This window comes from Chrysoperla carnea, chromosome 5 (assembly GCF_905475395.1).
Source record: "Chrysoperla carnea chromosome 5, inChrCarn1.1, whole genome shotgun sequence".
Lineage (NCBI taxonomy): Eukaryota > Metazoa > Arthropoda > Insecta > Neuroptera > Chrysopidae > Chrysoperla > Chrysoperla carnea.
In genome coordinates this window covers 26,181,674-26,291,193 of record NC_058341.1, presented here as the reverse complement: position 1 = coordinate 26,291,193, position 109,520 = coordinate 26,181,674, and the positions used below count along the sequence as shown (strand labels likewise).

At 28.0% G+C, this 109,520-nt stretch overlaps 10 protein-coding genes across 10 annotated transcripts; 5 read left to right on the top strand and 5 right to left on the bottom strand.

Moving 5' to 3' along the window:
* The first annotated feature begins 28,479 nt into the window (after window positions 1–28,479).
* Window positions 28,480–32,934, top strand: LOC123301076. The gene is made up of 11 exons (XM_044883805.1): window positions 28,480–28,553; window positions 29,260–29,352; window positions 29,692–29,814; window positions 30,094–30,201; window positions 30,268–30,392; window positions 30,519–30,906; window positions 31,187–31,252; window positions 31,519–31,635; window positions 31,708–31,892; window positions 32,178–32,345; window positions 32,855–32,934. The coding sequence occupies exons 1-11, from the start codon at window positions 28,480–28,482 to the stop codon at window positions 32,932–32,934; spliced, it is 1,527 nt and encodes a 508-aa protein (XP_044739740.1).
* Window positions 32,935–33,033: 99 nt separating this feature from the next.
* LOC123301510 (40S ribosomal protein S17) lies at window positions 33,034–34,739 on the bottom strand. Its single transcript, XM_044884277.1, has 3 exons — window positions 34,593–34,739; window positions 34,328–34,524; window positions 33,034–33,270 (listed from the first exon to the last, which is right to left on the bottom strand). Exons 2-3 carry the CDS (start codon window positions 34,520–34,522, stop codon window positions 33,070–33,072), a joined length of 396 nt encoding a protein of 131 aa, XP_044740212.1. The 5' UTR covers window positions 34,523–34,524; window positions 34,593–34,739; the 3' UTR covers window positions 33,034–33,069.
* An 857-nt stretch (window positions 34,740–35,596) lies between these two features.
* LOC123301501 (homer protein homolog 2) lies at window positions 35,597–55,414 on the top strand. Its single transcript, XM_044884263.1, has 7 exons — window positions 35,597–35,716; window positions 35,926–36,214; window positions 36,894–37,172; window positions 37,327–37,472; window positions 54,235–54,419; window positions 54,483–54,625; window positions 55,240–55,414. The coding sequence occupies exons 1-7, from the start codon at window positions 35,691–35,693 to the stop codon at window positions 55,411–55,413; spliced, it is 1,242 nt and encodes a 413-aa protein (XP_044740198.1). The 5' UTR covers window positions 35,597–35,690; the 3' UTR covers window position 55,414.
* Window positions 38,356–41,802, bottom strand: LOC123301509 (adult-specific cuticular protein ACP-20-like). The gene is made up of 3 exons (XM_044884276.1): window positions 41,753–41,802; window positions 39,857–40,033; window positions 38,356–39,147 (listed from the first exon to the last, which is right to left on the bottom strand). The coding sequence occupies exons 1-3, from the start codon at window positions 41,765–41,767 to the stop codon at window positions 38,866–38,868; spliced, it is 474 nt and encodes a 157-aa protein (XP_044740211.1). The 5' UTR covers window positions 41,768–41,802; the 3' UTR covers window positions 38,356–38,865.
* A 13,083-nt stretch (window positions 55,415–68,497) lies between the features above and the next one.
* LOC123301075 lies at window positions 68,498–69,755 on the bottom strand. Its single transcript, XM_044883804.1, has one exon. It carries the CDS (start codon window positions 69,689–69,691, stop codon window positions 68,498–68,500), a length of 1,194 nt encoding a protein of 397 aa, XP_044739739.1. The 5' UTR covers window positions 69,692–69,755.
* Window positions 69,756–70,146: 391 nt separating this feature from the next.
* LOC123301499 (DNA methyltransferase 1-associated protein 1) lies at window positions 70,147–73,938 on the top strand. The gene is made up of 8 exons (XM_044884260.1): window positions 70,147–70,498; window positions 70,573–70,736; window positions 71,233–71,445; window positions 71,753–71,857; window positions 71,923–72,120; window positions 72,529–72,670; window positions 72,749–72,903; window positions 73,810–73,938. Exons 1-8 carry the CDS (start codon window positions 70,288–70,290, stop codon window positions 73,918–73,920), a joined length of 1,299 nt encoding a protein of 432 aa, XP_044740195.1. The 5' UTR covers window positions 70,147–70,287; the 3' UTR covers window positions 73,921–73,938.
* Window positions 73,939–74,135: 197 nt separating this feature from the next.
* LOC123301514 (DET1- and DDB1-associated protein 1) lies at window positions 74,136–77,377 on the bottom strand. Its single transcript, XM_044884281.1, has 4 exons — window positions 77,253–77,377; window positions 77,026–77,164; window positions 76,881–76,942; window positions 74,136–76,044 (listed from the first exon to the last, which is right to left on the bottom strand). The coding sequence occupies exons 1-4, from the start codon at window positions 77,253–77,255 to the stop codon at window positions 75,940–75,942; spliced, it is 309 nt and encodes a 102-aa protein (XP_044740216.1). The 5' UTR covers window positions 77,256–77,377; the 3' UTR covers window positions 74,136–75,939.
* A 333-nt stretch (window positions 77,378–77,710) lies between these two features.
* On the top strand, window positions 77,711–83,698 carry LOC123301495 (activating signal cointegrator 1). The gene is made up of 7 exons (XM_044884256.1): window positions 77,711–77,837; window positions 78,477–78,874; window positions 79,733–80,000; window positions 80,388–80,674; window positions 81,206–81,500; window positions 81,562–81,878; window positions 83,558–83,698. The coding sequence occupies exons 1-7, from the start codon at window positions 77,770–77,772 to the stop codon at window positions 83,644–83,646; spliced, it is 1,722 nt and encodes a 573-aa protein (XP_044740191.1). The 5' UTR covers window positions 77,711–77,769; the 3' UTR covers window positions 83,647–83,698.
* A 14,403-nt stretch (window positions 83,699–98,101) lies between these two features.
* On the bottom strand, window positions 98,102–102,688 carry LOC123301832 (solute carrier family 35 member F5). Its single transcript, XM_044884744.1, has 9 exons — window positions 102,444–102,688; window positions 102,243–102,380; window positions 102,114–102,170; window positions 100,747–101,007; window positions 100,280–100,462; window positions 99,803–99,959; window positions 98,794–98,953; window positions 98,481–98,726; window positions 98,102–98,307 (listed from the first exon to the last, which is right to left on the bottom strand). The coding sequence occupies exons 1-9, from the start codon at window positions 102,579–102,581 to the stop codon at window positions 98,235–98,237; spliced, it is 1,413 nt and encodes a 470-aa protein (XP_044740679.1). The 5' UTR covers window positions 102,582–102,688; the 3' UTR covers window positions 98,102–98,234.
* A 1,751-nt stretch (window positions 102,689–104,439) lies between these two features.
* Window positions 104,440–108,448, top strand: LOC123301074 (Bardet-Biedl syndrome 4 protein homolog). Its single transcript, XM_044883803.1, has 9 exons — window positions 104,440–104,518; window positions 104,600–104,742; window positions 106,273–106,385; window positions 106,489–106,746; window positions 106,808–106,961; window positions 107,148–107,270; window positions 107,491–107,662; window positions 107,966–108,168; window positions 108,293–108,448. Exons 1-9 carry the CDS (start codon window positions 104,440–104,442, stop codon window positions 108,446–108,448), a joined length of 1,401 nt encoding a protein of 466 aa, XP_044739738.1.
* The last annotated feature ends 1,072 nt before the right edge of the window (window positions 108,449–109,520 follow it).

The following is a 109,520-nucleotide window of genomic DNA, read 5'->3' as shown; positions in this document are numbered from 1 at the left end:
AGAATGAATGGTTATAGTGTTGATAAAATCGAAACATATCAGAAAAAGTATTTAGGTAATTTTATTTTTTTAATTAATCGTATCATTTATACAGTGTGTTTAATAATGATAGGTTCAAGTTACAATTTTAAAAAAGATAGTCAATCATGGAGATTATCGACGGAAGTGAAAACTTAAAACTTTGGAATAACTGGCCTTCAAATAAACAAAAACCCGAGTTCCATGATTTTCGTTCACCCAAAAAGTGCTCAACGTGCCAAAAGATGTTTTTACTTCAAAAAAACATATAGTGAAATTCACAGGTTTAATTGTGAGCTCTTAATGGGCGACACGCTCGCAGTGCTCAGAAAAAGTGGTGAAAATTTATTGAGTAATAGTTTAATCCCTTGTACATTTTAGCAATCTTTTAAATTTTTCTTGCTTCTAAAATCTGCCACTGTTGGAACAGGTCTGCTCTATCAGTAAATACAGCAGAATCTTGAGGAGAAAAGATGCTTAGCTTGTCTTAGGTATATTCCTTCATCAAGGAACTACAAAGAGCTTTACAACGATATACCCACATTCAAAATATTTTTTGTTGAAAGTATTTAAGAACAACTAACTTTTTACCATCAAATTTTAGAATTGCAAGGCTGATAAATGAGAAGGACAAAAAAGAGTTAGAAAGTCTTCGAATATTTATTTCATTTCAACAATGTAAATTAAATCAGAATCAAAATTGAAGACATGGGCATGATAAAAATAAAAAAAGGTTCGTTTATGGGGAACTATTCTTGTCACTTTTATTCTTCTCCCGATTTATTCGTTTTAAAATTAAGTTTCTGTACAGTTCTAAAATTTTTATTTAAAAAAATTAAGGGCATTGTAGCTGTAATTGTGTTCGGAACTTGTTTTTACACTCAGTGTAACTATAGTAGAAAAAGATAGTTTTATAACACTGTAACAGCCATATTCTTTGCTAGTTTTCTACTGATGAAAATTAGAAAATGTGAGAGGAACCATTTTTAATAATTAGAAAAATCAAATTCTGGAAATTTGTGCAGTTCTTAAAATTGCAAAAAACAATGGTTTTATGAGAATAAACTTAAATTGCGATAACAGTTTTGTGTAAAATGAGAGCCCGTTATTAATCTAATACTTTCGAAGTACAAATAGTTAGTACCATAATATGGTACTAACTGACTGATATTAGGTATAATTCAAAGTTTCACATCAATACAACACTAAAAAAATGAAAAGTGAGTTGTAGCCAAGTGATATTGAAATTGATTTAAAAAAAAAAAGACATTGTAATAAATGGAAAAAAAAGCAGCCTGTATATACAACAAATATTTCATATTTACTTTTTAAAAAACATTAATGTAATTATTATTATACAAAGTTAATTTACTTCTTCATAAAACCATATGGTGTTCTCTGCCAAGATGATACTTTACTTGTTACATGCATGTGATACCTAACACAGGTATACATACATCAATTTCTCTTAAACAAAGTGAAGTGCATCATCATAAAAACGATATGACTGCTCTATTCATCAAAACTATTTATTATGTGCAATATTGTACAAATAATTTAAACTTTTTGCCAAAGAGTTGGATGTCTGCTCTAAAGCTTAACTTTGGTTCTGAAAAATGTCCACTTTCTTGAAACATTCCGGTACACATGAATTTCGATTAAAAAATAATAAAAGATAGTCAGTCATGGGGACTGTCGACGGAAGTGACTAGCGGCAGTGGAGCTTCAATATATTATTTATATGCGTTTCCACCATTTATTTCAGGGGGTTTAATTTTTTGTTGCGGAACCCTCAAAAACATTTTGCATTGAACTGAATTGTAAAGCAAAACCATCTTCGCACCATTGAAACACACACACAAAATTTCATCAAAATCCGTTTAAGATGAGTTTCATTAAAACAAGTCCTCAACATGACAAAAGAAAGTTTCACTTGAAAGCTAATTTTTATTTAATTTAACGTATTGATTCAAATTTACTTAACGTACAAAAAATCAGTTTTTTGCAGTTAATAACGTTACCAAAAAAAATGGATTTTGCTCTGATTCGACTTATGCATACATTTCTCAATTTTTTTAATTAATTTTTCATATCAAATTTGTCCAGCGCCACGTGATAACACTTTACGCTTCAGGGCATTAGCAAAACAAATCAAATTACCTTACTCGTCATGAAGACTTAATTGAACAATAATATATTCGATAAATTACCATCATTAACTGATCATATATCTTCAATATTTACAATTGTACTAATTAGAAATTACATCTAATTTACTTTCTTTGCAAATAAATAAATTCACATTTTCTATTAAGAAACAGATGATTTTTCTCTTTTCATTATTCATAAATTATCATCTTGAAATTATTATTTTTTTATACAAACAATAAAAAAGACAAGTATATAATATCATATGTTGAATCGGTTTAAGTGTATACATTAGTAATAAATTTATATCTAAATGTAGCAGAAAAAATTTTCCTTGTTTTCTGAAGGTTTAAAAACACACTTTTCGCGTAGGGCTCAATTTAATACTTAGACATTAGTTTTATTCGACTCGCGGTGCAAAAAATATATATAAATTGATCAATTTTCAAGAAACTGTTATTTTCAACTACTATTCTTTAAAGAAAATTCTTTAAAAAAATAAAAGCCTTGTGGTAGTGTACTAAAAATTCTTTATACAAAAATTTGACCTAGAAAGAAAATAAATGCCGGAATCTTTTTGAAAAAACATCATAGGTGAATTCCGCGGATGCATGAGCTGTTTAAACTGTATTGTTTTATAAATAAATCTAATAAATACGCATATTATTTTTGCTTGAGTATAATAATGCCCAAAAATACCAAAGTACACCTTTATTTAAGGTTAAGATACGGAAGTCCGAAGTATTAGTATACTGATAGATAAGTATAATATACTTAAGACTACTATAAATGTGTCGATAGAGAAGTATGCGATTTTGAAAACCCTTCAAAACATATTAATTTTTCTAAATTATTTTCACCATCTTAAAACATATCAGCGTATAAAAAATTTCATAAATTGTATTTTCAAGAAAATTATAAATTGTATTTTTAACTGAATTAAGCAAATTGTATTTTGATCGACAGAAACTGTTAAATTATATAAACAAGTTTTTAAGAAAATTAACTAAAGGTAACAAATAAATCCAGTACGATAACCTCCATTCAGGACATTCTATTTTGCAAGATAATTCTGGTACAGTCTCCCTCTTCTTTTCAGGTATGCTTTTAAAAAAATCTCAAATTAAGATCCGGCTCATTTATAAATTACTTTATTTGGGTAAAATTAAAATTTAATTAAGTCTAATTTTGTAATTTTCTTAAGTTAGTCCTTTCACGGGCTGAAAGTAAATTGTATTGCAAGAAAATATTGTCTTAAATCTAAGTATCTACTTGCTGCCTTAAGAACAAATTTTCCTGCTAGTACTTACTTTTTTGTCAGTTTATTATTTATTTCTAAATAAATTTCACGGTAAATTATATATTTTAGTGCAAATACAGAAACCTGAATATTAATTTTCAGAAAAACTAATTTTCAATTTTTTTTCACTCCATCTAATCGACAAATGGTAGTATAATTCAAGAAAAGTTCGTGGGGTCTTACTTTCTCGTAAAACTGTCAGCAAATGTTAACATTTTTGAAAAATTTTAAATTTACACGGTAAAGTATGATTGAAACTTCACTATACGATAGATAAAAACCTAAACTATTAGAAACAAATTATTTTCCTTGCGAGTGGCGAAAGGACCTGCTTAAATGCTGTTGTTGAGTTCTTGTTTTACAGCGTTTTCGAAATCGTATACTTTTCTGTCCCACTTTGTACTTAAATACATATACTCATTGTACTTAGGTATACTTAAATATATAATTTATATCTAACTTGTTTTACAACTTTACTGTTCACGTATCGGTTTATGTTAATTTTATTTAATCTTATTAGAATATAAGTACTAAACATAATATTTATCAATATTATTATTATATAAGATAACAATGTCACGTATAATTTGATTTGACCTTTTACTCTTTGCTTGGATTCACTTCATCAAATAAACTACTTCGTTTACAATCTCCTACTTGCATTTGCGATTCAATGTTTGTATTTTGAAGTGTCAGCCTTTAGGGTCCTAAATAAACTTAATAATATTTTCTACAATATTCCAGAGATTTTAATCAATGGTAAAAGAATAATAACGATAACCATAGAAATTAAGTAGTAAGTGTAAGACAGATGCACCAATCATCTGTAAAGCCCGATACGGATAATAAGGATAGAGTGAGAATCCAAAGTTGTACTTTACAAAAAAACAAAATCTAGGTGTAGAGATAAAAATAGTGAAATTATGAAATTAAGCACTAAAAATAAATAATTTAAAAAAATCAGAAACCACACTGCGTTAAATAAAATCTGAAAAGAAAGAAACAAGTCCAGTAGGTTACACAGCGACTATAACAGTCGGGGTCCATTATTGGGAAGATTTGAGCCAGTCTAGATTTTAATTGACCCCGACTGTTAAAGTCGCTATGTAAACTACTGGTCCTGTTTCTTTCTTTTCAGATTTGATTTATCGTAGTTGAGTTTTTGATCTTTAAAATTATTTATTTTATTCCGTTTAATCAAAAGTAAACAAGTCCGTTTAATTAAAAGTAAACACAAAGATCGCAGAGCCCATCTAATTGTGGGTCCAAAACCAACTTAGCATCCGTAAAATATTATAAATGATCGTCAAATCTATTTTTATACATTAATTTTTTTATCATTAAATTATAAAATTATTTATTAAATTATTTTTGATGTTATAGTTGAGTGATCAATCGAGACAAACTTCTTGAAATCAAAACATTGAATAACATATCAATTTTAAATAAAAATCAATTCAATGCAATCAATCAATCAAATAAATAAATGGAAGTTTAAAACATATTTCTATTTCTATGATAGAACACTCTCTTACTTTTTAAGTCATCAAATATATTAACATTAATAGTATCTTAGTATGTAACGGAAAATTTAAACATAATTTTGACCCTCTTCAAAACTTTGAAATAACACGAAATTTGGCATACTTATCAAGTACCGATGTCAATATTATAATTTAATAAGTTTATTTGATTATCCTCATCAGGATTTTCAGGAATAACGATTTTCATATCTGAAAATATATACATTTATTTGCGCTCCCACCATATTTATACTGAATTTTAGATAAATAAATAATTGTCTAAAAAACTTAAAAACACAAAACAAATTAAAGTTTAAAAAACTAAAAAACACGATTTTGTATTTAGCTAAACTAAAAGGTAGAAAATAATTTCTTTAAATTCAAAAAAATCATTTTATGGTAAAAAAATGTGGGATTCTTTTTAAGATATTTTATAATGACTTTACTTTTACTAATATCTGTCTATGAAATATTTTTAATAGTTGAAATTTAGCACCTCACACTTTTTTACGATAAAATGATTTTTTTGAATTTATTTTCTACCTTTTAGTTAAGCTAGTTACAAATGCGTGTTTTTTAATTTTTTAAACTATAATTTATTTTTAGATTCTATTTTTAATGTATCACTCTGTATAAAATTGTATATTATCAGTGTATTATTTTAAATGGTAAATTTATTTATTAGTAGAGTATCATTCATTGGCCCTACTTTCTTTATTAATGATACAACACATGGTCTTGATTATAAAATATGTACTAGAAATATTCTCTTCAGCAATGTTTTCTTTTAAAGATCTAAGTACCTATTACTAGATACAATTTTATATCTACAAAGAACAAAAGTCTATAAAACTAAATTTTATCACCAATAGAAAACTGAAACAGACAATTTAATAAGATTCACTGATTTTTTAAAACAGATTATTTAATTTAATATCCAATAAATTCGTAGATATTAACATTCCTATTTATAAAATTGCATCCGTTTGTTGAAAACATAGATTTTAGTAACCCTTAAATATGATTTTTAAAAAGTGTATAAAATTGTTACCATTGTTTTTTTTATCTGGAAAAATACCAATTAAATACTGATCAAACTGTTTTTCTGAAGTCGTTGCTAGTCCGCAAAAACCGTGAAGATTTTTAGAACAATAGAAAACATAAAAAAAGCAGGAGAAATTAAAACATTCATAGAATCGCTATAGTTTTTGTGAGGATAGACAGGGGAAGATGCCCTATAATGATTCCCCTAAGAGATCGTTTCATTGATCTGATAAGAATAGGTGGTTAAAATGATCCCATTTCATTTTTTACCAAACAGTTCACATAAAATATTAATTGTTCTTTTACATTGCATCAACGATTAGTATGAAAACAAAATTAATTGGTAAAATCATCTAAATCAACATATTGAAGACTCGCTACATGATGGGAGATCATTTTACCTATTATTATTTTACACACAAAATAGGGATCATTTTAACGTATATAAAGGAGATCATTTCACACGTAACGACATATTTGAATATCGTAATAAAAACTGACCTTAAAATTTACTATATGCCTATAAAACTGTGTTATAATATTATCAAAAGTCAACAGAAGGCAAGAGTAAAACAACCAGCCGGCGAAAATTAACATAAAGAAAGAAATTTTACGCCGAAAATTGTCTTAGCATAGATCATAAGCAGTAAAATTAAATTTTTGCTACGAAACACAAAATAGCTTATAAAACACCATAAATTGTTGAACGATTAATTTGATCACGTGGAAGTCATCGATAAATATACTAGATGGCTTTAATGGTTCACTTAAAACAGCGAGGGATCATTTAACCCTGAGGGATCATTATAGAGCACTTTTTCCTGAGTACTTTTTTTGAAGCCCTTGAAATTCCGTCCTAAATTTACCAATTTATATCTAATGCGCTGGTCTCGTTCGCTGTAATCGTTCGTGAAGAGTTAGATATCCCCAATATATGTGAATAGTTTTTCCATATTAGAGTGTGAAAGCAGAATATTGAATATTAATTAGATTTTAAAAAATTTTAAATGCAAATCACATATGAACAAATTCAATTGTAATGAGTTATTTGGCGGGCATTTATATTTATTTATGGTCAAATAAGTCGCATGTGTGTGCATATTTTGTGACTCCCTATTCAATGTACAATTTACTAAGTAAAATACAAAAACATTGTCGCATACCACCATACGAGTAAAGTGATTTACTTTCTCTAATAACAATAAATACAAACTCCATGAGGAGGTCTCGACATTGACAATGAAATAAAATTTTTAGAGAAAATCCGGTTGTCAATCAATTTAGTAAATTTTAATAATTTTTTTGTAATTTTAATAAATTTTTTGTCGTTAGCTCTGGTAATATGTGAAATATTAAAAATTTATATGAAACGGAAATAAAATTATTAAAAAAAAAAAAAAATTTCTAATTTCAATTATAAGAAATTATTATTAAATGTATCATATTTTATAGAAATTACATTTGTTTTGTTTTGGTTTTTTTTTTTTTATATTATTAATTTATATTAAATTGTTTAAAAAATATTTAGAAATTTATATTTTTTATATTTATTTATATGTAGGATATTTTATAGAACTTTAAATATAATAAAATGAGGCAACTTTCTCGGTATATTTTCAATTAAAAACTGAATTCAAAAACGAACAAGTTCGATACTTCAAGATTCTAATTAGAGTTTCTGTTTGTATTATGAGCATAGCTCTAAGAAAACTTCTTCATTAAAAAAGTCTGAATTAATATAAATAAAATTTGAAAAAGAAATGTTGATAATTATATTTTTATTTATAATGTGGCATTAAATTATTATTAATAACTTTAAGAATTGTACGGTTATTTTTTTTATGATTCTCTTGAATTCTGTTATTTTGTCATATTTTTATCAGAAATGAATAAATAGCGGTTCTCATGTTATGAAAACTATTAAGTATTTATAGGCGCTAATTTAATAAAGGAACTTTATTTTTCCTAATTAATCACATTTATCTTTCTTAATTTTTAGAAAGCAAAGCCAATATTTATAGTAGCCCTATGGTTAAAACAAAACATTTTTTTGTTTTATAAAAACTGTTTTACTTTTAAGAAATTGGGTTATATTTTACCACAAAGTAAATAATTATATATTTAACCAAAAACATGCCACTGAATGCATTTTTATTGTCAAAAAAAATTGTGTAAGACTGAATTTAACTAAATCTTCAAAGGCTCGTTTTCTCGTAATGTACGCAACAAGTACCTACATTCTCGTAGGATCTTACGAACTTAAAAACTACATGTAGTGATGATGATGCCTGATATTATTAATCGCTTAAAAAAAAAATTTTTGTGAAATTTGAAGACACATTTTCTTTTGATTCTTACGGTTTTTTATGTAAAAAAATTAAAAAAAATGTTCCAAAAATTCGATCCTCTTATTCTTTTAAGATCATGTCATTATTTTTCGAAATATGAAATTCACTGATTTGATATGTATTTTTACTTCCAGCAACATTTTCTTAATTTTTCGTAAATCAAGCTCTTATATTAACAAAGCATTTATAGAGTTAACAACGCAATAAAATCTTCATTTTAGTAATAGCGATACGGATCCCTGAAATGGTCTATATTTTTTATTAAAGTGTTGAAAAGCAGTAAAATTAAATAAATAAAAAAAAAAAAAAAACGTTCAGAGTATTTATTAAGAAATAAACATGATGTGGCCCTTGTTATTAAACGAAAACCGCTAAAGAAATGAAAAGCCAAATAGTAAATATATCAAAAGTGAGTGTACAAATTAAAATTTGTATTTTATAACATAAACACAATAAATTTGTTGCAAAAAAAATTATTCTCTAATCTCTAATCCGAACGAAAATCTAACCCTTAGGTACTTATTAGACCGGGCTCGTGAATTTATAGGAAAAAAATTATAATCATTAAAAAAAACGAAGCAGAAATTCACCAAGCATTGCTAATAATTATTTTAAAGACAGATGCATGGATGGACAAACGCCTCAAAGTTGTAAGCTTTCTTTTATAATTAGAAATTAATAAGAATTATAGGTATTTGAAACCTTGTAGAGAACTGGAACTATGTTTTAGTAATATAATAAAAACATGTACGTATATAATGTACTACCTCCATTTTTTTAATTCGAAAAATCTATTTTCTCGGTTATTGGCAAATAACCGAGAAAATATAAATCAAAATAGGCCAAAATTGAAAGTTTAAAGAGACCGTAACCATAATTTTCTATTCAGTCAGCTAAAAAGGTTCAGGTATAATGTATAATGTATAAAGCAGCTGCGAGTTTTTAGAATTATTTTTCTCGATTTCTGAGAAAAATTATCAAATGTTACCTCAATTCCAAATGGCTATCTAACTGAGAAAAGTGTTTCAAACGTGAATCGGTAGAAATTAGAACTGAAGCTTTTCAATCCACTAAATAAAAAAATACAATTTTTCTTCCCAAATGTAAAATACAAGCTTTTATTGTATATTACCCAGGATAAAATCTTACTTTTAGAACTTACCAATACCAGATCCTTTGTTGCATTGTGAATCATTAAAGCGATAGCTTCAGAAGAAATTCAAGAGTATTACTTGTCGAGACTTACGCTCAAAGCCTAGGTTCCATAAGTTAGAGCTGGAATGAAATTTGAGTTCCTTTTTTTAACTTAAGATATGAATTAGATCAACTAAACGCGTGTCTCGGAATGTATTGAGTAATATACTTTTCTGAACTTTTCTAATCTTCCACATGGTTGCTATCACAAGTTACAAAATTTTAAAGTAGAAATGTCCATCTTCCATGTACAGAGAGAAATGTAGTACCTCCAAATGGAATAAGACATCATCATACTTATTAATATATAGTGGTAAAACAGCATATTTTATATTCTTCATATGTTGTCAACAACAGCATTCATAAAACAATTTCTTCAGTTTACTACAAGAAGTTGAAGAATACACAAAATCACCTGTAAGTCAGCAGCAAGCGATACTATTAAAGTTTCATTAGTTTTTTTTTTTAATTGTTAAATAAAATTGGTGTTAAAACAAAAGTGTTTCATTTTTAGTGTTTCATTTGAAATGTGTGACAAAAGTTTTAAGTGTTATTAATTAAAAATATTTTTATTTATTTTTTAATTAATTTTTTTTTTATTATTGTGAATGGTGCTCTTAAATTTTTAAGGTATTATTTTTTCGAATAATTTTCGAAATTTATATATATTTGATATTTGAGGGTTTAGACGTTATTTATTTTATTTTTAATTTTCCAATATTAAAAATATACGCTTATTAAATTAAATAATAAATATGGAAAATTCAACTGCATTAAAAATTAACTAAAGAAATGAAATTTTAATCTAGAATATTTAATTCGAAGACTTCGATTTTTTCTCTAGGTTCAATTTTTTTTAATGCACATAAGCTTTCCAATTTATGTTATAATTTTCTATTTAATTTTTCCCATTTTAAGTTTATTATTTTTTCAATTTGTTTAATTTATATGTATTTATACAGTGTGTTAAAATATTTAAATTATTAATAGTATGGGAAAAAAATCATTCACAAAAATCGTCGTTGACATCGGATATATTATTATTATATATTCAAAAAAAGTTAAATTGTTGATCTCGTTTTTATTTTATAAGCCTCATTGATGAAAATCTATCAAGCCATTTATACTACAGGATGTTTTACTGATTTACATTAAAATATTTTAAAATATTTTGATGAAACATTTTTTTAAATATATTCAGCGTCTATGTAACTGAAGTACTGAATAATTAGTTTAAATAAATAAATTTTTTTTAGGCTGTCTATTCAGAATAGACTTGTCTCAAACAGTAAGAGCAATATGTATTATATCCATGTATACGCATTATTTTAAATTTTTATGGTCAACGAATTACCACTTTTCGAATGACAAGCTATACTTCCTGACTTTATTCGATCAAATACTTCGCCTTTCTCGATATAACGATTTAAGAACTCTGGAAGATGAGATGTCCAATTGTCAAAGTTTAGTGTAATCGCCAACCAATTTACTCATTCCGTACCAAGAACGTAGACGGTTAGAAATTATTCTTTACACCTTTGTGTAGCACAACTGAAAAGTTGATGGTGAGCTCGACTCACCAGTGGCTCTCACCATCAACTTTTACCATAAATCAGGAATACATTAAATTTAGTCCAAAGTTTGTAACGCTTTAAAATATTAAAGGTAAACAAATTTGTGTGAGCTGAAAATTTTAAAGCTTTTTCAGAACATAAAAGGTATTTTTTGGATCGTAAACGAGTAACATAGGTTAATTGAAACCTTATGAAAGCTAAACACCTTTTGTTTAAAGCATTTTCTTGTAAACATTATTTTTTTCCCGTATAGAAGCGAAATGTGAGCGAAATGTGGTAAATTTTTTGGGAATAAATTTTAAAAATTTGTGTTTCTAAGCATGATGATTCCAAAATGTGCAAAAGACGCCCAAGAAGATACTATTTGAGCTTTTCGAAAACCAAATCGGTGCCATATTTTAATAATAAATAGTTCAAATATTAGCACTAACGCATATGCAGGATATTTAAACAACTAAACTAGCTATTTTTTTTTTCTTAATTTACCTATACTAGCTCGTTGACTGAACTAATATTATCTCATAATATATTCAATATTTCCAGTTTCTTATCAAATTGTGTGAGCTGAAAATTTTAAAGCTTTTTCAGAACATAAAAGGTATTTTTTGGATCGTAAACGAGTAACATAGGTTAATTGAAACCTTATGAAAGCTAAACACCTTTTGTTTAAAGCATTTTCTTGTAAACATTATTTTTTTCCCGTATAGAAGCGAAATGTGAGCGAAATGTGGTAAATTTTTTGGGAATAAATTTTAAAAATTTGTGTTTCTAAGCATGATGATTCCAAAATGTGCAAAAGACGCCCAAGAAGATACTATTTGAGCTTTTCGAAAACCAAATCGGTGCCATATTTTAATAATAAATAGTTCAAATATTAGCACTAACGCATATGCAGGATATTTAAACAACTAAACTAGCTATATTTTTTTTTCTTAATTTACCTATACTAGCTCGTTGACTGAACTAATATTATCTCATAATATATTCAATATTTCCAGTTTCTTATCAAATAAATTAACGATAAATTAAAAAAGATTTGTTCTCATGTAAATTCAACATCAATTTGATTAACTGTAATGAATGAATTAACAAAATGATAATGTTTTTTTATATTTGAAAAGTTGTTAAAACATATTATTTAATTAAATTTGGGTCACAAGTTTAATAATACATTTCTTGTAAAAAACACTTTAAATAAAAATTTAATGATCTATAAAAAAAAGAGTATTTCTGTCATTTTACAATGATTGACAAAAATCAAAAGAATTGACATGAATTTTGTTGAATAAAAAAAAGACAATTTAAAAAGAATAGGTATCTTCTGTATTTATTTATTAAATTTAAATGGATCAATGCATTAATAGATTATTTATTTATATTATTATTTAATTTACATTTTTATGTATATTTCTTTGCAAAAATTGCTTCTTGTATTTATTTATTTTTATACAACAAATATAATCAACAAATTGAGTTCGAAAATATCATCGTCTGCTCACGTCTTTAACTGGTAGATTTTTTTAAATCAATTTTTAGACTGCACAAATTACCAGAATTTTGTGCTGTTTAATATAGAAAATTTTAAAAGTGAGAGAAAATTATCAGCTATAAAACGACAAATTTTAGAAGTGTGATAAAACTGTTAATAAAAACAAGTGAAAACAAACAATTGACTGAGTTAATTGTTGAAATACCATGCAAAGACAGTGTTGATTGCATAGACGATAACTGATATTCCCATATAATGCAACTATACAATTTACGCCTAATTTGCACCCTCAGGGGTAAACAGAGATGATTACGAAAAAATGTTTCAAACAAAAGTTGTTTATTTTTTTATGAGGAACATTTTTTACATTTAAACTTCTGTTCTATCTCTAACGGTTTACAAGATGGGTCCTACGGACCCAAGATCCAATTGACCTATGTTGCTCATTTACGAACCTCGCTTTTTATGCCCTAAGCACGCTGTAACAATTTCAGCTTGATATCTCTTTTCTTTTTTGGTTAATCGTGATGACAGACGGACAGACGACAGACGTCAGACGATAGACAGACGACATGCAGACAGACGACCGGAAATGGACTAATTAGGTGATTTTATGACCACCTATACCAAAATTTTGTTCATAGCATGAACATTTTCAAGCGCTACAAACTTGGGACTTGGGACTTAGTATACCTTGTTATATTTCATATACATGGTTAAAAAGTAATTCCGCTCGAGTTTCTGTTATGATAAATTGTAAATTTTGCCGCATTAATGTAATAATAGATCCTTGTGTAAGTCATTCGTGGAATTTTTTACCTTTAAATTAAGTGAAATTATGATAAATATTTATTTAATATGTAAACAAGTAAACACTTAGTTATAATGTGCATCCCGTTATTTTTAATTTTCATACATATTTATGTTTAATAAATGATAGATATTATCATAAAAAATTCCTTTATTTATAAAGGTGTGTAAAAATATATAATTTTTCACAATCTTGTCGCCATTAGACGTTTAGGAATTTCTTTTTCAATTCCTAAATGTTTAAAACTTGACTAAATGGTTGAAGTGGATAATAACATACAATGCCTGGTGCCATAAAACTTTATCATTTCTATTGGTCTGAAAAATAGTTGGTTTTTTTTTGGCCATATTTAAATTATTTTCGTGATTGATTAATTTAAGTTTTTAAACAATATCAAAGAAGGGAAACGACCAAATATTAGCAGAATATCATCCGCAGAATTCCTAAAATATTACAGATAATAGATTTTGCTAAGAAGTTTTTGAAACATTAATTATCAAAATTATCAAAAATATATTTTGAATCGTTTCTAGGGCTGTTTTGACCCAAAAATAACGAAAATTACATTCATTTATCTGCCCAGCTAAAGGATTTAAAGATATTGGATGTTCAATTCATCGGATTTGAAATCCCAGAGATATGAGAGGGATATCTTGAAAACCGTTAATCCGATCGTAACAAACACAACGGCATCGTTTTTTCCATGTCCAAATTAGTTTAAAACCATGTTTTTATGATAGTTGGAGATAAATTAAATTTCTCGAATTTTTGCTATTTTTTTAAGGCTTTAAAAATTTCAAAATTTTCAAAAACTTTTGTTGTTGCCGATTTTAATAAAAATTAGTTTCTAGTGTTATTTTGACCCAAAAATAACGAAAACCACATTCATTTATCTGCCAAGTTGAAGGATTTAAAGGTTTTGGATCTTAAATCCATCGGATTTGAAATCTCAGAGATAAGAGAGGAATATCTTGAAAACCGTTTATTCGACCGTAATGAACCAGCCGCATCGTTTTTTCCATGTCCAAATTAGTTTAAAACCATGTTTTTATCATAATTGGAGAAAATTATATTTCTCGAATTTTTGCAATTTTTTTAAGGGGTACGTACCCCTTTGAAAAATTTCAAAAATTTTTGTTGTTGCCGATTTTATTGAAAATTAGTTTCTAGTGTTATTTTGACTCAAAAATAACGAAAATCACATTCATTTATCTGTCAAGGTGAAGGATTTAAAGGTATTGGATCTTAAATTCATCGGATTTTAAATCTCAATGATACGAGAGGAATATCTTGAAAATCGTTAATCGAATCAAATCAAATATTTCTTTCCCTCTTCCATTTTAAGGAACTTATATGGATCGAAATTCCCATTGCCTCCACCATTTATATATTCCCAACTATACATTAATTACAAATGAAACCGCGGCTAAGAAAAGTAAAACTAGTTGAATTTTTTTTACATCAAAGATTATTATCAACTAAATCACTTTTGATTTTAGTATAATTACAAATATTCAAAGAAATGCATAGTGAAATCGTTTTAGCTTCTTTAAAAAATTTAATTGACATTTTTATTAAAAGTAAATAATTTATTTTATTTTGTGTAATTTAAATTTGTATAGAAGCTTTAAGAAAAAAAAGAAAAGAAATAAGAGTTATATTTGAAAAAAAAAAAATTAACTTAGATACGTTTTACGTTAAATTTAAAAGAGATAAAAACTAGAGTATGGTTCTAGTTGATTATCAGTGCATCTCACAGCGTCCACAGACCATAAATATATAATTAATTCAAATGATTATGGAGTACACATGTAAGTATGTATAAAAATAATCATGATATTTTTACATTAAAATTATTTTTTTATATAAATTATTTGTGTACAGGGAGTTTATTAAATGTTGAAAGGATGTTTTACACTTTTATTCAAACGAATAGTTAGGTCGTATGTCGATCTCTTAATTAAGAGACAGTGAATTTATTAAACTTTCTTTACATCGGGACTACCATCTACAAAATTTTTCACTACATTCTTGAATCCGAAAATTTTACAGTTTTTAATTTTTACATGAAATACTTTAAGTCCCTTAACAGGAGAGAACATAAGGAAGAATTCAAACTATTTAACTAAATTGGATTCGAGAACCCGAGATTCCGGGTCAAATTAGGATGGATAGCAGACTTTCTTCTCTTGGTAAAAGTGATGTGATTTCCTTCCGCTGAATCCCTAAATACGCGGCATACGTGGTAGGTATTGATAGTACATATTTATAGTCTGTAACTCGAATTTCAAAAAGCAAACTCCGTAAGTCGTAATTAGTAAAATATAATGACGTCATCGTAAAATATAATCGCACATTCGCACCTTTCTAAGTCGAAATTTTAGCAATTAAATTCTCTGTATCTCGAACTTCTTTTTAAATCGAAGACTCATTAACTCTCTAAAGTATGTAATTCTACCAAGTTTATGGTCATATATTTTTCAATTTTTATTTAATTTTAGTTTTCTTTAAATCTTTTTGTGATAAATAAATAGCAACAAATCAGAGCCGAATTACCATATTCATGATTATACGGTTCCAAATTCTTTAGTTTTATACATTGTCTCATGTAAGGGTATAGTACCTGAATGATCGAGCCTTGCTCAGTATTTTTTGAGTTAAAAAGACACAAATTTTATCACTAATATAAGAACCGTTTATAATGTCTCCGTACAAATACCAAATTGAATGTCCCGGTAATGTACCTACCTTATTTCGTTAACTATATGATAAACACCAATAGATGTCAAGAAGAGTCATATTTTCAAAACACGGATAAAAAGGCATTTTCTAAAAATGAAACATAGCTAGATCGATTTTTCGCCCCAAAAATCCCCTGCAGATTAATTACCATGAAAATCGTTGGAGTCGTTTCTAACTTCTCGTTCGATCCCACCTATATCGTGTGAGCTCCAGATCAAATTGTGCATTAATTGCGTAAAGAAAACTTGATCTAATTTTTGATATTTCAGTGACATATCTTTAACGAGTTTTTACAAAATTCATGAACATTATAATTTTCGTAATAACATCGATATTAAACAAACTCTCCGTATAACGTGAATATATATTATTATAAACTAGAATGTAATTACAATATTATTAAAGTTTATTTAATATAATTATTATTTCATTTACAAAAACATTAAAACGGCACTGTTTGTTTTTGGTAAGCACAGCACAATCTTTTTAAATAGCTTAATTTGTTGTTCTAAAAGTGCATTATTATTCCTTGACAAATTTAACACAAACAGGTAAAAATTTAAATTATATCATCATCAAAATTAATGATCTAAGTTAGCGAATTTCGAGACCATCGCAATTAAAATCATAGCGCATTGGTATTACTGTGACGGCTTGCAAAAATTTCAAATCATTGAGTTTTATCCTGCCAGAATGAGATTGAATATAAAAGATGTATTTTTATCAGTATTTGAATTTTATTAAATTGGATATTTTTTAAGAGCAAAGTTATGGAAAATAATTAGTACAAATAAAATTGTAGCTTAAGCTGTTTTGTACTTTGCCATTTTCTTCTATAAATGTGTTATACATATACATAAATTCCACATATATTTATATGTTCTATTTCTGTTAACAATTTATCCTTTTTAAGTAATGTGTCTGTAAAATTTTTGATAAATATCTGCTGGTTTTCTTATTCTAACAAGAAGATAATCAACTCTTAGACAGAACTTTGTCCCGACATTAACTAAAACCTATATTTCGACAATTAGAAAATTTCAAATTTCAAAGTGCCGGATTATAACGACGATTTTAGCAATTTGCCGGGCTCAGAACTTAAGAACGGTTACTGCCTCAATATCGCCATGCTCACATTTGTTAGGCTAACTAATTAGATCTGCTGGAAAGTGAAAATCTTTTAAAAAAATGATACTCCGTTGATCTGTTAAAGTTCTAAAGTTCGCAACTCTTCATCAGTTTCGAAGAGTCTTATGTCTATGAATTCGTAAATTGCATTCATAGAGATGATCGTATTTCGAATCTCGGCAGCATTGTGTTTTTTGCATACTTTATTCATTGAATAAAACATTAATGATTTTCATGATAATGAAGAAAATAGTTGAGTATTTTTTATATTTTCGGAGCTTGCAGATATAATGTGCGATGATGTTGGCTCAAAACTATTACATTTGCTTTCGTATTACTTACTTTCTTTAAAAAGTAATAATACTACTTATATAAACGGGGTATAAAACTAAAATATATTATAGCTATGATTTTAAAGATAAAATTAAAATTATGCATAGATTCAAAATTATGATCATTTCAATTTGAATCACTTGAATCGGTAATGTACTATAACTATGATAAAATATATGTAATATATTTTGATAACAAATAATATAAAAATATGTTATTTTTAATAATACCCACATATGGAGAAAGTTATATTTGAAATAATTTAAATAAAAGCATCTTTATCATATTAATAAAATGTATATAGAATAACATAAAGTTAAATATTTATTCTGAAAAGAAATTAAAAATATAATATATTGTTGTGTGTACTTATTTAAAAAGTGAAAATAAGAATTTACTGTTATTATAAAAAATGAATCCAAAAAATATATCTATTTATTGACTATTATAAGTATTGTTACACTATTATTAATAATAATACACAATCACATATGAAAATTATTTATGTTAAAAAACCATCGTTGAATATGTAATTAATTGATTGTAAAAAAAATGTAATTACTCATAAAAAATATAAATGTTTAGAATTTTATGATTTATTATTCTAAGCATATAATTATGTCATGAAAAGCTATGTTTCTTTAAAATTATTTTTGAATAAGAATTTTGAAAAATGATTGACAGTGAAATTTTCACTTATATGTCTATAGAAAACTTCAAAAAAGTTTTAAAACTTCTTAAAACAATATTTTAAGCTTATGATTGCAAACTTTAAGCAAGCTTATGATTGCCTTTGAAGAACTTTAAAAAAACAGTAGAAGAATGATTAGACTTAATCTTAAGACCATTATATTCTTTATTATACAATTCATTCATACATTTGCTGCCAGATTGTTGTAAATTACTATGGTTTCTTAGATATCCATCTATTTATATCTGAAGCCCAGCTTAAGCTTGTTATTATATTTCTATTTTAACTTTTTTAAGGAAAACAAATGCCATCGTTAAGTTTTTTAACTTTTAAAATAACTCCTGCTAGAGCCTAAAATTGTCTTTTTAACAAACAAAAAAAAAAGAAGCAAAATTTGGACAATAATATATAAGAAAGTTACGCCTTTATTTTAGGGTTTGTACGTGCCATTCTCATATAATTATGATGATTCCAGAAATAATACAAAAGCCGACATTGCAAAGTGTTAAATTATAACATTAAATACTTTTAATTTCTGTAAGAAGGAAATGTTATCCGGTTAATTGGAAAAAAAAAGTAGTTTAACGACATTTTATTGAAAACAATATTAATATTAATAATTTACCCACAATCAATTGGCACTTTATTTAGGCTAATTACTTGGCACTCAATATTTCATCAATAAACAATACTAACTAAACTATTGTTAAATTAAAGTGGGCTTGTTATAAGCATTAAACATGATGAGAAAAAAACCAGACAAACCAAAAAACAATATAATGAAAAAAATAGTATATAAGTGAAGTACAGATTCAAACTTATATTTCTCATTTAAGTCGAACATGTGACGCTCAAGTACCTAACCCAGAACAGCCGAATTTAATGTTTAAGTAGCTCAAAAATAACCGGGGTACATTGTATATGTACTTTCCCATTTAAACATCATGCAAATCATGATATCATGATAAAACTACTGGATGGATTTTGATGAAACTTCACTATCTTATAAATTTCTAAAGAGATATATATAAATATAGGAAATAACTTTTAGAAGAAATAACACATAAATGCTATTCAATTTCATCACTTTAAATGTATTTTATGGAAAACCGAGTTCCGTTTGTTTTAATTTTCTTTATAGGAAAATATTTGTGATGTTTTTAACTACGAAATATTAGTTTCCCAACTTAATCTTAAGAAAATTAGCCTTGTTTTTTAAGCATATCTTTAAAAACACTTCAATATAGAATTTATATGTTAAAATGCGAACTTTAAATCCTTATTAAAAAATTTACCTGCTTATAAAAGACGTTAATGAGAACGTACACGATTTAAATTGATGCCTGTGCTACTAAATCCTGAACGCTGTGAGCCAAAGGCCTTCGAATTTGTCTACAACACTAGATTTGTCTGTAGTCTTAGTTTTTAAAGTTGAAATTGCCCAGTAAAACTAGGTACAAGTAAAAATATAATAATATTTAGATAAAATAAACAAATAATTAAGAACAGTAGATCAACTGATCAAGGCAAAACCTACATTAATACAAGAAATTGATTTCCCGGAAATAGTTTATTCAAAACTGTATAATAAATATTTAATATATATATATATATATATATATATATATATATATATATATTATAATATATTATCATTTACTCTCAATTTTAGAAGAGATATTATTAATAACAAGAATTATTGTTCTTATATTTCTTTATAAAGGCATTAAGTAATTACTACCTTAAGCAGTCAACCAACCGGATTGATAATTTTTGAGTAATTTCAATGACAAAAACCAAAATTTTTTGGAAGAGTGACTTTAGGATTGTTTGATCTGCACTTTCTCTTATTCGGTCTCATTTCATTTTGAACGAACTTTATAAAAATATTTAAATGGCTGCTCATATGTTATGAAATCCATCTAAGATAAAAACATAGACTGTGACTACATTATGCTAGAAAAATCAAAAAATTTTATTTCCACGATTTCTCAGTAATTTATTATTTTTTAAATTAATTATAATTTTGAGAAAAGTGGTATTGCTAATTTGTTCAGCCACCATTGTTGATAATTTTTTTAATACTAAATATTTTAGCACACACTAATGTAACGTAAATAAAAAATTTTAATAGAAATGAACTAGAAATTACATCAAAAATTGAAAATCGAATAGTTAATCCTCAAATGCTATACCGTGCAGTTGAAAGCTTTTGTCTTTCTAGTATAAACATTTGATATGAAATATTTATTAGGTATTTTTCCATTTAAACATCAATCCATTGAAATTTATTAAATGATATCTGATATAAATCTAAAAGAAATAATTTACTTTTTTCAGATAATAAAAGAAGGTCCTTAACGACCTCTTATAGATCACAAATATGGAAAAAATAAAAAATATGGCACTATTAAAGTATACATTAATAGGTAAGAGTTCATTTTATCACAATTGCATGATAAGTCTGAAGTAATTTTGGTCTTTTTTTGTTTTGTTTCAGTTCTTTTACTAGCTCATGTACCAAAGAAAATAATAGGACAAAGATTAGATAATATTGTAAGTACCTATAATTAAATTTTCTCCATAAAATGTAACTAATTGTACGAGAGACGGCAAAATTTTTGAAAAATTTATCAAAAATTTCACAGAATAGAAGATAAAAATGATTTAAAGTACTAATATAAAATATATTATACACAGGAATCAATGCCATTAACTTCAGATGGTTGGAGACCAATTTTATCGAATCGCCCCCAACAAGAATTTAAAAATTACCAAGGTGAATTGTATGCTGATTCATCAAACATTCAATCATACACGCCATCAACAATTAGAAACTCAACATCGAAAATAGTTACAAAACCATCAGAGATTTCTTCACCTGCTCCACAACAAGTGAATAATACTCAAAATCAACATCAATCACATGGTGGCCAAAAACAACAACATAAAAATCGATTAAATTCAAATATAATCTCACCGGTGAATTTAGGAAAAGTATTTGGCAACAATCAAGATATTATACTTCATGGGAATCATCCAAGCACACGTAATAATCATCCAAATATTTTAACACACGCATATAAAATTCATGGAAGTAGTATGCCATCGTTTTCACATAGTTTTGGAGGATCAAATTCATTCAGACATCCAGTCATGGGAAAATTACAAGCTCATATGGCTTCGGCTGGAAAACGGTACAAACATCCTTCGCATATAGGATCAGCTACCACAAGGGATGAAGTATTTTTAAATCCACCATCAGGTCTTTTAGGTAAATATAATATAAACCCACCAATAATGTATATGGCTAAATTAAAGGCTTATTATTACGGCTGGAAACTGTTCTTCGCTTTTTATAAGATAATTAAAAAATACGTATTTTGAGCCAGGATTCGACCCTGTATATTTACCCGTTCTCTAGTTATAACCAATTAAAGTTTTAAAATTGATAAACTTTTTTCCCGGAAACGGCAGGGGCGAGGGAGTAATAATAATATGAAAAGGTAGTACTTTATATGTACTATTTATGATATTTTATTCGAACGGTTCTATACCTGTTTGTTTTTGAAAATTGATGGACCGGCCACTGACAAAATATCTACAAAATATCAAATTGTTTTATAACCTTGACTGGCAGTAATTGCAGAATTAACATTTTGGGCATTTTTCAAAAATTAATTACAGCAGTCGAGTCAAATACGTATTTTTGAATTATCTTCAACTTTCCCAGTTAAGTTCCGGAGTAAATTTTTAGATTTTTTTTTTTAAATTACGAGCCCATCCCCCATGGTCACGAAGTGTGTACCTCAAAAAAGTTAGCCTCCAAATAGGGGTACCGAACTACTTGGTACAAAATTGTTATAGAGATGAAAATATTTGAATACCCTAGGCCCCAACCTTTTTATCAATTCACTATACTTAATGTCATTACAATTATTCCAGGTTCTTATCAATATTTCCACACACCAACATCATCAAAAGGAATATCTGCAATACATCATGGTTCAACAGGCGGTAAACATTACATATTCCCAGGCGCGTTACCATCACACATTGACTTTCCAAATCACTTCTCTCCACTTCCAAATATAAATGATGAATTAATTCAACAATTAATGCGTGATAGTTCAAATCCTTCGATACAAAATCAATTTACAACATTTTCCAAACAGAAATTCCAAAATGATTTCAACAGAAATATACTTCCACCACCAATAAAGCCTTTATTTGAAATTGATAATTCCAAAACGAAAACTGATAATTCAATTCAAAATTACGGACAAGCGCAACAAACCATAAATGATCCACAAGTTGTTGTGGGTAAACAAAAACATGGCGAGAAAACAAAAAAACCAATTGAACATGAACGTAATAACATTGTACCAGAAAATATCGTTGTACAATTGCCACCCCCTCATCATTCAGGGCATCCACAGGATGTCAAAAATGTTGAATTAGAAATCACAAAAGAAAAATTTAATGTTTATCACGAGCAAATCCCCTCAAACTACAATCACCATCCTCAGGTCCAAAACTTTTTTAGTAGTGAGGCAAAAGCTACACCAACCAATTCAAAATATTCAGCACACACATATGAAGTAACCGAAGGTAAATATGAAGAAACTACACAACAACCTAATTTCCCATCGAAAGCCGTTAGTAACCGGTATTTCAATCAAATTCCACCGTCATTACAAGACCATGATTTTGGATTTACCTTTTTACCAACACCCTATCGACCATTAAAAGTAAATCCAACATTACCTACACAAGATGTATCGACTGTGTATGCGTCATACAATCAAAACAAAAACAAACCTCATGATTTATTCTTACCAACCCAATATCCAATTTACAAGGACCATAATCAATATCATCATTATAACCATCATTATAACGAACTTTCTACCCAACTTTCAGTTCCGGCGAAAGAATCACAACGAATAAATTATGCACAAAATGAAGTAACAACACTTTCAGAATATGAAGTGCCGCCATTACCAACCATACATCCATCAAGTTATTACTATACAATCAATCAAGAAAGTGGAACTTCAGGAAGTTCTCCTCCAGAACGTGCAACCAAACGTCCAAAAACAACAACTACTACAACTACTACAACTACTACAACCACAACGACCACAACTGAAACACCTAAAACTACTCGTAGTTATAATCGGCAAAGAAATCAAACGAGACGACGAAGACCTACATCAAAACCTACCACAAGTTATAAAGATTTAAGTACAACCCCAGTCTATGAAAGTCGTGTTACAACTCCAACTTATGAATCATATGACTCGATAAGTGACGTATCGAATAAAAATTATCATCAACCTTCAAGACATAAGTTAGTTAAACCTTATCGCACAACCCAACCACCAGAATCTGAAGTACTTACAACTAGTTTACAACCAGCTATCGAACCAACGTCACCAATTCAAAATAAATATCAAATTTCTGAAGAACAAAATGAAGAAGACGTTGAAAAACCATCAAAACATCGTGCAAGACCATCAGATTTCATGGATGAATTTGAAGATAGCGAATATCATCTACGAAATAAATATCAAGATTTTAATGAAAATAAATATGAAAAACCACGCAAAACAAAACCAACCTTACGTCCTGTAAAAGATGATAGCGAATCAGACGATTACGTGGAATCACAACCAATCAAATATAGTAAAAGACCGTACAAACAACGTCCAACAAGACCATCATCATATGAAGACTTAGACGAATATGCAAATTTCGAAACTACAAAATCTGACTATGAGGCGCCACAAAAGCATTATTATCAAAACTATGATTTAAATGAAAATACTCCAATTCAAAGGTATACCAAAAGTACTACTACTCAACCTCCCTCACGAGATGAAGAATCTGTTACGGAAAAATATGAAATTCCTAAAATAACAGAAAATGAACTTGATCCTACATTCAATAAAGAAACAACAGACAATAATGAACGTATCAAAGAAGTTACAACAAAAATAAGTAATTTTTACTTAGGAAATTATGAAAAAGAAACTGTCACAAATCCAGAACCAGAAGTTACAACAGTCCAAAAATCCATAACAACAGAAGCCCCAACAACAAAGGAAAACAAACTTCGTACCAAACCAAATCGTTATGAAACTAACCGACCAAGATTTAGTGTAAAAGATTATCGAAATAAATTAAATCAATATTCAACTTCTACAGAAAATCCAAACACCGAGACAACAACACCTCGTATTCGTTTTCCAACAAGAATAAGAACATCTCAAACTTCAACTGAATCGAGTAGACAAAATGATGAATCGCGAGATCGTAGCACACCAAAAGACACCCATTCTGAAGAAACACGAAAATTTACACCGAAAGAAAGAAGATATAAATCATCAACTGAAAACTCGAAACCATTAGAAACAACAACGTCAACGACAGAAAGATCATTTAGTGCTTATAGATCAAATCGAACTCGTCCAAATACCGGTAAATATGGTTATAATAGATATCGCACCACTACCGAAAATAGCAATGGTGCAACTGTAACAATACCTCCTCCAAAAGTAGTAATCAAACCAAACACATTATTAAAAAGACCCGCGCCATTAAGTTTACGAACTAGAATAATGAATAAGCAAAAAGCACAAAATATGTCTGCGACTACAACTGAAAATACGAACACTATCGAATTTGAATCGATAAAAACTGACAGCACCGAATATAAAGTACCGCAACAGACAACATTACCAACCTCAGATTATCAAAATAAAAAAGAGTTAACAAAAAATAATGACGACAATGAAAATGACGATGATAATGAAAAATTTGATATTGAAGATTTATTTTCAAACCAATCTGATAAACCGGACACAGAAGTCGATACAAACTATTCACAAAAAATTGCTGATTTAACATCTTCTTTATCAACAAGTAAAGATTACAATTCGCCAGGCATGTTTAAAACAGTTTCACCAAACACAAGTCGACGAGTACCCAATTACTTTACAATAGCAACTGATGATCCCATATTACCAATTGAGGCATTTTTCCCACAATTATCACAGAAAGATAATCAAGGCAATTAGATAAAATCTCGTTATTACGGCTAATGCGTTTAAGTTGGCAACAATTCATTTTGATCCGAATTTCTATTAGTTAATTTTATACATTCGGGTCTTTATGAGTTAGTGAAGTCGAAATATTTTTAAAGTTGGCAGTGGCACTATTAAAATTAACCAAAGCAATGGATTCATTTTCCATTCATTAATTTAATAATATATTATTTATTTATTTTGTGTAAAAACAGATAGAACGTAAATATTGTTGCTATCAAAATTTTTAAATATTATTTAATGTTTCGAAAAAATTGGGTGCTTTATACGTAATTGTACTTCTTGATTATTAGCTGCAACCAGATTGTCTTTTAGCCGTATTTATACGACATTCCACTTATCCACCATTTTACAAGAATTAAGTATATCCATGTAAATAGTAGATATTATAAAATATTTTAAGATTAACACTAGGTATCTACTTTGAACCAAATGCAATATCGCAATCCATTGAATCATAAATATTATCACCGAAAGAATACTGGAGCCAGAATCAAAGGGGTCCTGTTTCATAATATCTACCTAAGATGTTTCATATTATATTCCTATTGTAAGCTGCAAATCCTGCAATATTTCATTCATGTCCGTTGTGGAAATTGATTGTTTTTATATACAGTGTGTTAATTTCAAAAGTATCCATCCTTAATAGCTCTTGACCTAATGTGATTATTGTTTTGAGTGAAAAGATACGGCGATTTAGACATCGACCAGGAACTTCGACATTGATACCTAGAGAATTTTAAGAATACCTCTCATCTTCTATGTAGTCTATCCTAAGAACCAATCTAAAATTATCTAGGTATCATTTTTGAACTTCCCCGACGATATCTAAATCGACGTGTTCACTCAAAACAATAATAACATGAGGTCAAGAGTTATTAAGGGTGGATACTTTTGAAATGAACACATATATTAGCCCAATGTAGTTTGTCTCACATTTTCGGCAGTTTTCTATTTTTCATCACATTAAGACTAAAATTGTTATTTTGGGCTTGTGATTCGATTACTGCACTCCTCCTTCACAGTGTACAAATCTGTTTTGTGGAAATTCAGGAGATCATTTGACCTGGTATTCTTTTTTTACAATCTCAATATTAATAAATTTCAATAAGATGTCGATAGAAATTTATTAGGAAATGAAAATCTTGGACTTTCTAGTTATTTAAATTAGTAAATCATGCAGTAAATTGGAAATATAAAATAGATATTTCCAGAGCATTTAAAAACTAACAGTATTTTATTTTTTATGTTAAATTATAATTAATTGTAAGTTAAATAATTTTGGTTGGAATGTAAAGCTCTGTGATAAAAATAAAGCTTTATTTCCACTAAAATAGTGTAATTTCAAGAACAACAAATTATTGTGTATTTTATTAAATACATTAGAAATATTTAAATAATAATAATAATGGAATCAATGAACAGTTGACTCTATTTACAACTACGTGTAACCTACTTCTATTTGGAATTTATTTAAAGTGGAGCAAATAGGCGGATAACTGCTAGTAAATTCGCTTTTGGAGGATCTACCTTAAAAGAAAAAATTGATTAACAAAATCATAGTAGTTCCCACAAATGTAGTTGTAAATAACTAATTTTAACTGCTCAATGACTTCACTAAAATATCTATTTATTAATTATTGTTAAGCCGAGGCCAGATACGAAGACGAATAACACACAACAAAGAAAATAGACAATAACATCGCAAAATGACTACAATACATGCATTTTGCGTTGTTACATAACTGTTTGATATTTGCCTATCTTCGTTTTTGTGTGTTGTTCCCCTTCGTGCCTGGCCGCAGCTTTAAAGTTGAAACTTAAAATGTACCTACCTATTTATGCATATATAATATTTATTATTTATTTATAATTAAAATATTAAAAATTCTTAATTATAATTATTAAATGAAAAAAATCGAAAATTTTTGTTCTTAGTCTGAAGACATTTTATAAAATAAAGTTTTTAAATTTATATATATATTTTTATTTTTTTTACCCTACATTTTACAGCTCAGTAGCGTATTTTGAAGAGGTCATAAAAGGTATTTACTCTCACATTTACTTGTGACGATATAACAAGGCAAGTAGTGACCAGAATTTTGTTTGAAAATTAGTAGGTAAGTACCTGGTGAAGAAAAATTTTCTCCAATCGCATATATTAATTACATCATTTCATAACAGAAATTGCACTTTTTTTCACTCTATTACTGAGGCTTGAAACCAAACATAGATAAAGAGAGGTCGATGTTTTGAAAAATCGAATTTCATCCCTTAATAACTAAACAAATGTTTCCATGGAAAGGTTTTCCATTTTAATTATCGTGATTGTAATAAATACAACGTAGTTTTTTTCATGTCAAAATTTTTACAATAAATGAAATTTTATTACGTTCTTGCAAGATTAAATCATAATTAGAAAATGTTAAAGGTAAAAATTTACTTTTCTGTCTTATAAAATTTTATTTGAATTAATAATTTGCGTTTTCCTGCAGTTTAATAATGAATTTGATTCAAATGAAAATATTTCAGTTTTTAAAGGGTAAGTTTAAAATTAAATAGGTTCTCATAATAGTACAGTTCCAAGAAATTTTGACATAAATCGTTTTTATAACTTTATGCAATGCATATTACAAGACTGATGTAACATCTGTATACAAACACAAATTCCGGATGGACGTAAATCATGATTTGCATCTTTAGCTACCTATGATAATAAATTTTTGAATAAATGAAAATCATTTTATTTTGAAAATGTAATTATTTGACTTTTTTTATTGAGGATATTAATTGAGAAAAATAATTTTTGTATTTTTTGGAGGAGTAATGTATTGGCTAAGTATTTAGAAAAAAAAAAATAAAATTGAGGGTAGATATTTTTTTATGAAATGGAAAAATCTTTTAGCTCTCGATTACATCAAAGGTATTTTGTTTTTAGTTTCTAAATTTTACCATCGTTTAAGTATACATTAAGATAGATCTGTGTAAAGAGAATGAAAATTTTTTTTCTTTGCTCGTATTATAGTAATGAACAACCCAGTATTTGACAAAACTGGAGACTTTCAGCAATACTTAAAAATTAATATTACAGTGATGAACAGGTGCGACAATTTTTGTTTTTATTTTATAAAGCTATGGGAAAAGCGGAATTCTATAAACCCAATTTTCAAAATTTTTTGGTCAATCATAATTTTTTATTGCTTTTGCATTTGAATAGTTGAGAAACTGAATAATTATGTTCTACCTCAAAAATATATTTCGGCTTTACTTTGGGTTTTCATTTATTCATAAACAATTTAAAAATATTAATGTAGAGTTATTTCAAATATTGCGATTGCAAATTATTTTCAAATTATCCAATTTTTTATAATCCAAAAGTTGGACAAAAACTGTTTAATGACGACTTTTTTTATTCTTCTCTAACAGTTTACAAGCCCCAATATACACTTTTTACAACCTTAGCATGCTATAAAAATTTCAACTTGATATATTTTTTCGTTTTTGAATAATCGTATTCACAGACAGGCGGACAGACACATTCAGATGAACAACTGAAAATGAATTTTATGAACACCTATACCACAATTTTGTCCGTAGCATCAATATTTTTAAGCGTTATAATCTTGGGATTAAACTTAGAATACCTTTACATATTTCATATGTAATACATAGTATAAAAATGAGGTTGATCGCAAAAATAAATCTGAACACGGGTACACATAAAAAATGTGGACCTTTCAAAGACAAACAAAACAAAAACAAAGTTATTATGGCTGGAATTATAATTAATTGATATTTTACTTGCAGGGATAATCGAGATTTTAGATCTAAAAATTTTACAAAACGAATACCAAATAATAATTTATTAGTAGAAATATCAGACAATTCCGATTGCAATCGGTAAGTATATTCATTAAAAGCTTTGAATGTGTATGACAAAACTACCTCAAATAAATCTAGGCCACTAGCAAATCAAGACTGTATTACTGATTGCCTATAGAAATTAAATTTTAATTACACTTTAAATGCCTATCTGTCCAATATGTTTGAATGAAACCTCTTTTCTGGATCAATAATTTTTTACTGTTATATTTTTTTTAATATTTACGATAATTTTCATAATTTGTTGATGTATGTTGAAAAACAATTCCTCTTTCGTTCAATAACACAGCTCGGAAAGTTTAAAACCACGTTTGCTTGCTGTCTCACTATTACTACTAAATTTGTATTCTTTTACAGTAGTGAAGCTTCCGATAAGTTAATAGAAACTCCTAGAACGCTACCCACATACAAATATAGATCTCCCCAGATAATGGGATCTAATAGACATAGGCCACCAGCGGCCGATCCACGATTTCGGAAGTAATATTTTATGTTCTTCAATAAAAATCGAATAGACGAAAAAACTTAGGAATTAATTTCTGCATTCTGGCATGATAAAACATATTGAAAAGGTGACTTTTACATCTGTCACAACCCGATTAGATTCCTAAATTGAGATATTCAAAGTCAAATTTTGCGTCAGGGCATTTTACACCTTGTATAATTTTTACATGCCAATATAGAAATCAATTCCATAATATTTTTCGTCATCGAGCGAACTGCTATAATAATTATTTTTGTTATTGATTGTATTTTTAGAGTGCATAAATCAAATCCACTTAGTACACAATCAGAAATAAGACTTGACAATTTTATAAAACCACCCGAAGCAACAAATATTTTGAATTCGTCACTTCAATTAATAAAGTATTGCTTGGTAAAGATTTTATTAATTTGAGTTATGTAAATAAAAATTAGTAATTTTTTTTTCAGAGAAATACCAATTACACCAAAAACACCAATTACACCAGAATGTTTTATACCATCAACAATTTCTACACTTCCACCCAATCAAGCTGGACAACCATTACCTTATGATGGTCAACCACAAACTCATCCTATTCAATCATCCACTCATCCTGGACAACAAGAAGTTCATTCGGAACAACAACAGACTCATCCTGCTCTATCACATACTCATCCTGCTCTATCACATACTCATCCTGCCCAATCAACAGCTCATCCTGATCAATTAACCACTCATCCTGCTCAATCATCTACACACCCTGTCCAAATACCCACACATTCTGGACAACCACCTACTCATTCTGGGCAAACACACACTCATTCTGCACAACCACCCACATATTCTAGACAATCACCCATTTATCATGGACAACCATTCATTTATCCTGAACTACCACCCACTCATCCTGGACAGTTCCCCAATCATTTGAGACAAGAACCCATTCACCCTGGACAAAACATGAATTCTAGGATGTTAAATGAAAATGAAAGATCACATAATTCATCTCAAACTGAGTCCTCCAGTTTTACAGTTTCGCATAGCAATTGTCAAACGGATCCCATGCCATTTTTAGAGCCTGCCGTACATTCCCATTCCGAAACGATGTAAGTTTCTTAATTATATCGAGTTAAACATTTATAATGGATGTAATCAGGTTTTGGCACACAGGGAGGGGGGGTTAAATTTAATTTAAGCTTAATATATAGGGATTGGGCTAGAATCATTCCATTTCGTTGTTATAACCGGTTAGTCGTCATAGCCGATTATGACTATTAGGTCAATAGACAGTATTGTTTTACATTTGTGAAAAATTCTTTGTTACCCTAAATTTTACATAATTTTTAGAAATTAATAAATGAATAACTAGTTGTTTTAACATTTCAGTCATGACTTTCCAGAAGGCAAAAAGAACGAGTATTTGTTGGAAACAAAAACTGAAAAATCTTTAAAGTAAGTAGTTCTTCGCCGCATTCACACAAAGAAGTTTTGCTTCCGGATGACGGGTTGTTCTTAAAGAGGGCATAGACATAGGCGTATTCGTAAAAATAAAGTTTGGCCAAGAGGTACTAAATTAGAAATTTTTGGTCTAAAAGTTTCATAAATTCAACAGTATTTGATATAAACTCATACTTAGCCAACTAAATCAATGTAAAATTTAGGTGCAGATTTTTTCAGAATAGCTTTAGCAAGGTTCTACTTTTATTTTTACTTTTTAGCGTGGAAATACCCGTTTTTAATGACTGGCTTATAGAAGAAACACGAAAATTAGAAACTATATTGGAACCAAAAAGTAAAAAAACAAGTGAAAAAAGTACCCATTCATCGAGTCCAAGGTTTAGTAACTTCACTCTATGATAACTACAATATTTAAATTGGTTGCTATTAGAAATAATGCGTGTATTTAGTTTTTACAGTACAAAATCAGAATTGAAATATGGCCGAATTAAAAAAAAAGAAAAAATTTCTCAAGATTTACATTATAAATCGTTAAATAGCCCTGTACAGACAGCAGCAGCAGGAGACACTGAAAATTTTCAAGCAAAAGAAATATTCAATCCAAGCTTTTGGCTCATAAATGGCGAAATTCAAAGTATGCTTTATTTAGATAATTCAATTTAAAAAACCCACAGCCCCTTAATTTTTTTAATATTATACAATATACAAGGTGTCCCTAAATCACCGAAACATACTACTTTCTACATTGATCTTACACTTACCTCTTTAGTGTGTGATTAAATTTGGGGTTTCTAAAATCGTCCCAATCACGTATCCTTTGGGGGAGAAAGAATTATGAGTCGAAATTTTTACTGATTGTCAATCCTGCAATAACATAAAAAATAGCTTTAGTAAACTGTTACAATAATTAATTTTCTAGATCAAGCCGACGTGTTTTCGTTACTGAATATTGTACTTCTAATAATTGCTGTATTATTTGCATCTTTAGTATTATTGGCCTTCTTTTACTTGCTACAGCCAGTGGTATATAGTATGGTTGATATCATTTATACATTATTATTCGGGGAACAGGAAATCGAAGAGGAGGGTATATTTTTAAATGACGGTTTAGTCTGGCTCTTTGATGTTTTAAAAACAACTTTTTCATCTTTGGTTAAACTGCTTTCAAAAAAAGTAAGTTTTTGTTTTAATTAATATTTAAGATTTTTTTCCGAGATAAACAATGATAGTTTTGGAATAAAAATAATAAAACTTCATGAAATCAAAAATGTCTGGTAGCATATATGCAGTTTGTACAAAACGTATTAAAACGCATACGTGTTGCCAATAAAAATAATTTGGTTTTTAAAGAGACAACTTCCTACTTCCAAATTATCCCTTCACATACTTAAGCTACCTTCATCAGAGATTCGACACTTTTTGAAAACCCTGTATAAAACTTTTCTCGCATATTTATGACACATTCGAAATTTTAGTTTTGTTTCAACACCTTTTTTATATGCTTCAAATGAAAAATATTCGATCATACTTACATTACTTGATTTCTAATAATCTTCCATTGAACTATACTAAATATAAGATGACGTTGCTTTTCAGGCGGTGTACTACATCATAATTTATTTTTTCAGAGAAAGTGTTCAGTATCAATATTTTCAGAATCAGGTTGTGCACCATAATTTCAAATTAAATTAAAATAATTTTTAAAAATCAATGTATTTTATTCGTAAATATTAAAATAAAAATATGTTTTAGAATAATGTATTCTTTTATTTTTTAAAAAAACATTACATTTTTTTGTTTAAATAATCGACTTAATTACGTCTATTAAATGATTGTGTAGTGGGTTGGGTAAGTTGAAGACCATTAATATTATTGAATTCAAGCATTTTCAACATTTCTTTAGTTTCTGGATCAACTTCAATGATATCATGTTCTAAAGCAGATACTTCTGGTACATAGTTGTCACGACGTTCACGTTCTTCTTCTTGTAATTTGATTGAAATACCTCGTACCTATTTTGAAATTAAAATGGAATAAATTAGAAAAAAAGCACAGAGAGAGATAAATAATTCTTAAAGGTAAAAATTTTGATATTTAGGAATCGAATAAAGAGAATATTGTCATAATTCACATCAGGTGTTCCATCAATTTAATATTTGTTTTATCCATTTCGAGTAAACTTGGGACGTAGAATTTAAGTTTGGTCAGAAAATTACTAGGTTCCTACAACTTAGTTATAGTAGGGGAGCCCAAGAGGGGATTTGTGTAGTTACACGAGCGCGTCAAATTAAGTATTGGTGGGTTAATTAAATGATAAAAAATGTAAATTTCAATAATCTGAAAAATGTGGATCGCGTTCGAGTTTTAAATATTAGAAAAATACTTATTTTGAACTTTGATGAACAGTTTTTAGCTTTAAAAACCGTAAAAATCGGGTTGCAAAAAAAAGAAAAATTTTGTTTTTTATACAAAAGAATCGAAATCTGCTACAAAAATAGGTAATTCCATTTTAAAAACGAAATTGATCATTGTTTGACAAGGAAAGTACCATCGGAAAATAAAATTTTATTAATTCTACGATAAAATAAAACCTGCTTTTGATAATCCGATCCTTTTTGAAAAAATTAATTGGAAACTTATAAAAATAATTCAAATACTTTACGTTTAACTTATTTATAGGTAATGATGACAAATTGTATATGAATCAAAACTATTAACGAAGTGATATTGTATTAAATTTTTCAAATTCTAAAATTTTGTGGTGAATTTTGTTAATTAACAGCCCGAATATGTTAATGAGATAGCGGCGGCCCTAATTTATTTACTAAATAATTTCGCTCGATTGATTTGAAAATATCATCTTACTCAGTTGTAACTGTACTTCAACCCGGCTTACTTTAAATTTCGATTTCATATAACTAATTCTATTTAAAAAGTATGGTTTAGTGATTTGAATATCAATTTTCATCGTTTTTGTCTGTATGCAAAATTGCAACGTTGCCAATATGTTTTTCCGTACTACATTCCAAATACTTTTATAATTCTAAATGAAAAAGTGCTTAAACTTACTTGAGAGTGTCTCAATCTTTTCATGAGATGTGTAACAAAACCAGCAATTTTATTTCTTAATGGTTTTGTTGGAATTATAGCAATTTCTTCACAAATTCTTTTATTTGTATGGAAATCTAGGGTTAACCGCGTGTAGTACTTTTCAATGATAACTTTTGAAGCTTTTTTCACTGTTTTTGTTCTTACTCGACCCATTTCTATATTAAATACAAAAATATTAGTATAATTAACTATAATCAAAATTTATAAAACACAAAATTCTTACTGGATTAGGAAGTAAAACTTCTGGCACAAAAACGTGGTTGTCACAAGAACTATATTATGGAAAGGAAGTCTGAATTCTTTAGTTTCTTTCCGATTGGTGTTAATTACAGTGTTACCAACTGTAAATATGTTACACACCTATCTTGCCCACCAAGTTTGAAAATTTCAACAACTTAAAATTAAATTTCTTTTATAAAATAATAAATTTAAAAAATAATAAAATAATTTCAAATCAAACAAATAAGTATCATTTTCGGTTATTTGATCAATAATTTTTTATTGTTTGAAATATAAAATTAAATGGTAATACTAGATGAAACCAGTTGAAAAATATACAAAATAAACACAGATCATTCAAAAAATATCCAAAATACAAAGATTTAATATAGTTCATAATATTTAAGAATTAGGATTGGTTTACAAGAAAGTAGGTTCAAATAAACGTTTAGTATGGTTTCCATAAATTTTGAAATGATTTTCATTCAATGTTTTTTTCTTTTTTTGAAATTTTTCAATGGGATATAAAAAATATCAAGCTTGATTACAGAATCCAAAGAATTGATGTAATATTTTGAAATAAGTAAATTTTTTGGTCACAATAAACTTAGAACATAATTTTCACTTAAATCAGAAACATGAATTATTTCATTTCTATTGTTATTTTTATCCAATATTCAGGAAAAATTCGTTCTAAGCTCATCTAGATAAAGTGAAAATGGTGTTATTGCTTAAGAATAATATGATGTTTAGCTTCTATTAACTTTTACATCGACACACTGTACAACTGTACATTGTCAGGGCCTTATAGAGGTCGTTGAACAGAGGACATTGAATAGTCAAGAAATTTAAATTTAAATATAATATGTATTTTTGATTAACTTCAAAAGAAAAATTTGAACAATTATTGTTGTGAATGTATCAAACTGAAATAAATGAATATTAATATATAATTTTAAGGACTATTTTCGAAAAATGGTATAAGTTTACCCAGCCGATAAAATAAGTAACCAATCCTTCAAACAGTCTAATATGGCTGTGTGACAATTTTAGTGTAGCAGGTGCAATGTATTGTGAAATTTGTGTTAATTGTTGTAGTTAAATGACAATTGGAAATAAAACAATGGGGTACGATAACTATTTCAATAATAAAATATTAAAGTAATACGCAGTAATTAAACCATGCATGCTAACATGTGCCAAATAAGTTTCCACCCTTTTTATTCAAATTCGGTTTCTATTGAAATGGTCAAAATTTTGAATGAAGATAATGTTCAAACATAACAATTTAATGAATTTGTTTGATAAGATTTGATTATTTTGAAATATTTGTTTAGGGAGCAGCCAATTTTCACCTGTAAAGCCCATGTATTTCATATTGATCCAAAAACGAAACGATCATGGATGCCCGCGTCTACACAAGCGGTAAATGTATCATTTTTTTACGATTCATCAAGAAGTCTTTACCGTATTATAAGCGTGGAAGGATCAAAAGCTGTTATTAACAGTACAATTACCCCAAATATGACATTTACAAAAACATCACAGAAATTTGGTCAATGGTCTGATGTCAGAGCGAATACTGTTTATGGTTTAGGATTTTCATCAGAAGCTGAACTTGGAAAGGTATTTCTATTATTCTTATGACAAATTTTGTTAAAATAAATTTAAAACCGAATTCGCTTTTTTGTAATGTCGACTTATTTGTGTGAGAAAATGTGTATAAGATGCTGTTCTGTCAAAAGGGTAGCGGGAATTATAAAAAATATAACAAATAATTTTTGTTAAATCATCATTATTTATTTTTGAATCAGGCCCAATTTGTTGCAACGCACGTTTGTACGTCAGAATTTTTTTTTTTCCATTCTTAAAAATATTTTAATATTTATTTAGAACAGCCTTTTATCGATGTATCAAAAATAAATCATTATCGTCGTGTGAAATTCACGAATTGTTCCATTTTTCAGGCTGTTTTGATGGATTTTCTCAAAACTCTTAATATGTCCAAATAGCTGTTATTTATGGACAGCCTGTCCTAATAATGTCCACCTATAAAATGATTCTTTGTCTGATGATCTGGTTGTTGAGTTTAGGCCCTTTTAGACATGGTATCAACTTTATTTTGATAGGCGGTTTTTTACCAAAACCACCCACAAAGTTAAATTTTTTAGATTTTCGGAATCGTTTAGGATTTTTCGATGTTTTCTCACTAAAATTATCGATTTTATAAAAATCAGGCCCCTAAAACTAGGTTTTGTTTTACAAAAGTGTATCGTATTTATTAATAAGAAATTTCCATTTGCAGTTTATAGAAAAGTTTCAAGAAGTGAAAGAAGCAACTCGTACATCTGTTAATAAAGTAACCGCCAATGGTAGTTCAGCAGTGACTCCTGTAACAAGTGCAAATGCAAGTCCAATAATTTCATCGCGAGCTGTTTTACCTCCCCCCGAATCACAGGACTCACTTTTAGAGCCACCAACAGCGAATCAAATGCCACCAGCACCATTAAATTCGTCACATAACAACAAAGATGATGATTCCGGACTACCGCATCCTAGATCGCATTCGGTATCCACATTGCAGGTATATTTAAATATTTTAATTATTGTTTACCCTGTTAAAATGTAAATATTATTCATGAAGGCCCATTTTGACTTCATTTAATTCGACATTTTTTTAAATATAATTTCCATTGCTGCAATACAAAAATATTAGATGTTTTTTCTTAACTTTTCAGTCAGGTGAAAGTCCTAGTCATCAAGCAAAAGGTGGTGGTGATAAAAGCCCATATGGAACGCATGGTGGTGGGGGACCACAAGCTGGGAATGTTGATATGCAATTGAAATATGAGAATGATAGACTAAAGCTGGCACTTGCTCATAGGTAAGTAAACTTTTTTTAAATAACAAAAATTCAATTTTAAAATGATAACCATTAAGTTTATTCTATTTATTAATATAAAAAACTATATTTCTTATAACTTGAAAATTTATAAACATAAAAGTAAGAGCTTGTTTTTGCTCTAATTTATCAAACCAATGGATCAATGTATATGAATATAGCTTTTAAAAAGCTCCACTAGAAATTCGAAAAAATGTAATAATTTTCCATGTACTTTTTACCTGAATTTCCAATTTTAAAGCTTTCATTTTCATATAAACTTTCAAATTATTTGACTTAACAACATTATTATGCAATATCACTACAAAATTTTCAAAGATTTAAAAAGTATGAAATAAATTAAGGTTATAATACTCTTTGATATTTTAAAAAATTGTTAGTATCTTTCTATTCTATTTAGGGTTAGTAAAAAAATCAGTTTATTCGCTTTAAAGACAGTTTCTTTACTATCTACTTCGCGTAGGATCATGTCCAAGGACATCTTAACAAAAAAACCATCAAAAACATAATGGAATACCAAAATTTTGTAAAGTTTCTACTTTTTGGTGCCTGATCCATAAATCTGGCCAGCTATTGTTCAAAATTTTGACTTTTTTTTAATGATGATAAATTAAGGACGTACGCAAAGCAAATATGAACTTTAAAAGAGTCTTTTGGTTCTATTTTCATTCAAAATTATTCTAAATATAGCCCGAATAATTTAAAAGAAAAACAATCGTAGAAACATGTGCTGAATACGAATATAACAAAAATTAACTTTGAAATTGAAATTTTTTAAATATTTCATATATTAGCACTATTTTAACGATGTTTTTTTTTTTAAAGATTTTATAAAATGATCAAAAACAACGTTCCTTTTGTAGTTTCAAAATTAACCGTGAATCATTTTTATTTTTCTTGGTTTTGTAATTTAGTCGAAAGGGGATAGATTGGGGATAATAATTTCTCGAAGCATAATTCGTATCACGAAAGCGACCTCTTTTCTTTCCTTGAGTACAATCCGTAGATAAGAATAGCTTCTTAGAACTAGATGACGCTAAGAATCTACTGAGGCAGGAGTGACGTATATGCCCGTAAGTTCCCTGCTGAGATTCTCCCATCACAAATGGGTAAGAGTCCGTATTCTTCATTTATATGAAATGAAGATTCATTTCACAGAATGTATACTCCACTTTATATTTTGAAACTACAAATGGATCAAACGATTTTCTCTTCATTAACTATAAACAATATATCATAAACTCCTTTTTTTACAACTTTTTTGGAATTTTTTTTGAACAGTTATTTAGGAACACTTAAAATGAATGATAAACAAACAAAAATGATATGATTAACAGAAGTCCTTTCGGTAATAATGCATTTTGACTCTATCAACTTAATATCCATACTCATGACCTCCACCAAAACTACTGTAATCACTGTGACCACCATAACCCCCACTACTGTGTGAGACATGTGGAATTCCTATTTTGTGCACAACAGCTTGAAATCCATTATGTTTATCGGCTGTATATTCAACAATACGTTCGGTACCATCGGCTTCTTTTAAACGATAACTGCCTTTGACAACATCTCCATCACGTGTTTCATGATGTGATTTATCATCACCAGTATGTGGGTCTTTTACAGCGTAATTGAATGAATATTTTGGATGGGCCTAAAATAAATATTATTTTTTAGTGTTATAAACGGGTAATTACAGTACACAAGTATGGAATTTACGTACTTCGTTCGTCACCCCCAAAAAACAATTTGACCCTAGACCGAATATCTAGAGAACCCGAGTTCGAGTCTCGGTTTCTGTTTAATTTTTTCGTTTCTTTCTATTTGTTCAAATTAAAATCGTAATGTGCGTTTTCCATTGAAGAGTACAGTCTCACTCTCATATAATAAGTGGTATAATGTGTTGAGATAGAAAAAGCTATTAAAAGTATTATGTATAAGAGATTTTGCCTTACATAAAGTAGTAAAATCGTCTATTTTAGTTAAAAAACTATCCGTCGGTTTGAAAAGAAAAACTGCATGCTGCAATAGTGAAGTTAAATACAAAGTTTTAACCGGTTTTAGACAATTTCTTTTGTTACTAATAGGAATCAAGGATTACTCGCTTTCCTACACGATTAAATCTTATGTATTTGGTACCTTTCTCAAATGAAAGCGTGATCCCTTCCCATAATCGTACACTTTCTCCTGTAGACGAGGGCGGCAGGCTACTCATTGATTGAGATTTCACACGCAAAAGATCTCATTATTAATATTTACTCGCAAAGAATCTCTCAGATTCAAAAAACGCAAATCAAGAACTGTTTTGATAAAATCCACTAGCAGAGATATGAACGAATAATAAATTAATCCATAACACTTACATAATAGTCTATAGGTTCTTCATAGTGACCACCACTGGAAAGTTCTTGGTGTCCACCGCCATGTTCTAAAGCAGCATACTCTTCACCTCCAGAAAAGTCTGCACCCCCAAAATCACCTCCGCCATGAATATATCCAGCGCTTGCACAGGCTACGGCTAAGGCCAAGGTAGCGATTACCTAGAATACAAACGATTAAACTTTTCAACTTTCAACAACTTTATAAGTAAAAAAAAAATATTGACTTAAAACAAAGTTTTCATGAAACTTGGAGATTCAAATTTTTGTATCGTATTTTTATTAGTTTCGGGAATATTTTTTTAAACAAAATGTTATTCACTCATGCGGAATAATTTAATAAGTACTATCATGTTCCATTCGATAAATAGTTTAATTTGTCATTTACTTTTACTTCGCAACCATTAAAAGTGGGACAAGTATACTTGTCGAACGCTTCACTTGTCGCTCAAATCACGGAATGTCGCGGATAATCAGTTATTCATCGATGAAGCCGTTAAAAATTAAAGAACTTTTTATTCAAAAAATACTATACTTGAATAAAAAAAATGTAGAAATCATTTTTCCGCCACTAAGCTAAGCGATCTCTTGCCCAACTTCATGAAAATTTAAATTTTTGAGATGCCGGGCTATGGAGATAAATTTTCCGAACCTCGTGAAACAAAACGTAGCATTTTCAAGAATTTTTCCAAAAATGTTTCATACTCTTCATAATGAAACTACACATTCGAAGTTTCAATATTTATGGTGATCCAAGCTAAAAGCTTAATTTTTTTTTGTTGACACAAGTCGCTTTTAAGGTAGTACCAGCATGAAATCACTTTTCGACAGATTTGGCCGAATTTTTTTTCTCGGGTTTATAATAGCTTTATTTATGAATTCCTAAAATTTCATAATTTTTGACCGTTTAGATCGCGAGATATTTAAAGACAAAGTTCGCGATTTTGAGGGTCATGTTCTATTTAAAGCATGTAAAATGGCCGGTCTCTCCAACTATTTTTTATGATATTATTATATATTGAAGAAAAAGTAGAAAAAAATGTTTATACAATACAATTCTAAAAAAAAAATTTAGAAATTAATTTTCACTTTCGAGATATTAATTTTGACGTAAATTGATCGAAATTGGGACGTTGGCATAATTATTTCCCATTTTAAACGGTCAAAATTTCTGAAACTTTGGGAATTAATAGTAAGCATTATTAAATTCTTAAATTTAATTTTTCGTTAAATTCTGTCGAAAAAAAAATTGTACCATTGCTTTAACATAGAAACTGCAAATACCATGCTGGTACTACCTTAAGAAGATACTTTGATTTTCGAAGTGAAATTCGTAAAACCGAAACTTTAGGAACACATTTTCATGAAAGCCATGCCCAATAACAATATCTACTGGAATGCAATTGTTTACACGATTATTCAAATTCTACACAGTGTTTCAAAATAATGTTTCAGTATTTTAGAAAATCATGCTAAATCAAAGTTAATATTAGAATGTAAATAGTATTTTAATTTTTTCGGACACACTGTTCTTATAATACTTGTATCACACTAAAAAAGCATTGCAGAATTTTAGTTCCTTTGAACTTTTTTTTATAAACCTAGACGTTTAAGAGGACTAATTTCGATCTATTATTTCAAAATCGATTACTATTTTCGATTCATTATTTCAAAATCGAAAGATATTTCATTTCAATATTCACTTTTTCCCCAATTTGATAATTTCTATCACTTCCTAAAGTAAATGGAACACAATTTTGCAACACCTTGTAAACAATGCTAATCTAATCTGATTCAACGATTTGTTCACGTTAAAAAACATTTCACGACCACAGAATTATATATATATATTTTTTTAAAGCACAAATATTTTGAACTCACTTGATAGGTCTGCATTATCAAAGGAAAAAAGTATTTAAAAAATATGTAGTGATTTCTACACAAGTAAGAAAATGACTGATGTTGAAAAGTGAACCATCGCTATTTATATTCAAAAATTTGTTCATATGTGTCTTCTACTACTCGTCTTAAGATATCCCATACACCATGTCCATCATCGAGAGGCAGGTACCATCATATATGCATGCATACAATATATCCATCATGTACATACATATTCATGAAATATTGTCTAAGTCCATTCTTTATGATACACAATGTACATGCGATGTCATATGTACCAAGTGTTTCATACTGATTTTTTTAGGCCTGGGGTGGCAAACCTTTAATTAGAACCACAGACCTATCGTCAAATAATTTTGACTCCGTAATTATTAGGAAAATAATAACTATTCAAATTAAAGTAACTGATGACAAATAACTTAAATTAGGATTGCAATAAGTTACTTTTAGCATGCTGAACTGGAGTCATCGGTTACACGGTTTCTAAGTCTATCTTTTATATTGTTCATCTCTGAAAATGATGGCTCGCAGGCATAGATAGAAATAGATGAGAATATGATTAAAATCTGTATCTAGTAACGAATTCCATGTTTCCAAAATTTTTTTATTGAAGTTTATAACCTATATTACTTGTTCATCTTTCTGTTTCAAATCGTTCCAGTTCGGTTTATCAAATGAAGTCACATCAGGGTATACAGGGTAGGTTGTTTTAATCTATAATGGCTAATAGCTTATAGCTAACCAATCAAAGAATAAGTTAAACAAAAATTGCAAAGTTTGATGGGGGACATCATGTTCTGACATCAGGTTGGACCTAGTTCTTCGGGTTTCTTGACTAGTCAATTTAGATCCTAAACTAAGAAGAAAAAAGTTGGTTAAACAATTTTTTTCGAAAAACGTCAGCTTTCGTAGGAAATACGACTTAAAAATATGTCATTATTGCATTTAATCGAAAGAAAAATTACGGAAAAATGCTTTGGAATTACGGAAAAAGCTGTCAAGGGCAATAGAGGACATTCGCCTGTGTCCATGACTTTGACCTACAATTATTGATAAACTTTAAGCGTATTTGATTTCTATTAATGGCAATAATGACATTTTTAAGTCGAATTTCCTCCGTAAACTAACGTTTTTCGAAAAAATGTTTTGAAACTTGTTAGATTATTTATGAGGATCAACTTTCTAATTTAAAGTGTTATTCTATCTTTTACCATTTAGAATCTAAATTGGCTTTTAAAGCAACCCGAAGAACTAGGTCCAATCTAATGTCAATAGATGATGAACAAATATATCAATTCAAGTTGATTTGACAACATAAACATATTTTATCTCAATATTTGATTTATTTTGGGTGTTTCGTCAATGCTTTATGCTCAAAGTGGGTTTGGTCCGATTTTTCTCTAGTAAAATAAACAAAATTATACAGTATAGGATCGTTAACTGTGAGTGGTTTCGTTCTGTCTCTGACATGGTACAGTTCTGTGGATCGAACAATTTTCTTGACTTTTCCATCGTTTGTGGAAAACTATCGAATCACTGGAAATTAAAATGTACCACTCTGTATTTAAAGTAAACACATGTAGTAATGCATGATGATTGGTTCCATTTGGTTGATTCATGAAACAGTTTCTCACTTATTTAAAAATTGGGTTTGTACTTCTTACTTTCTTCATATGCATGTATTTCTAATTTTATTATTGAGTGATGATAATTATTATTATATATCTTAAATAATTCAACCAAAGATTTTTGTTGCGTGAATTTATTAAACAAAATATTATATAATTTTTATACATTTGGGATTTCAATCATTAATGCTGTGGTTTATATTTATTCTCTTTATTATTTTTAATTACTTTTTTTTATATAAATTTCTACTTTTCTCCACTTTGTAATTATTAAAATCGTTATTATTTTATTTACCCCTAACATACATTCATTCATTTCAGTGATTCATTCATCAATTCATCATAGTAATGAAACTTACTTAGTAGCTGACAGTTACTAATTTTTGTTTTCTTAACCTAAAAAAATCTTCAACTTAGTAAAGTATGTTATATGCAAGAATTAGGAACTTTTGACTTTAAACTGCTGTGTCAGCGTATCTCCTGATATAAATATAGCACAGAAGCCAACCGGGCACCATTCGAAAGCTTTAATCGAAGATACAGGTTTCTAAAATTACGAGATTTTCTGTGAAAGGAGTTTATTAGATATTAAGAAATTTAAAGGAGGAGATATTAACACTCGAAGTGCTAAAATACAAAATATGAAATTATTCGACAAAAAACATACTTTGTCGGCTTTTGGTTACAATTTCTTGAAATTCTAGATACGGAACAATTTTGTAATCCTTATCCAAATTGTCGGAATCATCTAAATCATTTGTTTCGGATTATAGCCCTTAAAATAGCCAAAAGTCGAACTTCATATTTTTAACCCATGATATGTCTGTCTGTCTGTGTCATCATAACGCCTAAACGGATGAACCTATTTTGATTTTTTTGTTTCGTTTTAAAGGTATTTGTTTCAAGTGCTAGTTTAGAATTCAAAACTCGAAACAGCAAAAAAATAGGAGTCGCACAACCTGTGCAAAGTCCCAGTAATCAAGAACAGCTTCTCGTAGCCATTCCTTGATTCGGTAAATTACGGAGCATTTTGCTATGGAAACGACAGGTTTAGGTGAAAGGGGCGTTTGAGATGACCCTTCTCGTGCCAACGAGTCCGCTGCTACATTTCCTTTAACGTCAAAGTGACTCGGTACCCAGATCAATCTGACTGTGTTATTCAAAACCAGGCGGTTCAGTTCCTCGAAGCATTCATAGACTATCTTCCTATATGTCTCCAACTTTGCTTATCATGAATATTTCCTACTATTAATCGTGGAATTTTCAAAATTACAAATATTAATTAACCTCGTTAAAGGTACATCAGATCCTAAACCTGTAAAGAAACTAAATGGAAATACGATTTAGACTTGCTAGTATTCTTCTGTAAATATCTGGGACACTCAATATAAATACCAAAATGTTGTTTCAAATACTGTTAGAAATTTGTATAAAATCTAAACACTTTCATGAATTCGCGAAAATAAAAGTACCATCTGCCAGTGTTTATTTTGAAAAACTAGTACCCATTATATTTATTATGAATGTTGAACGCTTAAATAATATAATTAATATATTTTTACAGTCAACAAACTGATTTTTAAGTTTCATTTTTATTATGGAATACCTACCAATTAATATGAAAAAAAAAAATAAAAAAATCATAAGATTTAAAATAGTAAAAGTGTAATTTTACATATAAAGTGCGTGTTAAATTATAAACAAGTTTATTTACGTACTGATATGTACCTACGTATGGATGAAACATTTGAATGATAACAGATGGTTTTTCAATAAAATTAATATAAACAATTAAAGATATTATTTATTATGGTACCATTATACTTAATGATAAAAAAATGCTCTTTATTATCTTTTTTGAATTTGTACTTGTTTTGGCGCGTTAAGTTAAAGAAAAAAATGATGAGAGCGAATCTTTACGATGCGCGCGCACAGCTACACAATTTAATTAACGCCATGAAGTTAGTCTATAAATCTCTCTTTAGTATTGATGAATGGTTAATACTCTGGTAGTCTAAATTGGAACTACTGAAATCGGGTCCACTTCCTGTTGCAATTAGTACGAATTATTATATAGTTGGCGAGATTTTTATCTGATTTGAATTTGAATATTTTTATTGGCCCTTAAAAATGAGACAAGTATAGCCATCTGGTAGTCTAAATTAAAACTAAAGAAAACGAGTCCAATTCCTGTTTTAATGAGTACGAATTATTATTGCCAGTTGGCGCGTTTGCAACTCCCAGTTAACAATAGTATGAAATGATATCTATATTCAAGATATTTATTCCGATCTATAAATGTTATTAGTCCTTTCGATGGATAAGGGATTTCGTAGGAAGTAAAACCGAGAAGAGTAGACACAGTGTTTTCTGAAGGTTTTTAGGTCGCTGGTTACGAATGTGTGCGTCGATTTTACATAAAGTGGTAAACACAGGTTATTAACAATTTGATTGTTTAAATCGCTGTAACTCGAAAACTATCGATTGTAGCGACAAAACTTGTCCAACATCAAAATTTCCATTTTTATTTATTTATTTATATTTATTTTTTTTCAATTTTTTTTTTTAAATCAATTTACAAAAAGCATTTCCAAGCAAGAGACAGAGCCATTTCAACTTGCCCCGAGATGCTTCTTAAGTAAGGTAGACAATACTAGACGTGGTTGTTAATTTTGGGATTTATTATTTAATAATTTATTATGCAAAAATTGAAATTGAAATAAAAATTGCAAAAATAATAACTCTAATAAGTATTAATTATTATCAATAATCCTAAAGCATGTTATTATATTATTTTTCATTCGTAATAATTAGCTCTATAAATAGTATGAAAAGTATAGAAAAGTACTGAAGTACTTACTTAGCACAGTACAGGTAGTGACTCTCTGAAGCATATCGACATGGTTTTTTTTAAAATAACGTACAATATATAACAATCTCTTTTCCAATTCATACATACAATACAATAATAAATATTCATTCAAATAATAAATATATATAATTGAAAATAATAAATGAATACTTTTAGCAAAATTTTGTACGTTATAATTATTTATTATTTGCAAATGTTTTTTATGTGTACATGTATGTATGTTTTCATGTGTGTAAATAAGGTATCGGGTGTCTAAATTGGCTTCCTAAATAAAAATTCTGGAGTGAGGCTACACTCGACATACACACATTATGTTTTAAATTAATTTAGTTTCTGTGTACTTTATGATCCACCCTGTATTCATTTCTACAAATTCTCTTCGCCTCATTTTTATTAGTTGAGCTTCAACCGCCTATCTAAATATATAGAACATTATTGTGTCAGTATATGTTCTAAAGCTACTATAATAGTGTAATTTGTAAAAAATATAAACATATTTTTTTCGTGATAACTATGGGTTCATCTATAAAATAAAATAGATTACGAAAATTATTCACCATGTCTATTTTAAATACGATTTGAGTACGTTTACACAGCTTCACATAAGTCTAATTATATACAAATAAGTTACTCGACCTTTAGAAAAGGGAAGAATGTGCCTTCTATTTGTTCACTATTCATTTTTCTTTAGTCCTCGTAAATTTACCTGGAGGCGCACATGGCAGTCCTCTAATCAAAAAAACCATTTTCTTTTTATGGCGATCCCTAGGCGGCTGCTTAAATGGTAAATGCGATACTGCGATGTATAGTTTTGTACTTTAAATGGGTACACTCAGTACACTCAATATGTATGTATGTACAACATGTAACTGTTTCATGCGTATGGTAATTTTATTAGGAAGTGAAAATTTTTGTATGTTACGCTTTTTTAAACAATATTTTAAAAACGTTAGGTTAGGGTGATGATAATTGTGGTTAATATTAGTAACGCATCTATATTGAATTGTTAGCTGGTATAAATATTATCTATCTTGTTAATTTAATTTGGCAATAATAAGAAACGAACAAATTAAAAACAAACGAAGAAATTACACAGTACCGGGTAAACGAATCCGGGTCCGTACCCGCCTTATGCCCATCGAAAATTTATTTTTATTTTATAGAATGAAATCTTTACTTTTCAAAAAGCTACATAATGCCGATTTTCCACTAAACGGACGAACAAAAACAAAACTCAATCTCAAATAATCACTTTTCGCAATCTTTTTGAAGACTGGCGTGTTTTGCGAAAGTTGAAAAACCAATTTTTGATTATTATTATTATCATCCAACTGTCGCAAAACACGCCAGTCTTCAAAAAGTTTGCGAAAAGTTAAGTTATTATTTGAGTTTGGGTTTTGCTTTTGTTTGTTTAGTGGAAAACCGGCATTTTCGTGCTGTCTCCAATCAATAATTTCCTTGTGAAGTAAAGTGTAATTGTTCACGAAGAAATTATTGATTTGAACCGATAATTGAAAATTATTTTTTACTTTTTTGTACATTTTTTTGAAGTCGGTTCTATAAATTTGGCAAAAATTGTTTATTTTATTGAATTCAGGTCTACCTTTCTATGTTTTAAACAGTCACTTACAGATATTCTTCCATATCTTAGAATCTACACAACCCTCTCAAACAAAATTTTCAAAATCAATTCACAAGTGGCCGGGAATCGGTGAACATGTATTTCAAATAAAATCGAACATAGAACCTACTACTATTTTGAAATCGGTTAAAATGATTATCAACAACCGCCATATGTGGTTTTAATATTTTTGAAAGTGTTTGAAACAATTAAAATTTTTTTTGTTTTCATCCTCATATGTCTAAGAATTTTATTTGATTTACGCGGAATCCTTAGGCAAACAAAATAGGTACGAATGATTTTCTGATTTTTTTAATAAGATAAATAATTATTTGCTACTCCACAATAAAATTATAATTCATAAAATGCGGTCAAGTAATCAAATTAATAACTTCAGTTTTATTTTAATTGCTACATTGTTGTATTTGAATTAAAAAATTTGTATATTCATTTTAGAGATATTATTTTAATTGATTTAAAATTATGATTCGAATTATTTTGATCAGAGTCCAGGTGCAGATTTACCTTAAATGCTACGCTGGGGCACCGTGAAAAATTTCACCATTTTAATTAGTAGATAAGGACTAGAGCATAGTAATTTCGAACAATTTTTGGCTGAAATATTTTTCTGTATCTGATTTACCTTAAAAGAAAGATCTGATTAAAGAGTGGCTAAGGACATTTGAACATACTGTATACAGATTTAACTTGAAATCACGTTTGTTTTTTAACACGGGAATGTAAATCCACTAATATCTCTTGTATTATCTTTTGAAGCATTTTTGTTGTGTTTTACAATCCAATAATTTCTATTGCATTTTTATAAGTTAATGTTTAAATATTCCTTACAACTGCAACGCGTGAATTAGATAGATAGATGAGGTGTTATATAACAATAAATCATTTTACAAACTAGAGAAAATATTATTTATAATTAGCAGAAAGCGTACATAAATATAATAAATTACATACAGGGAGCTCCTCAAAAGTTAAATAAATAAAAGCATGCCAAAGGACCCAATTCAACATTTGTTTTGGTTAAAATTTCCTGAAAATCTACAGACAGGGTGATATTTTCATCCTTATCGAATTTCCTAATGGACGAAGCTCTCTTAAACCATTTGATTTGATATTGCAGCGATTAAACTACCGTTATTAATTCTAATGCATAAGCTATAAAACTGTGGAGTTACATCAAAATCCTCCCAGTAGTGTATGCATGAAACCTTTACAAACAAACATCCATTCATACATCCTCACAATCTTTCACGTTGATAATAGTAGTGTGGAGTAGAATTTAAAAATTATTTATTTATTTAAAACCATATTTAGAAATGAAACATCAACCAGATGTCTCATAAAGCGCTGGGATTCTTAAAATCCACTTTTTTTGAGAGTCGAATCTGAGAATGCTAATTCTTTGTAACATCTTCCGGTTATTATAAAAATATTGGATTAATATAAAATGCATTCTTTTATATCATAAACAATTTATTGATTATAAGTTGATTAACTAAACATTTACTTTTTATTAAACGCAGTATCTAAAAATAGTATTTTTTCACACTCATGCGATTATTGATTAAACATTTAACGATATTAATAGTTGAACAGTCCAGACTTAATTTGAATATTCTCTTATAAAATACTAGCTTTTCCTTGCGGCTTCGCTGGCGCTAGGTTTGATTTTGATAAGTTTCAGTTTTAGTCTTTTAGTTTTAACGTTTTAATTTAAGGTTCAAAAGAATATAGTCATACTAATAGAAAAAATGTTGTCTGTAAAATTTGTTCATTATGCTATTACTTGGTGTCAAAATCACCAAACAACTGGGCGATATTACGCGTGAGCAAGCTCATATAATTTCCCGCGTGGGAAACAATTTTTTCTCAAGTCCATTCCCGCAAGTTTTAGTGTCTACCCTTGGGGCTCTAGTCAATTCTTCAAACTTATTTTGTTATTTAGATCAATACAAAATAATAATTTATTACGTTGATCAACGCCCCAACAGGCCTTGAATAACGCATGTTGATTTTCAGACTATTTACCTCTTTTCACCTCCTGAGTGGGTTTTTTTCAAAAAACATGAACACATATTTATTTATTTGTTAATAGGAGTAATCCTGCAAATTTTCGAATTGATACATCTATTTTATATGATTTTTCCATACAAATTTTTGAACTACCATTACACCCTTCCAAGGATTGAATTTTCATTCAGTGGTTTGTGTTATGTGTTGATAGATCAATCGCGGTTTGAAAGATTTAAACCTTAACTAAGTTAAGGCCCAAATTAATTTATCTCATAAGAAAGGGAAGATTCAAAACGGGGATAGAAGTTTGGAGTGCAATCATTTGCAGTATTTTTTTGTATGTAGAAGAAATGTAAATGTGAAAGAATGGTGTTTACAGAAAATATTTTATTTATGTAGCTAATGACACATTTTCATTAGTTAGGTAATCGAATTGTCACCCCACCAAACAATCATTTAAAAAATATTCGTTCTCTTATTCAGTTCATTAAATTTTATCGATTTTCTAATAAATATACGGAAAAATTTTGCATACGCAAACAATTATTTATCTTTGATTTTGACTATTTTTAAATAATAGAGTAAGATGTAGTACCTAAAGCAGGGATGGGTTGGATATCCATATCATTTTATAAAGAAATGTCTTATGAGGCCATAGATGTGCCGTCAAATATTTTTGACTTCGTGAATATTGGGAAAATCTACTTGAAAAAGTTTATTGAACAATGACATTTGCAGCCGAGTAACTTGTTCCAACGAAATTGACTTTAATGCTATTTAAAAAATTAACTTTTGCATATAGAAAATAAAAACATAGGAAATTCACTTTCAAAATATTTTTAATATTTAATAGAGGCTGAACAATAGTTCGGTGGCCAAGTGAGATTTCGTTTCAAATTTCGTGTACCTTTTTTTCTCAAAATGTAATTCTCAATCTTATGTAATTCTCTTCGAATACTTATGCTGAGTTAGTATCCAGCAACGCCGTACATATTTGCTGGTGCAAGGGGGATGACATTCATTTTCTCAACTGTACTCACTCATATCGCGCAAAAATAACGCCATGGTGCTTAAACTTACTTTTACATATTATAGTAGCATCTTTTTCAACATAATTTCTGGTGGGTCATTTCACCCAGAAAAATTTCAGCATCGGCTTGTAGTCTGAGTTAAGCCAATAAAAGCTAATTTTTAGTTCGGCCATATACAATACCATAATCGTAAGTCTGTGATTGAACTATAAGTTTTATATAACCATGTATTGATAAATGATAAGTAATCAGGAACTACTGAAAAAGCGGTCCACTTAAAAATGGTAAGTACAAACATTGCCATCTGGTAGTCGAAATTTTAACTACTGAATTCGGGTCTTCTGATTTTAATTCGTACGATTTACTATCGTCCAAATTCATTTGACTAAAAATGGCGGCAATATTCTATATCTACCTGTTCAATTTGTAGCAAAAACCCACCTGGTCGCCGTACTATGAAGTTCAATCATTATTTGATTGAAAATGATTTAAAATTAAATAAAAGATTTAAACATCTGTATAACTTCATAACAGATGGTAAATGTGAGTTTTATATTTCACAACATTGTATTATGTTCTATGTTTGTCATAAAAGTCAATGTCGTTAAGTCTTCTAATTATTATTGTTCAAAGAAATTGAAAATATAGTTCCGTTACCTGGTTACCTAGATATTTAGTAAACATAAATAAAACAATGCAATAATAAATCTCTTTTTGAAAAGTTGATAAAATAATAAATAATTGGTTTGGTATTAATGAAAGATGATATTAACATTATTGAAAATATTGAACGATTTTAAAATTGAAAATCCCATTTAGTAAAAAAGCGGATAAAAAATCTGGAGTGGGGCTACACTCAACGTTTTCATATTCATAAGGCACTTAAACTAAAGCCAGTAAATACTCAGCATTGAAAATGTTTATAAATAATTAAGTTTGTTTAATTCCATAAACCAATGATCCTCTTTAATTACAAACTTGAAAATGAAACTGAATGATTGAAACTGTATTTGCAATTCAATTAGGTTTATACATATAAAAAAAATTTACCGTGTTCTACGATTTTATGTACATAATTAATTACGGTGTGCCTTATGAGTTATCCTGTAATTAGCTGAATCACCATCACCAAGAATGCCATATTCACGATTGTAATTTTTGCCATTCCAATTTATTGATTTTTCGACCATTGATTGTCCAGATTTAAAACTAATAGTATTTAATGACTTATTTACTTTTGCTTCTGTATGCACCGAATCCACGGAATTAATTTCCATTTTTGGCGGCCAGTGACTATTCCGTGTTCGGATAATTCGGTGGATACGGAAATGCAATTCATGCAGTTTTTTCGTCATTGCAATCGAGTTTTGACACTTTGCATTGTCTTACATAAAATATAAGTATCTCGAGAAACAGAGGTCAAAATTTTTAACTGTATCTTTAATTCTGTTATCTAATCAATTTGGATCTATACAAAACTATCTCCTATTTTTGAAATTATTATAAACGCCAATAAACTTTCCTCTAAGTCTGCTTGCTCTATAATCATACTAACTTAGCGTTACAAAATCGGAAATAGAGACATAATAATCTTAAGTAAAAATATATTATTAACGTATTATTTTTATGTTTTTTTATTATGTAATAATCTTTATATATATTATAATACCGTGTGCTCACATTTATAATGCATGGGTTTAAATAATTTATTCTTTTTTCAAAATAAGCTCTTGCTTTGCTTATAAAATAAACAGATTAACAGTTTTCAAAATATCACTTTCATAATTCTAGGATTCCAAATCCGAGAAATTTAAGATCCAGTATCTTGAAATCCTTTCGCCCGACGGATAAATGAATGTGATTTTCATTATTTTTGGTTCAAAATAATCCTAGAAACTGATTTTCATTAAAATCGGCAACAAATAATAGTTTAGCAAATTTTGAAGTTTTTCAAAGGGGTGTACCCCTTAAAAAAATAGCAAAAATTCGAAAAAAATTTATATATTTCCGATTATGTTAAAAACATGGTTTTAGACTAATTTGGTTACTCCGAAAACAATGTCGTTGGTTAAAATGTAATCAGATTAATAATTTTCAAGATATTACCCGCATAGCTCTGGGATTCCAAATACGAGGAATTAGATATCCAATATGTTGAAGTGTATCCCATCCGAAATCCACTTAAATCGAACTCATAAAGGGTAACAAATTAAACTATTAAAATTAAGAAAGAGTGAAAAGACACTACTCATTTTTTTTTATTAATGAATATAATAACATTTGATGCGATACACCCGGTAGAAGATTTAGATAATAAAATTATATTTAATTAAAATTTAGTTACGCTGAAAATATTAAAATAAGTCTGCTGTCATACGTGCTCTATTTATCAATAAATTAATTTTTCACATTTGTAAAAAAAAACTGTTACAATTAAATTATAATAATTGATGAAAACAAGATAATTCCTCATATTACATAATTCATACAATAATGCAGATATGCAATCAAGTTGTATTACACAGATAGCAGATAGATTATACAATATAAATATCTCTCTCACACTTGGTGGTATATGAGATATTTTTTAATTGAAATAAATTAACTAATTTTGAAAATCACACTAATCAGATGCTTGGTAAAAAATATACAGAGTGTTGACTATCTGTGAATAGATGTCAAGAAAATCCGCATCTTTACTATCTTTCCCGAAATTTACTAAAATATCTTATATAATGCTTTCCAGATAGAACAATAAATTTTTATTCTCTGGTACTCTAAGATACATAATATTTGCCTGATTTGTTGACATATTTACTCTTTAATTGTGTAAAAAGATTTCTTTTTCATAATCTAATCAAAACGATATAATTTTCTTCACAAACCCGACAGATTGACGGATAAATACACGCGATGAATGGATTTAAAATTCGTCAAGTTTTTGTACTTGACTTGTATTTATTTATTTTTATTTTTGTTGCAACTCCTTTTCTGATCCTTACGAGATCATTTCAATGCGCCCTTTACCCTGTTAGAGGTCTTTATCTTTTGAATCAGAGTTCAGAGAGTATAGAATAGGAAGCTCTTTAAAAGAGAAATCAGTAATCATGGTTATGTTATTAATTCAGCACACTATGTATCGATAATGTAATTTTTTTAGAGAGTTTCGAATTATATAAGGTGCTAAATAGTTTTACGAGTCTATTCAATCCTTTTATAATTTCCAAATTATTTAGTTAATTCATATTAATAAAATTAATAATTGTTTTTTGTTACAGTTCTGCTAATGCAAAAAAATGGGAAATTGAATTAGCAACATTAAAAAATAATAATGCTAGACTGACGAGTGCATTACAAGAAAGTACTGCAAATGTTGATGAATGGAAACGTCAATTGCATAGCTATAAAGAAGAAAATCAACGTATGAAAGCAAAATATCAACAAGATCTCGAAAATAGTAAAGGTAAAATAAAAATTATTTTGAAAATTTTAAGTTCTTTCTTAATATGCATTTGAATTTATGTAGGGGGTGGTGAAATAGCTGATGAATTAAGGAAAGAAATACAAATTTTACGACATCGTGTTGAACAACTCGAATCAGATTTAAGTGCGAAAAATGAAGAAATGAAATCATCGGTATCATTAAATTCCAAAAATATAGAAATACAGGTAACATAATTATTATTAATAGCCACAGTTAATGTTTATTACAACTTCTTGGTGAGCAGTAGACTTTATGATCCCATTTAATATTTCAATTTTGAGTTGCGATAATTGGTTTCTATGTTGAATCAATGTACGCAATTTATATGCATATTAATATACTTATAATTATCAAATCCTCATGTGTTCTTTCAGGCTATTTTCTTAAATAGCAAACAATTTATTTAAGATATTTCGACTGGAATTTACTCGCGATTGACCACATACCTGACTACTAATTTACTATATCAAGCAGTATTTTGCTTGTTCTCTTTCACAAAACGTCATAGTGTCCATCATAACACACACAGTCTTCAAACATCAATTCATTATCGTCTGAAGGAGACAAACAAGTTACTTGGTTGTTTTCAACGTCTCACATTCATAGAGGAGAATAATTTTGAAAAATTCACAACTTTGTGATAGTTTTTATTTGGTAGAACCTCCATTTTGACTTTTCCACCTTTCCCCAGTCAGTAATTATGCTCCTCAGGTAATATAATTGGCCACCTCTTTTCCTATGTGTAAAAGTGGAAAATTTTAAAACCAAAAATTAATTTTTTTTTTTCAATATTTTCCAGAATCTACAAAAAGAAAATGCCGAGCTACAACAAACATTGAAATTAACCCAAAATGAATTAGAAATGGCAATGTCACAACGACAAATATTATTAACATTAAATTCACAATTGGCATCACAAGTACATGATTTGGCAAATATACATCGTGAAATTAGTACTGCATTGCAAACGTGAAACTAACCAATATATGTTATTTATATATAAATAATCAATGAATTCAAAAAACAAAAATTAATTGATTTTTCATATAAATAATGAAAGTGATCATGATTAAAGAATGGTATTTTTTAGTAAATACAAAAACAATACACATTCAGTTGAAAATCACTTCCATATAATCATTTTTTCCAAAAAAATATATTCGACTTTATCAAGTAATACTTTTTCTGTCATCTGACTTTTAATATTAATTCATGTAAAGCATCATTCATACAAAATTATGTGATATATCAATATTTATGTAGTATTTTTTTAATTTATATAATTTTTTTGTGTATATTTAAGGTTTTATCTTAAAAATTGTTCTTAATTTATAGTGGCGTAAGCACTTGAAACTGTTTATCAAACGAAAGAAGTTGGTTCTAAAAGACCATATGATAAAGTACAAATATCTATATCTACTTTTATTTAAATTTGATTACATGAAAATGATGTCATCATTTCAAATTTGTTACTGTTGGGTTTCGATGTAATAAATATGACAAACATTTGTTAACATCACATCCTGATGCAATAAACGTGACATATATGTGACACAATTTGACTACATCGATAATACTAAAGTAAGATTTAATGACAAAAATTCGCAAATTTCAAATTTACGTAAAAAATTAAAGAGATCTCACTCTCTTTTGCTCTATAAAAAAATAAAACATATCCAGCTTTAATTTCAGGGTAATTTCCACTTTGAAAAATAAAAATAACGACTTTGAACGGTATGAGCTTAAACGGCGTCTACCATAACAAAATAATATACAGTTGTCCATATTTTGGAGCCCACGGTTAATGTGGTAAAATACTTTTTCCATTTAAACATCCATGTTCTAGGATATTGCAAGAGAAATAGGCTACCTATATGAAATAAGCTAAAAAGTATAGTTCTCTAAAAATCTGTATGGTAAGATTCATTTTCATGAACGGAATTTGTTGGATTCTAAAACGTCTTAAGCAGGAGATACGTGAGTATTAAAACTTCGTTTTCACTTAATTTTATTTAAATTTTAATATGTTAACGAATGTGGCAAATACCATAATTTACTAGCATGTATAGTTTTTGTATTATCATTTTTCGGCGATTCCAGAAACAAATTGGAATATTTTTGAGCATATTACACTTTCAAAAATAATATTAATAAATAAATGTACCTTGATAATATTGCATTTTATACATGAATTAAATTTGAATCTAAAACACCGGTTTCATTCGGTTGTGATTCCGCCACTATGATGAAATTGAACTTTTTGTTTATATTTAGATTTTCTCATCTCAATGAATAACACTGTCAGCTACGAAATATCTCACATTTCGCGTTGGAAGTAAAATCTAAATTCGGGTTAGCAGTAAATGGGTTCAAAAAATTGATATGAGAAAATTTTCATTGTACCACCGTTAATTTTTTTAAATAATTTTTAATAACGTGTAATAATTATGATTTTAATCTGTTACGAAAATTCATTGTTAGAAAAATGGATCAATATTTCGTCGAGATATTTTTTAATGATTTTTTTTTTTTATATTTAAAGAACAAAATAAAAGTATTTATTAATTGTTTAAGCATTTTATCGGAAATATATTTTTTATTTTAATTGGAGAGTTTGTATTTATTCTGATCTTGATAGTTTTTAAGCAAAAAAATAATATAATGGTTTCCAAAATTGATTTTAGAATAATTAATGAACAAAAATATTTCTCGAGATATGATCGTGGATGTAAAAGATTCCGCCGAAAGGTAAAGAGATTTCAATTAAACTGAGTGTTTTTTTGATATCTTGTAATTTTAAAAAGCTCCTTCATTGGTAAAACCTTTGAAAACGAAAGTTTTTATCCTTTAACTTTATTTTTATTCGTCGATTTCAAATTTCAAAAAGATATCTACTTGCCATAATGCCGTTATATTTTGAGGCTTTTAAATAATTTTTCCCTCAAAAACGATGCATAATAAAATTTAACAAATTTAAAAAAATCATTGTATTCATATTTAGCTCAAATAAAACTCAATTTTAGACGTGTCTTTATCGAAGTTTTAAAAATCAGTTTTCTATAGTTTCAATCGAGATGTAAGCACGGACTTAATATTAACATGGAGATTTAGACATGCAAGTTTCCATGTTGTTCAATTCTGCCTTGTGATATTTCATATTTTCAGATACGTGAAGGCTCACAACATTGCACTGTTTGATGCTATTTCTTATAATGTGAATGTGTGAATGTAGTTCTTTCATTTCAGCAAAAATGAAACTTTATTTTGTGCAAAAATGGTTGGTTGTTTCAAAGACATCGAAAATATAATGGTTTTTTTTATCGAAATACTACATTGCATAAAACTTTCTAAAATTCAAAACTATAATGGATTTTTCATTTCCTAAAATCAATTTTGTAAAGTCAATAATAAAAATTACAAAAATATTTATCGTACAAATTTTTTTTTTTTATTTACAACTACAAGTCTACAAAATTAATAATACTTGCTTGCATAATTGACAGATTTTTATTTAAAATTTATTATTAAGGCAGACAAAGTAGTACTATAAGTATGTTTTATAAAACTAAAAAAATAGTTTTAATTAATATCAACATTTGTATGTGTTTCAAATTTAAATGTTTCATTAATTGTAATAAAATTTTTTAATAGAAATTTAGGTAATAATATGTCGCATTGGAAAATAATTAAAACATTGATTAGTTTTTATTATTGGCAACTTCTCGATATAGAAAAGTTATTGCAAAATTTCCAGTATATTTTTACGTTTTATGGGCAGGGGGATCTATTGACATCTTTATGTAAGTACCTCCGTTCGTGCAACTGTAGACATTTTTTCTTGCACGGTATCTCGTGAACAAAAAATGATATAGAATTATGAATGAGAATAGGATCAATGACTATTGATGATTATTCTCCAAAACATAAAAAAAAATCGATACAATATAGAAGACTAATTTGGTAGATCATATTACATTTAAAATGTTAAAAATTTTATAAAAACTAATCATTGTTTTTAAAAACAAATTTTCCTTTGCAAATATCAAGATCCAGCAACGAAGAAAACTAAATAAAAACCATTAATTGTCAATGTAATCATTTAGGGCATATTAAAAAAATAATAAATGTTAATTTAAAATAAATGTTGATATTAAGTGTTATAATTAACAACTAATTATTAATTAAAATAATGAACAACTACAAATTCAGTGCAATGATATATTATTTACGTAATTTTTTACAGTTTATTGTACATTTTTTATACATTTTATTTTCCAAATATTTGACAAAATCTTCTTTATTTATAAAAAAATATAATTTACATCTAAAAAATATTTTAGTTTTCTGTAAAAGAATTAACCTTTTAATAATAAGGCTGACGGAGATCGAATTTAAGGTAATAATAAACATTCTTTTGCAATGTTCGCACAATGAACAAAGTTTTAGCAAATATCTACACAAAACGACAATAATTTGTATTTTGGAAATGAATTTCTGTCACATCTGTACCCGACTAAAAATTATTGGTGCATTTGACGGAGGTTTGATTCTAGAAACCTTTATGTCTACAACTGTTAAAAATATAACAATATTCTCCGAATACGGCAAGTATGAGACGATCAAAAGTTGAGAGTTCGCTCCGTTCTTTTGAAATAAAAATTTTTACTCAGCATTTATGGATCCGTAATTGGCACGCGCCAATGAAGTGAGAGATTTAATTTTGAAATACAGAACCCCCTTAACGAATAAAATTTAAGTAATTTACAGCATGAAATCTAGTAAGTTAGAGAGAAGGCGAAATTTGCGGTGGTTTAATGAAATCGACAAGAATGCACAAGTTTTAATATTATCGTGGCAGTCCAGACTCAAGAATAGTTGTAGAGCTAACTGATTGATTGAATTATGAATGGCGACATTTTTTTTTTTCATTAAAATTACTCCAAAATTTAAAAATTTTGTTTTATAGCTATAAATAACAAAGGGTTAATTTTTATAAACATTATAAATATGTTTTCAACTGAAATTTAAAAAAACTTATCTCTTAATGATTTTTAAAATTGTTCAAATATTTAAATAATTATTTTTAAATAATTCGAAATAATACAGAACAAAATAGAAATTAGTAACTAATAATTGTAAAAATATTTATAAAAAAAAAGTATCGATTCATTTTTTTACAAAGAATAAATTTACAGAAAAATAATTTTTTAATTTAACCAAAATACTTCAGCATTGAAAATTTCATTGCAAAACTGCGACATTTCAAGAGAAAATCGAAAAATAATTTTAAATAAATCGATACTTCACTTTCTTCGTTAATAATGAGATATGAATAATTAAAATTAAAATCATTCTGCAACTCTAGTACACAGTTGTAATTCATTCTAATACATATCTTGGCAATTTCGATAATTTCAACTCTTTTAACCCATAATAGTTCCTATTACATTATTCAACGATATTCTTTTATATTAGGATGAATTTTTGTTGACTTCGAGTTGAGACATAGTTATTTTTCAATGACTAAATATTCTTTCATTTGGCTCCAATTTAAAATTATTGGAAACTTATTAACTATTATTAACCAATATCTCAAGTGAGTTGTAAGGACTTCTCTTGTGTGTTTAAACAAGGGATCCCACATGTATGAGAGTGTCCGATGTTGGTAACTTCAGTCGGAAACATTTTGATAACATCAGCCTCATACGACCGGGGCTTGTCTTGATAAAAATTTTTTATAGTTTCTTACAATTTTCACAGCAATCTGTACCTAATTGATACACTTAGATTTTTGTTTTCGGTAATTTCGTCTTTACGTAAAGGTATCTGCGTTATAAACTCTTATTTCTACCAATTGACTGAAATATCGAAAACTTGTATTGTTTTCGCAATTTGTAACTTCTTTTTTTTGAAAACAAGATAAATATTCTACCATATAGTTTGATTACAAGATTACAAGATTGTTGAAATAAAACAAATTTTACTTTCTCAGTAAACTTATGTGAAATAGGTTTTTATTATTATGATGAAATACAACTAGAAAAATAACTTTTATTATTCATACCTCTTAATATACAAAACAAAAACTTATTAATTACTAATAGGTAGATGAAGTCCAAAGTAATTAATATCATAAATATGTAAAAAAAATATTTTATACTCTCAAAAAAAAAATGTTGTTAAATACTAGACGAATTATTTGTCTCAAATAATTTACTATACGTAAAAATTTTCATATTAAAAAAAAAAATTGTCCATGCACGATCAAATATAGTTTTAAAGATAAGTGGAAAAATTACTCAATTCGGTATGCAAATACTGTTAACAGACTAGGTGATGGATATTTGACTAATTCTACAATTGATTTGAAAAATATTTCTAAAACAGCTTGGGATACCTCGAAAAATTATTAAAATTACTTCTTGCTAAAAAATATAATTTAGAGCTTAATGACATCATTTGGTTATTTTGTGCGATTAAGCGTCGAATGAACTCTGAAATCTTCAACAATTGTAAATTTTGATTTAAGCTTTCACAAATTCCAAAAGTATAGTGAAAAAGAAAAAATGGAATGCTTAACAGAAAAGCGAGTTAAAAAACTTAAAATTTCAAAGTATGTGTACCAAAGTATGTGTAATTATTTGTACTTACACTTGGCGCTGACATCTTTGCGTTAAAATCCCACAACAATTTTTCGCAAATACAAATGATAAGTACAAACAAATTATTTGGAAATAGTCAAATATCTATTTTGATTTACATTATATTTAATAATAATTCGTATCATTGCACCTTATTTGAACTTTTGTACATTTATTAAACAAGGTTTTTTTTCTAAATTTACTAAGAATTATAAATATTTATTTCATGAATTAAAAACCAAATTAATTGTTTTTAAATTTATATAGATTGTGTAAGCGCAAATTTTACTACAAAATCCTCACAAACGTATTATTAGATAATAGGAGTGTCGCAAGAATGGATTAATAAAATTAAAAAAAATTATTTCCCCTTTTTTAATCCAGATTAAAAATAATAATTCTTTAAACATATTTGGATGTGTAATTTATTATACACGAAAAGTTTTCTATATTAAAGCACCTGTAAGTGTGTTACTGTTAATTCGCGTTTTTTATGTATTAAAATTGACTTGCCCGCATGTTTTAATATTCTAATTATTAGATTAGAATTATTTGGTGATATTTTTTTAATGTATTAGAATCTAATACACTAAAAAAAATATCACCATCTCCAAATAACGATTTGTAAAACGTTACTATACTAAATTACACTCACAAAGATGGTAAAGAATTACTTATTTTCGGCTGTCTTAAAGATTTCTCATTCCTATTAAACATTTTAACAAGTGAAATTCACAAAATTTAAAATATCTCCCACAACTGCGGTTTTTTACCTTATAGCTCTTTAAAAACTAAACTGATTTTCTTGAAAGATAGCCTCTCTCTTCATTAAATTTCCTTTCAAACAAACAAAAAATTAAAAAACGGTTCATCGGTTTCGAAGCTGCGGTGCCACATACAGACAGACACACACACACATACCAGTCAAACTTATAACACCCATCTTTTTCCGTTAGAGGTTAAAGTTTTAGTAATTTTATTTTAAAAACTGCGCCATTCCTATTAATTGAAATAAATCTCTAATTTTCTTATTAAATTAATAAAAGCCATATATTAATAAATACTATACCGTATGCGGTAAGTACTAAATATAAGTGGGAATGAATTTTTATTAGTAGAATTGTCAAAAGAATTTTGACATAGTAGAAAAAAAAAAGATACAATTCTATATATTAAAATAATAATTAATAAAATAATAATGACAATTAATTTTGAATGGTTAAAATTATATCATATACAAAATATATATACTTCAATGATAAGTATTGGACATTTGAAATTACTTATTCTTGTTATTTCTATTTGTAGAATGAAATATATGATAGCACGAATAAAAAAACTAATACCGATTAAATATCTTGATAGAATTAGATACTCTTGACTCTATTTACGAAGAACATGGTCATTTAAGTACAAAAATTAAATCATTAAAATTGCTTTTGCAATTTATTGTTAAAAACGTGTATTTATTCTTTTTATGATTCACTGTGCGACAAAATTTTAATATTTTTTTTTTTGTTTCATAGGCAAAATTTGGGTTTATTATTTAAATAATAAGTTTGAATCAACCCCCACTATCTATACCCGCGAGCCTTCCTTTAAATAGATAGGTAATACGTGTAGTTCACTCTAATTATTGAAACATACCTCAAGAAACCCTGCAAATTTCTTTTATGGACATTTTCTTCAAAAATCCAGAAACAACTTCTTTTTTTTTTTCATTGACTCGAGATCATTAAAACTTCTTTTTCCTCCATTTGTAGTTCACTCTAATTATTGAAACATACCTTAAATTTCATTGACTTGAGATACATACCGATCTACGACAAAGTATAAAATCAATAGCACAGAACATTATTTTGATCCAAGGTACATCATGGTGATTCTTTTCAAACTTTAGGTGTTACAGACTAATTGACTACTGAAACCTCAATAAGAGTTTTGTATCGAGCTCATTGTGCCAAAGCGTCTCGTATTTAAAGAAAATGAAAATCGAAATCGATTAAAGGGGCGAGTAAAAACCAAACTAAAACCTATTTTTTTCAGATTTTTTCTATCTTAAACTTGTAAAAAATATTTTTACGAGAAAAGTATCTCGTATTACTTCAAAATAAAAACAGGGTTTTAAAGACTAAATAATTCTATTCGAGTAAAAAAAAATTTACTTTGACTGAAAGAAAATAAAAAGTAAACAAATAAATTTAAACACATTTTTGCCGCACAGTGTTCAATAGGCTCTCTGCATCTTCAAAACATTGATCAATTTTAAAAGTGCAGAACAGACAATTTTTTTCGATTTTTTAAAAACATTTTTATCAATGTATGAAGATACATTGTAAAATATAAATTTGCTGTGATGTAAAATTGAAATAAAAAATTTTCCAGAATTAATAAGGGTCGGCGAATATGATCGCCTCTAAATTTTTTATCGCACTGTGATTATATTCAATTAATATTAGTGGTTTTTCACTCATTACAACTACTATTTAAAGAGTGCCTAAAATTATTTTCAACAATGTTGTCATTTATGAATTTTCAAAAATGTACACTTTTATTTAGTGATGTGATCTCTAGTTGATACTGATAAATTGATTTTGATTTTTAATATAAATATGACCTAATTTTAATAATAACCTAGGTCCACTTTCAATCGTTTATTTAACCATTGGCATTATCTCAGATTGGGAAAATTGATGTCAAAAATATGCAAAGTAGAGTTATTTACATGAAAGTATATAATCAGGATGAAATACTCCTTATAATTAACTCGGTACACTACACGTAGTATTGAGCCATGATCAAAGCCGTAAAACGACACTTTTTGAGGAACAAGTTGGTATTGAATTTTTGTACTGAGTATCAAACCATTTGTTTTTTCTTCCACAAGAGCAAAACGTTGAATGTAAAGCTATTGCCCCTATAATTCGATCCAATACATTGGTCAACATAGTATGACGTCTTCAATAGATGCCCTAACGTACTGAATAATTGCAGCTACATTAATTATTTTAAGCAGTTATGTGTTAACAGAAATGTTGAAATCGGCTTTAAATGTATTATTTGTTTCATAAAAATAGTGATAAAGGGAAAATTTAAATTTAAATCTATAAAAAAACAGGGGGATATTATGGTATCGAGGTAGTATATAAAAAAGTGGCGGACTTTGGTTTGGGGAGAAGATGGGGTTGAATATATTGGATTTTATTGTGACGTATTTGCGGACAACCTCTCACATGAATCTGTAATTATTTACTCGTAAAATATGATATCGATTTTTGCTTTTCTTCACACTTAATGTGAGGTAACAGTCATTTTTATTCTAAATTTCAAAATGATGAATCAAAATCACTTTCATTGATCACATCACTACTTTTATAATGATTGCGATAATTTATATAATTAGACAAAGTATAATAATATATTAAGCTACTTAGATGACTGAAGCTTTTCCATCATAATTAAAAATAATATTCAAAATTTTACAAATCACTTGTTGTAAAAACACTACTTTCACATTTGTTAAAACTAAAAAACAAAGCAAAATAAGAATTGTAAAGTAGCCAATGTTAAAATATAGAAATTAATAACGCATACATCACTTAATTAATAGTTAAGCCATTCAAATTTAATTCAAAAACGTTGTAAATTTAATGACTATTATTATTATATCTAATTTTATATTAGACTTAAATACAAAAGCAGTAGCTTTATGTGCTAAAGTGAATTTCTATTCAATATAATAATATTAATTTCTTCATTATTTATCAAAAAAATATAATAATAAATTTAAAAAAAAAAAGAAAAAATATACATATTATATATATATAGAAAATCTATTACTATCAAATCAAAAAATTTATAATAAGCAATTTTATGTAAAGTTTTTTATATTTTGAATGTTTGTGCTCCCTTTTCCAAAATAATACCGGATTCACAAAGTTTGCGCAATGAAACACATTGATCTATAGAACTTTTATGAAACACATTCATACCACAAGTGATAACGGAATATGGTAGAATGATGACTAACCACGGTTAATGCTATCCACGGTTTAACTTGTAAGCATATTAGCCTTTCGTTGCTAATAGGTTACTAAAAATCGGTGCCAATAGGTTTTCAAATCAATGGAGTGCGACCAAACTGAAATGAGATCGACCATGAGAAAGTGTAGGTAAATATGTATATCCCCAATCTACTCTATTTCTCTCGGTTTCATTTGAGTTTGAACGGGCTAAACGCTTTTTTACACAGACATGTGATCATAGAGGTTAATTTTAATTCTAGCAATTGAAGCACTCTTGACTGAAGTTTGAAGAACAAGATTAAATCAACCTAGCAAAGCCTCGGTATAAATTGTTCAGTGTTGTTTTGTTTTACACAAACGATACCATACAATCAGTTTAGTTTCATTACTCTTCGCATTCTACCGTTTCAACAAGCTGTGCGAAAGAATTCATAATATCGTACCCAATAGTTAACACAAATTCTCAGGATCCGGTATATAATCTCATAATTTTTTATAACTGTAACGCACATTTTTTACTTGATATCCAATTTGAAAATAATAATAGAAATGCCTTATTAATTATTGTTAGAGCACAAAATTTGTTTTTCGATTTGCTAAATTAGACATTTTTATTAGAAACAATAAACTTTTATCCTTCAAATATTAATTTTAATGTTTAGATATTTAAGGATCTACACCAATAAATTTTTCAAACCAAATTTGGAGCCTTTTTTATAAGTTCTGAACCGCTTCCACTTAAGTCCAATCTACGTAAAAAGTTGTCCAGATTAAATTTGTGATACAAAATATCTGAATTTTGACTAAAAAATGTCTCGATCTTGCTACTTATTTACTTTTTACAGCATTTACTTTTTCTAAAAGCTAGCTTTTAGTAGTTTAAGCTTAAACTACATCTTTCAATCTACTTGGTTAATTTTAGGTAGACAAAGAGGAGTGAAAAATTTCAACTTGTCTTTTTTGCCCTTTGAGAAGAAAAATATTTTTAAATAATCTAATCTTGTCATTTTCAATCTAAATAGGTATTATTAAACTAATATAAAGATTAACCCACTACGAAAAATGAATGAATGGCATTCGTATCTATTCAAATTTTATTAAAATAAAGTTTATTGACTCTAAAAAGAATTTCCGATTAGCAAATTTAATTTGAAGGTTTCAAAATGTACGGTGCCAAAAAATCTACAACATACAATAAAAAAAGTTTCTATTATGTTCATTGTGTATTGTTTTTTGATATTTTATAGCTTAAATAACTGCCAAAGGCAACCATAACTTTATTATCAATATAAAGTTGATAAACGAACAATGGATGTATGAAAGGAATCTTCATGTATAGATCATCACTCACAATCAGTGAAATAAAATTGATTATATTTCTTTATTTTTTTATTTAAAACTAAATTAAATAAATTAATGAAGATTTCAACTAATTATAATATATAATTCATCATTGCCCATTATTCATGCAATAGTGCTTGCATTTATATTTAATCATTTTCAGTTCAACAAAAAAAACTTGTGTGTATTTAAAATTTGTGAATTATTTCTTAAGGAGGTAATTCTACGCATTGAGCTAAAATACATAATGATGTGAACCAAAACGGAAGTGAGGGTCGCTACATTAGAAGAAAGAATACTTTATTCTTAACTTGAGTTTTTATGTGTAAAGTGATGCAAGTGGTGTTGAAGTGAATAGTTTACGCTTGTGCAAATGGCATATATTATCTCAGTAAATGGGGCGACGTAAACGGATAAGGACAATGTAAGAATCAGTGGGAATGATGTTTTTATCGATATGCATATATTGAAACTCAATGGAAGGCAATGTACCTCAGAATATACCGAGATTGCAGAAACTGCCTTGACGAAGAAAAGGTGTTAGCCTTCTTTTGTCACTGCCATATTTCGTTGAGATAGACATTTGTTTTTCTTTAATTTAAAGTTTATTGGCACCAAATACTCTTACTGTTCACAAATATCTTCAAATAGTTCATATAGTACCTGGAGACGATTCAGGTATCTTTAGTTATCACAACGGATCCTACTGGTCTGTGTGGGGCGCTTTTCTTCTAGGACCTGGACACGTGTACGGTATATCTAGGTATTTTCATTATTATTCACTTTACAATAATGCATAATCAATTTAGGGTCAGTTTGGGACGGTTCTGCCGATGTTCTACCTACACCGTAAAAACCTGAAAAGCCGTAGCTTAACTTAGGGCACGTATATAAAGATTGGTCAATGTTATTCCTTTCGACAACAATATTCTTATTAATGATTTGTATGCTTTTTCATGATTTATTAAAATAACGAAGGCTCACTCCGATATGTACTGTAGCTCAATGTTTCTACCTCATTTGTATCAACATGAGACTATAAGAGGAATTTAATTAAATTTGCTCATTGAAAGTCAAATATGTTTTAAAACAATATTGTTAGTGTTTTAAATATTATTATATTACAAAAAAAAAGGATGCAATAATTCAACCTGGAAATATATAAAACTAAAGACTACCTAGAACAAAATATATATTACAGAATTTAACTACCATGTTACAATTCTTCGCACTACACATAATAAATATATGTTGCAACAAAAAGAATTTTAATAATAAATTACATGTAAATGCCTTTTTTATGTAAAAAAAAATTAAATTGGTCAAAATTTAAGTTTTTGCAAAGCAATAAATACATTATTGTTTATATATTTATTATTTATGCGTTGCTAAAAATACATTGTTGTTATTGTACTCAAAAATAAGACAAAAAATAAATGAATATTTAAAAATAATTTATGTTATTTGTATTCAAATCGAAGTTTTTATTGATCCTTTCTTCCTGCCTGGCTGTGAGAGATGTATTATTACTAGTATCCGACCGAAACAGGAATTTCTAGATGTATTGAAAATCTATTGTTTACTGATATTTGGATTATTTTTTACACTTATACAGACAGTGAACATAATACTCAATATATGAATTATGCGAAAACGGCAGTGTTTTTTTCTCTTAACGAGACAAAATGTACAGTCCAGAGGAGTAGGGGCTATATGAAAACTTAACTTTCGCTGTTTATTATCATTTTTTAATTTATTAACTTTTTTTTAATTTTTGAAGGTGTGTCTATTCCTAAATAAAAACCATGATGGCATATATTAAAGCATATTTTTTATTTGCAGGGGTTGCAGAGTAGTGAACCGATACAAGAAGTCTTAATATGTGAATATCTTCTAAACCTCCCTTTAAATATGACCCCTTTACAGAAATCAGATTCACAATTCGCATAATGAATGAGAATTCGTATATTATCCAAAGGTAAGGAAATAAAACAAAAATTATAACAATAAATTATATATTAAAAATACATGTATAAAATAATTAAAAATCTTAAATAAATCCACCAGTCTCATATAAAATTTTTAATTCTGCATTATTTAAATGTGCAGCAAAATTCATGGCTGTACTATCGGGTAATGTAATCGCTTTTACATTACATTTAATATAACGATTTAACACAACCGTATCCATATCAACGACTCTTGTTTGTACCGTTTCTGAATGTACATCACTATTAATATTTGTATACACAGTAAATTCATCCATTTCACCAGCTGTATATGGCAGATATCTTGTATTTAGTAAAATATTTTTTAAACGCATCAAGGCTTTACAAAATTTTATCACGTATATTGTAAATCGATGCACATCTTTAACATTTTCTAATGTGTTTAAGATTGTGACTAACGATGATGAATACTTTGGTATTATGAATTCGTTCAAATTTATTATCATTACATATTTTGAACGACCTGCTGTACGATACAAACAATCTCTTGTTATTAATTCTTGCATATTTTCATATTTATTATTTGGAATGTTCCATGGAAAGAATGTAAAACTTGCATTTATTGCAATTGAGGTCCGATGTAAGGCTGTTTGAATTTTCGGAGAAATGAAATCATTATAAAAAATAAACTCATCAGCACCCAAAACTTGATTGTGCGATATAAAATCAACTATACTTTGTGTATCATAAAAGTTATTCAAGGCTGGAAGAGCACAAACTGTAAATTGTGATATTTTATCTAAGGAGTTTTTATTTTTTATAAATATTTTTGGTGAATTTGCAAATGATATTGCATAAGGCACTTGTTTCAATTGCTTTTGTTTACATAGAAATAGGTAATTATTAAAAATTTTTCCTTGAGATAGTATTACATAGCTAAATTTACCAATCGTTGGTTTATCGTTATCTTCAAACCATAAATTACATGTTAACTTAACAGTTTCGATTTTATTATCACCAATCGCAAGAACTTTTATTTCGCCGATATTTTCGGTCTTATGTGCAGCGTATGCATAAAAATTATCATCTAATTTTTGCCAAACGGGCTCTGGATTCCATGTTGATAAATGTGGTTTGGATAATGATAAAATATCTTCTTTTTTAGGCGGTGTTCCGAAAAAATTTAATACTTCTAATACATATCTTAGACGAAGATATTCGTTGCGATAAACTACTACTAAAAATACACTTATAATAGTTACAACAATAAGCACCAACTGTTGATATTTACGCATTTTTGTGGTAAAATTTTATAAAGTTATGGATCATACATTTCTGATCTGAAAATTAGGCACTTAATTAATTTAATGAATTTTTCAATTTAATTAATATTTACAAAAATTGTAATCATACTTTCTACTACCATTGCTAAGGTTGTTTCCATACGAAACACAAATCTGACACAGTGCGCAGTCTGCCATAATTCATAACTTAACGAAAATAAACTTAGCTATTGGCTTTTAAATAATCAACCATCAAAGTATCAAATAAAAATGATGATTTTTTGAAAACTAATGTGTTCGTTCATTTTATTCAAAATAAAAAACTACCCATAAATGCCAGAAAACTTTTTGTACCCACAGAAATATAAAGCACTTGTGAACACAGAAATTTGTAACATCCTAAAATAAGTCGATAATTATGCCCTCTATCAAGTTATTATCGAAATAATTAATTTTGAACTGTCAAAATCAAAAGCAAGCTTTGTATTGGCTGAATGGCTTAAAAACTTTAATAAAAGTGAAATATCAAAACAAAATAAATAATGATTTTGTGATATAAGTATTTATAAAAATATATAAAATAAATAAGGTAGATTAACTTAATAAAAATGGCAGACGTACGAGATATTTTAGAATTAGACAGGGCAACAACTCCTGAAATAACACGCGACATAGTGATGGGTGCCGACAAATTCAAGAAGGGACCAAGACCTCCCACAGCTAAAGTGACAAAACGTCCTGAAGGAATGCATCGTGAAGTCTTTGCTTTATTATACAATGACAAAAATGATGCTCCCCCACTTTTGCCAACTGATACTGGTAAATATACCGTGGAAATCCCACAGTTCGATTGAAGTAGATTCATTGTATTATTTCTCCTCTTTTTGTTGCAGGGAATGGCTATAAACAAACAAAAGCAAAACTTGGTTTACGAAAAGTACGTCCTTGGGCGTGGACACCTTTTACTAATCCAGCCAGAACTGACGGAGCTATATTTTATCATTGGCGAAGAGCCTCTGATGAACCCAGAGAATATCCTTTTGCAAAGTTTAATAAAGTAATTTGATATTTTATCATTTATATTTTCTAGTTTGTAATATAGTATCTTCAGTAGTTTTAAATTAGAATATTAGATTATTCTAAAGTTCGTACGTTGCTTTAATCTGACGAATAAATTTGTTTAAAATTTGGCGTAATATCACAAAAAGCAACAGAAAAATATTTTGATGTATTACTTAAACTTTTGGTATAAAACGATACTTGAAAATTTAGTAATTAAATTAAGAATCTTGGAAAACTATTAAAGAGCGAAACCCAACTAAATTTTTGATAATTTTGATTAAAAAACCGGTTATTAAAGGTTTAGGATATTTGAAAAGAGAAAGTCAAAGAATTATTAATTAACTGATTAACTGATTATTAACTGATTCAACTCAGACCTATTCAATCCAAACCATATTACTCTAGAGATACACATTTCGTGTTTGTATTATTAAGATGTTTAGCATTTGTAAACATAAAATAATTTCTAATATTTTTCTCTTATTTAAAAGCAAATTTCAGTGATATCATATACAGACACGGAATATAATACCCATTTACAATCAGAGACATGGACACGCGCTGAAACTGATATGTTATTAGATCTAGCAAAACGTTTTGATCTTCGTTTTACGATCATGTGTGATAGATGGAATCGAGATAAACCACGAACTGTTGAAGATATAAAGGAGCGGTATTATGAAATTTGTGGCATATTAGAAAAGGTACATGAACTATTTTTGCTGTGTAACTCATCGTTTTGCTGAAAAACGCGAAAAGCCTATTTTTGCAAACTTCCCCCCTCAATAAAATTTTTTGCACAAGGGGGATTGGTGGGGACTTTTCACAATTCATTTATAATAGTATTCTGAACATTCATACCAATTTTTAGCTCTATGGGAATTTTTGTAACCTTACTTATATTTTATGGACTAATTTGACTGGGTAAAAAACAAATTTTACTATTTTACATAAAATGTTCCCATGAACTATTAGAAAATACGTAAACTTTAAGAAATATACTATTTGTAGGTTCGAGGAGGTAGTAGTGATAAAAAAATATATGTATTCGATGCTGATCATGAAAGACGAAGAAAAGAACAGTTAGATAAACAATTTAAACGCACTAATGAACAGGTAATTGTAAAATAATTCATTGAATTCTAAAAATTTTATATAATTGTATGAAAATTTTTATTAAGATGGAAGAAGAACAATCACTCATTAATGAATTGAAGAAAATTGAGGCACGAAAAAGAGATCGAGAAAGAAAAACACAAGATTTACAAAAACTTATTAGTCAAGCTGATAGTCAGGGTGAAACACCACGAAAATCTGATAAGAAAATACCGAAAAAGAAATTACATCATCCTACTAGGCCATCAAGAATTGATCCTAGTGTAAGTATAATGTTTTTTTTATTTATATTTTTGGGCTCTTGTTATGGTATTGTATGATAAAAAGAAATTTACAAACAAATATACATACATACATAAAAGATACGTCAAAACATAACCACTCCTTGACAGACGGGTTAAAAAATGGCCAATAAAATTTATGAAATTCTAAACGAGCCAAATAGATTTTTGGACGAATATACCTAAACTTCGATAGTCTGATGAAATAGTAACCAACTATAAAGATCTTCAAGGCTAGATCTTCACGTACTGATCTATAATCTGTATAGTTAACTTTTCAATTCTAAATTACTGAACCGATTTTGATGAAATTTGGAAATTAGTATTTGGGGAAGAATATAGGCTATTATTAGACGAAGCCACGGTTAACAAATTGATTTTCATTTTTAGGCAATTGAAATAACTGGTATTAAATTTCCTGATTTTAAAAATAGTGGAGTATCATTAAGATCACAACGAATTAAACTACCAGCCAATATTGGACAAAAGAAAACAAAAGCGATTGAACAAATGCTACAAGAATTACACATTGGTATATATTTTTCATTTATTTTTTTTGATAGCATAAAAATGTGTAATATAAATAATTAATACCTATATTTTATTTTAGATCCGAATCCTATACCAACTGAAGATATTTGTCTTCACTTCAATGAACTACGAAGTGATATTGTACTGAATTATGAATTAAAAAGTGCTTTGGCTACTTGTGAATTTGAATTACAATCATTGCGGCATCAATATGAAGCTTTAAATCCTGGAAAAGTAAGTATGATTCCTGGAAATATTTTCATATTTCTTATGCAGTTCTATGAGTGTCTTTTATTCACTTTTCCCTAAAACCGATACTGTGTTTATGTTAATTAACTCACGAGTTTCCTTAATTGCACTTTGAGCTTTTAAGGCATTAAAATTCCTATCGAGAATTGTCTACGAATACTTAAACTTAATAGCCTGAATATAAATAACACAATTCAGCAGATTTGGATATCGAATCATTATTGCGAAAAAAAATACCTCGCGTTGTTTTAAAACATATAGTGAAGGGCACTCGCTCGTAGCTGGAAATTTACGATATTCAGTTTTCTATCTTCTACTACATAATTGGAAAATATTCGGCGGTTAAATATATAGGGCACGTATAAAGGATGATAAAACTTCTTCTAACGTTATTTGGACCTGTGAAATCTTACAAGGAGTCATGTATAGAATCTTCTAATCCTTCGAAGTCTCGAAAAACTAGCTTTCGGCGTTGTATGGCGTATCTGACCTCAATAATAATGCTTTATATTTTATGTAAATAAAATAAAGAATATAACGATATCTCCATCAACCGGATACATCCTCGTGCCCGGAATAAACGCAGAACCTTAAAAGTGTAATTGCTTTTTGAAATTTAAGAATTCGACAAGTATTATTTGTCTTTAAATACTGTTTGTAAACCATAGCATTAGCCATTAATATTATATGAAGTAAGAAGAGTACTTACGGACGATCTTAAGTATAAGTCAGCCCTCTTCGTTTTATCCATAAAAACTCTTCTTCATATAATTTTTGTGGCTAAATAGTTGGCTTACAATCGGTATGGCCAAGCTGATAAGACGCTAGGATATGTGTCTTTTTGTAATTCTCTATAATTCAACATATAATAAAAATGGCTCAATTTTTCAGACACTTTCAATACCTACCTCAATATCAACTGGTGCCAACGATCAAGAAGGAATTAAACAGGAAATAATTGATGTTGTCGGTTCACCGGGAACTCCAGCTAATACAACCTAATAATTATTCATACTTTTCATTTATATTTAAAAAAAATTTTTGTACATAAAAACAATAAATAAAAGTTTTTAATCAAAAGTAACATTGAAAATAATTTATTTAAAAAACTAAAATTGACACATTATTTTAATGAATAATTAATTATTAATTATAATTGTAAATGCTTTATTTATTTCAAACAAAAATTATATTAAAAAAGAAATCATATTATGTATGCATTATAAAATTAATTTTATAGTAAATAATCTTACATTAATATTCTCATATTCCATTGAAATTCAATAGAAACAGCGCACGTGACAGACTTTTGATCGGTATTTTAATTAAATAGGACAATGAAATGCGAGTGCTTACACTCATAGGATTTGAAATTAGTCGATTATACAGTTTAATGGGTAATTCGATTCCCTTCAAACTCTGTAGTTTAAAGAATTCGATCAAAAGTCGTATTTTTTATCTTAGTATATTACTAAATAATATCCGATGTTAGTATCAGACTATTAATAGAGCAAAAAAAAAAAAAAAACTGTGTCTATGGCACAATTTAATTCGGAAATTTTGAATTTTCTATTGGAGTAGAAACGTATATTTAAAAATGGAATTTGTAAGGATCTATACGGTTAGCCTTTCTCTTTATTCTGCTCGACTTGATACTGCCTTAATTATTTACCAGTCTCCAAGTGGTTGTTCAAATTAAGTTAATGTTAGATAAAGTGAATCCCAAGAATCGAATTAAAATTGAAGCAGTCCCATAAGAAAATGACAATTTATATTTTGCCCAAGATTCGTATTTCAAATCTGATTTAAAAATTTTTTCTAATATACCAAGATAAAACATACTTGAATGTAACTATTATTAACGTTTCAGACAAATGATTCTAAATATTATATACAAGTACAAACTAAAAAATTTGTAAAAACAATACGATCCTCAAAGGCACTTATCCTGGCAAATTAGCTTCTAAATAAAAAAATATATTTTTCAGTAGTTGGTCTACGACTTGGTTGAAATATTTTATTTCACAGTTCTTCTCATGTGCGGCACTTCGAGCTTTAATTTTCTGTTTTGCCTTAATATTTTGAAATCTTATCTTTATTTTAGAGTTGTGTTTCTGATAGGTGTGATAAAATTATCTGCGTGTCAAATAAACTTGCTAGCATCGTCAAAGGGAACTCATAACATAATGCATTGATCATTAGAATTTTGTAAAAAGAACGAAGATTTTAATTTTACAGAATCTCAACAAAACTATTATATGGTTCCGAACGATAATCGACCTTTTGGTTGGGATTTTGTTGATTGATTCGTTGAGGAGATATCTCGTTTTCGACGATGCCATGTGTAGGATACGTATGAAGAATATTAAAATCTCTATTTGTATTTTATTCCTATAGAAGCCTAGAAAAGGGTATAAGTTTAGAATATATGAATCTGAAACTTTGGACCCATTAGATTTGCCAAATTATAAGTTTTCTTTGTCACAGATCGTATTGTATTTAAAAAAAATTGAAATGAAAAACGTTATTTATTACACTATACGTAGAAATACATAAAATAGTAAACTAAATTGATAAAACTATCAAATTTTTGCCGATTTCAGCATTAAATCTAGTAATGGATACAATTTTCTTTGCCATATATCTGATAAATATAATATTTTATTAGATTTTTAAATACTGAAATCATTCCATGTAATTTATGAAATTCTCGAAATCTGATCAGAGTAAATTTTACAAAACACAATATTTATAAATTTCCAGCAAATGAGAATTAAAAATTTTTGTAATTTAACCGAAATGCCAACTTATTATTCGAGTAGAAATATATAATTCAATTTCGAAAACCTGCATACTTAATTAATAGAAAAAAGCATAATATAAAATTTTTCTTGTCTATAATTATATTAATAATAAATAATAATGATGTTTCTGTACTTTTGAAGAATCATATGTCTGATATTGATTATTTGTGTGTACTTAAATAATTAAAAGATCGAAGTGTACATCGTATAGTTGTTATTACAATGGTAAAACATCATCAACACGCGGCCTTTTTCGTGCTCCCCAGGTTTCATCATTTGTGCCTTCAGATGCTGTGTGGTCACGTTTTTTCTGAGTGTTTTGCTGGAAAATAAATAAATAAGATTTTGATTGATTACAATAAGCCTTCACCCCTTAATGTGATTAGTACTCCAATATGCTCGCTTTACAAATCTGATAGTGAATGGTAAATCGAAATTTGTCGGAATTGGCTACAATGTTGGTCTGATGTGCCTGTATTATACAGCGAATGGATAAATTAGACCGGTCGGCGAGCATGCTAGCGTACTAATCACACATTATGTGGTCAACTCAAATTAGGGTTAGTTTGAACACAATTTAAAGCCGCATTAGTATTAGAGAAAATAAAAAAAACCACTTGTTTTCGCCACAGAATATATTTTTGACTTAACATGGATCATAATAAGTATGATTCCGATTATAGTATCTTTAAGCAACTCCCACTAAGAAACTCCCACTCTCCAAGCCTCTTACAACTATCTCAACGCATATCGAAGCTTCAACACCTGTATGTAATACCTCTCACTTAGATACATTGCTTAACGCATATATTTTGTCACACTCGTGATATTTATATGCCTAGATGTAAATCGAACATTCTGTATATTACAAGAGATATATATAATCCCAGACCTCGATAGGATAATTCATGGCTGAGGGATTTTAGGAATCAATATTACCTACAGACTAAGCAAGATGTACTTTTATCACACAATTAAAAGTGATTATTACAACAATAAGTTAATCTGTCTCCATTTTAGTGAGAAATAGAGGGGCTCTATTTAAAAAAAAAAAGGACAAAACTGATTCAGAAACAAAATTGCTGCTTCAACTTGACTTTACTGACTTTAAAATTATATTTCTGGACATAAGAATTTGTAAAATTTAAAGTTAATTACCTTCTTGTCCCATAATTGATGTAAATATCTAAGTAGAATGCTCGTTTTCTCTGTAACAATAACTGAAAATAAAAAAATATAAATATAACACAATGGAACAAAGATGTATCTACTTTTGACTAAAAACAGTCATATAAAAACTTACTCTGTTCGGATGGATAATCTTTGGTAGGTAAATAAACGGAAGGTCTTTTCATACCAGATCTGCTATTATTATCCGTATGAAATCGTGAAAAATTACTTTCATCATACGAAGGCAGCCCCTTTAAGAACTCCGCAACAGACTAAAAATAAACAAATTGAAAATTATTTGAATTTATTCTTAAATTAATAAGATTGTATTTATTTCAAAAATTTTATTAATAAATTTACCATTTTTCTTTATTTTTTTCTATTATGAAAATTAGTTGACACAAAATTTTTACAGGAAATTAGACTGAACAGCTGATAATAAATCAATGCAGGAAACTTGGTTTTGTTACTATCTGTATAGTTCGTCTAGAATATTCTTACTACTACGCTATGTCCTAAATGCCCTAAAATAAAGAACTATTTTATTTATTTTACAATTGTAAAATGTTGTATTTTGGAAAAATTAAATAAAATTGGTGATATTTAGTGATAAAGTTATACTCAAAAACTGCATAAGAATCACAAGATAAATTTGGTGAAAATGTAGCGGTTTGATTAAATGAAAACTATTATAATTATAAACTTGTCAATCGTGGTGGAACTTTGTTGATGGAAGAAAAATTCACACATGGGATGTTAAAAAGTACAATTTTTTAACTTTTAATATCCACAGGAATAAATTTTTGTTTCCAATATTTGTCATACCAGATCAGAATAATTATTAAACTTCGGATTAATTTCCTTTTGAATCGTTAGAATGGATAAGTTTTTGGAATCAAAATTGTGCAATTTTTTAGGTTTTGAAATACCGAAAGAAATGATTGAGTAAGCAATTTTATAAAATTAAAAATCTTTATCAATTTTAGTTGATGAGAAAATCAAAATAATTCTACTAAATAAGTTTAAAAAACTGATTTTTGCATAATAGATAATTGTGACGATAGGATAGAAAGTAAATATGTTGAGAATACAAAGCTTCAACTTGAAAGTTTTTGTTTAATTCTCTGATGTAAGAGTTTGTATTAAGGAGCTCTATTAACAATCTCAAAAATAATCATACTCTGGCAAACTTAGACTAATTGCCAAAAGTAAGTTCCTCTTAAAATCACACATTTGGGTTTCACTTTAAAATCGAATTGTATTGTGGTATTGGGGGATCTTAAACGACTACGGTCTACGTTTACTTTTTAATTGCCTTAGTGTGCAAAATATGGCATTATACAGCGTACCTATCAATTTGATTGGTACGTAAGTTTTTTAGTCGCAGACCTGTGTAATGGCAATTTTTGTTTCTTTGCTGGTGATATAAAGAGCAAATCCAACCTATCCCACAAATTTGTGCGAGTAATGTACTATGCACATATTGGCAAATTAGGATTAAATAAATCTTGTCATAACTGAAATTGGAAATTTTCCGAGAATAGAGATTAAACATAAATTTTCAATTATAAAAAATTGTTTCAGTCATATATTAAATCTTAGAACAGAACCAGAAATTCGAGAATATTTTAATGGTTTGTTAGATAAATCAGATCATAAACAACGGCAATTTGTTAATGAATTTATTAATAAACGTAATTTGAAAAGGCCACCGAATAAACAGAAAAATCGTAAAAAGAATAGTAAACCAAATATTGTCGATAAAAATTCAGGATTACATGAAATTAAATCAGATTTCGACGAATTGGAAAAGAAATATCAAATAGCATCGAAAAAAGAGTCGAAGGATAAATGTGACGATAAAAATAATTTGGTAACAAATAGTACAAGTATCAAACCACGAAAATATGAAAATCCTTATCAAAAATATAAGAAATTTGTACCGTTTGATGCTTCAAAAGGAGATTATCCACTCTTACCAGGTAAATACTTTTAATTTTTTCGAATGTGAAAATTATTTATAAGAAATTTGAATTCAATTTGTGGTGTATTTCGTTTTACACACTTTCTGCTTACCGAGAATTTAATCGATCTCAATTTAAAAATCGATCCGGGAAATTCCCAGAAACGGTTTCAAAAACGAAAAATTTTTCTAGGAATTAAAAATTTTTTATCATGTTTAAAACGAAAAGTATATAAACTTGTAGTTGCTGAAGAAATCTCAATAAAGAGGAAAAACGTCCAACTGGGTCAACTGTAATGTTCCGATTTGATATTCCTAGTTCAACTTTCCTGTGATTCAAATTGTTTATTTTTAGGAACGTTAAAAAAAATTCTTTCATTTTTATGTCAACTTTCATAGTTCTAAAAATTACTTTTACGATTTTTTCTAGCTAAAAAACAAGTTTGTAAATAGATGAAATTATAGGTCATTTTTACTACCTTTCTTTTAACTCGCAGTGGCTGCTTGTCTGTTGAAAATAATTGGAATCGATTTTTAACCCTTTTCGGTGATCCAATCGAGCTGAAACTTTGCAGGCAGGCTTGTGACGACGTTAAAAATTAAAAAAAAATGTATCCGTTTAAAAAAATGTATACAAAGAAAGGGAGTATAATAAAAAATTTGTTTTTGGGTTAGTTTTTTAGGCGTTTTCTATATGGTTTCCTATAGGCTAATGTGCTATCTAGGTCATTTAATTTTGAAAATGTATCTGCTATTTTATACGCTAACTATCTATTTCATACAGTGACTCTTTTTATTGTGAAACAAAAATGACCCACTAAAAATTCCATTCAGTCATTTTTAAAGTATTCTATTAAATAAATTTCGATGATTCCAGGTCGAAAATTATGTGGATGCTATGCTAAACGGCACAATTTAATAAATAATTGTACAGAATGTGGACGTATTCAGTGTGAACAGGAAGGTTCTGGTCCGTGTATGTTTTGTGGTGCATTAGTTGTATCTATTGAAGAAAAGGCAATTATTGATAGTGATACTACGCAGGGAGATGCTTTAGTAAAAAAATTATCAAATCAACCGAAACCTGAAGGATGGGAAGCAGCTGTAGAAAATCAAAAAAAGTTACGTGATGCAGACATATCTAGGTATAATAAAATTAATTATTTTCGAATTTATTTCAACTGGCCATAAAGATTTATTTCAAACGTATTTCGCAATAATTTTTTCGAATATTGATTGATCTTTGCCCACCCCATTTGCTTATAGGCTTTTGCCCACCAAGAATAAATCGGTTGGATAAAAGTTTCTAATAATTAATCATGATATGTAGATAACAAAACACAAAATTATTTTACATTTATTATTTTAAAATTATTTTACAATTATTTACAATGTGACGTATAAACCAAATTTAGGACAAAAGCCTATTCCTTTTAGATAAAAGTTTTTTCAATATTCTTAGCAGGCAATTTTCTTATTTTATGCAGTTCCTCCACTATGGGTTTTCTTATAAGCATAAAATTTTGTTCTAGGCAAGAAAAGCAACGAATTGTTGACGATCAATCTGATTATTTCATATTAACACGTTCTGTATGGAATGATAAAACAGACATGAATGATATAAGTAAACAAATCAAAGAAAATGCAGAAAAAGCCGCATTAAAAAAATTAGCAAATAACACTAAAACAAATGTTTCTTTGATTACGGAAAATGAAAAAAATCAATTGCAGAAATGTATGAATAATAAAAAACAAAATAAATCTAAAACATGTGAAACAAAAAATGTGCCAGTAAAAAAATCGACTGGCATACGTTTTGGTAAATATTTCATGATTATTCTTACATACAATTATAAAATTAATTGGGGTTTTAATGCTCCAGAGCTATGCGCTCTCCTCCATTCATTTTCAAAGGCTATAAACTTAGATTAGGCAAACTCATTAGTTATAAAAAATCATACACATATTTAGTATGATTTTTTATGACTTTCTAATCATAGGTTGTGGGTAAGAAGCCAGACAATGGAATGATTTTGACCTACAGCCTAAAGCAACGCACAAGACGTTAATTTATGCCTACCAATTTAGCTAAAAAATGTTAGTTTTTTTATGAGGTTCAACTTTCTAATTTAAAGTGTTATTCTATCTACCGTTTAGATTTAAATTGGATATTGAAAAACCCGAAGAACTAGGTCCAATTTGATGTCACCCATCAAACTCTGTAACTTTTAAGTTATTTTTTGATTGGTTAAATACAAAACGAGATATTTATGTGTATAGATTAAAATATCTCACCCTGTATATGGCAGAGGTTATGGTTTTATGTTTATATAGATTTTAATTTTTTAAGATGATGAATGGCGATTAAATACAGCTAGAGATCTAGATATGGAATGTCAAGTAGCAAAAATTGAAAAAGATGTTGAAGATTATCTTGAAAATTTGCCCATTATGAGAATGCCTGAATTACGAGAGAAATTATTTTATCAAGATCCAAGAACATCAGACTTTAATGCTATCAAATATAACAACGAATACGATTGGGATAATGAATTTTGGGAACTGAATGATTATTTTGATCGATTAGGTTTTTGCATCAGTATCCGTCAGCCGTACGCATCACTTATTATGGCAGGAATTAAAACGTAAATTTTCATTCTGGAAATTAAAAACAGAATTTTTATTGATGATATATTGTTATTTTAGTCATGAGGGTCGTGATTGGAACCTAGATTTACGTGGTATTATATGGATTGCTGCTGCGGCAAAAAAACCTAGTCAAGAGGAAATTGAACGAGTTGAAAATTTTTATAAACGTAAAAATGAAAATAAAGATATAAAATTTCCTAAAAATTATCCTACAGGACGATTACTCGGTCGAGCTCAGATAGTATCTTGTCTAAAACGTGAAGAATATTTGCAAAAGTTTCCTGATGGTGAAGTCGATGATGACTTTGCAATTATTTTGGATGATATCATACCTTTACCAGTTTTAATTCCGTTAAAAGGATATTCTGGAATATGTAAGTATAATTAAATATTTTAAATTACACCTCAGCCAAAACATTTATTATCGTTTTTTATGGTGCATAATAATAACGTATATAGGTCAGATACCTTTGTACAATCAATCAATTTTTTGAATCGATTGATTGTCAAATCATAATTGTCGTTGGATTCCATCACACATTTAACAAATATATGTCTTTATATATAAACGTTTAACGTCTGTTCTCAGGGGCGGATTTACGAATTTGCCGCCCATAGGCAGGCATCAAAGTGCCGCCTTTTTTTTTATAAACAAAAATCTGTTTTATTTATTTGGAAATTGAAAAATATTTAATATAATAAATGAAATAACTTTTTAATCATAAGTAAGGTTTACAAAACAAAAAAACAATTCATTTTTCAATTATTTCAATGTACATTTTTACGCCAGACTTTTTCAACAGCAAATGTATCGATGATTTTGTTCAGATCAACTTGTAGCAAAGTTTCAACTTCAATACACATTATAGCCGAAGAATTTAGTCTGTTCTCTTTCATCGTGGAACGCAAATAAGTTTTGATACGTTTCAAGCATGAAAATGAACGTTTCGCAGTACAATTTGCTACTGCAGTGCAAGTAAACATTTTAACAGCGATATCGATCATCGGATACACCTGGTGCAACCTTGAACGGGGACGGTGAATTCATCCGATAATTCAACCTCTTTTGTTGACGATTTGAAAAAGTCGTTGATTTTTTTCGATGAATCAACATCTTTTTTCAATTTCTCTTCTTTCTCTTTTCTTAATTGTTCTTAATTTAGAGTACTGATACCCGCTTAGTCGTTGTCTACCATCACTCATTTTAAACGATTCAAATACTTCAGTACAGTCTCTGACATGGTACAGTTGAACAAAACAAGACGGAAGGTTAGGTTGCATTTCTGAGAAACGTTCTAAAACTTCCAGGATAGTGACATTCGCGAACATAGTGACTAGATATAGTTTAAGTGAAGTGGCGACTTTTTCAAATGATTGTTTCACGCAAAATTGACTAAAAATAGAAAAAAATTCACATTTTTATTAAGGATGTTCCAGCATGGTATTTGCAGTTTCTATGTTAAAGCAATGGTACAATTTTTTTTTCGACAGAATTTAACGAAAAATTAAATTTAAGAATTTAATAATGCTTACTATTAATTCCCAAAGTTTCAGAAATTTTGACCGTTTAAAATGGGAAATAATTATGCCAACGTCCCAATTTCGATCAATTTACGTCAAAATTAATATCTCGAAAGTGAAAATTAATTTCTAAATTTTTTTTTTAGAATTGTATTGTATAAACATTTTTTTCTACTTTTTCTTCAATATATAATAATATCATAAAAAATAGTTGGAGAGACCGGACATTTTACATGCTTTAAATGGGACATGAACCTCAAAATCGCGAACTTTGTCTTTAAATATCTCGCGATCTAAACGGTCAAAAATTATGAAATTTTAGGAATTCATAAATAAAGCTATTATAAACCGAAAGTGATTTCATGCTGGTACTACCTTAAACAAAAAAATTTTTAATAATTGAAACGAATTTTTTGCCGCCGTAGGCACAGGTCTACTTTGCCTGCCCATAAATCCGCCCCTGTCTGTTCTTATATATGTTCTTGTGTATAAGTTTGCTTAAATATTTTAATTTTTGATGTTCTATGTTTAGATCTTTTACCAAAGAAATTACATACAGCTGCGGGCCTTATGATAAGGAAACTTCTTCAAGAAACGTCTTTAACAAGTGATGAATGGTAACTAAGAAATAATAATTCCTTATAATAATCTTGTTATGTTTATATAAGTAAATAATTTATATACAATATTACACCAGTTGTGATAGTTTAATAATTTTGTATATATAATATATTTGAACAATAAAATATTTATTATTTCTCTAAGAATATTAATTATACACAGGAATCTGCTAGCCTGTAAGTTGTTTGTTTGTTATAAATAAATAAATAAAAATCGTAATATATTTTAAATTTCGTTTTATTTTTTAAATTTTCTATCCTATTTTTTCTTTCAGAACAAAATTATCAATTAATTATTTAGTAAAGGTAAGTATTAAGTTAATTATATTGTTACATATAAGCCGGGTGGTGACAGGGTGGATATAGCACTTGCCTATGAAACCAATGTAAGTTGGTTCGTATCCTGGTGTGGATAATATATTTTTACTTTTAAATTAAATGAATTTTTCCTGTTGTTTAAATTTTCCACTCTTTTTATTGTTAAAATTATCTATATAACCCGCCCCCTTGCCTTAAATAATGTCAATTATACATATGTCATAAATCATTATTTTGTCAAGGGGTGGGAATTTAAATAATCATAAATATGATTTATGACATAAGTAGGAAAGTGGGACTTTTATAAGTAATTTTTTTTTGAAATAACATGTTTTCCTATTACAAAATCTTATAAAATTTCATTTAACAAGAAAGCTCCGCGATCTTAGCACCTCATGTGCGGAATTTCGATTGACCAATTATACCATCTGAAAGGTCAGAAATTGGTCATAAAAGGTCAGTTGGTCTCATTAATTGGTCAGCATCAGAAAATTTTTTATTAAAGATTGAAAAAACTCCACCTATGCGCGATCGGGAAGCATTCGCTGATAATTGGTCAGCTAATATAAATAATTGGTCAGTTTATATTCAAAAAATAATATAATTTCGAAAAAATTTTCAATTTTTTCAACATTTGTACTAGGAGAACATAAGTGGGAATTAGTAGTTCCTGATAAGGAGAAAGGTGAGTAAGTGTTTTCACCCCGAAAGTCTAAAATTTTATTTTGGCAGAAAGTTATTGGTCTGCCCACTAGAGGTCACACTCACCAAACACGGGTGTGCAGACCACTAACTTTCTGACTTACGAGGTGACAACAATTGCCTTGCTATCAGGTACTACTTATTCCGTCCGTCCTTGATGTTCTCCTAGTAGAAATGTGAAAAAAATTGAAGTTTTTGAACGAAAAAAAACTAATTTTTTCATCATTTACTAGGCAAACATGCTGTGGTGGAAATTTGAAAAAAAATGAAAATAAAAAACAGATTTTGCTTAAAAGATTTAATGAACTTTTTTTTAATATATGTCCTCACCTAGTTTCGAACCAAGGGACTATTTATTCGAAGTCAGATTCGCTAACCATTATACCATTAGGGCTCTGTTATTCGTACTAATAAATAATTATATTCATATTTTCGACTTTCTTAAATTATAACAAAAAGTAAAACTCATTTTTGGAAAATTTTGAGTAGTATTATTACAAAAAAAAATGGCAAACGAAGTTTGAAATACTTACCTAACGTGAAGTTCGAAATACTCACCTATTTTTAACTGAAATAATATTGTATAGCTACAGAGAGATGGGGAAAAATAAAATAAAAACAGGGTTTGAGTTTTCAACTTTATTTAAATGAAATCAAAATACATAAAAACTATTTACGAATTACTTGCACATAATTCCATATAATTAATTTCATCTTAAAAAAATTTTTTTGCATCAACTTTTTTTTTACAAACCAAATACCACACAAAAATAAAATGAAAATCCAAAAAGAATATTACGTATTTACAATCCAACTTCTTTATCTCACCTATATTTTATAAGAATTTGTTTGTACCTTTACTAAAAAAAAATTAATTAGTTAATTAATAATTTTGTTCTGAAAGGAAAAATGGGATAGAATAAAATAAAACAAAATTTAAAATATATAACGATATTTATTTATTCATATTAATTTGAAAACGTTATCCCGAAAATTGATTTTTTACTATATAAAATAACCATTATTATTATTCATTCAAATTTTTTATAGGTGACATATGTACAAATATATATAATACAAGTGAAAACAAACAATTGACTGAGTTAATTGTTGAAATACCATGCATAGTCAGTGTTGATTTATTTATCACATTACACATACAAACATGTGACACATACATAACTGATAATCAAGTATAGTACCTATTATAAAATTTCCGCCTAATTGGCGCCCTCACGAGTAAACAGTGATGTTTATGAAAAAAAATTTTACATTTAAACTTTTGTTCTATCTCTAACGGTTTACAAGATGGGTCCTACGGACCCAAGACCAATTCACCTATGATGCTCATTTACGAATAATAATGTAATCAAAAGCAAGTGCTATACCCACAGAGCCAATCTGCTTATTGATAACCATATAATTAACTTGATACCTTAATTAAATAATTAATTAATTGATAATTTTTTTTCTGAAAAAAAAAAATAGAATAGAAAATTTACATGATTTTTAAGAGTGAGATATATTTTTGATTTGATTTTTGTACATATTTTTTAATATTTTGTAACATTAGAACATGATTTTAAAGAGTGAGATATATTCATGATTATTTAAATTCCCACCCCTTGACAAAATAATGATTTATGACATATGTATAATTGACATTATTTAAGGCAAGGGGGCGGGTTATATAGATAATTTTAACAATAAAAAGAGTGGAAAATTTAAACAACAGGAAAAATTCATTTAATTTAAAAGTAAAAATATATTATCCACACCAGGATACGAACCACCTTACATTGGTTTCATAGGCAAGTGCTATACCCACCCTGCCACCACCCGGCTTATATGTAACAATATAATTAACTTAATACTTACCTTTACTAAATAATTGATAATTTTGTTCTGAAAGAAAAAATAGGAAAGAAAATTAAAAAAAAAAAACAAAATTTAAAATATATAACGATTTTTATTTATTTATAACTTCTTAATAATTAATTATATTAAATGACATCACAAGTCGATGTAGAAATTCTTAACAAACAATTCTTTTTTTCATTCGCCTCAATCCGATGAATTGATACAGAGATATTAAAAAACAGTCACCAAAGAAAACAATGTAGAGATTAGTACCGCGTACAATGTAGAGAAGGTTGTGCGGATCTTTACAGAACAGAAAAATTCCGTTCCTGTATTTTTTACAACGAAAACAAACCTATTAAAAAAATTAGCCTTTTCCCAAAACTACATTACTATTTTTAATTACAAGTCATGTGCGATCAATTTGATTCAACAGAAATCATTTGGGGAAAATACATTTTTAGAATTCAAAGTAGACGATTCACTGCAAAAATAAAATAATCAACTAGTAAACACAAATGTTTATTGCAGTACAAATACAAAATACAGATACAAAAATTTAATAAATCCCCGAGTTCGTAATTAATTATAAACTTGTAAACCAATCATTCAAATTTTCGGAAAGTCTTTGAAATATTCGAATTAGAGTTTTATCTTTTGATTTTATAAAATAATTTTCAATTAATTCATTGAACACACATTGTAAAAATAATGAAAATGTTATTAAGGTCGTTGCAGCAGAACAACAGGCTATTGCGAAAACCATGTATGTCATTATTACACCATAATCTACAATTCCTGCGTCATCTTGATGAGCTATTGCAATAAAAAATTGAATAGGAATAAAATTTTAATAAAATCTGTCATATTGGCATGCTCGAGTTACATGCCAACCATAAAAATAGTATAAATAGTATTGGATAGTATAAAAAATAGTATGTATCTTGACAGGCTTTTGGTTCGGACCTTTGAATCTAGGAAAAAAAATTTCCAAAATTTTGACGACTCTGACCTCGATAGAATATTGAGGATTTGAGAATGTTACATTGAGATATTCATGCCTTCAAGGTTGTTTTCAAGTAAGACCCAGACATATGGGTAAGCCGCGGAATTCCTTTTATTATTATTCTTTTTTAGCCTTTGGGGGCTAAAACTTTTTATATGTAATTGGAATCCCTCTCATTATGGTCTTTGGAAACTAACAAATTTTATACGTAGTTAATAGCTGTAAAAGTTTTAAAAAGGACTGCTAGAATTGTTCATTGCTAAAAACTCTTTTTCCACAACTTTTACTAGGTTCGACACCAAAAAGAAATCTATCTAAATCGAGTTATACCAAAATTTTCCAAGGTTAGCAATATTAAATTATATATAAATGAAGGGGGCTTAAATGTATAAATTTTACCTTTATTTTGTGACATTTCGCTGTTTCAAATTTTACAGATAATTTAATTTTTTTTTAAATATATTTTATATTAATTTTTATTGCATTTTGACATTTAATTTTTACAATTTATAATATTTTGTTTAATTCTACACACTGCAAAATTTTTCTTAGATACAATAAATCTTGAAATTTTGTCTTTCGGAATTTTTTCAAAATAAATATTTGTTAATTAATTGGATTACCACACATGGATAAATTTATAAAGGGAAATTGCATAGCGCTACACAATAAAGAGGAAACATTAAAATTGATTAATGACTGACTTGATCTAGTAGTAAGATGCTTATCACGGATGTAGAAAATTTGTGTTTGATTCCTAGACCATGTTAATTTTTGGACCCAATTCTGTACTTAATAATTAAAACTGAATTTTATAAAAAAATAGAAGTATAGAGTCCTCGTTATAAAGAATTGTTGTATTAAGTAATTATCGCAGTAGAAAAGCTCTGTTAATTAATATTTTTAGAATTTACCGTTATACTGTTAATATTTTAATATGTTCGAAATTTTAGAAAACTACGGACCAAAAACGAGATACAACTTTCTTAATTACTGTTTTTAATTTTGAGAATTTCTTGATCAATATAACATGCGACCTTCCTTTTACTGAAAACAATGAGATTTTTCTTTTTGAGCACGGATATCGCAATCTCCTCAAAAATAAGAGTTTCTTCAGAGAAAGTTATAACATCCATTAAATCAGAATCCAAACACTTGTATTTTTGAAAGTATAAAAAGTATCAAATTCTTACCTTGAAATTTCGCCTCGTTAATAAATGTTTAATTAAATCATATCCATCTGATAAACATATTTTTCTGCTTTTACCAACAATATAATTTCTTACTAGCTCCTTGTACACGGATTGTGAGAATATTGAAAATGTAATAATTGCAGTTGAAGCCACACAACACGCTATCATGAATAGCACATACGTAATAATAATTCCAGGGTCTTTAGGAATGAACAAAAATTATCCAAAAACGAGAAAACTACAAGAGCTGTGTCGTCAAAAAAAATTGCTAACATAGAGAACGGAATGCAACCAATCCAGATTGTGCTGAGAATCCACGTATTGCTGAGTTAAGACGATTATTTTACCGTCAATGTGTTGACAATGTACTCGATTTTTTCCTTGTATATTGGATTTTTACAAGCTAAGAAGGTACCTCGATAAATTTCTCCTTTATCGTATATATCACTTCGGAAATACTGAGAGCAGAATGTTAAGACTATCAGACAGTGATAGAAAAAAATCAATTTTGTACAGCCTGCTAATGCTAGGAGACATATATACAGCCATAAGCGACAGAAAAATGTATAAAATAACATGCATAACGCGAAACAGAACTTTTTACAGTCTGTCATTCACATGATGTCACCACTTAAAAGTGTAACATATTAAAAAACTTCCAAACACGTTTCTGTGTTTTACAGCCGAACATACGGCGAGTCATGTAAAATCATCTGTCCAAATACTGTGCATTTGTGCACACATATTTTTAATTCTCTATTTTTTTTGGCGCCACAGAATTCGTATACAATTTGTTTAGAACAATAAAATGCTACCTCTTGCTTTAAACATATTTTATTCTTACTTGAAACAATTTATATTTTTCAAAGGACGTTAATTTTCAAAAATTTGACATTGTTTTATCTCTCATTATAAATAATAAATAATTTATAATTAAAATTTTTGTTTAGACTGAATTATATTTGCTTGGATACGACTAGCGAGGTTTATTCTTTTTAGCTTAATCAGTTAATACACACGTTTTAAGCGTAGTAGAATTTGGTAATATGTTCGGCCCATTTTGCATGATATGAAAGCTTTGTAAATGTTTTATACTTTGATGCCTCCCAACTTTTGGCTTTGGAAGGTCTAATACTTACAATAGTCATTAAATAAAATAACTCTTAGGATTGAAATGCTAAACCGCCGCCACTGCCACCCTCACATACATTTTGATCTGTAATTTTGAATATATATATTTATAGTATGTCTCCCGATAAATAATACAGTAACCTTGTTTTAAAATACGGGGTAGTCTGCATCAAATCCGGTAGTTCTGATTTTGACGTACCTAAAATTAAAAAAAACGACTTTTTGAAAGTAAGATTAGTACTATCACCTTAATAACAAAATCAGCCACTAACTGGTCATTAATTGGAGAAGGTAAAAAAACTTACCTACAAAGACTGTATTGTGCTCGAATAATTTTTCACTGAAATAAATTTTAAATAAGCAAGACATAATTTACATACATAAATTATATATTTGCCATGTAGAATAGGAACGTGCTACATTTCAAAAAAATTTCAGTACAACGAAATATAATATTTTTAGATCAACTACAAGTAATTTAAATAATTTTTCATGTTTTTTTATAATAGTAAAGGGTTTTTTTTACTTTAAACTATAAACTGTATTTTATCACAGTGGAGCACATATTTGTATTTAATAATATCTAACTATAATTAACAAAAAAAAGTTCTATGTACAAAATATATACGAACATTCAAATAAAAAATACTTGTTAAAAACCTTATCGGAATGTAAATAAAGCTTTATTAACAAAATCATTTCGAATTGTAGTTGAAAGTTTATATGACTAGTTTTTTTTCTCACGTCTAACACTGAAAAATATAGTTAGAAACGTAAGTGACAGATAAAATTAGAAGCTTACAAAAATTATTGTTTTCAATTTTATAGACGTTTAACGATTTCACGTTTAACGTTTTCTCTGCTATGTAATTTATGTAGCATGATAATACTGGCTTGTAAGGAAATTTGAAAACCCAAACATTTAAATAAGCCTGCCCATACAATTTTTTACTGCATTTGATAATTTCTAAGTTCTGTTAAGTTTTTGAAAGTGTCCGAGTAGAAACTGTCATAAAGATATTCCATTTAAATTTTAATAAAACAGTAGCCAATTAAATATCTTTATTGTTTTTAAAACAAATTGTTTCCGGATACTATTATTGCACGAAAAATCACATAAACACGTTAATTAAAAATTAAAATTATATGAGCAGGGTCTTGTATTCATGCACCTCTTGCATTTAATAGTTTCCAGTTTAATAAAAATTTAAGAATCATTTGGAGATCAAAATTATCTAAATATAAATAAAGTCTAGTTTTACTTTTCTTTAGGGTTTTGAAAATTTGTTTACAAGAAAAATATTTCATCTCCATGATTTTGTTAATTTTTTTCTAATACTTAACTAAATGTTAATTTTTTATTCTGACTAGTCTCTAAAATATTGTTTAAGAATACAAAAAAATAAACACAGATTGTGCTTTGAATGTAATAATTAAAATGGTTTTATAAAATATCATGTCTAATTAATTATTTTAAAATTATTCATATTGTATGTACCAACAAACCTATATTAAATATAGACCAGTAATACATGTTCTCTTGTAAATTTTCCCACATAGAAATTTCCATGTGAGTGTGGATGTCTATTATGTAATTCAATAATAGACAGTTTTATATTTCTATACTGTTTATTAACAACAAGATTCAGATGTTGTTTCTGTCTATGATCTTAAATTCAATCCAACAGCTAGATTATATTAAAATGTTGGCTGCTAATTGATGACATATTAAATTGGATTGACACGCTGTATAAGATGATGTCAGTTTATACTTAATATAAGTTTGTGGCCTTGATATAAATTATGCGATCGATTATCATATTCATATGTTCAACAATAAAAAAAGTTTTTAACAATTTCGGCACGCACTGGTAGCTATAATTACTTGAATATATTGTAATATATAATTTTAATTTAATTGGCTTCAGTTTTCCCTCGTTTGAGTCAGTTTATGTTATGTATTATACTAGCCAAATGTAATACACAGATTTGCAGAGGCGCATGCGAAAAATACAATTTTTCGACTATCCGGTCGCGGTCGATTTTGTTCTATATCATTGATGACATTGTTTGTGCTCACATGTAATTAATGAATCAATTGATTTAAATTATCTGACCGAACGATGAGTACTAGTATTGAAGATATAAGTTAATGAAAATCATATAGTACACGGTAAGATGAATATTTTTGCCCAATTATTGGAAATAAAACACGAGACAAAATGAATCTCTTTCTAAATGGTCTATGTAACTAAAGCCAATTAAATAAAGCATAAATAAGCTTATAAATATAAACAAATAAAATTTGTTAGTACGCAATCTCTTCCACAAAAATACAATATATATTTACTCATAGTTCTGTATACGTTGGTGGTTAGATATTATAAACAAAACATTTGCTGATTTCTATGCTTAGCAAACTATTCTAGTAAACCACATTTTTGTACAAAATTGTCTACCATTAATTAATTATATAATATTAAGCAAGCGATTTATAAAATTTATAAAATATTTTATGCGCAAAGTCATATTGTATCTCTGTTTTTAAGATTCAATTATGCCGTTAAACAAAATTAATAATTTTCACTTATTTTTACATTCAGATAGATTCAATATTTTTTTTCTTTTAAATTAACAACCAATATTTAGTACGCAGATGTAAAAAAATAATACAGCAATATACTTAACTAACTACATATATATTTATTACTAGTGAGTCCCCTTAATATACGGAGGTACTTGAGTATATGATACCAAGTTGGAGATATAATTTTTCACACACGTAGTAACTATAATAGTGAGATACATGCGGTTGCTATTCAGTTATTAATATTTATTTGTCGAATTATATTCGAGAAGCAATTAACCTATACAGGGTTTGATTGAATGTCTTTTGATGTTTTTACTATTTCGGCAAAAGGATATTTTTCAGATTTTTAAATGTCTAACAATCGTTAAAAGGTCGATTGGAATAGAGGAACTTCTTTATGGTACGGCTTCCTTGCCATCGGTGTAGAATATAGATGAGAAAGACATTCTTTTCAGATGTAATTAAAAAAAACTATGACTTGAAGACTTTACTCAAGAAGCAAGTCGTTTAGATTGACTCAATAACTTTACGATCCTAATTACCATCTGTAAATATTTCTAAAATATTTAGGCGACTTAGCATCTTATACTGGAGTAACTTCGAATATGAATGGGTTTAAGTATTTAAAAAAATAACAAAATAATCCTAAAAATATTTATATAGCCTCTGACAACTAGTTATACTGTATAAGAAAACAGATTAATAATACTAGAAAAAATGTGTGACATTAAGATGGATTGTAATTAGAATTTGTTATCGTGTCATTTCTAAGTCGTATTGAAATTTAGTCTTGTTTTATTATTGTCATACTTCTGTCGTAAAATTACAAAATGCATTTTGGAATGTTTAATTCGTAATAAATTTAATATTTTTTTTTTTTAAATAATGTCATTTATGATAAAATATTTTAATATTAAAAAAAAAAAAATATCAAAGAAAATATGAAGATTATGAAATAAATTCAAATCGATTTTACTTGAAGATTATAATTGCCAAAAATAAATTACGTTAGCCAATCAGAAGGAATTTATTTTTGGGCGGTAAATTTTTGTGTTTTATTTTAATATTTATATTAATATTATGAAACGTTATTTTGTTAGTGTAAAATTTAGCTCATACGCACTCAAAATAGGAAATTAACGGAAATGCCCTTTTCTAAAAGTCTCGTTTCAGCTGAATTATTTCGTTCCTTCAGAGTTTTGAGAGATTTATCATTAGCAATTATTATAATATAACATTTAGACTTAGGTTGATGTAAAGCCTGAAATATTTATTAATAATAGTTCTAATTTTGGTTACTATTTAATTTGTTTCGTTTATTGAAGAATATATTTCATAATCGTTGAAAATATTATTTCAACTACGAATTAATTTTAACAAGATTCAATACGTCTTTAAGCACATCAACAAAATTTATTATTATATAATATAAAATTGTGTCCTTAACGTTATTGAATTATTTTGCTTGTAACAAATTCAGATTTTTATGGACATTTTTTATATTTTATTATGATACGTCAAATAAAGATTATTTAACAATTCAACAGTTAATTTTTGATTAAAATGAAAAAAAAAGAGTAATAAAGTGGTTATTTCCAACATTAGAATTGGGTGATTTCGAAGGGATTTTTTTTTTTAAATTCCTTAAGTACTTTAATAGACAGTTTTTGAACCATGGGCAAATAATCGTTAATCGTTAATCGTTAAAAATACTTATGTGGCTCTGTAAAAATCAATATTTCCAAATTTTGTAAATATTAATCCTTTGCATGTTTTTGAAGAATATGTAAATTTTCCTCTAATTGATCTAGAATTGAAGATCAAGGTAATTTAATACATTTAACCTTGATGTGTTAGGTGTTTGTAGTGTTTTAAAAGAAGCTATCAGTCCTTCTCGTATCCACGATATGGTTTGGAAATAATATTGGTCGCCGATTCCGTTTATGAATATAAAGTTAAAATAGTTCCTAAGCTCGTAATAAGCACTCCTTAAAGTGCGCCTATTTATTTTAAGTTACAAGATGAACATAAATCAAAAACTATCTACCAAAATTTACGAAATCTACCATTTCTAACTCATAATTATAGCATATATATTGTTGAGACCATGAGAGAATATAAACAACGACTTTATAAAGAATAAATTTTAATAAATTTAAATAATAATATAGATTATCAAATTTATATTAGCAAATATTCATTGTTTTTTAAATTGGTCTAATAATTTTTTTAACGATTATGATCAACGTCATAATATATGAGCACTTAGTTTTTTTTGAAATTTTTTTAAAAATAAAATCAAACAAAATTTAACGAAAAAACATAAAATTTAAAATTTTTCATTTGTAGAAAGACACATTAGTAGTCATTATTATTATATATATTGCACAAAATTTCTTTTTAAATAAATTGGTTAATAAATGTGATTTTTTATAATATACAAATCTGTTAAAATTTTATGGTCGTTTGGGAATGATAAAATGAGGCAACGGAGTTTTTCAGATTTCAACACCGCCTAACTTCCTTATTTAATTAAGAGTTCATTTTAATGTAGGTTTTTATGAATACGTAACCAAATTTCTTGCTAAGTGGACGCATAACGAGGTGAAAGAGAACGCGATATCTTATATATTTCTTTAAATTGTAGTTTTATTAGCGCAGAAAATCTGTCAACGCTAAAACGAATACTATCTAATATATTTCTTGTCTGTGTACACAGTAAACCTAGTAGCACATTTTACGAGTTAAAACAGATTTGTAGATTACAAAAATAGTTATATTGATTATAAATATCGCAAATCACACTTTTCTGTATACAGCGTTTATAAAATTGTCTTTGACGCAATATAAACGCGTCCTTGTTTTTTTTTAAATTATGCTTGTACATCTTAATAGGTATTTATCCATAGGTAAGAAGAATATATATGTATTATTTTATATTATGTACCAGTTAATATGGATTAGGCGCATAAAAAGTGACGTCCGAGTTCAATTTTTTATCGGAAAATGTCAGTTAGCTATTCTAAACCCATTTTAGACGCGAATTTTCAAATATTAAATTATTTGGATATAATATAGCTAAAAATCGAAAAAATTTAGGCCTGTTCCTAAATACAAGCCGTCATAATAACCATCACGGATTGTCTTTAACATTAGGTTTTCGGATTTCCAGATTATTTAAATACGCCGCGCCGTTAAGATATCTTAAGATATGTTTTAAATGAAGAATTTCAACATTTTGAATAAAAATTAAACTGGGGTGTAACTTTTTGTGCACCAATGAGTTGAGTGGGCTTTTATAAATGGACAATTACTATTATTTTGGATTTTAAAAAATTGATAGAAAAATTAAAAGACGATTCTTTTAATATAATTTACCTAATAAAATAGTATTATAAATCTATACAGTACACATTTATGAAAACCGTCTTTTAATTTTTTATTTAACACTAACTCGAATCATTTGACAGCAAGAAATAATATTATTATTAAGAAATTCGAATATTTCATCCTCGAATGTATTTCATTGTATTTTCGGTTTAATCCGAATTGGACAAAGTAAATGCTTTTGTTCGAGTGAGTAATAGACAATTCGCACGAGTTACTCACACTATTTTTACATACAATGATTTTCCGTGCAATAATAAATAGCTAATTGTAATTATCCATTGAGCGCGACTTTCTTGTCTAACTCAAATCGTAATTTGAGTGCGACAAGTAAATTTGACTCATTCATTGTCTCACGGAAAACAATGCGAAAAGAGTGTACTTCAAAAATTTGAATGTACTCAGTGTACAACAGAGCGCCATTTAAAAAATCTAGGTGATATTCGTTTTCGGTTAGACCAAAAATACAATAAAATATTTGATAATGTTACCAAATAGCACACATGCGCTTAAACTATCTTTTTGAGAACGCTAATTCGCTATTTTATACCCTTTGACATTGTATAGTATTAAATCGGATCCAATGATTCAATTTAATGTTTCTAGTTTTTGTTTGTTTCTATGAAATTAAATATTATTAATATTTAAATTACATAACAGAATACATATAATTATGTATATGTTTGTACAAACAAAAATTTTATATTATTTTTATGTTTTTGAAAAAAGAAATTTAAAATGCTGTTTGTTTTGTTTTTCTTTTTGAAAATAGTAAGTTATTATATTCAAATATTACAAAAATAAATTTATGATTGGCAGTATTTTTGTGACCTTATTATATTCCAAGAATTTAATTCTAATTTTTTTTTTTTTTGTCTTAAAGACTAACTTATAAATGTGTCAACATCTAACACTATTTATCATCAAAAAATTTAAAAATAAATAAATGATCAATCAAGAATCGAACCAAAAAAAGTTACGATCATTAACTAGATATATTTGTGCGTATAACTCAAAAACTGTTGGCCGTTGTCAAAAAGTACTATAATCATACATATTACGCGCTTTTTAAAGCGACTTTCTCTGTAAATTTAGCACCACCAAGCATAGGTTATTAATTTTTGAAGAAGAAGATTTTGAAGAAATGTTCAAACAAAATTTAGCATTAACTTTTGGGTTTTAGCTAAAACGGTGAATTGATCAAAATATATCCGAATTTTATGTTAATACTTGAGCGATAAAAATAAAGTTTTGCCCAGAGGCATGGAATTTTTAAAGGTCCTGGTGTAAAAAAAAATTGAGACTTTAAGTAACCTGTTTGGGTTTTATCAAGGCAAAATATAAATATATATTTAAATACTTTAAAGATGCAAAGCTAGATATTAGGAATGTATTCTTGGATTAATAATACTGGTATTAAGCAAACAGAAATAATACTAGAGAGTTCCCCTTCCCATGGAGTTTCGAACAAAAGTCAAAACTTGTTGGAAATTTTCTGTATTCTTTCAAAAGAGTTGCCATGATTAAAATGGCGTTGTAACCTATTTTATTTACATTCCTAGGGTGGGGAAATTTTTAGCTAGTTCAATGCGAGGTGTACGGTGCACGGTACCGCCTAGCCTTCGGTAGCTGTGCCACGTTCAAAATATTTTATCATGCGACTGAAACAAATCTTTCGGAAAAATACATTGTATAACGTATACTTGTTGATATTAGATAACTATGTAAATAAGTACATAGAATAAATTTATAAAAATTTGAAAAGTGTTCTCAAAATGCGATCTAAAATTACTAACAAGATTTGTTTAGTCTTCATAACAAATTTCAACCCATCTTTATGAAAAAAACTTTCCATTGTTAATTTTTTAAAGTTTGCTTCATAAGATAATGTCTATTTGTTCGGATTAGAATTGTAGTTGATGAAGATAGCTTTAATGACTCGATTCTCGTTCTAGAAGTAAATGCCCAAATTTTTTGTTTTCCGTAGAAAAATAACATTAAATTCGATCGTATTTTACATATTATACGTAACCATTACAGTCTCTACAAATGGAGATATTCTAATACTAAAAAATTTCTTAAAGAGATCAATTTCTGTAAAAAAAATCTTTTACCCGAATATATTTTGTGATCTTTATGTGCATAATGGAAGAAATAAAAATATATTTGTCACAATTGAAATTTTTAAGTTTCTTTTTTCAAATGATAATCTTTAAATACTGTTTTTCACAGTAAAATTATAAATATATATATTTTTTTATATCACGAGTTCTATATAATACATTTTTTTAATAGTTTTGTAAATACTGACCTTGTTATTTTGGTGCCCTCGGTGATGGCGCTTATTTAAAGTTTAATGTAGATAAAATTTTATTTCATCATAATAAAATTTATTACTTTTTTCATGCCTCATGGTCATTCATGGAATTAATTCCAATTAATGCTTCTGTTTGTTCTGATTCAATATCAGGAATCCTGAAAATTTGATTTGTTTAAATTTATAATCTTTTAATATTGAATCGAATGATTCTGAGGCTTCCCTCACAAAAGTACACAATATAATAAAACCATGTAATACGTAAAAAATAAAAAAATATGCAAATATAATGGCTCCGATTAGAAGAATGGATTTGTATTTTAAAAATTACCTTAAAGTGCGTGTTTTTCGACATACAAAGAAATACCACCATCGTACAGCTTCTAAACATGGATCCCAATTATCGTAATGTGTTAGAATAGGGACGGCAAAGAAGGCAAGAAACATTGGAACGGTACCTATATAAAACATACATGGATACGATGCTTTTTTAAATATAACATCAGCTAGCATTGACATTGGGATCGTTAAACTTATTGAGATTGTCGCAATTAATGATGATGTCAAAAAGCATCCCCTAAAAATAATTTTTTTTTTAATATTTACTAAAGATTTGATATTTATCACAGACAATATTTATTTACCATAACCATAAAGCTTCTGACAGTACAGTTCCTACAAGGCCATTTAAAATAATTAATGCCCATTGATCATGATTAGGCCATTCGAATAATTCTAAATCACTGTAATGTAAAAGAAAAAACATTGGCCAAAGCAAAGTCATGTTGAATAATCCAACAAATCCTAGAAACAAATAAAATAATCAATTTTAATTCATTTAAACAGACTACATTTCTAAATTCTGAGTTATGACTCAATACTGGGATACAAGGATGCGTAAATTTTTAATGAATCACAAAATTTAAAAAAAATGTAAATTAAATCTTGCAAATTGTTTACAACAATAAATAAACTATCAAAAAGATTGAAAAACGTTGTTATTATTATTATAAGGATAGAATTGCGAGGGTCAATTTATTTTTATGAAAAAATAAAACAGAATCTTACGCATTAAGCAATAATAAAAATATTTCGTCAGTTTTGATTTTTTATTCATAAACTACAAAGAAATGCAAGTTTTTAATTCTAACAACAGTAAAAATTATCCAGATATCGATTGTTAAGTTAACTCTCTCATCTTCATGCTAAATTTCCAATACTAAATAAAAATCGAAAAAACCTTCAGTATTAAATCTTTCAAATTATTTTTGTTTTTTTCTATCAAGAATATAGTCTCCGTTTAAATGACACACATCAATCTAGAAAATCCAATTCCGATAGTGTATGTAGGAACTTTTATATTACTAGTTATTTATTATTTTATTACAGTTACTTAAGTTAATCATATTTTCTATATAAAATTGTTATACTCTCTATCGAAATTCCTTTTAGATGATAATTTTGTAGATTGATGATTTTTATTAAACGGGAGATGCGTATATTTACTTGAAAAACATCTCTCATTTACAAATAAATCTATTTAAAATTTCTGCTCCCTATTTGGAAAATAAAAGTGATCTTTCAAATCGAAGTTCCATTCTTATAATTTATCCTTTCATTCATCTAAACGAAATATTTCAAAATTATACTCACCAAAAAATAATGGTATATCCATTTTTTCTTCATTATCAACATTTCGACGTAAAAATATTAAATAGGCAGAATAAAAAAGAGCACTTATTAATGCCAGAACAATACCAGTTGGCATATGTGGAGATTTTTTTGTAAAATCGGAAAAATTAACAAGAATCTAAAATTCACAAATAATAAATAACAAAATTTACATATTTAAAAATTAATGCAAAGAATATTACAATTACTTTGAAAAGCATTAAATAGATAACGAAAGAAAGAAAGTAGTAAATAACGTAGCAGATTAAGGCATATTTTTAATCTTTAACTAATTTAATGGAGACTGCACTGGTCCCACGAATCATAATAATTTTTTTTTTTAAATCATAATATCCTGTGATAAACAAAGTAAATTCGAATTATTTGAAAACTACATTACGACCGAGTATGTACTTTGAGCAGTTGTAGCATTCTTTGATTCAAATAATGTTCACATACCAAACCACTAATACTAATAAATACTGCAATGAATTTTGATAAAGTGAATTTGTCATTAATATTTGCTGGAAAAAATCCACCAAGTATTAAAATAAATACATTTGATGCGGATATTAAAATTGTTGCAATTCCAGTTTCAGCATCAGTTAAAGCTACTTGGTACGTGTAATTTGTAATAAACCACTGAAAGTAATTTTTTATAAAATATTAAGTATGTCATTAATTACTGAATTGTTTAGCAGAAGTATTTTTGTGAAATGAATACAGAGTATCTATACTCGAAAAATGAGTTTTATCGAGAAAAATTCAAACAAAATTCATTAGATTCAAAATGGAACATTTCTTGTTTGGAATACTTTTTCGAAAACATAGATTCGGTAGAACTTGAATATTTGTGGTTAAGAGAATTTCCCTTTTATAAATTTCCAAAAAATACATCCTGCTTACATGTATAAATATTTACTTACTAGTATACAAAATGTAAATGCAATTTGTGCAACTTTAAATACAGGAAATTTTGTAGCAGCTCGGCGTGCAGCCTCACCAGCACGAACACTAGCTTGATAAGATAATCGTGCGAGTAACGCTTCTGTAGCATCTGCTTCAGACATGTGACGTACTTCAGCCAATTTATTAAATCGTACGGATCGTATTGAAGAATCATCACTTTCAGTACCAGAATTTCGTTCACGATCTGGTGTTTTCACAGGCACATACGTTGGATCACTCTAAACAAAATTATTTATTTTGACAGTTTGACTTATCGCAACTTAAAATTAAATTTAAGGTAGTTCAGGCGTAAAGAATAAGAAAAATTATTTATTATCTTTTTTTTTTAAATAAATATAAACTAACTTCAAACTGTTGAGAATATAACCTTTAAAATATTAGATGTATAAAAAGTGGAGTATCTCCCTAACTACCATTTTCTGCTCTTCAATAAAGTAATGCTTTTGCATCATATACACTTAAGAAGTTCTTTTAAAGCTTTAATCATTAGCTGCGTTTTACTGATTGAAATACTTTGTAAGCGAGCACTCACTCGCTAAAAATAGTATTAGTACCGGGACCCCAGAGTAGTGATGGATTTAGGCCTAGGTCCGTGTGGCCCGGGCCTAGGGTGGCCGTATTTGAAGGGCGGTAAAATTTATGAAATGCCAAAATTTTAGTCGCAAAAAAGTAAAGGCAATCAATTATAAAAATTGGTTCAGAATAGTTTTTATAAAAAATTTTTGATAGAAAATATTATAATCCAATTCATTAATCTACTTCTCAATCTGTGTGGGTAAGATGTTAATTTTTTAATCGATCAATGATATTCTTTATCGAGTAATGTTCTTTACTTTCTGTTCCTTTAGTGAGATTAATCTCACGTGTATGAAGCATTTTGAAATTATTTAATCCAAATGACTTTTCAATTTGTTTTTAGTGTGAAATAAAAATACCGAAGATTTGTATGTCCCTGATTAAAAAAAAAGTATGGAGAAAAAGAAAAAAGTATTGGTTTTCTAGCCAATCTAATACTTTTTTCTTTGTCTCAATATTTTCTTTTATTCAGGGGTATTGAAAAATTATATTTCAATAAATTTAGTTTAAAATAAAAAACTGGATCAAAATTAATGAAATTCATTCTATCAAAAAGGGTGGCACATCGAACGGGGCCTAGGGCGGCAGCAAGCCTAACAAATATGTACAAATACAGTTGGCCAAATTTGATTTAAAAGAATTTAAGATACAACCGAATAGCTTAATTCGTCAAATTGTATAAAACAATAAGTTTGTGTATAAACTACCTTAAAAAGTAAATAGAAAAAATTCATTTTTGCCTGCTTACCAAACTTGTGTTTGCATCTACATAAAAGTTTTCGTCTTCTGTGTTTGGATCTATGAACTAAAAATACATACAACTAGATTTAGTATATGTTGAAGGAGTGTAATTTAAAAATAGGAATATAATTTTTACCATATAAGCTGGTGGTCTATTACATGTATCTCTCCAAGGTGGCCAGAAACATAATCCTAGCAAATACAACGAAAACATAGATGTCTTAAAATATGTTGTAAAAAACGGCTTTTCAAACTGTCCATCTCGATAAATGTGCTGTAAAAATTATAATAAATTACATTTAATATTCAAAGTGAGGTCCGGTGTTCAATTTATTACCTTCGTAACCTCAGCTGAAAATACCCATATAACATTTACAAACAATAAAACTAGAAGTCCTAGTACTAGTCTTTGTGATTTTGTTAACATATCCCCCGGTCCCAAAGACGGATGTCGTAATTCAATGGAATGTTTCATTAAATACCATACATCTTATCAAAATAATTGTTACCGATTATTCACGTAAAAGGTAATTCCCTTATCAGAAGGGGTGTCACTTCATGTTTAAACTAAATAAATAAATTTGTAACGAATCATTTGGGTAATAAAAGTATACACAATTATTTTATTAAAATAATTTGTTAGTTATTTATCTTTATTATATTAGTAATATATAAAAATGTACTTTATTCAAAGTGCATTTCAAAGAACTGCCATTTTTTGTGTAAACATTATGCTAGGGATATTTGTTTGTCTTTGTCTTGACGTGTTTAATTTTAAAGTTGGTGTTCCTGGTGCTACTATGGTAGATGTAGATACATAGAGGTTAGAGGGAGAGAAGTTCTAACCTCCATGTGTAGATAGGTATTGGCATAGCTAACGTAATTTGGCCCCCACAAAATTTTTTTTCGTGTTAATTAATTATAAATCTTTTTTAATCGCTTGTTCGTCGTTTGTTCTTCATTGTTTTGATCATTAAAATTATTTGTTCGATCGTTGTTTATTTATTATTTATCAAACAATTATTTGTCATTATATTATTGATAACTTGGTAAGTATAAAATGTCAAAGGTGTAGTAGTGGCTAACCCAGTCGCCTCCGGTTACAACGTACCCCGTTTCATACCTAGCATTGTCCCGATTAATTTTTAATTAAATAAGTTATTATGTCGTGATAATGTCATTTTTTTAGATAATTATTATGAGAACCAAAAGCGACAAATAAGTAAGAAAGCGAGGTATATTTTATGTTATTTTAATTCCCACCCCCTGGAAGAAGAGTGATTTATGACATAGGTTGGAAAGTGGGACTAACATAATTAATTTTTTTTGTGAAATAACATGTTCTCGTATTACAGAATCTTATAAAATTTCATTTAACTAACAAAATTTTAAATAAACATAAAACATAAATTTTAGCATGTACAACAAAAAAGCAAGCAAAATAATTATTTTTTTAATATTTTGTAATAGGCGAATATGTTATGAAAAAGTGGGATAAAGTTTTAACATGTTCTCCTGTTTAAAATTTCAAATTTTAGTCTCAACGAGCGATTTTTTAATATTATAAACAAAAAATTTAATATTTTGTAATAGGAGAATATGAGTAAGATAAACCATATGACATGTTCTCCTGTTTAAAAGTTTCTTATTTTAGCATAACCAAGCCATTATGTACATATTTTTAATATTTTGTAGCAGGAGTACATGATTTTAAAGAGTGAGATATATTTATGATTATTTAAATTCCCACCTCCTGACAGAATATGATTTATGACATATGTATAAATGACATTATTTATGGCAAGAGGGCGGGTTATATAGATAATTTTAACTATAAAAAGAGTGGAAAATTTAAACATCAGGAAAAATTCATTTAATTTAAATTAAAAATATTATCTACAACAGGATACGAACCGGCGTACCTTGGTGTCATACGCAAGTGCTATAACCACTCTGCCAACGGACTTACAATTATAATATAATTAATTATTGAATTATTTATTATTTAGCAAATACAAAGTAATTTTGTCTTGTCTTGGGAAAAATATCATATTAAATCTGAATCTCCACATTTTTAAAATTATAGAATAGCCTTTGTATGCGCCTTCTCCACTGATTTCATGTTCGATCAGCTTTGGGTAAAATGTTTGCCCCGGCCATAACTACAGGCAGAAGTTTTTATTGTTTAGTGGAACATACTTTTATTTGCGCATACTCATTCTGATTTGAATTTTATTTAAATGTTTCCAAGGTAACAGAAATTTACAACAATAATAAAATACTTAGTAAAGTTTACTAAAATATTGTTTAAAGTTTGTTAAAAACTAATTAAGATGAATACTCATGCTATTAATGGTCGCCAAACAATGTTATCAAAAGTAAATTATAATAAAATCGGGCACACAACAAAAGGTATAAATAGCTAGTTAAATTAAATAATGATTGGCTATACAAACATAATAAATCAATTCTCTTTTTTTATATTTATTTTAGCTAATGAAGCGTTACCATTTGAACAAAAAAATTGGTTAATTTATGTTTACTATGTTAGAGGTGATTTTATAACAACACGATTTATTATTGAAAAGGAATTAGAACGAACATTTAATCGAAATATTTATGCACATTATATCAATGTAATTACAATTTGTATTATATTATAGTTTAGTTATAGATTTTATAGTTTACTGATGAACAAAGTTTTTGGTGTTCATGATATTCATTTAGTTTTTCATTCAGTTTATGCAATGTATATTACATAAATGTCATATGCATTGTATAAACTGATCTATCAAACAGATTACTATGATCGATTTTTTAAAAAAACGTACCTACGTATTCTATAATTTTGTAACCAATTTCGTACGCGATATGACTGAAGTAGCGGGTTGGATTCCCTCCGCCACAATTAATAAATAATTAATTGATAGTTGTGACTGGTTGGTGTCATGCTTTGTAAATGCATGAAGGAGGTTGTAATTAGCCTCCTAAATTAATTGAGGAGTTGAAATTAATAAGCGAAAAATGATAAAATAAATATAGAGTAACGCAATGATTTTTCGAGTGAGTGCTGGTATTTTCGACCATGCCGTTTACCATACTTAAATCCTTGATTTAAAACCGTCATCGGTCGGAAATAACTTTTGGATTTGTGATACATCCCACGTGTGGTCAATCTTTAGTTTGATATTCTTATACAATAAAACATAAATTTTTATTAGTAATTTATGTTATTAATACTTAATATCAAGTTCAAATAATTAAAAATTAATCTACCAAAAGCTTGCGTTATGGCAATGTGATTTTTATTAATAACTAATAATAATTTTAATTGTTATATTAATTTTACATACATTAAATTATCATTTTAAATCATATTTTCCCTGATAATATACGATCTGTAAGAAAATTCAATGGAGAAGAATGGGCGTGTATTATAAATCCGTTTCACCCTATACAAATTTTAGTTTAGGTTTTAGGGATGTCTGGTGAGGAGAAGTCTAGTATTTATTCGTATCATCTTTTATTTGTTGCCCGAAGTATAAGAATCAAGGAAAATTTAATTTTTTATGAAATTTTACTAACAAAACCGGAAGTATGATAAATATTTATAAAAATTTCTTATAAACTATTGATGCTGCCACTTTTGATCATTGCAATGCGGAATCAGCGGATAAAAATTGTAAAGAAACACTTAGGTAGAAAAAGGTACACTTCATATGGGGCGAGCTCCTTTGCCCGCCATAATAAAATTCATGAAGAAAATCGAATTAATATGTTTATACGATATTCTTAAATAATCTGTACAATTTTCAATAATTGAAAATATATAGTGTAGGATGACTGCTTCCAACTAGTTAGTTATATTGTTTATACATAAAGCGTACTTGTTTCACATTCAAGTTTTGTAAACACGCCTCACACATTTAATTGTTTATTATTTAAATATTCACACCATCTTATTGCATATTCTATTGTTTTACTTTGAAACTCGAAAATATTTATTATAAACTTTATTGAAATCGAAATTACAAAATTTGTACAACCTTTTAAAAAACACAACAACTTACATTTTTCCAATTTTCAAAACTAATTATTTTGTTGCTTCATTGCTTCGTTCCACTTACATTGATATGTAATGCAATTGAATTTCATAATTATTTCAGGCAAAAATGTTTAAAGATGAAGGAAAGTTACAAGAATCTTTAGAAAAATTACAAATCTGTCATAAATTAAATCCAACAAATGTGAAATATTTAAAAGAAGTTGGAAATTGCTTGTAAGAAACCAAATAACCATACTATACACTTACCGTCATTAAAAAATTTAAATACAAATGCAATAAAAAGACCCTATTTGTTAAATAAATAATTTTATTTTAGATATTTACTTAAACGATACCGACTAGCATTAGAAGCATATATTGAAACAGAGAATTTAACTGATAAACCTGATTGGGAAATTTTTCTCAATATTGGGAAATGTTTATTAAAATTAAAGGTACCTGATAAAGCTTTAGAATATGTTACTCGAGCTGCACAATTATCTCAACAAGAGGAAATTTTTTTCTTATTAAATAAATTGTTAATTTCGAAGGCCGATTTTGCTGCATCGATTACTGTTTGTAATAACGCTCTTGAGTAAATATCATAAAAATTCCGATTGTAAATTAAGTAATGAAGTAAATGAGTGATTTTTTAGGTTTTGCCCAGAAAGTGTCGACATTCTTACAGAATTGGGTCTATCTCATATACGTTTAGGGCAATCACAGTTGGCTTTTGAACGATTGGGGTCTGCTTTAGCGCTAGAGCCGTTCAATCATAAAGCATTATTAGCTATTGGATGTATAATACAGGTATGTATATGTATTTTAAATGTTTGCCATCAGATTTCCAAGGGTATATTTAAAATCGATTCGATTTATGGTTTTCGAGATTACAGATCTAGAGGGTTTGTTATCCAAAATCCAAGGCATTACGTTATAACTAAAAACATGCAGATCTCAGATTCAAGTGAATCTTATTTTTAAATAACATTGTAGAATCATGGTGATTTTGATGTTGCACTATCTAAATATCGTATCGCAGCCCAAAATATTCCACAATCGTCAGCATTATGGAATAACATTGGCCTTTGTTTCTACGCGAAACAAAAATATGTTGGGGTAAGTTTTTTTTCTTACATTATTCTTTCGAAATTCTTTGATATAGTTTCAAGAAAAAATTGTTACTACTTTACTACGTAAAAAATGCTAGTTATAATTTTTTACAATGTATTTCCCTGCGCTTCCATAATAAAAAAGAACACCATTTTAATAAAAACTAATTAACTGAAAAAATATCTATATAAAATCACGTATAATGGAAGATTTCATTTATTGTTAGGCGATAAGTTGTTTATTACGTTCACTGTGGATATCACCGTTAAATTGGAGAATTTTGTATAATCTTGGTTTAGTGCATTTATCAACACATCAACCGGCATCCGCTTTTCATTTTCTATGTGCATCCGTAAATTTACAGCCAGATTATGCGTTTTCGTTTATGCTACTAGGAAGTAAGTAAACAAATTTAAGATGTGAAAATCGATGTATCGAAAAGTATTATAATTTTGGATTGTTTAGTGTTTATCATTTTTAAATTTTCAATAACTCAAAAAAGATTAAATTAACAAATTTGTTTAAACATAATCTTTCTGCTTTAGTAACAGATATTGATACATCTTACAGACATGCATAATTTTAAATCAGGGAAATCTTCGAGGAAGTTTTTATAATAAAATATTTTAAACTCAATGTGTTTCAATATACAGGTTATTAAAACAACTAATTGTGTCAATTGCTATATTTCTTGATTTTAGTTGCTTTACGACATTTAAATGACTTCGAAAATTCACACAGAGCATTCGAACAAGCAGCCATACTATCGCCAAACGAACCAGTTATATGTTTAAACTATGCGATCAGTTTGGAGAAAAAAGGTGAATTAGAAACTGCAGCTGAAAAATTGATCCAGCTTAAAGAAATTATTGAGAGTTCAACGATGGATGTAGTTGATAAAGAGGTTTGATATTTCAACATTAATTTTGATTACCTACCTTATTAAAAATTTCAAATTCATAATTTTCTTCAATATTTCTGTGAAAATAACAAACACTACCTATATAAAGATTTTGTTCCCAATTTAGATTTTATCATCTTTTGAAAAATTATCAACAATTTTGTCGAACTTAAGAACATCTAATGATGAAATTGAAAACCCAAACACTGACGAATTTGCGGAAATTGTTGATGTGGATGTGGAACCTGAAACGAAATATTACGATGATCCCAATGAAGTTTAATTAACGATTGGAAATTATTTGAAAATTAATTAAATATTTTTGTTTGTTTTAATTAAAATACGTAAATAAAAATTTTGTTTCAAATATGTTCCTGGTGTAATTGATTGTAGAGAGCTTTACTTTGTGGAACTCCATAATAGGTTTTGAAGAAATAACTTCCAAATTTTCTTTGCTTAGTCCACTGTTTTATTTATTAATAAAACCTATGTTCCTGGTGTGTTTATAAATATAGTGCCTACATTGAAGTGGTCTCTCTTCCTACTTCCATGGTTTAGGGGTAGTTTTAATTTTGGAATCATTATTTAATTAGCAGCGTTATAACTAATTAAATTGCTTATAAAAAGTTACTGCACCATATTTCGAAAAAACGATCATGATTTATGGATTCAGCAGAAAAAAATGCGCTGAAAACCCTAGGTCGTCTTCGTGGAATTCAATTGGCTGCGAAAACCGGCTCAGCGGACGGAGTATATATCACATTTACCCCTGATATTTATCACACCCGTATCCACGGTATAAAAACTTATTTATAAACAGATACTTTATAAACTATGATGAAATGGTTTTTTTAAATATTAAATATTTCTTTTTAAATAATATTTGGAATAAAAAATTAGGTGGGTTTTACTTTCAAAATTGATAACAATATGCGGAAGTTCAATATAACAAGTATACAAAATACTGGCAGTTACCCGCCCGCTCCACTTGGAAATTTCAACTTTAAAAACCAAGACTTCTGCGTTGTATCCTTAACCTACCTTGACTTTATCTACGTTTGAGTATGTGTTGGAGAATTGTGTCGAAACAAAACAACTTTGTTCTTAGGAGATTTTTCCTAATTCGATTGATTTGGAGCTTCACTCTACCTATTGGGATGTTGAATTTGTCTTCTAGAGCATTCTGTCATGCTTGTTTATAGTTTGTAATTGACTTTAAAAATAATTGCAAAATTGAAGTTATTTATTTGCTGAATTAAATCAACACTGTCTATACATGGTATTTCAACAATTAACTCAGTCAAATGTTTGTTTTCACTTGCTTTTAAAAATTTTTTTAATATAATTTTATTTTG

Coding starts and splice junctions, on each gene's coding strand:
- LOC123301076 (XM_044883805.1), top strand. CDS start 28,480: ATGAACAACCCAGTATTTGACAAAACTGGAGACTTTCAGCAATACTTA. Junction 31,253..31,518: donor AAAACTGAAAAATCTTTAAA/GTAAGTAGTTCT, acceptor TTTACTTTTTAG/CGTGGAAATACCCGTTTTTA. Junction 32,346..32,854: donor ACAGGAAATCGAAGAGGAGG/GTATATTTTTAA, acceptor GTTGCTTTTCAG/GCGGTGTACTACATCATAAT.
- LOC123301510 (XM_044884277.1), bottom strand. CDS start 34,522: ATGGGTCGAGTAAGAACAAAAACAGTGAAAAAAGCTTCAAAAGTTATC. Junction 33,271..34,327: donor AAAGATTGAGACACTCTCAA/GTAAGTTTAAGC, acceptor ATTTCAAAATAG/GTACGAGGTATTTCAATCAA.
- LOC123301501 (XM_044884263.1), top strand. CDS start 35,691: ATGACAATTGGAAATAAAACAATGGG. Junction 37,473..54,234: donor AAGCTGGCACTTGCTCATAG/GTAAGTAAACTT, acceptor TTTTTGTTACAG/TTCTGCTAATGCAAAAAAAT. Junction 54,420..54,482: donor AGATCTCGAAAATAGTAAAG/GTAAAATAAAAA, acceptor GAATTTATGTAG/GGGGTGGTGAAATAGCTGAT.
- LOC123301509 (XM_044884276.1), bottom strand. Junction 39,148..39,856: donor AAGAACCTATAGACTATTAT/GTAAGTGTTATG, acceptor TATTTATTTTAG/GCCCATCCAAAATATTCATT.
- LOC123301075 (XM_044883804.1), bottom strand. CDS start 69,691: ATGCGTAAATATCAACAGTTGGTGCTTATTGTTGTAACTATTATAAGT.
- LOC123301499 (XM_044884260.1), top strand. CDS start 70,288: ATGGCAGACGTACGAGATATTTTAGAATTAGACAGGGCAACAACTCCT. Junction 70,499..70,572: donor ACTTTTGCCAACTGATACTG/GTAAATATACCG, acceptor TTTTTGTTGCAG/GGAATGGCTATAAACAAACA. Junction 71,446..71,752: donor TTTGTGGCATATTAGAAAAG/GTACATGAACTA, acceptor TACTATTTGTAG/GTTCGAGGAGGTAGTAGTGA.
- LOC123301514 (XM_044884281.1), bottom strand. Junction 76,943..77,025: donor AGATTATCCATCCGAACAGA/GTAAGTTTTTAT, acceptor TTTTATTTTCAG/TTATTGTTACAGAGAAAACG. Junction 76,045..76,880: donor ATCAATTATGGGACAAGAAG/GTAATTAACTTT, acceptor TTTATTTTCCAG/CAAAACACTCAGAAAAAACG.
- LOC123301495 (XM_044884256.1), top strand. CDS start 77,770: ATGGATAAGTTTTTGGAATCAAAATTGTGCAATTTTTTAGGTTTTGAA. Junction 77,838..78,476: donor ATACCGAAAGAAATGATTGA/GTAAGCAATTTT, acceptor AAATTGTTTCAG/TCATATATTAAATCTTAGAA. Junction 81,501..81,561: donor ATTATGGCAGGAATTAAAAC/GTAAATTTTCAT, acceptor TTGTTATTTTAG/TCATGAGGGTCGTGATTGGA.
- LOC123301832 (XM_044884744.1), bottom strand. CDS start 102,581: ATGAAACATTCCATTGAATTACGACATCCGTCTTTGGGACCGGGGGAT. Junction 102,381..102,443: donor TTTCAGCTGAGGTTACGAAG/GTAATAAATTGA, acceptor TAATTTTTACAG/CACATTTATCGAGATGGACA. Junction 102,171..102,242: donor ATAGACCACCAGCTTATATG/GTAAAAATTATA, acceptor ATGTATTTTTAG/TTCATAGATCCAAACACAGA.
- LOC123301074 (XM_044883803.1), top strand. CDS start 104,440: ATGAATACTCATGCTATTAATGGTCGCCAAACAATGTTATCAAAAGTA. Junction 106,962..107,147: donor CTATTGGATGTATAATACAG/GTATGTATATGT, acceptor ATAACATTGTAG/AATCATGGTGATTTTGATGT. Junction 108,169..108,292: donor TGGATGTAGTTGATAAAGAG/GTTTGATATTTC, acceptor TTCCCAATTTAG/ATTTTATCATCTTTTGAAAA.